The sequence below is a fragment of the Salvelinus sp. IW2-2015 genome, linkage group LG14, assembly GCF_002910315.2.
Source record: "Salvelinus sp. IW2-2015 linkage group LG14, ASM291031v2, whole genome shotgun sequence".
Taxonomy (NCBI): Eukaryota; Metazoa; Chordata; class Actinopteri; order Salmoniformes; family Salmonidae; genus Salvelinus; species Salvelinus sp. IW2-2015.
The window spans coordinates 13,973,354-14,117,532 of record NC_036854.1 but is presented as its reverse complement, the minus strand read 5'-3'; the positions used below and the strand labels follow the sequence as shown (position 1 = coordinate 14,117,532).

The following is a 144,179-nucleotide window of genomic DNA, read 5'->3' as shown; positions in this document are numbered from 1 at the left end:
TTGATTCGTTTAACACTTTTTTGGTTACTACATAGTTTTGATGTTTTCACTATTATTTTACAATGTAGAAAATAGTAAAAAATAAAGCAAAACCCTTGAATGAGTCGGTGTGTCCAAACTTTTGACCGGTACTTTAGATCTTTACAATGATGGTGAAAACTTGGAGAAATGTTGGTGTGCAGTGAGTAAAAGTCTTCCTATAAGTCTTAGAAGGTGCACGGAGAGACATGTCAAAATGCTGACTTTTGGCACTTTAGCAAGTCTTCTTTATTCATATAAAAACAGACTTATTGAATTCTCTGAGGTGTCTATATTAAAGGGCACTTCATTTAGTATACAGGCTTTAAATTCAATATTGGTGCACAATTTCTACTTAAATTAGGCACTCTTTTCATAGAACAACCTAGATGCTAATAATAGCAATGGCATCAGTCTTCTTCTTCTTTTTGACAATATAATCACAATACCAAGGCTGAGTGATGCTAGCGACTGTCTCTGTCCTCTGAGGCACCTCGTTCTGTATCCCCTTCTCTCTGCTCAGCCCTTATGCCTGTCAAATACACTTTAACTAAGGCTGAAGGGAAGGAATGCAGCAAAAATGTAGGGAGAGAAACATTGGGAATGAACGGGGTGATCGTGCACTGAAGCAGTTTGTAGAATTTGTCAAGCCATCTGTATAATGCCTATAGTAGGTGATAATTAGCCATTAGTCACCACGGCAACTTGTCTTTGCCCTCTCTAATTACTCTAGTGGTACTAGAACTAAGGATGAAACTGATCTGTTATTATTTGATGACGGGGGGGATGATGCCATTTACCATTTTGTTTTCTTCTACAGTCCCCAAGCAACACACAGAGAAATGATTCACAGCTGATTGGGGAAGATTGCTGGGTGGAATGATCTCTTTGGTTTGTGCAGTGCAGTGAGTGACAGAAGCGATTGGTGGAGCGGCAAGTCTGCTGTCTCTTCCCTGTTATATCCCCATCACACGACCTGACCTTATACATCACTGTTATTGGTCTGATTATGGAATCAAGGCTGGCCAGGGAAAATGAAAGATTCTTCCTTCCTTGTTGGTTTGTTTACTGAAGTACAGAATACAGATGAATCTCTTTCACATGGTGCATTAACCTTCTCTGTGCTCTGCATTGTGAAAGAACAATAACGGATTGTCCCTAAATTATTCCCTGGCTACTTTGTGGGTTTGTGGTCTGTAATTGCTTGGATCATGTTTGGATTTTGGAAAAGGGCCATACTCTTACCATACTCTTGCCATTTTCTGTGAAATTATAAACTATTGCCTCTCAGGGAGGAATCTGTCCTCTGCCATTGCAGTTTACTGTCAGAACTGTCAGGGGAGTTCAACAGCTTGTTAGTGGCAGACAGTCATGCCTTGCAGATTATTTCCTAGAAGAGCCCTCTCCTCCCTTCCCCAGTTGACGAGTGGGTAGAGAGCGGCATCTGAGAATCACTGTGTCACCTTGTCTTAGGAGACGTGACTGAAGTCCTGTCACAGAGACCACTGCAGGGCTACCTGCTTGCCTGGGACATCAATCACAGAGAATCACACACTTCCCGTGTTGAAATGACCAGGAAATGGTTAACCATGGAGTGCCAGGAAACATGGGCTACTTTATACCAGTCCGTGTTGTTGTTTAACAGTCACAATGAGTTCATAATGGGTGTGCCAATAGTATGGCAACGACGACAGCTGCCTGCCACGTCTAATTTACATGGTTAGTCCTGTCTGTGCAGCCTCAATCTAGATTTACAATCAGAAAAGCCGCAAACATGCGGAGGTAATATAGGAGAAAGGTTGATGAGATTTGTAAATGCCTGTGTTGTAAAAGTTCTATAAAAATGTATCATCATTTGTGCAACACAAGATGATAACATAAGGTAGAGATTATTATGTAACCTTGTACAGAACATGTAAACAAATGCATAGTCTACAAAACATGTATGTTATGACTATGTTAGAATAATGCAACTAGCAGATCAGTCAGCGATGTGAACTGAAACATGACACAGTGAGTAAGGAATGTGTCAGCTCCAATGAAATACGTATGTCTGCTCTGGTTCCACTGGAGGCCAGCTCTAATTGTTAGTCAAGTGTTAACAAATTCCAAACTGCAACAGAGTCGTCTTTCGCATGCAGAACTGGGCTGTGCTAACTTTAGGCCAGACTATTTCTGTCGGGCCCAGTCAAGCATTGTGGGTAAAGGCTTCTTTCTAACTGCCTGTCTGCTTATTCATGTACATACCACTCCTTCTCCCTTTCTCTCATTCTCTCTCTCTCCCTCTTATCCCACTCTCCCTCTATCCCCCCTTTCTCTCTCTCTCCCAGCTGCCCTGGATACCTCCAGCAGAATGATGCCTACAGCTTATGCCTTCATTTTTATTGCACAGTAGTCTAATGAGGTCAGAATTTGTAAAGCAGGGCATATGCCTAGATTCAAAAATATAAAATGAAAATGGAAAAGGAGAAAATATATGAAGATATTATATTGATTTATGGTCATCCAAATGAATATCTGCAAATTTTTGTATCCAAACTTGTGGCACTGATTACAACACTGATTACACTGTGTAAACAATGTTAGACATATGAACATAAGGGCTGAAGATGCAAATATATTTTAAAGCAATTTTACATGTTCACTATTACTTATAGGAAAGATACTGTATCTATGTTGGACGTTAACATTTCAAATCCTCCCATACCTTCCTTACCCAGTGTTTTTGACTAAGATTTCCTTGGCACCTCCAGATGATATGCTTTGACCTACATACTCCCCTCTGGATGATGTCAATAAGAATCAAGGCCCCAGACACTTAAGTGATTTATTGTAGATTCGTATTAAGACTTATCTACAACAAATCTGAAACTCATATAAAGTTGGCCAAGTCTGTTTTGCATTGCCTAGTTTTACCAATCATGTTCCTACCTCAAACCCATTCCTTAGTAATACGCTCTATCTCGAACCACTCCTTTGATCAGTTAAACGTCAATAAGTACAGTTGCCTGTAGTTATGGCCCAAAGATTTTTCTCACTTATCTTTGCATCTTATCAACTCCCTGGCAGTCTGAGGGCAAGGCTTTCAGGCAGATCCTCTGGAGGTCTGTTTCACTGTGGACAGGGGGAGGGAGTGCCCCAGGTCCAGATACTAAGCGCTCTCCATCCTCCTTCCCATACCCAGTGGTGGAAAAAGTACCCAATTCTCATACTTGAGTTAAAGTAAAGATACCTTAATAGAAAATGACTCAAGTAAATGTGAAAGTCACCCAGTAAAATACTGCTTGAGCAAAATAATTTGGTTTTAAATATGCTTAAGTATCAAAGGTAAATGTAGTTGATAAAATAGACTTAAGTATCAAAAGTAAAAGTATGAATCATTTAAAATTCCTTATATTAAGKAAACCAGACGGCACAATTGTCTTGTTTTTTTAAACTTACGAATAGCCAGGGTCACACTCAGACATCATTTACAAATAAACATTTTACCAACCATTTTCTGTCTTGCTAAGCATTAAAAATGTAACGAGTACTTTTGGGTGTCAGGGAAAATGTATGGAGTAAAAAGTACATCATTTTATTTTGAAATGTAGTGAAGTAAAAGTAAAAGTTGTCAAAATATAAATAGTAAAGTACAGATACCCCAAAAAACTGTGAAAAGAGCTGTGAATCTCCTGGGTGTTTCTCACCTCTCTTCTGTGCCTTTCTCTCAACAAATATTTCACCCTGCCTCTAATTGCCACGGGCTGTTGCGGCTGCAGACTGCCTCTGTTATTGCTCAGACACAGGCCTTTCTACTCTCTGCTCTCTCTCTCTCTCTCTCTCTTTCTGTCTTTGGCCGAGGTGATGGTTCACTTCTAGAATTTATAAGACAGATGGCCATTTATTTCTCTAGGTTGCAACAGGGATTTTATTTACACTGTCCTGACATTTTTGTCTATGGGGATCCACTGGACAAATCCACTGGCTTCTATCTGTAGTCTCCTCCAACACATGTGAGAATATTTAAATTCAATTTGCTGTTGACATTTCCTCTAAAATCCACTAGTAAGCTATTGGAATATTACACCTCATAAACCTCTTTGTATTGGCTTGCGTATCACAAGCTGGTTCTAACAAAACAAGCTGATTTGAACAAAGCATGGAATTTGACAGTGTCTTGCACCATACCATCCCACTGGGCATAGACGTCATTTAAACATCTAGTTTTGATTTACCTTTGATTGAGTTATCAACTAACGTGAATTCAACGTGAAATCAACAAAAAAAGTCACCATGTCATTGGATTAGGTTAAAAGTTGGATGAATAAAAGACAACATTTTCCACGTTGATTATACATCATCACATAGATTTTTTGTGTTGAAATGACGTGGAAACAATGTTGATCCAACCAGTTTTTGCAGATTAAGATATGATTCAGTTGGCATGGTTTGTAAGCCTTTGCTACAAATAGCCTGTTTGGAGAATGGGGGAGGGGAGGCTTTTTCCCCTGCATTTCAAAGGTTGTAACCCTACACAGCAACTTCCTGCTGACAGTGCTAAATGCCAGGCATTAAAATGGCAACACTTATTGTAACAAACAGCCCTTGTTGGCTCTGGTATTGCTTGGTTACTTACCAGAGAGCAATGAGGGTGCTTACCAGAGTCTTAAATAGGAAATAGATGGTTACAACTTGTACACAATTTCTCAGACATCATTGGAGCTTACCATTTCAAGTGTGTGGGGGCAGATGGTTAGTCAGAATGAGAGTCTGCAGTCTGTAGTTGTAATTGAAACTGCAGAGTGCTCTTTGCAGAGATTAGTAATGTAATTTGTGTCTTTCACAAGACATACGCAGAAAACCAGCATCATCACAGCGCTCTAGGCAAACATGCTCTTCACTGTCAGTGCTGTGCTGTTTAACCTGAACATTTCCAACCCGTGTCATCTTGTTACTAGATGCAACATACTACATGCAATTAGGTTAAGGTTAACCATATCTATACACTTTCAAAATAACAATTATTTTAGTGAAAGAGTAAAGGTTATTTTTGATAATAGCAGAGATCTCTGACTGAGTATATTGTATAGTGGAAGATTGGGAAAAGTAGTGGAGGGATGTTTGTTTTCCTTATTTACAAGGCACGTTTATTTTAACCATGTGTTTTACCATTTATGAGTTGTTTTTTTACTGCCATATGTTTTAGTACAACAGCATTCCTTCTAGCAGCCTCTCAACCTTCTCCACTTTTTTTTTTTACAGAACTTTGAGACTCTAGCTGGCTCCAGAAGAACAATACTCTACAAACTCTGTCCTCCCTCCCATCCCCGGTGTTTCCTTTGAAAAGCCCTGCGATGCTTCAGGCGCCTGTTTCTCCCCGTCTCTGTATCTTTGTTTAAGACAAGTCAACACGGCATCCAGCATAAGTCCATGTAACCTGGTTTTTACTGGAGGAGCCAAGCACAACTCAATAAATAGAATAAAAAGACAACAAAACAAAAACCATAACAAATATTTTGTGGATATACTATCCAGACATTACATGGGCTGAATCTGTTTGAGGTGGTATTTGCTGTTATAATGGTAAAAAGTTGATTAGCCAAGACAGGCCAAGTGTTCCTCCTGAGGCAGGTCTGTTGAAGCCTTTCTGCTCTGCTCAGGGCCAGGACAAGCCCTTAAGCCCACTGATCTGAATATCAAATTAAGCCTGCTCCTCTGCTTGCTGTTTCCAGTATGCTTGGCGCCAGGATTGCTCCCTCTCAAAGCACAGCTCTTACTCTGGCTCAATCCCCTATGGCTTTCCCTGACGGACAGCTAATTAAGCCTGGTCCAAATAATTTTCTCCATCATTATCGCTGTGCACTTCTCCCATAGCTGGGTGTTTGCAGAGAAAATAATCACTACTGCTTTGGCTTTATTGACACACGTAGCCACGGGTTATGGAGCTCTCCTCTTATGTGGTCCGCTATTCAGTCATCTAATAACTAACATTCATTCCTTGTTGAGTTGAGACTTTTTCCACCTGAAACAAAATGTGTGTGCACACCACTGAACTCAGAGTGTGGGACAGAAAAGGACAGAAATTGTGGGTTTAGTTCTGCACCAGTGATCACTTCAGTACAAACATTGTCCCTGGTCTGTACAACCTGCTCCAGACATCCTAGACAAGTACAGAGGTACCCATCACACTGTTCACATCAGTAGAGTGGAAGATATGGATTTCTGACTGACAAGGGAAAATTATTTCACATCTCCCTGCCCTTGAATAATATCACTTCCTTCATAAATCAAATCAAATGTGTCACATGCGCCGAATACAACAGGTGTAGACCTTACAGTGAAATGCTTACTTACAAGCCTTTAACCAACAATGCAGTTTTAAGAAAATACTCCCTACCCCCCCAAAAAAATAAAAATAAACTAAAAGATAAGATAAGAAAAATAAATAATTAAAGAGCAGCAGTAAATAACAATAGCAGGGCTATATACAGGATATACTGGTTCAGAGTCAATGTGTCAATGTGCGGGGGCACCGGTGTCGAGATAGTTGAGGTAATTATGTACATGCAGGTAGGGTTATTAAAGTGGCTATGCATAGATGATAACAGAGAGTAGGAGCAGCATGGTGGGGTGGGGGTGGGGCAAATAGTCAGGGTAGCCATTTGATTAGCTGTTCAGGAGTCTTATGGCTTGAGGGTAATAGCTGTTTAGAAGCCTCTGGAACCTAGACTTGGCGCTCCGGGTACCGCTTGCCGTGCAGTAGTAGAGAGAACAGTCTATGACTTGGGTGGCTGGAGTCTTTGACAATTTTTAGGGCCTTCCTTTGACACCGCCTGGTATAGAGGTCCTGAATGGCAGAAAGCTTGGCCCTGTTGATGTACTGGGCCGTACGCACTACCCTCTGTAGTGCCTTGCGGACAGAGGCCSAGCAGTTGCCATACCAGGCAGTGATGCAACCCGTCAGGATGCTCTCGATGGTACAGCTGTAAAACCTTTTGAGGATCTGAGGACCCATGCKAAATCCTTTCAGTCTCCTGAGGGGGAATAGGTTTTGTCGTGCCTTCTTCACGACTGTCTTGGTGTGCTTGGACCATATTAGTTTGTTGGTGATGTCGACGCCAAGGAACTTGAAGCTCTCAACCTGCTCCACGAGAGCCCCGTCGATGAGAATGGGGGCGTGCTCGGTCCTCCTTTTCCTATAGTCCACAATCATCTCCTTTGTCTTGATCACGTTGAGGGAGAGGTTGCTGTCCTTGCACCACACGGTCTGGTCTCTGACCTCCTCCCTATAGGCTGTCTCATCGTTGTCGGTGATCAGGCCTACCACTGTTGTGTCATCAGCTAACTTAATGATGGTGTTGGAGTTGTGCCTGGCCGTGCAGTCATGAGTGAACAGGGAGTACAGGAGGGGACTGACCACGCACCCCTGAGGGGCCCCCGTGTTGAGGATCAGCGTGGCGGATGTGTTGTTACCTACCCTTACCACCTGGGGGGGCGGCCCGTCAGGAAGTCCAGGATCCATTTGCAGAGGGAGGTGTTTAGTGCCAGGATCCTTACCTTAGTGATGAGCTTTGAGGGTACTATGGTGTTGAACGCTGAGCTGTAGTCAACGAATATCATTCTCACATAGGTGTTCCTTTTGTCCAGGTGGGAAAGGGCCGTGTGGAGTGCAATAGAGATTCCATCATCTGTAGATCTGTTGGTGCGGTATGCAAATTGGAGTGGGTCTAGGGTTTCTGGGATAATGGTGTTGAAGTGAGCCATGACCAGCCTTTCAAAGCATTTCATGGCTACAGACAGAGAGTGCTATGGGCCGGTAGTCATTTAGGCAGGTCACCTTAGTGTTCTTGGGCACAGGGACTATGGTGGTCTGCTTGAAACATGTTGGTATTACAGACTCAGACAGGGAGAGGTTGAAAATGTCAGTGAAGACTCTTGCTAGTTAGTCAGCGCATGCTCGGAGTACATGTCCTGATAATCAGTCTGGCCCAGCGGACTTGTGAATGTTGACCTGTTTAAAGGTTTTACTCACATCGGCTGCGGAGAGCGTGATCACAGTCATCCGGAACAGCTGATGCTCTCATGCATGTTTCAGTGTTACTTGCCTTGAAGCGAGCGTTAAAGTTATTTAGCTCGTCTGGTAGGCTCGTGTCACTGGGCAGCTCTTGGCTGTGCTTCCCTTTGTAGTCTGTACTAGTTTGCAAGCCTTGCCACATCCAACGAGCGTCGGAGCCGGTGTAGTACGATTCAATCTTAGTCCTGTATTGACGCTTTGCCTGTTTGATGGTTCATCTGAGGGCATAGCGGGATTTCTTCTAAGCTTCCGGGTTAGAGTCCCGCTCCTTGAAAGCGGCAGGTCTAGCCTTTAGCTCAGAGCGAATGCTGCCTGTAATCCATGGCTTCTGGTTGGGGTATGTACGTACAGTCACTGTGGGGACGACGTCCTCGATGCACTTATTGATAAAGCCAGTGACTGATGTCGTGTACTCCTCAATGCCATCAGAAGAATCCTGGAACATATTCCAGTCTGTGCTAGCAAAACAGTCCTGTAGTTTAGCATCTGCTTCATCTGACCACTTTTTTATAGACCGAGTCACTGGTGCTTCCTGCTTCATTTTTGCTTTTAAGCAGGAATCAGGAGGATAGAGTTATGGTCAGATTTGCAAAATGGAGGGCGAGGGAGAGCCTTGTACGTGTCTCTGTGTGTGGAGTAAAGGTGGTCTAGAATTTCTTTCCCCTCTGGTTGCACATTTAACATGTTGATAGAAATTCTGTAAAACTGATTTAAGTTTCCCTGCATGAAAGTCTCCGGCCACTAGGAGCGCCACCTCTGGATGACCGTTTTCCTGTTTGCTTATGACGGAATACAGCTCATTGAGTGCGGTTTTAGTTTATATTCCTACATATATTGAAAAAATATATAAATGCAACATGCAACAATTTCTAAGATTTTACTGAGTTACAGTTCATGTAAGGAAATAAGTCAATTGGAATAAATTCATTAGGCCCTAATCTATGGATTTCACATGACTGGGAATACAAATATGCATCTGTTGGTCACAGATACCTTTAAAAATAAGTTAGGGCTGTGGATCAGAAAACCAGTCAGTATCTGGTGTGACCACCATTTGCCTCATTCAGCATACAACTCCTTCGCATAGAGTTGATCAGGCTGTTGATTGTGGCCTGTGGAATGTTGCCCCACTCCTCTTCAATGGCTGTGCGAAGTTTCTGGATATTGGCGTGAACTGGGACACGCTGTCATACACAACGATCAAAAGCATCCCAAACATGATCAATGGGGGACATGTCTGGTGAGTATGCAGACCTTGGAAGAACTGGGACATTTTCTACTTCCAGGAATTGTGTACGTACCTTGCGACATGGGGCCGTGCAATATCATTCTGAAACATGAGGTGATGACGGCTAATTAATGGCATGACAATGGGCCTCAGGATTTTGTCACGGCATTCCTGTGCGTCAAATTGCCTTCGATAAAATGCAATTGTGTTCGTCGTCCGTAGCTTATGCCTGCACATACCATAACCCCACCTCCACCATTAGGCACTCTGTTCACAACATTGACATCAGCAAACCGTTAGCCCACATGATGCCATACACATGGTCTGCGGTTGTGAGGCCGGTTGGATCTTTTCTCTAAAACAACATTGGAGGCGGTTTATGGTAAATAAATGAACCTTCAATTATCTGGCAACAGATCTGGTGGACATTCCTGTAGTCAGAATGCCAATTGCACTCTCGCTCAAAACATTGTGTTGTGTGACAAAACTGCACATTTTGGAGTGGGCTTTTATTGTTGTCACCTGTGCTCCCTCTCCAGCCTCTAGGTCACCAGGCTGCTCCTTATGGCGCGCACCTGTCACCATCATTACGCACACCTGTGCATCGTCAAACTCACCTGGACTCCATCGCTTCCTTGATTACCTTCCCTATATATGTCACTCCCTTTGGTTCCTTCCCCAGGCGTCATTGTTTCTGTTTCCTGTCTGTGTGCTGTTAGTGTTTCTTGTTTTGTATTATGTTCCATTTATTTTATTAAAACACTCATTCCCTGAACTGCTTCCCGACTCTAAGCACACATCGTTACAATTGTCCCTAGCACAAGGTGTACCTGTGTAAAGATCATAATGTTTAATCAGCTTCTTGATATGCCACACCTGTCAGATGGATGGATTATCTTGGCAAAGGAGAAATACTCACTAACAGGGATGTAAACAAATCTGTGCACAAAATTTGAGAGAAATTAACTTTTTGTGCGTATTGAATTTTTGGTGTCTTATATTTCTGCTTATGAAACATGGGGCCAACACTTTACATGTTGCGTTTATATTTTTGTTCAGTGCAATTTATTTATTTTTTATCTATGGACTTCAGAAAACACGAAGAGAGCTTCAAAAGGGCCATATGTGAATTGTTTCAGGAAACTAGACATATGTCGCACATCCCTACTTCACAGGAGCCCCATTTGAACGTAAACATTTATTTTTTTATCAAAATACCTTTTTGGCCAGAAATTCCTTCTGGAACATGTAAACTTTCATGTGCCTTTGTAACAGTATAACTTTAAACCGACCCTCGCCCCGACACGGGTGCGAACCAGGGACCCTCTGCACACATCAACAACAGTCACCCACGAAGCGTCGTTACCCATCGCTCCACAAAAGCCGCGGCCTTGCAGAGCAAGGGGCAACACTACTTCTAGGTTTCAGAGCAAGTGACGTAACTGATTGAAATGCTACTAGCGCGTACCCGCTAACTAGCTAGCCATTTCACATCCGTTACACTCACCCCCCTTTCAACCTCCTCCTTTTCCGCAGCAACCAGTGATCCGGGTCAACAGCATCAATGTAACAGTATAACTTTAAACCGTCCCCTCGCCCCGACACGTGCGCGAACCAGGGACCTTCTGCACACATCAACGGTCGCCCACGAAGCATCGTTACCCATCACTCCACAAAGGCCGCGGCCCTTGCAGAGCAAGGGGCAACACTACTTCTAGGTTTCAGAGCAAGTGACGTAACTGATTGAAACGCTAGTAGCGCGTACCCGCTAACTAGCTAGCCATTTCACATCCGTTACACCTTAATAACAAACTTGTTTTCCAACCATAAATATGAAAACAATTGTTAAATTACGAGCCTTGTTGGTTTAGCCACGGAAAAATACAGGAACCTTCCCGCTAGCCATGATTGGCTGAGATAATGGATGGGCTGGACATGCCGGGAGATGAGTATGGATTGGTCTGCCATATAGCAGGGTTCTGTCCATTATGTGAGCTGTTCAGTATGTGTTGACAGTCCTTTCTATTGCGCCGTTTTTGAAACATATAACGTTAGCCATCGAGAACTTCAAAAGTTTTGCTACTTTTCTCAAAAACATTGATGCCCTGAATTTAGCAGGTGCTATCGACTGAATAGTTGGAAAAAGTGCACACTTTCTGCACACGCCACGGTCAGTGTGAACCGGAGTGACTTGACACAACGCTAGCCAAACAAGATGTAGCTACAAACAAAATAGAGTGTAACCATTTAAGTCTGCCTTGAAGCATTCATCCATGTATACGGGTAAGAGTCTAGCTACATTTTCAGGTATAAGTTTCACATTTTGTCAAAGTCATTTTTATTGTAAGTTAAAGCGTACTAAGGATCGGCGTTCCGTCAACGGGACACTTGTAAATCATGCAGTGCGTTATGTCAAGATCGCAGATTTTAGAGAAACAAAAAATGTCGGTACATATAAGTGTGTTATATCGGCTAAAAGCGTAAATTCTTGTTAATATAACTGTACTGTCCAATTTACAGTAGCTATTACAGCAAAAACAATGCCATGCTATTGTTTGAGGAGAGCTCCTAACAACAAAACACTTTTTTCTTCATGATAGGTTTGATAAATTCACCTCTGAAGGTGAAATGTGTTCTTACATTCTGAAATCTTGCTCTGATTTATCATCCAAAGGGTCCCAGAGATAACATTAAGTGTTGTTTTATTAGATAAAATCATTTTTCATATCCTAGAAAGATCCATATTGCATGCACGATCGATTTTGTATTTCCACTCGTTCAATTTGCAAAGAAAGGAATCTGTGAAAATCTCACCCTAAACACTGTTTCAACGAGTCTAATCATATTTGTATCTATTCCTCAGAGATCCTAGAAGGTAACAAGACTTCACTATTTCATTGGGGGTGTAGTATATCCTATAGGACACCATATTTGTCAGAGAGCTTCATGGCACGCCGATGACGAGGGCGGCCATCCCTTGAACGACTGTATCTTTGTCAAATAAACACCRATCGGGGTCAAACAAAGCTAGCTGCCTTGTACGACAGCATGCCTTTTCATTTTGGACAAAYATTATAAGGATATTCAGAGTTATGATGTTATGAAAACTGGTTGTTTTGCAAATGTTGAACTTAAAATATGGCTACTAATACTTGTAAAGCTAAATCAAAGTCCAAGTACCCAGATTTGACGATATTCTTGCAGAAAAATGGAATTAGAATGCGAATGTCTCCTTCACGATTTGCCCAAATGTAACTGGGGACTTCACACTAAAAATCTTGTTGTTCACACATTCTTCAAGTTATCCATCTGAAACTTTGCACATATACTGCTGTCATATTGTGGACACTATTGGAATTACAACCAGAGTGATGGCTATAACTATGACCTTTCTCTTGCATTTCAAAGATGGTGGTAGAAAAAGGCCGGTTGTTTTTTTCTTTGTATTTTCTTCTACCAAATCTATTGTGTTATATTCTCCTACATTCAATTCACATTTCCACAAACTTCAAAGTCTTTCCTTTCAAATGGCACCAATAATATGCATATCCTTGCATCAGGGCCTGAGCTACAGGCAGTTAGATTTGGGTATGTCATTTAGGCGAAAATTGAAAAAAAGAGGGCTATCCCTATTAGCTACGTTAACTTGCTGGCTCACTAGCTGACATTACGTTTATGATCTGTGTAGTAATATTTTTCAAATCAGAAAACCATTTGCATTGCTAGTTATAGCCTAATGTTAGCTAGCTAACATTACACCTATTTTGTTAGCTTTAGCTACCTGCGGATTCATTCTACAGCTATGACAATGTTTGTATTGGTAGTAGTATGAGTTGGTATTATGCCGGTTCATTGTTTAGCTAGCTACATGTCTAAACAAAAGACTCCACTTTGGACGGATTATTACATGACCCATCAAATTAGCCAGATGTGTCTGGGGGTGATTACGACCATCTATTGTATTTCATGAACATGTGTACATGTCTAGACAATAGTGACCCATCCACTTAGCTAGATGTGGCTGGGGGGTGGTTATAGCATTTCCTTCACATGAACCATCAATTTAGTGTGTCGAGTAAGCGGCACCTAATAATGATAAAATATTTATACAATATTTTTATCTGGACACTTTCTGTTTATTATCTATGTGTCACGCCCTGATCTGTTTCACTTGTTCCTGTGATTGTCTCCTCCCCCTCCAGGTGTCGCTTATTTTCCCCAGTGTATTTATCCCTGTATTTCCTGTCTCTCTGTGCCAGTTCGTCTTGTATGTTTAGTCAAGTCAACCAGCGTGTTTTTCCCGTACTTCTTTTGTTATTCTCCTTTTTCTAGTCCTCCCGGTTTTGATGCTTGCCTGTTTCTGGACTCTGTACCCGCCTGCCTGACCATTCTGCCTGTCTTGACCACGAGCCTGTCTGCCACTCTGTACCTCCTGGACTCTGATCTGGTTTTGACCTTTTTGCCTGTCCATTACCATTTTCTTGCCTACCCCTTTGGATTATTAAACATTGTAAGATTCAAACCATCTGCCTCCTGTGTCTGCATCTGGGTCTCGCCTTGTGCCTTGATACTATGCATAGCCACTTTACCCCTACCTACATGTACAAATTACCTCGACTAAATGGTACCCCCTGTATATAGCCTCGTTATTGTTATATATTTTTATTGTGTTACTTTTTATTTTATTTAGTAAATATTTTCTTAACTATTTCTTGAACTCCGTTGTTGGTTAAAGGATTGTAAGAAAGAGATTGGTGGGCTAAGGCTTAGAGGGTGTGAACGATGCTGAATGGGTGTAGACAAAAAAAAGAGCTCTCCAGTAGGTGTACCAAAAGCATTCAAGGGCCATTTTCTCAATAGTGGTTTATCAACTTTCAAAGCAGAATTACTTTCCCATTCTTCTTCAACTGCAGTGTATGATATACCATTTTCTAGCTCTGAGTCTCTACTTTTATCCAATGTAAAAAACACAATTTCAAATTTTGTGTAAATGACCGAATCGAGGCAGTCGGTCACATACAGTGCATTCGGAAAGTATTAAGACCGCTTGATTTTTTACACATTTTGTTACGTTACAGCCTTATTCTAAAAGGGATTAAATCGTTTTTTTCCATCAATCTTCACACCATACCCCATAATGACAAAGCAAAAACAGGTTATTTGAATTTTTTGCAAATGTATTCAAAATAGAAAATCTGAAATATCACATTTACATAAGTATTCAGACCCCAGTACTCAGTACTTTGTTGAAGCACCTTTGGCTGCGATTACAACCTTGAGTCTTCTTGGATATGACACTACAAGCTTGGCACACCTGTATTTGGGGAGTTTCTCCCAGTCTTCCCTGCAGATCCTCTCAAGCTCTGTCAGGTTGGATGGGGAGCGTCGCAGCACAGCTATTTTCAGATCTCTCCAGAGATGTTAGATTGGGTTTAAGCCCAGGCTCTGGCTGAGCCACTCAAGGACATTCAAAGACTTGTCCTGAAGCCACTTCTGCATTGTCTTGTGTACTTAGGGTCGCTGTCCTATTGGAAGGTATACTTTCACCCGAGTTTGAGGTCCTGAGTGCTTTGGAGCAGGTTTCCATCAATGATCTCTCTGTACTTTGCTCTGTTCATCTTTCCCTCGATCCTGACTAGTCTCCCAGTTCCTGCCTTCTGGAAGCTTCTTCCATCTCCACAGAGGAACTCTGGAGCTCTGTCAGAGTGACCATCGGGTTCTTGGTCACCTCCCTGACCAAAGCCGTTCTCACCTGAATGCTCAGATTGGCCGGGCGGCCAGCTCTAGGAAGAGTCTTGGTGGTTCCAAACTCCTTCCATTTAAGAATGATGGAGGCCACTATGTTCTTCGGGATCTTCAATAATGCAGACATTTTTTGGGAACCTTCCCCAGATCTCTGCCTTGACACAAAGTCCTGTCTCGGAGCTCTACGGACAATTCCTTTAACCTCTTGGCTTGGTTTTTGGTCTGACATGCACTGTCAACTGTGAGACCTTATATAGACAGGTGTGTGCCTTTCCAAATCATGTTCAATCAATTTAATTGACCACATGTGGACTCCAATCAAGTTGTAGACACATCTCAAGGATGATCAATGGAAACAGGATGCACCTGAGCTCAAATTCGAGTCTTACAGAAAACGGTCTGAATAGTTATGTAAATAAGGTATTTCTGTGTGCAAACATTTCTAAAACCCTGTTTTTAGCTTTTGTCATTATGGGGAATTGTGTGTAGATTGATGAGGATATTTATTTAATCAATTTTAGAATAAGGCTATACCATAACAAAATGTGGAGAAAGGGAAGGGGCCTGAATACTATCTGAATGTACTGTATATCCTTGATGGATTTTCAGGGAGGTAAGAAATTGCTGGCTCTAAGCATTACTCACTTGCTATGGCTTTACATCACCTGCCATCACATGGTTGGAGAGTTATTTATCCAATAGAACCCAGACAGTGTTCTTCATTGGAAGCTTCTCTTACATCAGATATGTACAGTGCGATGTCCCTCAAGGCAGTTGCCTTGGGCTGTTACTCTTCTCTATTTTTACAAATGATTTGCCACTGGTTTTACACAACACTAGGTTGACTTCGTATGCGGATGATTCCCCACTCTAAATGTCAGTACCCAAAGCAAGTGAGCTCACTGACATTCTAAACAAGGAGTTACAGTTGGTATCAGAATGGGTGATTAATAATAAACTGGTCTTAAATACATCTAAAACTAAACACATTGTATTTGGTTCAAAACATTCTCTAAGACCTAAACCTCAACTGGAGTTGTGTGTAAAGGGTGTGACCATTGAGGAAGTTGACAAAGTTAAACTCCTAGGTATAACATTGGAAGGTCAACTATCATGGTCAAGTCATATTGACAAAGTTGTTGTGAAGATGGGGAGGGGTATGTCTGTTAAATATATATTTTTTAAACAATGTTTTTTACACAAGAATCAACTGTACTAGTTGATCAGGCGCTGGTCTCATCTTGATTACCGTCAGGTAGTATGGTCAAGTGCAGCAAAGAATGACATAGCAAAGCTGCAGCTGGCTCAAAACAGAGCAGCACGCCTTGCCCTTAACTGCACATACAGAACTAACATCAACAACGTGCATGCCAGTCTTTCCTGGTTGAGGGTTGACAAGAAGCATTACTGTAATGAAAATTACAGATTGTCTGCATAATCAAATAACATTCAGCTCAGACACCCATACATACCCCACAAGACCTGCCACCAGAGGTCTCTTCACAGTCCCCATGTCCAAACGAATTCACGGCAACGCACAGTATTATACAGACCATGATCACATGGAACTCCCATCCATCTCCAATTACTCAAGCAAACAGCAAAACTACATTTAAAAAAAAGATAAAACATCTCATGGAATGGCGGTGACTGTGAGGGGACTCACACAAACACACGCACACACAGACACACACATAGTTTTTTGTTGTTGTATTGTTTGTATTGTATTGTTTTGTTACTTGTCATGTTCTGTGTTTTTTGTGGACCCCAGGAATAATAGCTGCTGCCTCTGCAAATGCTAGTGGGGATCCAAATAAACAAACAAATACTGACCACGCGTAGCGGGTGATGTTAGTTCATATGTGGTCCATTGAAACTGCAGGTGTCATACAGCCCAATACAGCCCGTTGACATTCAACTGAGGGGACTGTGGGAATTACAGTGATCTTTCCTAAGTTCTCTCTCTCTATATCCGCCTCTGATTAATCATCAGGCAAATTCCATGACTGTTCATGACAAGCCTCATCAGCCACACTGACATGGAAGCTCATATTTGCAATGCTGTAAATCCTTCCTAATGTAGATTATCATAGATTATGTGTGCATGAAATTACATATCCCACACACAAACAAACACATACTAAAAATAGGCTACATTTTTTAAACAGACCACTTGCTGTGGTTCATATCATTCACAGATCCTGTGGCCTTTACACTGATGACATGTAGACACTGCTACCCTGAATTTACATTTTTTTTATCCTGCATTTTGAGTGCTTCGTTGGACATATTTCAGGGATCTTTGTGGATTTGAGAACCCGTACAAATAAGAAGTGGTGACCACAGAGGATGTGAGTGTGTGCTGTGTAACAACTTTGCATATAGCTTATAATCCAGTCCCCACTGATTCATTCCTACCTTGCCCCCTCTTTTCACTGCTGCCTCTTGCCCTCAGGAAACGGGATATTTTACCACATATTCACTTTTGAGAATGAATACCATCTGGTTGTGGTTTTTAGGGGTCATAGGAAGGTTCGTCAAAGCTTAGTGTTCCAGTGCATTCCGTCTGCATTCTGTCTCACTCCACATTCTATTTACTAACAATACACTCTGCCTGCTCGTATTCACCTGTCACAGTCAATAGCACGCTGGATGCATTGTGCACCCCTGACATTTAATCGAGAGGTATCTTTTAGAAAACCCAAAGGTCGATTTTGTGTCAAGAATGAAAGGGAGGCCAATGCCAACAAAGACTAAAGCACTAATAAAAAAACATAACAAAAACAATATGGGAAAATGTGAATAGTTTAAATATGATGAATTCACCATCCACGAGTAAAATGCATTACATTAGCTCCCTGCTGTTTATACAAGTCTGGAGATACGTATGTGTTGCAATATAATTTTCTTTAATACATTTCCATTTCTGCTCGGGTGAGTTTCTTCAAAATTCCAATGTTGTTGGCTCCTCTGACCTTCAAGCCACGATTTATTGACTCTCTGTTCCAGGCACAAGTAGGTTCTATTGATACAGCCCCCTCCTGCCCTTGTTAACTCCAGCGCCTCATTTTTGGCATGTTATTTGGGACCAGGTGTCACTGGGAACCTTGAGTGTGTCCTCACTTCAGATTAAGTCAACATTACGAGGAGCTCTTCAATATGCAAAGAGGTTTAATGAAGCTCCATAAAGTAGATTTGACTTTTGCCCAGATTATACAGAATACATTACTGTTCTTTAGGTGAGTGAGTGAGTGAGTGAGTGAGTGAGTGAGTGAGTGAGTGAGTGAGCAAACAAATTGCCTTATAGCCTTTTTGTTTTATCACCCCTTCTGACATGATGAGCAGTCTGCTAACAGAACAACAAAGCAACAAACTGCTGTGCTATATCCAACCGGTTTTAACTCTTCACATCCTTTTGGTTGCTGAATAATACATAAAGGTGCAAAATCCACACAGTCTACCTATTGAAACTGCTGTATACGTCTACAGATAACTTGCCTGAAAATATTTAGAAATGTGTGTCCATACAAAGCCCTTCACAAAATCACATATTTAGATGGCTGTGATTTATGTACTGTTTACACAACACTGGCGTGAATTGCATTAGCTCTGTGACAGCTCTTGTCTTGTCAAAAGATGGACACAATATAAACAGTGTGTACAAAATATTTGGAACACCTGCTCTTTCCATGACAGACTGACCAGGTGGGGGCCTCCCGAGTGGCGCAGCAGTCTAAGTGACTGCATCGCAGTGCTAGAGGCATCACTACATATCTGGGTTCGATCCCGGGCTGTGTTGCAGCCGTCCGCGACCGGGAGACCCATGAGGCGGCGCACAATTGGCCCAGCATCGTTTGGGTTAGGGGAGGGGATGTCCTTGTCCCATCGTGCTCTAGCGACTCCTTGTGACGGCCGGACGCATGCACGCTGACTTCAGTCGCCAGCTGTGTCAAGCAGTGCGGCTTGGCGGGGTCTTGTTTCGGAGGACGCTTGGCTCTCGACCTTTGCCTCTCCCAAGTCCATAGTGGAGTTGCAGCGATGGGACAAGACTGTAACTACCAATTGGATATCATGAAAATGTGGAGAAAAAGGGGTAAAAAGTACACAAACAATTTACCGATCAGATGAATCCAGGTGAAATATTCACTATATTCACTTATTGATGGCACTTGTTAAATCCACTTCAATCAGTGTAGATGAAGGGGAGGAGACAGGGTAAAGAAGGATTTTTAAGCCTTGAGAAAGGTGAGACATGGATTGTGTATGTGTGCCATTCAGAGGGTGAATGAGCAAGAAAATTATTTAAGCGCCTTTGAACGGTTACGGTAGTAGGTGCCATGGCGCAGCGGTTTGAATGTGTCAAGAACTACAACGCTGCTGGGTTTTTCATGCTCAATAGTTTCCTGTGTGTATCAAGAATGATCCACCACCCAAAGTACATCCAGCCAACTTGACAGAACTGTGGGAAGCATTGGAGTCAACATGTGCCAGCATCCCTGTGGAACGCTTTCGACACCTTGTAGAGTCCATACCCTGACGGATTGAGGCTGTTCTGAGGGCAAAAGGGGAGATGCAACTCAATATTAGGTGCTCTTAATGTTTTGTACACTCGGTGTATATCCACAAGTGTCTGGAGCCACTGAGGGGAGCTGCTCATCATGACACAGGCAGGCAGCATTTACCAGTCCAAAGGTGACAAACACATTACATCACATACCCCTCACACATTGACTCCGTACTGGTACCTTGTGCATATAGCCAAGTTATCTTTCCTCATTGTGTATTTATTCCTTGTGGMTTTTTTTTCAATTTTTCTCTCTGTATTGTTGGGAAGGGCCTGTAAGTAAGCCTTTCACTGTTAGTCCACACATGTTGTTTACGAAGCATGTGACAAATACAATTTGATTTGATTTATTTGATGTGACATAGGCTGGCTGCGAAACATGGTCTGTGTTTGTTTATACCAGAATGTTCCTCCTTAATTAGCTCCAGTGTTGGGCAGTTGGGAAGGGTGGGTGGAGGGGGGGAGGGGTTGTTTCAGTGCGTGGGACCACATAGAGCTCTACAGGGAAAGAAAACAACCCCCTTTCTCTAATTGAAAGCAAGTTTGCAATGAAAACAAGATGGTGTTAATAGTGCAAGAGGATCCAACCGGTTCCACCTCAGACACTGGCATGCAATTGACACATGGACAGCGACAGGCCAGCAAAATAAAAAAATAATTGAGTAGGAAAACAGTCAGTATAGCAGCCATGGTAGTATAGTGTGTCTCTGCTCTCTCCCTTCCCCCTTCTTTCTCTACTGGCCCTGCCTGCACACGAATCAGACAGCTGGCAGAGGCTTTTTAAAGACACAGTGCCTCAACTCGCCTAGGACTTCATCTGGGAGCTGAGGTGATAGTCCACACTCCCTCCCCAGCAAATAAACACACATCCAAATATGGTGTCACGCAGCATGACCACAGGGCAGTGAAAAAATGAGAAAATGGCTCCTTTTGAGGACTATGTTTCAAGATGGAGAGAATGTCAGAGAATCATGCTGTGATGTCAGAAAGGCTGAGCTGTGAAATGAATAAAGAGTGCTCCCTGCGTGGTGCCAGGGGAAACACTAGCTCTGAGGGAAGCCTGATTAGGAGGTGTTTTTCTTCACTGACCTTGGTGCTTACAAGGTCTTGATCCCCGGGCCAACTCTGTGGCTCATTAAGCGCTAGGCCTCTCTCATGATCTGCTAAACCAGACAACTTTGTATTCCACTTATACGGTCATAAATCAAATCAGTAGTTCACATTAGTTGAAGTTACTACAAGGACAGCTGATGGGATCTGATTGGGTTCCAAAAGGTACATGGACTTCTCCTTATAATTGACAGAACTTTTAGTCTATTATTCAATACCATGGGTGAAATATTCCTCATACAAAACAGCAATGAACTGTGAGGAACCTCATTCATAACAACAACGGAAACAGTATTTCTGAAGTGTTAGAGAAAAGCCTCCCAGCTGAGAAACTGTGGTCTAACAGTGAGTTGAACTTTGACTTTCAATAAATACCGAGCTTAACATGACATTGACTCACATTGGAGTTAGCCACGATGCTTCAAAGGAAGTCCTTACATGACCATGTATATTCCGTCTTATGCAACAGCATGCCTGAGGTCCCAATGGAAGTTAGATACAGGACATGGACTCTCAAGGTTTTAACAGGGAGCCTTAGGAATCCTCTCTCTAACTTGTAGTAAGTCCATTTTATTCCAATATTAAAAGTTACTGCCCTGATCATGACAACGTCATAAAATGAAATACTACAGAACAATTCATTTAGTATACTGGACATATTGTTCATGGCTGCACTACAACCAATACAGTGCCTTCTAACCAATAAAGCAGACAATGATTTAGAAATATTCTGGAGTCTGTGGTATCACATGTGAATGTTATTTGTTATTTATTATATATATATTTTAAGACACTCAAATAAATCTGTGCTTTTCACAATAACAAGAGCCTCTCAGCTTTGACCGACAAAATACAAATGAAAAATGTTTACAAGTAAAAAGCCCAATTGTCTCCAAACAATACCTTTCACCTGCTATTTGATGAGTAAAAGAGAAGTGAGTCATCCTGCAAGTTTTGTTGCAGTAAACATTTAACATGATGTTCTGCTGCAGTTGCCTGGCAACGTTTGAGAGAGAAAGAGAGGAGAGGCGACAGGCAGGCAGCGAGGGCTAAGTATGGGAAAGCAGCCCACACTGCTCCAATCAAGCTGCTGAGATGAAGCTAATTATTACTCTGGTAAAATTAAGGACAAAAAACTCCTTAATCTCATTAACTCAAACTGGGCCTCAAGCTGAGTTACAATGCCACTCTGGAATCTTCCAAGGCGAATCAAACAACCCTTTAACAATAGCATTTTCTGTCTGCTTGGTATTAGATAGCAAGAAGTTTGAGAAATGTCAAATGTCTTATGTTAAACAGGGAACGCAATAAGCTATGCAGTCAGTTTGTCATTGTGTACATTATCTTTTCCTATACAACTCTCTGTTGTCCAATAGCTTCTTAAAGGGGGATTGGGTAAGCAAAACAAACTCACGGGGGTTGTTACATTTGATTTCTGTCACTTTCTGACTACACCCCTTTTGATTTGAATGAAACCTTCCATACAATGTTTGCCCATGGTAGAAGTGGTCAGAAATTGACTTTTTGGACTTGAATACCAAAACATTCAGGAGATAGAGGTGCTTAAAGTTGACCTATTTTGCATACCCCACACTACACCACCCATTCATGTCGTCATCACTGAAAAGATAAACGGTTGAGGTTAATATCATTGGAAAGCTTGCAAACAGTGTTGTCAAACTGTTTTATAATTTAGAACAAATAAACAAAAAATACTTTTAACTTGAATTATAAAAAAATGTGTTAACTCAGATTTTTGTCATGTTCAGGTAACAAAATAAAGGAAACACCAACAAAAAGTACCTTAATAGGGCTTCAATGCACCGTGGCATAGATTCTACAAATGTCTGGAACTCTATTGTGGAGGAATGCAACACCATTCTTCCACGAGAAATTCCATCTGATGGTGGTGGAAAACGCTGTCTCGGGTGGCATCAGAATCGCTCCTGAGACACACACACAAACCCCCTTTAAACCCCCTATGCTCCTTTGAGACCCTTCTTTCAAAGTCACTGAGATATCTTCTTCTAGACATTGTAGTCAAAATAATGGGCAACTGGGCATTTTTATACATGACCCTAAGCATGATGGGATCTTAATTGCTTAATTAACTCAGGAACCACACCTGTGTGGAAGCACCTGCATTCATTATACTTTGTATCCCTCATTTACTCAAGTGTTTCCTTTCTTTTGGCAGTTACCTCTATGTTTTAGCTTACACCCTATTTTACACCATCGGAGGTTTTTGTGTTGTTTTGAGACACTACATACTCTAAAATACAGGGTGTGTGTCATGTTTTGGCTGATACATGTACTACAATGTGAATACAAATGAAATTTCAACTTTCAAATGGTACCACAGACATGGTTGGAGGTCCACACCAGAGAATGTTGACTTGTGTGGGAATATCCATTGTTTTAAATTAAACATAGGAAACCTATTGAAGTCATATAAATACACATAATAGAATAGACATTCAAGTCAACATTTGACAGTGGGTGGACAGGCAGCCATCTTTCTGTAGTAGTTGGAAGTTAAAGTTTCAATTACATTTAAATGTCAATGCTGTACCTGCTAAATTATCTGTTTCACCTGTCTTTGTGCTTGTCTCCACCCCCCTCCAGGTGTCGCCCTTTTGCCCCATTATCCCCTGTGTATTTATACCTGTGTTCTCTGTTTGTCTGTTGCCAGTTCGCCTTGTCTCGTCAAGCGTACCAGCGGTTTTTCCCGTACTCCTGTTTTTGTTCTTGTCCCTGTCTTCTTGTTTTCCTGGTTTTGACCATTCTGCCTGCCCTGAGCCTGCCTACCGTTCTGTACCTTGTGACATTGCTCTGGACCTGTCATTTGCCTGCCCTCTGTTTTTGAAATAAACTTTTGTTACTTTGAACTGTCTGGGTCTTATCCTGAGGTCTGATAAACTGTGATTGTTTTCAATTAAAATTGTTTTWAAAAATTGTCACTTTATTAGCTAAATAATTTGTTCAAAACTGTTCAACTATTGTCTTTCTCTCTCCTTGAGTCAACTACTCACCACATTTTATGCACTGCAATGCTAGCTAGCTGTAGCTTATGCTTTCAATACTAGATTCATTCTATGATCCTTTGATTAGGTGGACAACATGTCAGTTTATGCTGCAAGAGCTCTGATAGGTTGGAGGACGTCCTTCCGAAGTTGTCATAATTACTGTGTAAGTCTATGGAAGGGGGTGAGAACCATGAGCTTCCTAGATTTTGTATTAAAATCCATGTACCCAAAGGAGGATGGAAACTAGCTGTCCTCCGGCTACACCATGGTGCTACCCTACAGAGTTCTGTTGAGACTACTGTAGACCTTCATTGCAAAACATTGTGTTTTAATTATTTATTTGGGGATGTGAATATTTAGTATCTAAAAAGAATAACTTATTTAATGTTTCACTATTTTTATTTTTATTAAATTCACTGAGGACAATGGGACTCCCCTTTCTCCTCCGAGGATCCTTCTCTGTAAATCCACACTTACTGATATTAATTGATCACATAAATCAAAGGAAAGCAAACTATAATCTAAGCGGCCCTTATCTCACGTGTGTATATCAATGGGTTTCTAAAGTGGTGGCTCATGACATGTTACTGCTGCATATTGACACACCATATGGCCACCAAAACACAGTCAACATCCATGTACTTTGTGTGGATTCCTAAGTTTGCTGGAGTGTTAATGGCTCTGTATTTACAGTAGCCTAAGAGGATAGTTAATCATTCTATTATTAGATGCCATAAAATGTGCATATGTGTAGGATACTGTGTGAAATGCCTGAGTGCTTGATGTCTGGGAAAGTTAAGTAATATCACCAACATTTCAGTTAGAGCCACACAGCTTAATTTAATACCTTGAAGTTGGCAATTACATTCACGATAGCTACCAGTACACTGTCAATTCCAGAGTGTCGGATAGAGTATTAATTTCCAATGGCTCTTGTTGCTTGGAGACCAGGGGAAAGTTGCTCTCACTCTCTCTTTTATCTGTGGATTACCTCAATGTTTACTTATCATGTTGCTCTCAGCCAAGTGATGGGGAAAATATTCTGTATGTACTTGGGATGAGAAAAACGCTCATGGCTTAGTGGGAGAAAAACAAAGTGGTCAGTCCTTATCTTGCTGTCTTTTGTTCGAGATGTGCGGTAGATTGTAGACAGTGAAATAAATGCAGCCAATTAGAAGTATGTTTTGTTCTAAGCATTGTGTCTTTGTGAGATATACACTGTGTACAAAACATTAGGAACACCTTAAGGGATCATAGCCTTCACCTGCATTCACCTGGTCAGTCTATGTCATGGAAAGAGCAGGTTTTCATAATATTTTATACACTCAGTATAAGTCATACAGACTTTGCTTTACTGTTTGTCCAATGCATAACGTCAGTCCATAAATCTATATACAGTGAGGTCAGAAATTATTGCCACCCTTGATAAAGATTAACAATAATGACTGTATAAAATACATAGTTCCAATACTGAGCTATATTGTATGCTCAAATAAATTGGGAAATTATATTTTATACTAATACAGTTGCTCAGAGAAAGAGATTTTGTTTAACAAGTAATAATTTAGACATGCTAACCTCTCACCATTACCAATAACAGGGGATGTTAGCATGTCTTGGGGTTATGATATTTGACCCTATGTAATTTTCTCACTCGTCATTATTCACATTTCATTCAGGACAATCTGTAATCATGGTAGCATCTGCATGAATGTTGAAGTGTTTAGAAACATATTATATTCTTATTTACAATAAAAATGTCTCCAAAATTACACAATACATTATTTAGCATTCATTTCTATTGGGCACAAAATAATCTGAAACTCAACCAAAACGAACTGCAAATGCATCCAACAAGTTTGTAGATTCACAAGCTTGATGAAGTCATTATGTGCTAGAAATATGGGACCAAATATTACACTTTTGACTACTTCATTTGTAAGACTCTTTAGTGGTGTCAACAAATTTTGACCCCTACCTTTTTGTTAAACAAAATCTCTTTCTATGAACAATTGTATTAGTATAAAATAATATATTTTCCCTTACAAAAATGTGAGCTTAACATATAGCTCAGGATTTGAATTATGTATTTTACACAGTCATTATTGCTCATCTTTATCAAGGCTGTCAATAATTTCGGACCCCACTGTGTATGTTAGTATAACATATTAACCACATTCCCTAAACGAAAGCTCAGCACTTCTTTGGAGGTGGGCGGTTTTCACAGTGTGTTCATAGGTTACACTACTGTAAACAGAAAACAGAGAAGGGAAAACAAACCAAGCTATTACTGCACTGTCATGACAACTGTGGGTTATACCAGGACACAACTTCAAATCTTCTATTCAACCTAATGTCACCTCACTCAATTCCTCCCTTTTCTTTCGGGGATCTCCTCCCATGCATGAGCTGGATTGATTGATTGATTTTATTTGTCAGTTAAAAAACACCCATATACACACGCAGTAAACACGTTTTCAAAAAGTGACAGGGTATCACAAAAAAAGTCATAAACTTATTTCCATTTTGGTTCATAAATTCCATGGTGCAAAAAACATTACCACGTTCGGTAGCACTTTATAATAACTCCACCTAATAAATCATTTAGAATGGATTATTAAATAGTTTACTCCTCATTTAGTAATTATTACTCCCACATTTGTAAATCACATTTACATTTGAGTAATTTAGCAGATGCTCTTATCCAGGGTGACTTACAGCAGCATCGTAGTAACCTAGTTTTTCACACATTTATAAACAACTAATAGTGTGATTTGTAACTTCAGACACACTCTATGCTGAGTAAAATAAAGCTTTTAGTCAAAAAATGCTAACATTTCTTGGCAGTGACTTTTCTACCAAAACCGAAATAAGGGTTTGCAGTCACTCCTTAGAGCAGTCTAATCTTGTTAACCCAGAACTAAAATCTTGAATCATTTGGTCAGCTGTGTAATTAAGTCCATACCATAAGTCCATACCATGCCCATTAGGGCATTAGGGGCGGCACCCCACTTGTGATTGGTAAAACATGTATATTATATAATTCATGGATTATGTTTTAAATGCTCAAAAAAGTGTGGAAATGTGTATACTTTCCTGTTTCAAAAATATGTTGTTTAAAACAAGCTGTTCAGTTATTTACTACTCTGCCCCTCGGTGACTGGCAGCAGCGGCAGATCCGTCTCCTTGGGTGCACAGGCCATGCAAACATTGCCTGGATTGTGTTGCCAGCTATTTGCTGTGAGGGGGAATGATCACAATGAAATGGCAGGAGGATTTCATAGCTTTCATTATAACAGCAGAAAGCAAATGGACCGTCCTGCTCAAATGTCCGTTCAGTCACAACTTCTGGGTCGGCTCTAGTCTCCTCTTCCCAATGAGTCGGCTTACTTCCACACCTGAGACTATAGTAGATCTGCTCTATCAGGTACTGATGTCACTAAAGCGAAAAGCTAATATTAATTATCTTGTCAATAAATAATCATAACCGTCATAGGATCCTGGGACCTGATAAACCGGACAACTACATCCAACAAGAGTCAAAGGACAGTCTTTCTAAACTCTTATCTGACTAACTCAGAAATATTACATTATTTCAGAATAAACGGTAACTGGCTAGCGCATCATGCTTTGTGACATTGTGTTAACTGGCTATCCCCAGTTAGATAATGTGTTTTCACTTATTGCATCTGTATGCTTGTTGCGTTCTCCCTGGTGCACTCGTTCGTTTGTGAGCTGGCTGCGTGTTCTAAATAGTATAATCTAATCTGTTCAAAACAGTGGCAACATGTGCAACAGTGGTCATTCAGTGTTTGACATGCAAAAAATAAACAGGTATATTTATGCTGTTGTTCAAATGCACAGATTGCTTTTGTATCTTCTCAAAGAAACTTCTGGTAGTTTAAGAACTTGGCATCACATTTCTGTCATACTGCTTTGTTGATAACTCCAACCATCTTGCACACTGGGTATTCAGCCAATCAGCGGCCGCCGCTCATCCATATGTGTTGGAAATTGGGGGTTCCGGTCTGCGACGTCTCCACCTTGCAAAAAGAAACTCTCACACTTATTTACTAATGAAGGCCATTATGTTTTGTACTATGTTAGGATGATTGAGTGATATTGATGTCTATTTATGTYACTTACTATGGGTTTTACTGACTTAAATTATTTATTTTAGATTTTTCTATAAGATGCCCCCTAAATCAACCAAGTAGAGGACAAGCAAATACAGTATATAAACAAAAGTATGTGGACAACCCAAATTAGTGGATTATGCTATTTCAGCTACACCCATTGATGAAAGGTGTATAAAATCAAGCACACAGTCATACAATCTCCATAGACAAACATTGGCAGTAGGATAGCCCGTACTGAAGAGCTCAGTGACGTTCAACATGGCACCGTCATAGGATCCCACCTTTCCAACAAGTCAGTCCATCACATTTATGCCCTACTGGAGCTGCCCCGGTAAACTGTAAGTGCTGTTATTGTGAAGTGGAAACGTCAAGAAGCAACAACGGCTCAGCCGCAAAGTGGTAGGCCACACAGCTCACAGAACGGGACCGCTGAGTGCTGACGCGCGTTGCGTGTAAAACTTGTCTGTCCTTGGTTAAGACACTCACTACAGAGTTCCAAACTGCATCTGGAAGCAACAACAGCAAAATAACTGTTAGTCGGGAGCTTCATGAAATGGGTTTCCATGGCCGAGCAGCCGCACACAAGCATAAGATCACCATGCGCCATGCCACGCGTCGGCTGGAATGATGTAAAGCTAGTCTGGGGCTGTTTTCATGGTTCGGGTTAGGCCCCTTAATTTCAGTGAAGGGAAATCTTAACGCTACAGCATACAATGACATTGTAGATTCTCTGCTTCCAACTTTGTGGCAAAAGTTTTGGGGAAGGTGGTTTCCTGTTTCAGTATGACAATGCCCTCACACAAAAAGCGAGTTCCACACATAAATGGTTTGTTGAGAACAATGTGGAAGAACTTGACTGGCCTGCACAGAGCTCTGACCTCACCCCCATCGAACACTTTTGGGATGAATTGGAACAAATGGTCTGTTCTATATCTACAATAAAATTAAACATGTACAACTGTGACATTAAAATGTTTAATGGTATTTTTCATCAGTTGTTTTATACTGTACCAGTCAAAAGTTTGGACACACCTACTCATTCAAGGGTTTTTCTTTATTTTTACTATTTTCTACATTGTAGAATAATAGCGAAGACATCAAAACTATGAAATAACACATATGGAATCATGTAGTAACCAAAAAAGTGTGAAACAAAATCAAAGAATTCTTATATTTGAAATTCTTCAAAGTAGCCACCCTTTGCCTTGACGACAGCTTTGCACACTCTTGGCATTCTCTCAACCAACTTCATGAGGTAGTCACCTGGAATGCATTTCAATTAACAGCTGTGCCTTGTTAAAAGTTAATTTGTGGAATTTCTTTCCTTCTCAATGCATTTTAGCCAATCAGTTGTGTTGTGACAAGGTAAGAATGGTATAAAATAACAGGTTCATATTATGTCAAGAACTGCTCAAATAAGCAAAGAAAAATTACAGTCCACCACAGTCACATAAACCATCAAGTGCTATGAGGAAACTGGCTCTCATGAGGACCGCCACAGGAAAGGAAGGCCCAGAGTTACCTCTGCTGCAGAGTATACATTTATTAGAGTTTCCAGCCTCAGAAATTGCAGCCCAAATAAATGCTTCACAGAGTTCAAGTAACAGACACATCTCAACATCAACTGTTTAGAAGACACTGTGTCAATCAGGCCTTCATGGTCGAATTGCTGCAAAGAAACCACTAGTAAAGGACACCAATAAGAAGGGACTTGCTTGGGCCAAGAAACACAACCAATGGATATTAGACTGGTGGAAATCTGTCCTTTGGTCTGATAACTCCAAATTTGAGATTTTTGGTTCCAACCACAGTGTCTTTGTGAGACGCAGAGTAGGTGAACAGGTGATCTCCGCGTGTGTGGTTCCCACCGTGAAGCATGGAGGAGGAGGTGTGATGGTGACACTGTCTGTGATTTATTTAGAATTCAAGGCACACTTATCTAGCATGGCTACCACAGCATTCTGCAGCAATACACCATTCCATCTTGTTTGCACTTAGTGGGACTATCATTTGTTTTTAAAGAGGACAATGACCCAACACACCTTCAGGCTGTGTAAGGGCTATTTGACCAATATGGAGAGTGATGGAGTGCTGCATCAGATGACCTGGCCTCCACAATCACCCGACATCAACCCAATTGAGATGGTTTGGGATGAGTTGGACCACAGAGTGAAGGAAAAGCAGCCAACAAGTGCTCAGCATATGTGGGAACTCCTTCAAGACTGTTGGAAAAGCATTCCAGGTGAATCTGGTTGAGAGAATGCCAAGAGTGTGCAGAGCTGTCATCAAGGGAAAGGGTGGCTACTTTGAAGAATATACAATTTTAACACTTTTTTGGTTACTACATGATTCCATGTGTCATTTCATAGTTTTGATGTCTTCACTATTATTCTACAATGTAGAAAATTATACAAATAAAGAAAAACCCTTGAATGAGTATGTGTGTCCAAACATTGACTGGTACTTTATGAAATATAATTTCCACCACAGTCATTATTACCACTGTGCATATTTTTGAGGCCAAGTTGTATTGAATTCCCGTGCTTTCCCTAATATGCTTGTTCTTAAGATAATTCCTAAAATAATGGAAAATATTACGATTTTGATGTTTTTGAGTATCATCAAGGCATATATGGACATTTAGACATCACAATGACGAATACATATAATTAATATTAAAAACAAACCATGAACAAATGTGAAGTGTTTTATGAAATACCTTAGGCACAATTAGCACATTTTATGACGTGGTGGTAATGACATTTCCCCTCGGGTAATTGGGGTAACTGATCAAAATCTTTATATTCTTCAATAGTACGGTCTCAACCACTATTAAATCTTGGTTCCAGACAGAGTGAAGAAAATATTCAGGTAGATACAAAGCTGTTTCAAGAGGTTTCATTTAACATCCAAAAGTGCCCGTATTTGCAAAATCAACCTTATTAAGTATTTATAAAGTATAAATAGCCCACACTTTAGATGAGGCCACGCAAAAAGACTTAACTAATGATTAGTAAATGGTTTATAAGGACCAATATTCAACATCTTATGAACGGAGTAATGATTCATAAATTATTAATAAACGATGTACATTATAAATCCTTTATTACGTGGAGTTATCATAAAGTGCTACCCAACATTACATACATACATAGATCAAAAATAAATCTAGTGCCTGAGCTAAGTGAGATTTCTGAAATAGCACTAGTAGTGTGAGGTAACAACTGCACAATATAGGTTGTGCCACAATCTCACAGACCGCAGTGCAATTTGTCAAGCCATGTGGAATTTTGGTGTTGACCCTGCAGTTCTGTTATGCCAGTGTGAATCGAGCACAGGACTGGTCTTGCCAGTCTGTTGGAATTCCACGATCGTTTGGCTACGCTGAGTTACACAGCCATCAGACAGCATCACAGTCATGTAGTAACAGGAAGACATGATCCAAACGCATTTTGTTTATTTGCCACAGATTTTTTTCTTTACTTTTATAGATGCTGCAAGTGTTAATCTTACATTAATGTGAGACCAAAATGTGAGAATAACCCCAAATATATTTACATATGGTAGTCAGTAGGTTACATATTCTGTCTTGAATGCTGTATCTGAAGTGCAATAAGCTATTTCAAAATGGGGAAAGAGGGAGAAGAGGACATTGAAAAGGAACTAATGCTTCAGCACAAAGGGAGAGTGATGGCAGCATGCTGATCATTAGAGAAGTAGCTGACTACGAGTAATTGATATAATAAGTGATCCAATCCAGGGAGGTAGGAATCATATAACGTTGTTAATCCACAATAAACTCCCAGTTTTCTATCTCCACAGGTTCTTTGTAGTTTTTCCTGTATGGATATAAAATCACATGCAAGTATAAGAGCTCTCTCCCTCAGAGCCTCCTTTGACAGCCCAACACAGCAAGGACGAGCACAGGAGGGGAACCGCCATAATGATGCCATCAACAAACAACATAAACCCATTAATAATAAAAAGCTCTGGAGCAATCCGGAGCAGAGGTGTTGCAAAACTCCTCCTCAAGCCTTCCCTCTGCTCGTCCATGATCAGAGGCCAGCTCGAACCCAAAGTGAATTGATTTATGGTAACATTGGGGGTGAATTGGCTCTAGAGTGTGTAAACATCCTGTCTTTGCATAATGAGACAAATGAAAGTCCCCAGCCAGCAGCCGCGTCTCACAGAGAGAGAGAGAGAGAGAGAGAGAGAGAGAGAGAGAGAGAGGAAGAGAGAGAGAGAGGAGAGAGAGAGAGAGAGAGAGAGAGAGAGAGAGAAGAGAGAGAGAGAGAGAGAGAGAGAGCAGAGAGAGAGAGAGAGAGAGAGAGAGAGAGAGAGAGAGAAAGAGAAAGAGAGAGAGAGAGAACGAGAGGAGAGAGAGAGAGAGAGAGGAGCCGAACATAGCGCAGCGTGGTGGTCACATGCACACATTCCTGGTGCGCCTGACCCCCCTGACCCTGCAGGCTGTTTTAGAGCACGGAGCTCATATCACAGGGGTGGGACTGGGACTGGGACCTCATGGGAAGGAGTGCAAAGCCTTGCTGCAAAACCCCAACAGAGAAACACCTTCTGGCCTAACAGCATGCACACCGAAATGTGGAATAGCATGAAAGGACATTAATACACAGTGAACCAGTCAGCTGAGGGATACAATTAACTTAGAGACAGGACAGATAGGAACAAGTTCTGTTTGATTGATGCATGTTGACTTGAAGTATGTAAGTTACTTTACAAATGAGGGGTGAGGGGAGCCGTATGAGGTGGAGCACCAACAAGGTTAAAAAAAAGTGATGGCATTGATTGTACAGTATGTTTATGAGAGTAAGAAGACCATGTGTTTACTTTACGCTCCTATATGTGAATACAATCATTTGATGAATGACGGACGCGGTGATATATATATATTCCAGTAGACAACAATCAATGCTTTTAAAGTATTGTGTGGTTGTGAGCTTTATAAAGCTCCAGGACTAAAGCCCTTTCAGCCACAGCACCAGATACAGATCCATCTAACATTCAAGCTCACTCTTTAATTAGAGCTGACAGAAAATGACTCAAAGCAGCTTCTTCTCTCTCATTATGACCATATACAAATGGGCATGTTAATCCACAACACAACTAAAGATGACTGAAAGCGTGTTGTGTTTACTTTCAAATGCTAACATTTTATATCTAGGCTAAATGACTGACTGTTTTTTCCCCCGCTTCAGCCATTTCTGGTGACACACAAGGGTGAGGTAGTAAACAAAAAACACGTTGCATTGAAAGCAGTCCAAGGTTTAAAGGAATATAGGCTTCTGTAGGTTGAAGTTCTTCAACAATAATGTATAGTCTCAGTCTTGAACAATAAATATAAGTCAAAAATCACAAGTAGAGTATACCAATACCAACAAGGTGCTGTAAATACAGTACAAGCAAATATGTCATCTGAACATGTACAATATTTTTCCACATAAAGTTTCATAAGAACTTGAGACAGCCAGCTAATAAAGAAATAAAGATAATATATAATTCATGGATGTACAATATATACCACACCCATGAGGCTCAATAAAAAATGCATAGTGTTATTTCTGTGGCCGACAGACAGTTTTCCTGATGTTGAGAGACAGAGACAGAAGAGAGAGAGAGAGAGAGAGAGAGAGAGAGAACAGAGAGAGAGAGAGAGAGAGGAGGAGAGAAGAGAGAGAGAGAGAGAGAGAAGAGAGAGAGAGGGAGAGAGAAGAGAGAGAGAGGAGAGAGAGAAGAGAGAGAGAGAGAGAGAGAGAGAGAGAGAGAGAGAAGAGAGGAGAGAGGAGAGAGAGAGACATGGTTTATCCATGTGCAGCTGTCTTGGCTCTGCCCCTTTGCTGTGGCAACTTTCACTTTCAACTTACTATTTAACCTCAGATTATGGCAGGTGCATCTGGCCGCTTATTTGTTTATGCCACTCCAGCCAGAGAATAAAACCTTTCTGCAGAGGGAGAAGTGGCCAGCCAGCCCACGTAGCACAAACACAGAGCAGGCTCTTTTACAGCCTGTAGCAAGTAGCAACTGTAATGTGAAATTTGAGCGAAGCCCTGCCACCCAATCGTTGAAACCGTTGCAGCATCACAGGCCAATTGAGAGAGATTATTTTATAAAAGTTGTTTCTTCACATGCTTGCAGTCTGGTGTCCACGCACTCATATTGCTACAGCAGAGTTGCTGATCACATACTGTAGCTTGGCTAATATTTGAACTTTTTTGCTTAGTGCAAGGGAGTGAAGCTAACGGGTTGTGAACAAGAGCAAATGAGCTGGCTATGCTGCTTGTAAGCATATCATGTAAAGAGGTTAGAGAGTTGTAACTGTTTAGTGACTGTTCAATATTGTTCACTATATAATAATGAGAACCCACTCGGCACAGACATCAGTTCAACATTTTTCATTTACATTTGGTTGAGTTGTCAACTAATGTCAATTCAACATGAAATAAAAAAAGAAAATGGCATTAAAAGTAGGGTGAAAAAAGGCCAACGTTTCCTTATATGAATTACTTTTTTCGAATCCAATCGGTTTTCCACGTTGATTCAATGTAACCACATTGAATTTTTGTGTTGAATTGATGTGGAAACAACGTTGATTCAAGCAGTTTTTGCCCAATGGGAAGTCTCCCTCGTGTACCATTATTTCAAGGGAAATAAAATAGAATGGAATTTTCTGCCAGCCTGTGATCATACGATTACAAATAAGCCTTTTAAAACGGCATCTCTTCATGATCTTTGACATTTATCATCATTTACATCCCTTGTTGAAGAGATTATCTAGTGAGAATATATTTATAACACACATTAACATGGTTTGAAAAAAAACTATCTTTTGTTCAACAAAATCATTCGAAAAGTGTTCAAATCTGTACTTAAAGACACATGCATGCACACACAGACACACGGAGAGACACAGTTCCCCCTCTAACACACACACATTAAACCCAACCAAATCAATGATTCGGTCTACTCCTGGTTGCCTTCGGACTGATCAAGTGCCTTGGAGGGCCGTATCCTCAGGCGGGTTTAATATAGCTGGATATGGGCAGTCAGAACAGACCACAACAGAAGAGCTTAATACCTGTAAGACTGAGGTTTAACACCTGGATGTGCAGGCCTAGCTAAAACCACACAGCGCTTGGCTGTATGGAAACCGTATCCAGAGGGCTCAGCTGGATACTAGTTTACTGTGCTTAATGATGGACTTGTGCTATTGGAGACTATTGCAGCCTTCTTTCTCTGGTTTATTAAGAGGCATAAAGCAGTACTTTCTGATTCATTGACATCATAATGGCCCCAGTGGGTTTACTGGTTGGTTGGTTGCACTGCACAGCAGGAAATAAAACACAGGGGCTTCTAAAGAGATGAGTATAATGTCACACTACAGTGGATTTAGGGGGGATGGTGTGGATTTTGAGTCTAATATTTTTTTGCAACGGATGAAGAGGAAGGGAAATAAAATATGCCCAATGAATTAAACAGTGAACAGCCCATTAAAACATTAATAAAGCAGGTCGCATTTCCTTTCAAACAAAGAGAGCCAGCCAGAGCACCCGAGTGATTTGCAGTGGCACAAATGTGCAGTAGGTTTCCAACATACTGTATGGTTTAGTGGGTGTAGGCTCATTAGTTCTATTCCCCAATGGGGTTGAGTGAGGCATGACGTTGGGATTAAACCACTGAGGAATGCTATTGTCCCTCCACATTCAACAGTTGGAAAGGGGAAGAAAACTGTACATTTGAAAAGGATAGACCAATTAGTAAAAGGGTAGAAGCATGGGTATACAAGACACAGGCTGGCTGGGGGAAAAGCCAGGCATTAAGAGTCTCTTTTACCATTATGTACAGAACTGCACTACAGGTATTATGTATTAGTCTACGGTGCCTGAGAGGCAATAGTTCACCATTGTGGGATCTACTTTATAATAATATCAGTCATATCACCTAAGGTGGTAAAATGCATGTGGTTTGTTTGCCAAACAGAATATGCAACATCCCTTGGAGGAATGTGGTGAGAGACTGGAAATACAACAAATGCCTTTTAAGTTGTAGCCAGAGACAATACAGTATCATAACTATTAGGGTACACTTTTAAAAGAAAAGTGGCAATGGAGACCTGGGTGCTTCTATAGAGGAAACAACATTGATTCAACCCTAAATGTGTAAACGGGTTTTCTATTTTCCCTCAGCCACTTTCCAGATCTGTGACTCAAATGGCATTTCACATAGACGCCGCCTGCCGAGGTCTCCGAATCCCCAGCTCTCACTTTTCACACGATGGTTAAAGAGTTTCCCTCCAGCTAGGAGCCATGCTTTCTAACTAAGCATGGCTAACTGCAACAGAATCCACCCATTCCACACTGTGTGCTCCACTTGCTAGCCCCTTTCATTTTCACACAGTCAGCTGAGTGCACTCACATACCGAGCTCCTCTTCCCTCACTCTCTGTCAACACTGGTTTCCAAACACACTCAATTGAAGTCAAGAGAACAGTTAGTCACTCTGTCATGACGAGGTGATAAAAATGTCCTATGGTAGATACAAAAGCATTGGAGATGGTGACTCAGAGTAGCAGTTTTATATTCTAGGTATGAATTACATTTATATTACTACATTATAACCAGGCTAAAATTATGCTGCACCCAAGCAAATTCCAAGATTAATTTAAATTCACACATATCATGCCATCATCATATGCATGAGCCACCATCACTTTAGTATTTACATACTATTCTGCAAATAAAACGCTGTGTACAATCATGCATTGCTAATTTTCCTCCAGTGTGACACTGGTAATTGGCAGGCAGATCCCTGCAAGGTCACTTTAAGAGCCTTGTGTAATATGGAGCTGGCTTTGTACTCTCAGGAAAAGCCATGGTAGATGTGTTTGTGTACAGCAGTGGGCATCATCAGTGTTGAGGTGATCAGGTTTGTTTACAGAGCATGGAGAAGTTTGGCTGTTCAAGACACTGGTGGCAACTGCTACAAGCAGAGTGCAAGTCCACAGAGGCGTTTGGATATGCGTAAAACATGGAATGTGCAAGGACTTAAGGGGCAGCGGACAGATTTCCATTGTTCAATATGGATTCATGTGTCACTTCACATGTCATTTGTAAATACTGAAAATACTAAGTCATGCAAATGAACTAGTAGACTGTTAAAGGGCTGTATGATGTGTATCCTCCGTATAGCCTACGTTTCCAGGACAGATTATATAGGGTATTTTCATCCATAGTGAGAGATAGATGCACAATTATCATACCCCCCAAAATGCATCGTGTGCGGGGAATATGGGACCAAATACTAAACGTTTGACTACTTTAATACAAATATAAATTAATTTGTCCCAAGAATGTTGGTCCCCTAAAATGGGGGGGACTATGTCATTTCTAAACGGTTCACCTGGTATTGTATCTTTTCAGATGCAAAGTGCTGGAGTACAGAGCCAAAACAACAACACATGTCACTGTCCCAATACTTTTGAAATTCACTGTATCTAATTTGTATTTAGGCTGATCAACTGTGGATACACCTATTCATATCCTAATTATATTGTTTCATGAGTTGATACATGTTAAGGTCTGGACCTCTGCCACAAGAGTAAATAGATTATACTCTGTCCATTAGGTAATTTTTTACCTCTATGCGCAAAAGTGAGGGACAGCTTCTATGCATGTTGATCTTTCCAAAGCTGTGAAATGTGAATCCACGTTTTGCCACTCTTGCCTTGAACAGAAATAGCTGCAATGAGGTAATGTGTGCCTCGGTGTTGCTGCTGTGAACGCGGGAGACGTTTGGTGCGAAGACTCTCCTCCACCTTTTGCGCGATCCTGAATCCAGACTTTTGTCTCGTCAGAGTCAAGACTCGGTTGCTCCGCCCCTGACTGCTTGTATATCAGCACTGGATGAGAGCGGTTGAAACAGTTTTGTATTTTTTTGAGCTGAGTTTGAAAATACACCATCTTGATTTTCAGAATGCACAGCATTCACTGAGTTGGGATTGCAAAACTGGACTGATACAGTCACTCGCCTTGTGCTGACAGCGGAGCCACATCCAAGGGATCCCGTCAAAGAGGTAAAGAACGAGTTTTGTGTTTGGAGTGAGTTGCGGAAATTGATTCACTGAAAAAAGGAAAGTAATTACAATGTCACGGAGACATTTGATACAACCTTGCAGCTCTGTTTATTGTGATTCAGTCTGCAGTTACATTGTATACATACATAGTGTCTAAAATTAATGTTTTGCATGGGATTTGTTTCTAAGTAGTTTTTAATATAATAATTTGGAGGCTTTAACTGCAAAGATATTTACTGGGTGATGATCGTTTTCATTGTGCGTAAATTATTGGATAGCCTGTTTTTCTTATCCAGTCGATGCATATTGAATGTTTTGTATTTTAATTTGTGACAGCTTGGGGAATGGTAGACCGCATGATGGCAATGAACCATGGACGATTCCCTGAAGCTGTGAATGGTCTCCACCATCACCACCCAGCGCGCAGAATGGGCATGGGGCAGTTTTCGAACCCACTACACCATCAGCAACAACAGCAGCAGCATGGCTACACTACTGGTATAATGGGAGATCATTTGCACTACGGAGGGGGCAATGTAACAGCTAACCACGGAATTCGGCATTCGGTGGGGAATGTAAACGCTGGACACCCAAACGGCAATATGCCTCCCGGAGCGCGCTACAGCTCTCAATTTGTGGCACCCGCCGCCGCCGTCCCCACTCAAGGACAGCTCGCGGCAAGTATGCAGTTGCAAAAGCTCAACACGCAGTACTACAGCCACCATACTCACCCCTCTCACCATCATTATATGCATGATTTGCATCCAGCGAATCATCAAGTTAACGGGACAGGACAACAGTTCAGAGACGGCAACGCGAAACACAGCACGTCCAGTTTGCCTCCACAAGCGCATCATGTGCCTGCAGCAATACTGCCCCCCAACGTCATTGACACGGATTTTATTGATGAGGAGGTCTTGATGTCTCTGGTCATTGAGATGGGGCTGGACCGAATAAAGGAACTACCTGAGCTGTGGTTAGGACAGAACGAGTTTGATTTCATGACAGACTTTGTATGTAAGCAACAGCCAAGCCGAGTGAGTTGTTAAATCTCACTAAGTGGACTTATACAGTCATCTACTCAAACAGACTTCTAAAGCATTCCTTGTTGTCCCCTAAACTCGAACATTGAGAGAGAAGATCTGCAATACACCAATGGAGAACCATTGAAACATGTACTATACCAGATTATATATTCCTCAAATATTTTGGGGTAATAGACATATACTGCAGACATAATGGAAATGAGTTTGTTTGATGTAGGAATGCACTACAATCTCAATTGAATCTTTGCCAGAAAGACACATTTTTACATCCATGCTATGCATCGTTACTTCAAGCTAGAATCCTTAGTTGCTACATCCATTTTTGGACTTAGAAATTAATTATATATATATATACCCATTGATTCTTGAAGAATATAACTTATAAATGCCTCATGAGCTTAGTTCAACTGTGATACCCCATCACCCAAAGGAAAAATATGAGCCCCTTTTTTGTAAACAATGTTAATATAAACAAACACTGTATAGCCTCAACATGATTAACTATAATTTTGATATAATGGGTGGTCAGTCCTTGCACCAATAGCTATGTCTATGAATTTGAGAGTGGTTACATTTCTATTGGCCCATTCCTCAGCTTTTTCTTTTACCAAAACAGAGTGGGGGTGCCCACTTTGTTATTGTTTCAATTAAGGATTCTAGCTTTAATTGGACAACAGAACATGTGAAATCAAGAAAACCTTTAGATGAGTAGAGTTGTCTGCTTATTTGAATAGGCCTAGTTCTGGAGGAAAATAGAGCCGTACAATAGTGTGCTTGGTATATTTATTTTCCTGCCTCATTCAAACATTTTGGATGACAGAAAATGTTGAATAATTATGAATTGCAAATGAACCATATTCAAAATGTTCGAAGTGGTTAAGAAACATGCTTGTAGACAAGTACTGTGTAATTGTTCCCTACAATACTATACTGTACAATGTTGTGGCCATATACTTACCAGATATCTGTGCTTTAAAATGATTTGTCTATCATGGAGGAAAACTGAAACTTGTGCTTGTTTTTTTATTTCCTCATCTGCTGCAAATGTCTTTTTAACATTGCTTGTATCACAGCCAGGATGCACTGTGAGTTAACATGGTTTTCTTTGATATTGTAAAGGTTAATGGTAGGAATGGAAATGTCTTTACAGAGATGTGAATCCTTCAATAACAGAGGGGTGATGTGTGGGTATTTTCCACATGCTTAAATGGGAACAATGTCTGTTTAGAAAGAGAGAAAAAATGAGTCTTTGGAAAAGGGATACTCCTCGCTTAAATATCCGACCCCTCCCCCCTACTCTTTCATGTGTGGACAATAAACAGTGTGGAATGTTGTCAAGGTAGAGAGTATCATTTCACAGGACGTCTTGTTCCTCATCAGTCCTCAGAATTGACACCACTGTGCTTATTTAGTGTATGCGATACAAGGCAATACTACTGTGTTGAAGCTTTCCAGGAAAGTTTGACAGTATTTTTGTACATTTCTTTTTTTTTTAGAAGAAGAAGAAAATTGTTAATTTATTCTATTTTAATTTGCAAACATGAATAAAGCAGCTGAAGTGCATTACTGAAGTGATCATGGTGTCATTGTGGGTGTTGGCATCCGTTCCATGTGTTTTCAATTTGTGGGGTTTGTTGTTGCACACTTTTGCCACTTGCACAGTTGCAGGCCAAAGAATGAGGGCAATTCCACTGTAACAGAATGATGCTGAGACTTTGATTTTTCACTTTTAAAATGTATGTCAAACAGAAACCAATGATAGCAAAGATAAATAAACTATACAACTATACGCACAAGGACTACTTTTAACAATTTCCACTGGCATCTTTACAAAAACACATTTTACTTGAACAGTGCAGATGCAAAGTTTGGTAACAGTATGACATAACAGTCACCAATGTACTGTTCTTCAAGTAAATGTGCATCATTCTGTTACAGTGGAATTGCCCATGACTATCCTTTTACATTCAGACAACAGTTTGGCTCACATGGATCCAAAGTTAGGGTTGTTGTGAGGAAATACTACTGGTGAGACTTATCACTGGTGATGCATAAAGCCTCAAAATACCCGACAACGTAACACTTCTAGTAGATATAGGATAGTAGTTAATACGATTTAATTTAGCCAAACTGTAATAAATATGACAAACGTAACACTTTGACATAAGAACTATGAAATTACATTTGGACTATTCCGCCCATAATACCTGTTTTTATGGATCCTTAATGGTGATATTTGCAGCCAGCTGTCTCTCTTTGAGAGGGAGAGTGAGGAACCAAACACTTAACTAAAAGGAAGTGCTCAATGAGATAATGGCGTGAACCCTGAGGTGTAACGCTGTAAGCGTCTAACCTTTACCATGCTAATGTTCAGCAGCTTCATGTGCTGAGCTCTTTCTCATCGTCTGATGAGACCTGAACCGTTTCTCAGCGACGGAAGTTATAATAGTGAAGATTCACTCCTAATTTATGTATCTGTTACAGGGAGTAAATTTGAAGCGAATTTTAAACACATCTTAAATCAAAACTTGAGACTAATGAAAAGTGTGGAAGATGAGTCCCATGTGAGATTTTCACTGAATATTAAGGTAGAGAGATTCATTTATCCCAGAGGCATACTACCCTGTATTGTCCTTGAGTTTCTTATTTTTATCTCCGATTCAGTCATCCCTTTTATATGGGAAAAGGGATTAGATTCTCAGAAAAAGAGACACTTTAAAAGAAGCTTGAATTGTTAGCAAGAAAATGTTCTGAAGACTTMAAGGGTTATCAGTAAATTGCAATGAATCCTGAAATTGGCGTTGGCCAAATTGACACACCAATACAGCAGCTTAGCAATAGAGACACTTGTCTTTGTGAAGTGTGCTGTGCAAACCCTTGAAAATATTAATTTCACTCAGACAAAATGATATGCTCTCTTGGCTCCCAAATAAATAGAATATACAGTGAATGACAGAGAAGGACATTAAAAATAGTATTTCCATAAACATTAAATATTTACTTTAATATACCTCGGCTTCAGCCCGATCATAGACACAGAACTGTCTTAGGGACAGTTGGCAGGGACGTATAACAGTGACGAGGAGTATCCTTGTGCCAAAAAACATAGATGCTGCTCTGCTGGTCAGTCTGTGTGCCATTAACGCCTTGTCAAGTGTGCAAACAAACCCTGATTTGTATGTTTACAGTGTCTAGAAGAAGGAATAAAATTACCTGTCCTTAAAAAAGCTAAATGCTTTCAGTGATTAATTTTGCTAACAGGTGTGCATGGATTTTTGTTGAAGACTTGATCCTAACCATTTAAAGGCCCAATCTGTAATTTCAAAACCTGACCCTAACACTGTTTGGAAATTGACAGACGAGGCTGTGACAATGTAACCACTCTCAAATTTACAGACAAACTTATGAATGCAAGGAGTGACACCCCAACAGTTTTTATTCAAATGTGTATATGTGTGGGCATAATCTTAGTGTTTATCTATGGTGTTGTGTGTTAAAGGATCCCCAACTAAGAAAAAGTATGAGATCAGTAATGCTGCATTAATTATCTCCCATTTAGAAAGTACATGTGAATGAATGTCTAGGTTGAGTCGCTGATGCTCTCTCCTGATAGCTACGTTAGTGCAGTAGGATACTTTACAACAGACAAACCATGGCTTTCACTATCAACCCCCAATTTACAGCGGCTGAAACGGAGACAGCACCCCATCCCCCACACCCACCTCAGTCACGTCCTGAATTACTAGATTTAGGATTATAATCCCAGTCCAGCAGTGGGATTCAACATATTCTCCTGCTCAATCCACACCAATCAGATATGTTTAGCCAGTCATTTAATTTTGACCATATAGAGGGTTTGGGGTCAGTAGCTACATACAATTAATTTTAAATAAACAGTTCAGTGTTGACCTATGAAATAGATGGGGCAGAGGAAAAGCTTCCACATGAAATCCATGAAGTTAAATAATTAACATTTATGACTTGGCAAGAAGTTGAAGTAGTACTGCAGCTGGTGGTAAATCAGGGAGCCAACGCAGTAACAAAATGCACTCTGGAGCAGTTAAATGCTCATCATAGCGAGTCATTCAATAAAGTTTTAATTAAAAAGAGGTCATTTAAATGGCCAAGTGCCATTTTGGCTGCCTCCTGTAAGTTTTGATAGCTAACATTCACATATTCCATGGAATTAAATGTGTACAGATTTTATGAGTCCTACAAACAGCTCTATAAAATACTTCAACATAACATGATGAGACATTACCGTTTTTACAGCTGTCACAACACAACATGAGCTTTAACTAGGGTCAGGGAGTTATCCTGGCCACATGACATGACCAGAAAAAAACTGGGTGCTACTTATAAGCTATCTAGGGCCCAGAGTATTTCGTAGCCAGGTGATATGGTCAGGAAAAACTCTGTGCCCTAAACAAGAGGTATAATAACCAGACAATCTAAACGTGTACTGTAGACCTACACCAAACCTTTATTTAAAAACAGCCCCTGGAGATTCCAGGAAGGACAGTCAAGGGTGGGCCTCGGCGCTGCCCTCCTGGAAAGCCTGATCAGAAAGGCTATTATTGTACCCTCCACCCCTCCACCCCTCGATGGGCCAACATCCTCTTGGTGTGAGCCGAGTTGAGTTGCAGGAAGTTATTTTAAGGGGCTTGCCTGTCACAGTTGTTGTCTCAGTCACCAGAGTCCTGTTGGACCCATTTCACTTCTCTCTCCCCGCTGGACCTGGTAAGTGGCTGTCCCATACTATTTTACATACTTTTCAGGTACAGAAATTACATGTTAAGTTTGAGTTTCTGTTCGTCTTAGTGCTAAGTGTTCCTGGACTGTTTAGAGATGATGGTTGGTAAAAAAAAAAAACTGCTTCATGAAATGTGGTGACAAAGTTTCTTGGCGTTACTGTCAAGCCATAGTGACAAATGTGTTGTGCTAGTGCGACATGTGTAAAGATAAATGTTCTGTACCATGGTGGTGTATTGAGTTGGTGGGGCAGTTTTCTGCCTAGTTGATTTGGCCTGAAGTCACACTAAATTATTCAAACACTGATGACAAGTGTTTTTTGATGTGCGTTCTTAATTCAACATTATCGGAGGAGGTGATTAGCTGTTCCAAATAATCTACTGAAACACACGGTGGTCGTTTAGAAAATATGTGTAACCTCATCAGGTGTTATAACAGCTAACAAAGAATGAATGCAGACATTCAGAACAAAATGTCAACTCTGTTTTTCTCACTTCTACGTAAAAGCACCGTCATTGACATCAGTAGATACGTGTCTAGAATACGAAATAGCTTGACCATATTTAGAGGCTCCTAAAATAGAGTGAAGCCTCATAACAGGTGCCATGTGCCTGCCCGCTGGAAGCAGGGAGGGGGAAGAGGGCTGCAGAGGGGGACTAGGGATAATTTTATCCTGATAAGCAGGGGGCAATCATGTTGCAATAGAGCTGGGGGATAAACAACCTCTGGATACTTTAAGTTCATTCCATATGAAATGAAATGGAGAAGTGGGAAGGGAGTCTGCTGGGTCTGATGTCTATTTGTGACAGGGCAGATTTAAATCCTCACAGTGGTATTGTGTCCTGACTCCTGACAGGCTACTGGGTTTTGTGCTATTTTTCACCACCCCTAGTGATTTGTACCACATGCATCAGACTGAAAGTTACTTTGCTTGGAAGTAATACACTAACTAGTATGAGGATGAACAGGAGCTTGAACATCAGATTAAACATTAGACATTTAAATATATGAGATTTCTTTCAAATATTTTTGACCTTTTAGTCTAACAAAAATATATTGCAGTTTGGAAATGTGGTTATAGATGTAGGTGGCAGGTGGTACACAGGTACCATTGATTAGTATACTTTTCAGTTTGTTTGTTTTACACAGTTTCTCTGTATCTGCCACATGGGTACTAGTATCTAACGTCTCTGTCCCCTCTCAGCCACATCTGTGAAAATGGAGACCAATGTCCAGTCTGCTGCAGAGGTCATTCCAGCCCAGACCAGGGTGACTCCACCACAGTCCCCAGTCACSACAGAGACCCAGGTCCCTCCACCGCAGGCCCACCACATGGACCCCATGGAGGAGTTTGGTCGTCAGCTGGAGGAGATCATCAACACCTATGGCTCCGCAGCCAGCCTGATAGAGAAACAGTGCATCGTCCTGGAAACGGAGGAGGTGGACGAGGAGGCCAGCAGAGAGCAAGGTGATGAAGTCACAGCCACCAAGGATGCCAGCACGGACAAGGACACAAAGAAGTTACTGAAAGCCTTAGGTGAGTGGTTTTAGTGTCACTGTTTTGTTTTGTTTCTCTCATGCATTATTTGTATTGTGCAGTTTTGCTTTTAAAGACAACATCCACAGTGATTTATATTGAAAACATACAGTCAAGTCTTCACTTAGCCTTGCATTCAGCAGGAGAATGGCTTTGTGTTCCGACACAGCTGTGCTGTAATCTGTTGTTTGACAGCAGTTGCTGTGAGGGCAAAGACAGAGCAGTGTGCTGATGAGATAGTCCAGAGGAAATATTCTAGTCACAACTTAACAACTTTCCCTTCCAATCTAAGACAAAGTGCATGTCAGTTTACACTTAATCCCATTCATCATCACATTTTCACACAGGGAAGAGTAGACTAAATAGCAGAGTCATGCTGTTACTGTATCTTAACATGACAGCAAGGTTGTGCCCCATGGTCAGATTATGTTTTGAGGACAGGTTACACAAGTCCTGGGCAGAAGCAACACAAACATGTATTTTCTAACCAATAGCAGACAGTTGGTTTCTTTGCCACAACATGAAACCGGGCCAGCAACAGAGGATTATAAACATCTTCCTTGCACATTTTCAGCAATTTGATTTGATTTGCTTTTCCAAAGCCATAGTTGTCAAGAAGCAATGGCTTTCATGCTGAGGAAATGGCTTCAGAAGATTATTTATTTTGAAGAAATGTATAGAATGATCCATGGTGGGCTTTTTCCATCCTTCTTTTTTTAATATCAGTCCTACTGGAAACAAACATTACATGATTTATCTCTATCCACACAGGAAAGGAGGGCACGCTACTAATGCAAAGTTTGAACAAGCTGCACACACCACAGGAGAAATTGGATGCTCTCCTCAAGAAGTATGCCGAACTGGTGAGTGTTCTCTTCTCCCCTCTATCAGCACACCAGAGAGTAGAGTCCTTCAGCACAGCAGTAACCAGCGGCAATAAAAACAGACCAGGGAAAGTTAAAAGGAAACAAATAAAAACACACAAATGAATCAACGGGGAAAACAGAGAGTGCCTGGTGAGATCTTGGAAGGGGTTCAGCCTCATACCGTGATGACCTAAATATTCTTTGCCTCCGGCAGCAAAAGCGAATCCGAACACAAGGTCATATGCCATGTGATACAGCTAGCTATAACATGGCTCTCTAATTCCTCGATAGAGATATCAAGAACACTATGCATTATGAATAATAATATCAAAGACATCGGCTCTCGCAGTCAGTTTCATGTTTGATAAATGGATAGTTCCTTAGGCCATCCTAATATACAGTTCATAGTATCACCAGGAAAAGGAAACAGAACGTATAAATAGATGTTGGGTGTCGAGATTAAACAAATATATACTCATCCATATCCACCCACCCACCCAGCCATACCAAATCCTCTTCGGGCATTTTTTCTGCTTTTAGTCACCTAGTCGGTTGTTAGCCAAAAGCAGCTTAAAGAGCCCAAGTCTGTACAGAGGGCAGAGGCTGTGATCCAATATAATGTATATAGCACATCTGTCTGCATGGTCCACAGCTGGAGGAGCGTCGGGGGGAACAGAAGCAGCTGAGGTTCCTGCAGAAGAAGCAGGGCCACGTGGGGAAGGAGAGAGACCAGCTCCAGTGCGAGCACAGCAGAGCCATCCTGGCCCGCAGCAAACTGGAGGGCCTCTGCAGGGAGCTCCAGAGGCACAACAAGACCCTCAAGGTTTGTGATCACTGCTCACTGCTCAGCTCAGCTTCAATTAACACTACACTAATTTAATCAACATAATGGGCTCAAGACCCTTTAGGTGGGTTCTCACAGCCCAGTCTAACTCCACTTTACACTAATCTACTCAACATTATGGGTTCAACACCTTCGGGGTGGGTGTTCATAAGACCAACTAGGTTTTGAACCCAGGTTATCCACATGACGTAAGACTATGTTAGAACATTGAGCTAAACCCTATAGGCATTAGCTCTGAAAGAAAGCATGAATCAGGTCTCAAGCAAGATTACGTACCACAATTCAATTTAATTTAATTCAAAGTGCTTTATTCGAAAGGGAAACAGGTTTACGTTGCCAAATCAAGTGAAATAGATAATAAACAAAAGTGAAATAAACAATAAAAAATTAACAGTAAACATTACACTCACAAAAGTTTCAAAGTAATAGAGACATTTCAAAAGTCATATTATGGCAAGGTAACGATGTGCAAATAGTTGTGCWAATAGTTAAAATACAAAAGGGAAAATAAATAAACATAAATATGGGTTGTGTCACATTGGAATGCGCAGGAATGCGTAATAAGGTTTTTTATTACACCCAAATTACGGCGTGCCGTGTAAAGGCACGGGGACGAAGACCAAACAAACACGTACACAAAACACAGGGTTGAAACCCAAACAAAAGAGCGAGGAGTACCTCAAATAAATAACACAAGCGCACAATGATTAACACACGGGACGAGACCCGTAATCTTCTGCGCAATCCACAATGGCACGAAAGCCAAAACACACAGTACAGGTACTCACACTCACCAACTGACATTGTAACAATAATCGACAGGACACTGGTAAACCAAGGACACACTTATATAATTACTAATCACTGGGAATAGGGGCCAGATGTGCGTAATGAAAGTTCCGGAGGGATCCGTGACAGGTTGCCCTTTTCTTGTGGCAACAGGTCACAAATCTTGCTGCTGTGATGGCACACTGTTAAATAAAAAWAAAAAATTGGTTTTCAAATTCTTTGTGGGTCTGTGTAATCTTAGGGAAATATGTGTCTCTAATATGGTCATATATTTGGCAGGAGGTTAGGAAGTGCAGCTCAGTTTTCACCTCATGTTGTGGACAGTGTGCACATAGCCTGTCTTCTCTTGAGAGCCATGTCTGRCTACAGCGGCCTCTCAATAGAAAGGCTATGCTCACTAAGTCTGTACAAAGTCAAAGCTTTCCTTAAGTCAAAGCTTTCAGTCACTGTGGTCATGTATTCTGCCACTGTGTACTCTGCTTAGAGCCAAATAGCATTCCAGTTTGCTCAGTTTTTTGGTCAATTCTTTCCAATGTGTCAAGTAATTATCTTTTTGTTTTCTCATGATTAGGTTATGTCTAATTATGTTATTGTTGCTATCCTGGGGCTCTGTGAGGTCTGTTTGTGAATAGAGCCCCAGGACCAGCTTGCTTAGGGGGCTCTTCTCTAGGTTAATCTCTCTGTAGGGGATGGCTTTGTTATGAAAGGTGTGAAAATCGCTTCCTTTTAGGTGGTTGTAGAATTTAACAGCTCTTTCCTGGATTTTGATGTTGAATTTTATCTTCCTTTTGATGGCATAGAAGGCCCTTCTTGTCTAGTCTCTCAAATCGTTCACAGCTTTGTGGAAGTTACCTGTGGTGCTGATGTTTATGCCGAGGTAGATATTGTTTATGTGCTCTAGGGCAACAGTGTCTAGATTGAATTTGTGGTCCTGGCAAGTGGACCTTTTTTGGAACACTATTATTTTTGTCTTGCTGAGATTTACTGTCAGGGCCCAGGTCTGACAGAATTTGTGCAGAAGATATAGGTGCTGCTGTAGGCCCTCCCTGGTTGGGGACAGAAGTACCAGATCAGCAAACAGTAGACATTTGACTTCAGATTCTAGCAGAGTGAGGCCGGGTGCTGCAAACTGTTCTAGTGCCCTCGCCAATTCGTTGATATAAGTTGAAGATGGTGGGGCTCATGCTGCATCCCTGTCTCACCCCACAGCATTGTGGAAATAAATGTGTGTTTCTTTTGTCAATTTTAACTGCACACACCCACTCTGCTACAGCTCCACCTCAGCCAACCCAAGATTGTTGAATGTCACAGTTAACACCTTCTCACAAATAACTGTCCTGATGATGCAGAGGTTGTTAAATCTGCTCTTCAAAACTCCCTAGTGTCAACCCTTGTCACATGTGCTCCCTCTCTGGCCTCTAGGTCACCAGGCTGCTCATTACGGCACACACCTGTCACCATCGTTACGCGCACCTGCGTGTCATCAGACTCACCTGGACTCCATCACTTCCCTGATTACCTTCCCTATATATGTAACTCCCTTTGGTTCCTTCCCCATGTTAAGCGGAGCAGCACAGAGGAACAAAAGAGCAGACTCAGACCAGAAAACAGGGATGAATGAATCAAGATATTTATTGTAACAGGGAGAGATGAAGTGCAGATCCAGGGAAGTTCGTATGAGTTGTGGGAAACCAGATGTGGAGGCTGAGGTTGGAGTGAGCTAGGCTGGGACAGGGTAAACAGGTCCGGAGGGGAATCCAAGGGAGTGATGGTGAGTTGAGTCCAGAACAGAGTAGCAGGGTGGTGAGATGTGGAACAGGAGACAGAATCAGGGTGGCAAAACTGCAGTGAGAAGATAAACAGCGTCAAGCAGGGAAGCAGGTACAGCAGGGTAACAGGATCTTGAATAATAATAATGGCTAGAAGCATAAACTGACTGAGCATAGATTACGATCTGGCAGAGTGGAAGTGGCAGAACTGAGTATTTGTAGAGGTCTCGATAATGGAACGAGTTGCAGCTGGTAGGGATCTGCTCTGACTCCAGCACACCTATCTCCAACCACACAAACAGAAAGGGAGGGGGGAGAGAGAGAGTGTACTGGGGGAATGGCTGCAGGTCAAGCAGACACCGGATGACCACTAGGGGGTGTGGCAGGAGCAGATGTGACACCCCAGGCGTCATTGTTTCTGTTTCTGTGTCATGTCTGCGTTGTTTGTGTTTTCTTGTTTTGTATGATGTTACGTTTATTTATTAAAACACTCACTCCCTGAACTTGCTTCCCGACTATCAGCGCACTCGTTACAGCCCTAGCTATATGGAAACACAGTTCCCAAAAAATAACACTAGAGCTCACATTAACATAATCACTGGCGACACACTGGTGCATTAATGGAAAAAGCCCATTACCCATCAAGTTTCTATTAATGTCTTGCTGGTGGTAGCTGTGAGTATTGAAACTCAAATAGACTTGATGAGGAAAATAAGACATCAAATGCAGGTGAAAATGTTACTGTCAATGCCTGTCAACTATACTCGTTGGATAAATCCATTTGAATTCAATCACTTTTTGACAGCATCCCTTTTGATTTAAACAAAACTTTTCGGACATGTTTGCCAATGGAAGAAGAGGTCAGAAAGTGACTTTTTGTACCAATGAAAAAACATTCAGGAGATAAAGTGTTCAAAGTTGACCCATTTTGCATACCCCACCATACCATGAGACATCCATGTCTCCATCATTGGAAAATATAAATGGTTGAGTTTGATATCACTTAAACACTTACAAACAGGGTTGTCAAACTATTTTATAATTTCTTTAAAAATAAAATTGTTCTAATCATATATGTTGTTGCTTTGACCATACTTTACGTCATCTGAGGTTTTTGTGTTGTGCCCGCCATCGGTTGAGACACAACATGCTCTTGGGTGTCATTTCAWTCATAGAAATATAATTAATAGAATGGATATATCCCTTCAGACCACTGTAATTTAGCTGGTACACCATTGAAATTGAATTGAAATTGTAACTTCTAATTACAACCACAAAGATAGCCACCAGTCCACCCAACGTCCAATTTCAACTTAAATCTATATTTCTATGATTTCAATAGGTTTCCTATGTAGGATTAACAGTATAATTTTAAACAACACATATTTGCATTCAAGGCTACATTATCTGATGTGTAGACATCCACCCATCTTTGTGGTACCATTTGAAAGTTGTAATTTCGAATTTATTCCAATTTTAGTAAATTTATCAGCCACCCTGTATTCAAAAGCATGTTGTGTCTCAACCGATGGCAGACACAACACAAAAACCTCAGATTATGTGAAATAAGGTCTAAGCTACAACATCTGTTAATATGAAAAATCTGAGTTTCCAATAAAAAAATAAAAAATTGACGTTAAAGGTAAAAATATGAAATGTATATTTWAAAAAAATAGTTTTTTCAATCAATCTATTTTCCAATGAGGAAGACATGGATGTCTCATCGTATGGTGGGATATGCAAAATAGGTGAACTTTGAGCAGCTTTATCTCTTGAATGGTTTGGCATGGGCAAATACGTATGGAAGGTTTCATTCAAATTATAAGGGGTGCTGTCAAAAAGTGATTGAATTCAAATGTCTTTACCCCACTGTAGAAATGTGCTTAAAAAATACATTCTACTGGTATTGTCATTTGAAAAGTTGGATGCTTAAAGGCGCCACTCCCAAAAAGCCTTGACTCCCTGAGTCAGAGGGATCTCAATGTGAGGGGGTCATAGCTCAATTAGGCCTTACATGGGTGAGTGTCCTGTTACATCTATAAATAATAGATTGACATACGGTATGTTTAGTCATCCCATTATATGTGGCTCGTGTGTAACATTTCAAAGAAAGAGCATGACCAATGGCACTACCTAATTTTAGCAAAGGTCACAGGTTTAGCACAATGAAAGCTTTCTATTGTGAGTTGACACATTGCCACAGCTGTTCTTCCTCTCAAAAGGTGAAACCTCTTCAGCTAAACTCTAGGTATTGATCAAGTTTATGCCTTAAACAACATAAATGAAACCGCTGTTCACTTATCCTTTGATTCACAGCCAATAATTATGTACACAGTTTGGCCATTTGATTTGTTAATGAATCATAAATCACCCTATAAGTCAATGGCATAATGCTCAATGATCTGTAAACAAATAGTCCCTTTTTACTGAATCAGTGTCCTATCTATTGTGCAACCCTTACACAATCTCTGGGACGTATTGAATCTCCTGTTCTGCTCCCCTTGGGAGGTAATTGGACTCCATGTCGCTCTCCCTCTCTCGTCTCTCACCGCCACAAGGCACTTCGTGTTCGTGTGTGTGTGTGTGTGTGTGTGTGTGTGTGTGTGTGTGGTGTGTGTGTGTGTGTGTGTGTGTGTGTGTGTGTGTGTGTGTGTGTGTGTGTGTGTGTGTGTGTGTGTGTGTGGTGTGTGTGTGTGTGTGTGTGTGTGTGTGTGTGTGTGTGTTGTGTGTGTGTGTGTGTGTGGTGTGTGTGTGTGTGTGTGTGTGTGTGTGATTCCCACTCAGAGAGGAGACCCCTCAGACACAGGGCACCGGTGACGCGGCTGTCTGACAAGAGGGATGGTTTCATTGGGCTTTTGTGGCATCTGCTCTTCGACTATAAATCAAAGGCGAGAGAAAGAGGCTCTAATGCCTTGACCCATCTCTTTCTGCTCCTTCTAGCATCTTCACATTTCAAGATATAGAGGAAATCAGGGTTAGAGCAGAGTTAGGATGATCATTTGACTGTTGGGTATAATCGATTAATATGCAGATTTGTGTAAATAGCCAACTCTTTATACATCTTAAATCAATCAAACAAACAATATACAAAAATCTGAACAAGAATCCTACATGCTAACAAAAGTAAATCAAAATGTGCTCATCTGAATTGGAATGTGACAGCTGTTGAAAGTGGAAGATCATGTCTTGTCATCTGGTAGCTCATTATGTAAGATAGAGTCTGAGGAGGCTTGGCATTAATGTGCTTTGCTCCTTTAGTTGTAAGAGCTCTGTATTTGTGCACTTATCGGTGGGTGTAATTGCGTTACAGTACATTTCCCATGTTGGAGCTTATGCCTGTGTCATTTGTAAACACAGTTAAATAAACAGCCATGTCTTAAGATAGAAACTCTGGCAATGCTTGGTTTGCTTCTCATAAGCTAAGTCTGGAAACTGGCATTTCACAATCCTGACCCCAGCAACTGAATGTTTTTTGTGACACATTTTTTATTTTGTTTATTTTTTATCGAGTGGGGTTTACAGGTACCAAAATACAATCAAATAAATACCTACATATAAAACCCCAACGCATTATATTGTTCTTTACAGAGTCAAGTAAATTTGTCCAGGCCTCAATTGTTCCTTGACTAGCACCATTCATTTTCGCTGGTGATAATTCTGATGTTATAACATCTAATAGTAACTGTATCCACTGGTTAAATGGGAGAGAGTGAGTGCTGTCTGCCAGCAGTAATCTTCTTTGATTGATTGAGAAGTTCAAGGGGCTATCATCGTTAAGTAACGTAATAGAAGCAAAGCATTGAATATTTCAATTCACTTCTAAATTAATTTTGTAACTTTGCCCCAGAAGCATTCAACTGCAGGGTACTCCCACATCATATGAAGGAATGTGCCTACCTGATTTAGGGGACACAGTGAAACAGATAGGGAGTTGGTGCCAATTTAATCGTAAAATGTTTCCTTGGTGTTAAATACAGTCTGTGAACAAACTTAAAATGTATAAATTGATGGTTCAGATTACGGGATGCCAAGTTCATATTTTTCCATATTCTGTTCCAGTTAAAAGGTGGTTGAGATTCAATGAGATTTGTGGACTATGGTTTTTTAATGGCTAGCTCAGAATAATAATAATACATAATAATAKATATTATAGAGATCAGTCCTTTCGGGAGCCCAGATCATCATTGGATGGTAGTTGGGTTTCCAAAGGACTCCATAGTTGTAAATATAGAAAAGAAGCAGTTGCCTGGTAATGTGTGTGTCTTTAAAATCTTAGAATCATCTCAAACCATTACCGTCCATGATATTGGTAAGGTTACAGATTCCACATTTGGACCATTGGGGGGATGCAAAAGGCCACCCTCCAGATCGCAAGGCATTATTGTAACATATTAGAGTATGGGCATGCCATTTTGATTCAAGTTACCTTTTTTTTTTCAATTTTGCGGATTGGGCGAAATGCTAGTACCTGGAAATACAATTTACAGTTTGGTACGGATAGTCCTCCTACGTATTTCCCTCTTTGTAAATGTGTTAATTGTATCCGAGACCATTTACCTTCCCATATACATTTTGAAACAGCACTGTGAATTTTATCCCAATAGCCAGAAGGAGAAGCCATGGGAAGCATTGAACTACAGAAATTCAGCCTTGATATTCTGTCAGTTAAAGAAACTGGGACATTATTCCATCTACTGAGGTTGGATTGAATTGATTTGAGCGTTCTGTTAAAGTTCTGGCAATGGTTTTATCTAAGGAAGGAAATGTATATTTTCCCAAATATTTAAAATGGGAAACAATTGCTATTCCAATTGTTTCCCAAGTAGAGATGGAGTCCATTGGAGTCTTGAGAGGCAGTAGGGATGATTTTGGTAGAGACATTTTATAGCTTGAGATTAAGCTGAATTTATCCATGAGTTTCAATTTGTTTTGGAACAATTGAGATACATTGGCTGGATAAAGTAAAATATTGTCAGCGTATAATGAGATGAAGTGATCAGATTTTAAGGAAATTTGTGTCATTTCCGTTGATAGACAAATTGCCTGTGCCAGGGGTTCCATGGATAATAAGAATAGCAGAGGCAAAATTGGATCGCCTTGTCTGCTGCTTCTAGTGATTCTGAACGAAGCAGAACAGATATTGTCTGTTATAACTATGGATGAGGGATTGGCATATAGTATTTCAAACATATTAATGAAACTGGAGCCAATTCCCATATGTTCCAAGACAGACCAGAGATATGACCATACTAGAGTATTAAAACTTTTTCTGCATCGAGAGATAATACAGCCCAAGGAGCTGTTGTTTCTGATGAAGCATCTAAGATATAATAGACGACAGAGGTTATCTGAGGATAAACACTTTTTAACAAACTCGCTTTGAGCCAATTTGGATAAGTAAGTCTCGAGATGGGACAACAATATTTTAGAAACCAGTTTAATATATGTGTTTATCAAAGAAAGGGAGCAATAGTGAGAACACTGGGTGGCATCCTGACCTTTTTTTAATAAAGCTAAATTAGTCCTGTATACACCTCTCCCAAATGAACCTTTGTTAATGACTGTATTAATAATTTCGAGCAATAGTGGACCTAATTGATTACAACATTTTAAATAGACCTCAGGAGGAATACTGTCCCATCCAGGTGATTAGCCTGTATTAATGATATCCAATGCCCCTTTGAGTTCATTGAGAGAGATTTGTGCTCCCAGTGAGGTGGTTTCCTCTGATGAGAGAAGAGGAGTTCTTAATTATTTTATAAATGACTTAGTCTTCCTTGGTGTGGATTTKAAATCGGGTGTACAGTTCTTTATAGAAGCGGGAAATCTGTGATGGATTAATCTGAGTTCTGATCATAATTCCCCTGTTTTAGATGCAATAGTTGCTATATCAGCTAATTGATCATGACTGCATAGCTTGTTGGCCAGTAAACGACTGGGATGATTACCATGGAAGTAATGGTTGAGTCTTACTTGATGGATGGCAAATTCTGCTGTCTATCGTATCAATAAATTAAGTCTTGACTTTGGAAAGCGTAATAGCTACCTGGTCTGAAAAGAGTGTTTGTTGAAAACGTTATAGATCGTTATGAATTTTGTTCAATTTGAAATTGATCACAGAATTGTACTCTTTTGTTTTAAAATGATGTGCTCACCAGACATAAATGAGATTCTAATCAGAGAGTATATGCTGGAGAGCCTTGGTTGCGTATGGATTGTATTTGGTCTTATTACAATTGTCCCACATGTCCAAAATGGCATTCATGTCTGTCTCAATAACCAGATGAAATTAAGTTAATTCTAACAATATGCTGTTCAGAGAATCAAAAATCATAGGATCATATGAATTTGGAGCTTACACATTAATAAAGGCAATTTTCTATCCATTATGGACACCTTTAAGTAAAGTGATATTGCATTCTTGGTCTCCGCCTTTAACCAAGATGGTAATTTTTAGTTTCTTATGTATCATAATGATTACACCTTTAGTTATGTTTGGTGCTTATGAAAAAGCAGTCAGTTTGCACATATGGTTCTCTATTCTATGTACGTCCTTTTGGATCAAGTGTGTTTTATTGCTGTATCAACCAGATTTCTTGCTAGGATATCAAGAAAACTGGAATGTTTAATAGGACAGTTTAGGCCTTTCAAATTCCAATAGAGAATAGCTAGCGTTGCCATTGTTAAAACAAAAATAATGTTTTATTAATAATGTAATTGTTTTCTTTAATGTTAATAAGCCCATGGATGTGAAAAAAAAAGCGGGTTTTGGTGGCACACAACATTTTTCTAGAGGCAAGCCGAAGTTTGCAACCGAAGTCTACGCCCCTTCGTCGGTGATTGGTCAACAGTAGGGATTCCTCAATAAAGTCTTTGTTGTCATTCAATGAGAGATTACTTGTTTTCATGCACATTTTTTCATTGAAAAATACTGCACCAAACGCGAAGATTAATGACATATTTCTTGAGTTATGTTAGATTAATTCAAACTATTTTCAGGAAGCATATACTGGCTATGGCGTCTCAAAATGGACAAACAGTACTATTGCCGCTTTTTTCTTATTTTTCAAGCGAGGGTTTTTTAAGGGAGTATGCAAGCACACTTGTTCGGCTTGGCTAGCCGAGTTTGGCTAGGCACCAGCCAAACTGAAGCATGCTGATGTCTTTACAGTATTGCAGCATACCTATGAAATCTCTTAAGCAACATATTTTTTTGGTCTTAAAACTTCTTCAGGCTAGGGTCTATTTTTCTCCACTTCCTGTCTGACTGACATGCCCAAAGTAAACTGCCTGTTACTCAGGCCCAGAAGCCAGGATGTGCATATAATTGGTACCATTGGATAGAAAACCCTCTAAAGTTTGTAGAAATGTTAAAATAATGTATGAGACTATAACATGATATGGTAGGAGAAAATCCAAAGAGAGCCCATGCTCTTTCAATGGAAAGCTATGAGTCCTATGCAATTCCAGCTCCCAGATTGCAATTCCTATGGCTTCCACTAGATGTCAACAGTCTTTGTTCAAGGTTTCAGGCTTGTTTCTTCCCAAACGAGGAAGAATTTAGAGTTTTGGTACTGGGAGTCAGAGTTGGAAATCAGTCTGGTGGCGAGCGATGAAGAGGACGGGCACTTGCTAATTTTGCTTTTATATTGAACATACTTCTTTCCGTATGAAATATTATAGTTTAATTACATTTTAGGGTACCTGAGGATTAAATAAAAACATAGTTTGACTTGTTTGATTCCTTTCTCTGCATGTTGAATGAGTGGATTACTCAAATCGATGGTGCCAACTAAACTGACTTTTTGGGATATAAAGAAGGATTAATATTGAATAGAAGTGAATATTTAATCGCTATTTGTGATTTTACGAAGCCTGTGCTGGTTGAAAAATATTTTGATGTGGGACGCCGTCCTCAAACAATGGCATGGCATGCTTTCGCTGTAAAGCTTATTGTAAATCGGACAATGCGGTTAGATTATCAATAATTTAAGCTTTTAACTGATATAAGACACTTGTATGTACCTAGATGTTTAATATCCATAATTTTTATGATTATTTATTTGAATTGCGCGCCCTCCAATTTCACCGGAAGCTGTCGACAGGTGTCCCGCTGACGGGACGCATAGCCCTAGAAGTTTTAAGGTATTGAGAAATAAATAAATAACCATTTACCCCTTCAGACCTTTACATTTAAGTTTGCAGACTTGATTAATTAGGGTGGCTAATGAAGAAAAAAAGGAGAGATAAGGAAAAAGAGTAGGCAAAACAGAAATACAAGCCTAAACAGTCAAACAGGATGTCTGTGGGAGCAATAGCTCCTGATCCATTATCATTAGCAATATGGTCTAAGTTACCCTAAACATGACGTACCCTCAATTTGTATTAAAGGAATTCTTTGGGTGGTTTTTCTGTAAGCATGTATGTGCTCTATACTATGCGCAGTATGGGACCAAAAATTGGCCATGGCATTTCTAACACACCAGCCCATTCTTTTCCCTGAGGCACCCAAACTGGCCCATTATTTTCCTTGAGGCTGCCATTATTAGCCAGATAATTATCATTTTAAGCAAAAACAACAACAAGTTAGACAGGCCCACTGGGATAGAAATGGACCAGTCCATCTGGCATTTGCCCGAAATGCCAGATGTCTCTCTCTCTCCCTACTTCTGAATGTCTCTCTCTCTCCCGCTCTCTCCCCCCCTCTCCTGCCTTCTCTCTCCCTTCCTTGTCCCTCTCTACATCCCTTAATCTCTCAGGAGGAGACCCTAGCTCGTTGTCGTGAGGACGAGGAGAAGCGCAGGGAGATCACCACTCACTTCCAGAGCACACTGACAGACATCCAGGCTCAGATCGAGCAGCACAGTAACCGCAACAACAAGCTGTGTTTGGAGAATGCCAACCTGGCAGACAAACTCAAACACATCATCAGCCAGTACGAGCAGAGAGAGGAGGTACACATCAGGAATACATAACCTTAACCTCACTGTTATATGTCTGTATGTCTGTACACCCTCATTGGGGTGGCAGGTAGCCTAGTGGTTAGAGTGTTGGGCCAGTAACCGAAAGGTTGCTGGATCGAATCCCTGAGCACACAAGGCAGTTAACCCACTGTTCCTAGGCCGTCAATGTAAATAAGAATTTGTTCTTAACTGTCTTGCCTAGTTAAATAAAGGTTAAATAAAATCCCTGGCCTACTAAGACCATGCATGCAGGCTCTAGTCATGGAGACATTTGATAACCAAAGCTGTTATTGATCATAATTCATCTGTCCCCAAAAGGAACAAAAGTCTATACAGGAAATAGACACTTGTACGTCATGTCATGCTGTGACAAAAGAATTGAGTCAGATCTTTCAATAAAGACACTCAGAGACACTTAGAGGTATTATTGCTCCCTACGCACATCAACAGTCAGAGATATAGCCAGCAAAGGGTGCTCATTGAATAACACTATAGCATGTCATATGTAATCACACAACAATACACCAGGAAAATGACAAGCCTAAAGTGACGCAGGAAAAACAGGATCTGTCATGCAGTTGGTTGCCACTGAGGCTGTTGCACCACTTCTGCTGCCCACACACAGCTGCAGCTGGTGTGGTAAAACATAACAAGATTTCAATTTCTTATTTGTTTGTTTTTTTACTTGTGGAGTTTCTAATAATTTGTCTTGAGTGCCATCTGCTGGTTGTAGTCAGTATAAACACTTCAAATCAAATTGTATTGGTTACATACACATGGTTAGCAGATGTTAATACGAGTGTAGCGAAATYCTTGTGCTTCTAGTTCCGACGGTGCAGTGATATCTAACAAGTAATCGAACAATTCCCCAACAACTACCTAATACACACAAATCTAAAGGGGTGAATGAGAATATGTACATATAGTATATAGATGAGCGATGGCCGAGTGGCAAAGTGCAATACTGCAAAAGTGCATAGGCATAGTGCAATAGATGGAATAAAATACATGTGATATGAGTAATGTAAGATATGTAAACATTATTAAAGTGGCATTATTTAAAGTGGAATTGTTTAAAGTGACTAGTGATCCATTTATTAAAGTGTCCAGTGACTGGGTCTCAATGCAGGCAGCAGCCTCTCTGAGTTAGCGATTGCTGTTTTTCAATCTCTCAGTCCCAGCTTTGATGCACCTGTACTGACCTAGCCTTCTGGATGATAGCGGTGTGAACAGGCAATGGCTCGGGTGGTTGTTGTCCTTGTTGATCTTTTTGACCTTCCTGTGACATCAGGTGCTGTAGGTGTCATGGAGGACAGGTAGTTTGCCAAATTTCTTCAGCCTCTTGAGGTTGAAGAGGCGCCCTGGCGTCTTCTTCACCACACTGTCTGTGTGGGTGGACCATTTCAGTTTGTCTGTGATGTGTATGCTCAGGAACTTTCCACCTTCTCCACTGCTGTCCCTTCGATGTGGATAGGGGGGTGCTCCCTCTGCTGTTTCCTGAAGTCCACGATCATCTCCTTTGTTTTGTTGACGTTGAGTGAGAGGTTGTTTTCCTGACACCACACTTAAGTGTCAGAAAGACATGATTATTTGATATCCAAATAACATCTAAAGTGTCTTATGTGATTAGATACACACATTGCAATGATGAACAAGCAATTATGACATAAAATGGATACAAGTTGACCTTTGATAGTTGGCTAAATGCTGATGGACATAAATTAACTCTGCTCTTTTCGGCAGAAAACTTGTGGATTATGCCACACTGTTTATGCATATGGCTATTTCCCATAGTAAAGAAAATAGATTAGTCTTACGCGCGAAATAAACAATATGTATAGAAACAATTATTTTCCCCAATTGAACTAATCTTGGGTCAGTATTCTCATCAGAATGTGTGCCCTGATGATAATAATAATAAAAATCCCGATAAAGACAATACTTTAAATTTAGACTTTAAACCCCCCCCCCCCCCGATAAATGTGAAATAGTAATTCAGTAAGTCCCAGGTTTTAATTGGTTCTCCACCCACTATTTTGTCTGTTCTCACAGGCTTCATAAAAAGTGTCTGAACTTTCCAATGAAATGCTGTAGGCAAACAACAATGGTCTTAATTACTTATCAAGGCACATGTTTATGACCATTTCTCATAGACAGACATAGGGTAGCGGTGGTGGTTTTAGCTAGATAAAAAGTGTTAAATGTATCCTAATTGATGGAGTCATAACCTGTACAGAATGTCAGAGGCCCTTCTCAAACCAAAGTGTCTAATCTCACCTTGTCTATCACTCAGAGCTTGGAGAAGATCTTCAAGCACCACGACATGCAGCAGAAACTGTCTGATGCCAAACTGGAGCAAGCCAACGCACAGCTGCAGGAGGCTGATGAGAAGCACAAGAGAGAGAAGGAATACGTGAGTTACTATACTTTAACCAACTTTTACTGACCTTACCCACAAAGTACTGTAAAGCAATGTCAATATAGTTGAGAATCATTTGCCTTACATTTTAATTCTGGTTTACTTTCAAGTATACAACCAATAAGTCTTACTGTGCATATGATGCTCACACAAATCAATATTGTAACCATTCACTGTCTCTGTTGTTAGCTGCTTAGGGAGGCAATTGACAAAACAAAGAAATGCTACACATTGAAGGAGCAAGAGTTGCAGTTGAAGAAAAAGGTACATTTGTGCTTTGCGTGTGTTTTGTTTTTAACCAGTTACTGGTACACGCAGCTGAGTGGAAACTACAGGCTAAACTTCTGAGAGAGCAGGAGACAGTCATGCAGGCTCAGGTGAATATATCCAATATGGTGTCAAGCACTCTTATTCAAACCATTTCTTTCAGGTCCAAGTACTACCAAAGGCAAGCACAGTCCCATTAAGGTCCTCTGGATTGCTCAATGTGTTTTAAAGGCCCAGTGCAGACATTTTTATCTCAATATCAAATAATTTCTCGGTTACAATTAAGCACCTTACTGTAAAACTTTTCCATTAAAATTGTAAAATCTCAAGCAAGAATTTTGCTGAGACTGTTTGGGAGCGATCTGAGTGGGACGTGGGAGGCATATGTAATCTGAAAACTAGCTGTTTTTGGCGGAGRGTTTTGGAACTCTCTTTGTTATTGGTCTATATTAACTTAAACCACCTGGTGATGTCACCAGGCAAGCCAAAACTCCACCTATGCAAAACCTGCTGATTAGAAGGTCCTGTGTAGATTGTATTTTCAACCAGCAACTATTAGGAAATAACGCTGATAACATATTTTCACACTTTTACAGTGTTAGTTTCATCAGCTGTTGTAGAATATGATACAAAACACAGGGAAACAGATTTTCGACTGCACTGGGCCTTTAAAAGACAACTAATCTATTTCTGTGTATTTGCCCATTGGGATCTAAAGCCCTTCAATATCACCCCAAACATTGGCAAAGTGACCCCCTCATTTGAGAGTAATCCCAAATTGTATTTCTCCTCTCTTATAACTATATGGCTTAATGTACATAGCACTTAATATGAAAGGAAGGATCACCTGTTAGCTGAGCTACTGTACACATTTTTTTGTTGTACACGGTTAAGCCAGCAAAGAGAGCAGTCATAATTCCCATGATAGCAGCAGGCAAGACAAGAGCAACTTCCTCTCCCTGAACCAGCAGGATGACCCACTGCATCATGGGAATACAAACAAAAAAACTCTTGCTTTGCAAGTAATGTGACATGGAGTCGATAAAAGTGATGATTGCATCAATGCAATGTAGCACTGTTTTTCTGTTGGAACATTGCATGCATACTCCAGTACCATTGATTATTCCATTTGAAAATTATGATCAAATTACAATTGCTATGTTTATTGGATGTGGTACAATCATTGTATGGGTGCAAGCAAATTGTACAATGAAATTAGTTGGGCTGACACACACTATGTTAAATGATAAATCATACAAAAATAATTTATGAATCCAGCGGAAAAGCATTTATCGCTGACAGTTCATATGGTTATAATTAATTGCAGAGAAACCTTGCCATTATGTAAAGCCTTGGGTTTTCTGAATAGAAACCTTAGCCTGGCTCCCAACTAAATCAAATGACAAAGTAATATGAAAACATAAATTAAGTCAATATTGCATTTCAGTACCCATACGATTCATTACATATTTGTACCAAGCCATGTCACATTTCCAATCTAATTGACGGGGAATGTCAAACTTAATTTCTCTGTCCAGTAACAGACATAGATTTAGATCACACAAAGAAATGGCCGAATCAGCCTTCAGACAGAAACTGATCTGTATTAAGTGAGCTTTTCAGAAATACAAAACATATTCAATCAAAAGCCTTTCCTCTTTTATAAAGTGTGTCAAGTCATTTGTTTTGCTTTTTGTGCCAAATCAGTAGCTTCCAAATAAAGACAGTTGATCTCAACAGGGTGGCTAGCAGAGACATGTTTGAATATTGGAGACTGACTGTGTCTGCAATACTGCTTTCCCCTGAGGGCCTCCAGAGATTAGCCTGTTAACTCTAGCTGGACAGACATACCAACAATATGTGGCCTTATTGGAAGTGCTTATTTGTCAGGGAAAATATACACAGAGGGAAAAAATTGTCAGCCCCCTCATGAATGACCAAATGTTTGCTGAACCCCCTTGGCTCTTTCTCATCTCCCTCTAAAGTTTAGAACATTTGTTTCTGGTGTGAAATAATGTTAAAATCATAGATCTGATTGTTCCCGGGGTGAATAGATGCATATTATTGCTACATGTGAAGTCAACATGCAATCTCCTGAAATCAATTTCTCTGTTTCTCTGCAGCTTGTTCTGTACTCCCAGAAGTTTGAAGAGTTCCAGACTACGTTGTCTAAGAGCAACGATGTGTATGCCAGCTTCAAAAATGAAATGGAGAAGGTATCTGGCATCCTTAAAATAAAATAATTGTTCCTTAAAATATACCGTGTATTTTTAGGGCCAAGTGCCCGGAGGTGATATAAGGTCAGCATAATCCTGAAATGAGAAAACAACTATTTTCTGGAGGAATAGAAGCTTCTATCAAACATGTTCAAACTGATGAAGGTTACATTTCTTTTCAGATACGTTTTAACCCAACAAACATTTTGCTTCATAGATGACAAAGAAGATGAAGAAACTAGACAAAGAGTCAAATGTTTGGAAGACCAGATTTGAGAGCACTAACAAGGCTCTCTCTGAGATGATTGAAGAGGTAACTACTTATCTGAAACACATCAAAAAGAGTCAGCCTTTATTCAAATGAGCTACAACAAGTTTATTTAATTTCATTTGTAAAAATGTATTTAACCTTTATTTAACTAGGCAAGTCAGTTAAAAACAAATTCTTATTTACAATGACGGCCACCAGTTTAACTGCATGAACAACAGTGTCCCTGACTCTCTGTTCCACTCTCTTTTCCCACAGAGGACTCTGAAGGAGAATGAGTATGAGATGTTCGTTGTGAAGATTGACAAGCTGGAGAGGCTCTGCCGAGCACTCCAGGACGAGAGGAAGATCCTGTACTCCAAGATCAAAGGCATCCGTCAAACCCCTAACGTCCCCGAGGGGACACCCAAGGACGAGACACAGGAGCAGGCCCCTGAACCAGTCCACAGCCTCATGGATATTGTTGAGGAGCCAGAGATGACAGAGGAGATGTCCCGTCTGAGAGCTGAGCAGAACAGGCTGGCGGAGTTCGCCGCCTCTCTACTGGCCCCGTCAACAGGAGACAATGATGACGATGACTCTGACTCTGACAGCGAGGAAGAGCCAGAGTCTACAGAACCGGCTGAGGCCCAGAACATCTCTGAACCAACACAGGCCCCAGCACAAGTACAGATAGAGGCACCAGCAAAGGCAGATGAACCAGCACATGCAAAGGCACCAGCACAGGCTCCCTCACAGATAATAGCACCAGCACATTCTCCATCACAGGTAGAAGAACCAGGACAGGCTCCCTCACAGGTAGAAGCACCAGCACAGGCACCCTCACAGGTAGAAGTACCAGCACAGGCTCCTTCACAGGTAGAAGCACCAGCACAGGCTCCCTCACAGGTAGAAGCACCAGCACAGGCACCCTCACAGGTAGAAGAACCAGCACAGGCTCCCTCACAGGTAGAAGCACCAGCACAGGCTCCCTCACAGGTAGAAGCACTACCACAGGCTCCCTTACAGGTAGAAGCACCAGAAAAGGCTCCAGCTCAAGTAGAGGCACTAGCACAGGCTCCCTCACAGGTAGAAGCACTAGCACAGGCTCTCTCACAGGTAGAAGCACCAGCACAGGTTCCCTCACAGGTAGAAGCACCAGCACAGGCTCCCTCACAGGTAGAAGAACCAGTACCTGCTCCCTCACAGGTAGAAGCACCAGTACAGGCTCCCTCGCAGGTAGAAGCACCAGCACAGGTTCCAGCTCAAGTAGAAGCACCAGTCCAGCCAGAGCCCCCAAAACAGCCAGAGCCCACTGCCAAGAAGCAGACACCAAAGAAGAAGAATGCAAGGAAGACCAGCTGAACCGATAAATGTGTCATTGTGTGATCGTTAGTACTGTAGTGTGATCGTTAGTACTGTGCCTGGTGTTATGGTTGAGATATCTAATCCAGCTTGGTTTGTCTATATARTGGTGTATCTAAAGTCATGGCGTGCAGTAGAAGTATGTTTAAGTTGTATAGCAGATGACGACAGACAGAGATTTACTGTTTTTTACCATTTAGAAATACACTGGCATAACCAAAGAATGGGCAGCAAGGTTATTCAGGACATTGCAGCCTAAAAACCTTTCAATGCCAAATGTGGTTTGCAAAACAGCATCATAAAAGCCACTGTCTTTTTTTCCATCTGAACCCTATAATGTAACTTCAATAAATATCTGATTGAAAATGATGTAAACATGTCGGTGCTCTTTGGAATGTTTTTATAGGCCCACTTCTCTGGTTTACACAATAAAAACTCATATCTAATATGACCAAATATTGGAAGATGCAATGTAGCTAGATAAATGCCCTACAATGCTTACATGTCCCTTTTATTTGGTCTCTCTCTCTRTCTCTGTATGAATTGTTAACTGGACATCACAAACGTCTCAGAAGACACGCGGCCACTCTTTCACAATAATTTAGGGATGGATCCTTACAGTAGTTTCCATGGCAACCCAACCAAAAAAGCCAAGCGGACAGTGCACATTTAAAAAATATATATAATCTGTATCACACAGTCTCTATCCCCAGAGTGGGTTGTTTTGGCCAGGCCGTGGTCTGTCTGTGTTCTGGGAAAATAACGAAGTTACACAAACTCTCCTCCACCAAGGACACAACATTAGAATGACAGGCACCAAGTCGCCATGGCAACTCCATCTGCTTATCCGTTGAGGAGGACATTAATGTGTGCATGATAATAATAGTGCAGAGGACGCTGGGTTTTTAATAAATACAGATCAGTGTTGAGTGCCCCAGGGAAAACAAATTAGACCTGCCACTGATCACTATGAATATCATGTTTATGTTCTGGATTCTATTACTGGTTCAGCAGATTGCACACCGCACAAAAATTGTATACAATATTTTCCGTTAGGACAAAAGCACCTAGTTGTCACTCAATAAAGAAACTGACAAAAGTAGGACAAACTCGAGTCCTATCCAATGCCCCACTTTATGATCATATCTACACCAACCTATGGAAGTCATCCTGACGCCTGAAATAGCCTCTGCAAACATACACGTGACGTAAGTAAATACAGTTTCACCAAGAGGATGACAAAGCTTCAAGGCTTTTACTTCATGGTTGTGACCACCAGATGAGGCCTTTGAAACCATTCACAATTTCACCAAAACCTCCACACTGACTTCCCTCTCATTTGTAATCCCATGCACATTACTGTGGATTTATACAGTATGTCATGCAATCAGCCTATTGAGGGCCCTAAACTAAATGTTGTTGCGAGCAAAACATTTTAGCAGTCCCCCTCTTGACAGCGGAGAGAAAACATGTACGTTTTAGAGTTAATTTAATTCTACACATTTTGCCATGTGGCGTAGAGAAGATGTTTGTTTTAAAGAAAGTTTACTGCAATTCTATGAATTTTGCCATGGGGCAGAGAGAAAAATGTTTTGAATATGATATCTGAGTGAGATTTACGAAGAAAATAGTAGTAGATGGATCGTTTGTCCAGACCTGCAATAGGCTAACTAGTAATCATACCTCACATAAAAATATTCAAATCTGCCTCAATTTTTCATTTGAATCTCAAGAACAAATAGCTGATAGGCAGCGGAGAGGCCAGGTGCATCATTGCACATGAAAGAACAGTGACGATATGAGACACACAGCTCAAAAATCTCCCTTATTGATCGTGTTTATGGACAATACAATTATCCTACATAGACTAGCCTACAACACCACAATGCAATGAATAATTGCAACGAATAATAAGTACAAAATTCTGCAGTGAAAATGTCATTTGAATAACGGCGCAAAAGCCCTGTGATTTCAATGTTTCATTCGAATCGTATCAGTTGTGGGTCTACTCTCGACAGTTTATAAGGTCTAGAAAGGCACAGTAGCACTCTAGTCTAGCTGTATTTTTACTTCTGATACTGAATGCGCTGTCTGTTGCAGATCATCACTCTCCCAAGTCATCCTATAATAATGTGACCACATACTCCCCGCAGGCCCAGTTATTCAGGAAAGCTTAACACATGCTCTGCCTCCTCTCCAATCTGAGCAGCTATTCCTTTGACACCTAGAACCTAACGCTTCAATACAGTCAAAATATTTATCATTTAACTTTTTTAAAGGAATTACCATAATATGTGGCATAAACACAACCAGTTACACTGTTTTAATCTGATTAGGCTACTTCAGAAGTCTCCTGTAGGCATGCGCGCATTCCTCCAAAATATAATTCCAGCATCCTCAAAATTGTTTGACAATAACCAGATTTCTGCATCGCAGTGCTTGAAGCGTCACTACAGACCCAGGCTGTGTCACAACCGGCCGTAACCGGGAGTCCCATAGGGCGGCGCACAATTGAGCCAGCGTCGTCCGGGTTAGGGGAGGGTTTGGCCGGGGGGCTTTACTTGGCTCATCGCGCTCTAGCGACTCCTTGTGGCGGACCGGGCGCCTGCAGGTTGACTTCGGTTGTCAGTTGAATGGTGTTGTGTTGGCTGGCTTCAGGGTTAAGCGGGCGGGTGTTAAGGAGCGCGGATTTTGGGGTAATGTTTAGAGGAATGCATGACCCGACCTTCGCATCTCCCGAGCCCGTTCGGGAATTGCAGCGATGAGACAAGATCGTAATTGGATATGGCAAAATTGGGGGAAAAACGGGGGAAAATAAAATAATGTCACCCCATCATAGGAAAGCATGCAGTTTATTAGGCTACAGATGAAATAAGTTATGATGAGCTTCACAGGGTGGTGAAAGTGCAGGGTGATGAACCTCATCACTGTGTACTTTCACCACCCTGTGAAAGTCATCATCTTATTTCATCATAACTTATTTCATGCTCCTTTCAATCAAGGGATCAAGGGATTTATTTTAATTACGCACTAAATTTATTTAAATTTATTTAAATCAAGGGATTTATTCTGGTGACATGATGATCGATGCTTGGCTGCTATTTGACAAATAAAAATAATCTTGCACTTTTGTCCATAATAATCTCATCATGTAGTAGGCTACAATATACCTGCACTGTATCTGCAAGCTGTTGGCTAGAGCGCGCGTGCCAATACCAGAGTGGGCATATTCGCTATAGCTATGCAACATTTTCTGTGACAAAACCATCAGTATGCTTAGAGTTGAAAATGCGATGGAAACGCATTTAACTTGTATTTTTTATTCACTACATGCGAATTTAACCTCAAAAGGTATTTTTTATGTGCACTACATATTTACCACACAAACTCTTGAATTTGATGGAAACACAACTCTGATGAGAAAATGGTCCAGGGTTTACCTCAGCTGGTAATTCCATGCAAAAACTGGTAATTGCAAAAAAATAAAAAGCCAATAAAATAAAATTGCAGCAAGCCAGATTGTCCAGGAGACGCTGTTCTGACCCATTCTCTCACACCTTGTGTGCAAATGCGCCTGCTGCTGAGGAGAGAGAGCAACCAAAGAGCCTTGCCCTAGGCTACTGTTGATTGTGAAGATTGAGTCCTTTTTCATTGAAGTAAAACAAAAGTTAGATGAAAAAGAGTATGCCTATAGTGAAATGTAATATACACTACCGTTCAAAAGTTTGGGGTCTTGGGGTTTGGGGTCTGTTTTTGAAAGAAAAGCACATTTTTTACCCATTAAAATTTTATCAGAAATACAGTGTAGACATTGTTAATGTTGTAAATTACTATTGTAGCTGGAAATGGCAGATTTTTTATAGAATATCTACATAGACGTACAGAGGCCCATTATCAGCAACCATCACCCCTGTATTCCAATGGCACGTTGTGTTAGCTAATCCAAGTTTATAATTTTAAAATGCTAATTGACCATTAGAAAACCCTTTTGCAATTATGTTAGCACAGCTGAAAACTATTGTTCTGATTAAAGAAGCAATAAAACTGGCCTTCTTTAGACTAGTTGAGTGTCTGGAACATCAGCATTTGTGGGTTCGATTACAGGCTCAAATTGGCCAGAAACAAATAACTTTCTTCTGCTCGTCAGTCGATTCTTGTTCTGAGAAATGAAGGCTATTCCATGCGAGAAAATGCCAAGAAACTGAAGATCTCGTACAACGTTGTGTACTACTCCCTTCACAGAACAGCGTAAACTGGCTCTAACAAGAATAGAAAGAGGACTGGGAGGCCTCGGTGCACAACTGAGCAAGAGGACAAGTACATTCGAGTGTCTAGTTTGAGAAACAGACACCTCACAGGTCCTCACCTGGCAGCTTCATTAAATAGTACCCACAAAACACCAGTCTCAACGTCAACAGTGAAGAGGCAACTCCGGGATGCTGGCCTTCTAGGCAGAGTTGCAAAGAAAAAGCCATATCTCAGACTGGCCAATAAAAATAAAAGATTAAGATGGGCAAAAGAACACAGACATTGGACAGAGGAACTGTGCCTAAAAGGCCAGCATCCCAGAGTCGGAACAGTCCTCTTGCTCAGTTGTGCATCGGGGCCTCCCACTCCTCTTTCTATTCTGGTTAGAGACAGTTTGCGCTGTTCTGTGAAGGGAGTAGTACACAGCGTTTAAAAACATTGCAATACATTCTTTACAGAATTCACTCAGGCCCATACTCCACTACCACATATCTACAACATAAAATCCATGTGTACATGTGTGTATAGTGCGTATGTTTGTGTTATTTCACAGTCCTCGCTGTTCCATAAGGTGTATTTTTACCTGCTTTTTAAATCTGATTCTACTGCTTGCATCAGTTACCTGATGTGGCATAAAGTTCCATGTAGTCATGGCTCTATGTAGTACTGTGCACGTCCCATAGTCTGTTCTGGAGTTGGTGACTGTGAAGAGACCTCTGGTGGCATGTCTTGTGGGGTATACATGGGTGCCTGAGTACCTTCAGCTTGTCAACACCTCTTACAAAAGCAAGTAATGAGGAAGTCAATCTCTCTTCCACTTTGATCCATGAGAGACAGATGSAAAACCAGTTCTTTAAACATGCAAAACCTGTTTTGTTTAACTCTTGAGACATTTTCATTGCCTAAATTAACTTTAATCTGTCTTTTTAATTGTGTGCTCTGTATTTAGTTTAAGATAGGTTATAGGTAGGTCTGTTGTCAAATAAAGATAATTAGCCTTTATCCTATTTCTGTAATTTGTTGGGTATGGTAGGCACCTGCCTTTGTTGGAAATTGCTGCAATATAGCCTGTTCAAAAGGTTTAAACCAGTTTGGAAGTGTTTTGTCTCATTCTGTTGAGCCATTTTCTCTCGCCAAATTAAATTAGCTCCTGAGTGGTGCAGCATTCAAAGGCACTGCATCTCAGTGCTAGAGGAGTCACTACAGATGCTGGTTCGATTCCAGGCTGTATCACAACTGACCGTGATTGGGATGTCCATAGGGCGGCGCACAATTGGCCCAGTGTCGTCCGGGTAAGGGTTTGGCCGGGGTAGGTCATCATTGTAAATATGAATTTGTTTTTAACTGACTTGCCTAGTTAAATGAAGGCAGTGTACACTGGTGCTCCAAACAACTCCAACAGTTGAACTTGAGATGAGCAAGAATGTTTCAGGCCTATTAGAATTACTCATATAATCTTACACTATAACGCTTATCTTTATACAAAATATTCTGATTGAAAATGAATGAATTAGCCTCCTTCTGTACGTCTATATCTCTATAGCCACCACTCAAAGAAATGCATGTTGGTGTCCTAGCATCCTGCCGGGCATATCTCTATCTTTCTGGGGCTAGGCCTAACCTTCTCTTCCATTATATAGGCTATATATTTTTTTTATTAATACCATACAGTGGACACCTAAGCCTATAGGCCTATGCATGCAATGCCCTGATGCATTTAGTGCTCACATCTCCGACAGCTGAATCGTGAGGTGGACAATTATTATTTTAGGAAAGCAGCACCAAAAAAATACAAATTAATTGGCTATAAAGTTTTGGCCAATATTCCTCATTTAGACCGATGTGAATGGATATGGACGGTCAGTACATTTCTGAAATGTCTGGTCAATTAAAATCTTCCTGGTCACGTTTTCCGGAACCCTAAAAATGTTTAAAGCATCCCACTGCTGMCCTGCTTTTAAGCTAAGCAGGGTTAGTCCTGGTCAGTCCCTGGATAGGAGACCAGATGCTTCTGGAAGTGGTGTTGGAGGAGGGCCAGTAGGAGGCACCCTTTCCTCTGGTCTAAAGAAATATCCCAATGCCCCAGGGCAGTGATTGGGGACATTGCCCTGTGTAGGGTGCTGTCTTTCAGATGGGATGTTATATGGGTGTCCTGACTCTRTGTGGTCACTAAAGATCCCATGGCACTTATCGTAAGAGCAGGGGTGTTAACCCTGGTGTCCTGGCTAAATTCCCAATCTGGCCTTCATACCATCATGGCCACCTAATCATCCCCAGTTTACAATTGGCTTATTTATCCCCCTTCCTTTCCCCTGTAACTATTCCCTAGGTTGTTGCTGGAAATGAGAATGTGTTCTCAGTCAACTTAACTGGTGAAATAAATAAAAAAACTATGAGATTCATAGTGTAATTTATATTGACTAATTTCTGCCTACTCTTTGCTGTTTGGCAATTATGATGAACAAGAGCATGCAACATTTATTTCTCTCCTTTATTATATATTTGTCATCCTTTTGTAAAAAAGCAAATTTGGCATACAGATACATTCACTTGTCACAGTATATGTGTTTCATCTTTTTAAGTGCCAGACAGTTCCGACCGTTGTAGGTCTTATGAATATAACTTTTTCTGAAATCATATAGATGCTGTCTTGGACATTTTTAGTCGAGTCATATTCTTTCTATACATAAAAAATAAAACAATAACTAAAGCCCAGAAAAAAGTATTTAAGGGCCAAAAATAAAGTTGCCTAGATAAAAAACAGAAACAAGAGAAACAGCACTAGCATGCATGCACATTTGTCAATAAGCTTCCAAGACTTTGAAGGAGGAGAACGGCTTGACAAAGTGGTAGTCGAGGTTCCCACAGTGGGGGCACTGCTGCACGTTGCTGTACTCTGAGAAGTACTGCATCCCCACCCTGACATCTATGACTGGCTTGCCACAGTGCTTGCAGTTCAGACGGGCCTAAGGGTACAAATAGAGGAAATGGCTATGGATCTGCAGTAGTCGACTTTGCCATGCATAATGTCAATGAGACGATTTGATAGGAAGAGATCTAGCCCCAACACAAAACCTGATGTTTTTAACTGACTTTGGCCCATGAAGCTACCTTATGGCAGCCTGCCATATTTAAATGACACCCCTGGACCATCTGGATGCTAACTCAAATGTGACTTTCAAACTTATCATGAGAAAAAATAAATATATATTGATAAATACTAATAGCCTACTTACCTGACAACATGGTGTGGCTGCCAGTATATCGTAGGTGTACATCGTCCCCAACTGGTGCCAGCTCCCATCCCACCTGGACTTGCACTTGATACAGACAATTTTGTGGACTCCCTCCAGACAGTCGACACATATTGCATACAGATGCATCAGCCTCCCTTTACAAGAGACAATAGGGTTGTTTAATAGATTCCACAAATAATCCCTAAAGCGTGAAAAATAATCATGCATTACAAAGCCTGAAGATCAAAGCAACAGCATTCATCCACTGATTTAATTCTTATCCATGTGGTGAATAGCTACTAAGAACCTGTTTGTGGAAAACAGTATAGATTGACTTGATTGATATGCATGTCATGCTTGATCACATTCATGTGCCATAATAATTTTGTTTAGTTCTCAATGAAAGTAATGAATTCTTTTGTGCCAGGTTTATTATGGTGTGTTCTTATCTCAAATATATGCAAGGGATAACACCCTTGCCGACCAAAATAACAATTATGAAAATTCACAACCAAACGAGTTATTCTGAAATACAGTAAAACATGCATATCTGGAAACAGCTGTGGTCCAAATCATTTGCTTGCAGCAACATACTGTAACTCCTGGGGCCTGATCAGCTGTCAACAGTAAGCCTGAACATTTCACTGTCCACATTTCTTCTACCACAACAGGAACCAGCATATCGGTGTCAGGTAGACTAGAGGTTAAAAGAGGCGAGCTAGCAACCGGAGGGTTGTCAYTTTGAATCCCAGGTCAAAAGGGGGAAAATCTGTTGGGAAGTGAGCTGGGAACCAGAGGGTTGCTGTCGGTACCAAATTCTAGATGACATTGCCTGCCGTTGTGCCCTTGAGCAAGGCAACAACAACAGCTCTTGGGGGCCCAGTGTGGCAGCACCTCTACAAAACCTGTATGTATGTGTGTTTTTCTGCAGGGTTGGGCTCAAAGTCAAACTTCAGATGGAACGTGTGCAATTTACCGATAAAGTGATCTTTTTCTTAAACTCGGGTTCAAGACAATAATTTTCAAATTTTTAATTACAGGTCAACGGAGATTGTTTGTGGGAAAATATGTCCATAGAATATTAAAAAAGAATTATGTAATTTCCAGTTTGCAATATTTAAGTTTGTACCCAATCACAACATACAGATGATGCATGCGTAATGGTTGCTGCAGTCTGCTGGTTTTGATAGCCTAAGTGTTTCAAATTCTGTTTCTCAGAGACGGACATTGTTCCAAAGACCTACCTTGCAGATGGCACGGCACATCGTACTCAATCTCATCGTGTCTGGAGGGGCTCAGGAACAGGGTCCCGTCCACCAGGGGGAACTGCTCAAAGACAGGCAGGGTGCGGTGGCACAGGGCACAGTTGACCATGTTCCTGTGGCTGGCGCTCAGAGCCGACAGGATGAACCTCCTCAGGTCCTCTCCCTGGCCCGCCTGGGCGTCATCCTCCATACGGACATGGTAGGTGTTCAGCTTGTGTCTGGGTATGTGGGTCAGCAGCTCTGTGAGGTCCAGCCTCCGCAAGAACTGCACTGGGTTGTCCCCTGGGGTGAGTCTGGGCAGGGGCAGGATGGTGTGATCGAGGTGGCCACCGCGACCCAGCATGCCGCTTGCCAGCATGTGCTTCCGGTGACTCTCCATGTGCACCGCATTCTTCAGGAACTCCCCCAGGTGCCGGGAGCTGCGGGGCCCTGTGAATGCAGGCGGGGAGAAGAAGGAGAAGCCTGATGGAGGGGACTGACCCGGGGAGTCACAGGGTGAGCGGGGCCCCAGGCTGCTACCACAGAATAGGCCTCCGTGACCCCTCTCCTGAGAGTTCTGCCGATCCACTGACTGTCGGCGAGGCAGCTCCTGACTGGATGCTCTGTGAGCCAGCTTACTGCCCCCAGGCAGCTTGCCCTTTTTAGGATCATCAGGGGGATCCAGCCCACCTCCACATGCACCCCCTCCAGCTGCAGCTGAGCTGCTCAACTTCCCTAGACTCTTCTCCAGAGGCACCTTCTTCTTCACGTCTGTCATGCGCTTCACCTGGTACCAGTCCGTGTCTTTCTTAAGGTGGCCCTGGCCACAGCGGCAGGAGCAGAAGCGGAAGGCCAGGTCGTATCCCTTCTTAGTCCACATGTTCTGCCGGCACTGCTTCTCGTTCCAGCTGCGGGCCCTTCCAATGCAGTTGAATTGGACCAGGATGCTGCTCTCCCACTCGTAGAAGCACTGCAAGTGCATCCAGTTGCCATAAGGGCAGCTATCACTGTTACACACCACACGTTGATAGTCATCCTTGTCAAGGTCAATGTCTCTGGCCAGACTGCACACAAGAGGGGTAGCACAGGGGGCCTCTGCAGCACACAAAACAAAACAGAGTTACTACATCACTCATAAACATATTATAACATCTCCATACAAAATATGACTTGAAAATAAAAACAAACATGCTTTGAGGCACAACATTCACTTTGGACATATTACAGAGCAACAAAACAATATTAAACAGAATAGATTTTTGTTCATGCTATCAGGACTAGCTCCTTGGACTGCAATGTTGACAATATTCTATGCTGTTACTGAAAGATTCAGGACTCAAACATCAATGCACAGCCTGTCTGGAATTTAACTTTAAAACGGTAATGGACTGTGTGAACATTCAATAATAAGAAGAAGACTATGGGATCTGTGTTATCTTGCAACATAAGAGCCATCATTATTGAGTATGGATCACTGAGAAGTGGTGCCTGAATACATGTCAGACAGGGAAACCCTCAGTGTCTGTGTGTCTGTCTGTCTGTGTGTGTGTGTGTGTGTGTGTGTGTCTGTCTGTCTGTGTGTGTGCATGCGGGTATGGTAGATCAGTTTCCTCCTTTCATTTCCTGTACTTCATTGTCATCTCTCAGCCCTCATGGTTTCTAGACAGTGTATCAGAAACAATCCCATGCATGCACTGTAATGTGCCTAACTATACCTGCATCAAAACTCAGTTCAGTCAAGAAGAAAATGAAATATGAAGAACAGGACTAGTCTATGCCTCTGCAACATGATTATGAGTCACCAACTTCAGGCTGCCAGGGTGATTCAAACATAAACCTGAGGCTCTGTACAATGAATTCCATCATTGTTCAGCTATGTGCCTACCTCATCACATTTTATTAATTGGTAATATTTTGTTTATAAAAAGCCGACCGGAATATGTTTTACATGACAAAATCCATGTATTTTCATGTTTCATTCAGATAGTAAGTTAGGCCTGGTATAACTTTGATGCCAACTATAATGTATATGCAGCCTATATGCACAGCCTACTTATATCGTTTTTGTGTTACTTTATCTGAGTCAGGACACAGACGCTACAATACCGACAATGTAWCAAATTAAGTTGAACTTGAGCAGGCAAGCGGTGAGGTGCCAGCACTACCCATGAACAAGGCCACAACTGAAACTGTACATGTGTGCGTCGTGATATGACAGTGCATAGAGCTCCATGTCGACGCATCATTAAATGATCAATGCATAATGCTCGTTGGCAATTACACTATAACGCGTGAGTTATGAAGCCTACAGTCGATAACAACAAAATGTGAAGCACCGTAAAGCGTACGTTGTCTCATAGGCAATAATACAATAAAATCCATTGCAATAACTTCGGTCACGCATGTTTTGACACAATTTCACTCTTACCACTTCTATGCTCGTTGAACGGTGCAGCTGTAGCCCCTAATAATGTTGTTGTTACCGCTGGTGCTCCTCCTGTTGCGGCAGCACTGGCTCCATTTTCTTGTTCATCTCCACTACTATTAGTCCTTTTATTTCTCTTCCCCTTGTTGCTTTTCTGGTTGGGCATTTTACTGATCCAGATATMAATACTTTCAACCCATCAACGGCTGGCTGACATTTCTGCGGATTCCATTTGAATCCTACTTGAGAGATGCAATGATTCTCTTCTTGATTGCAGGTGGTAGTTTACAGCTATATTATCTCCATCCAGGTTTATGCAGTTGTGACAGCAAAGGTAACCTACGAAGAAGGCGTGTCCGTTTATTGTTTTGATTCCTGCTCTGAATGTAGATCCGTCAGGCGCTGTTCTGTTTTCCTCCTGCCGCCATGACGAAACACGGCTCCGCCCCCCGAACCTTGCTGTAAATTATTATTCGAATTAACAAGGGAGTCCCACGTAAAGGGTCCTGGTAGGAAGTGAAATCTCAAGTAATTCCTCAGGTTCAAGTCAATGCTTTCTTTGGGTTATCTGTGGCAACAATTGACGTCATACTCTTCTATGGCATTGTCAGCTATCTAATAATTACGTCTAAAAGTGCAGTCATCAGTGTAGACTTAATAGGCTGGTAGTAGTATAGCCTACTGTCCTTTTCACAATATAGACATTCACATTTTCTTCAATAATACAATATAGTTAGAATGCGATGTTAAATAGCACAGCATAAGGTTACAAAAATATATATACACACACACACATGACCATTCAGTATGCAATACATCTGTTGTATGGAGCCAATAGATCTTTTTTTAATAATCAGGCTGCAAAGTGAAGGTTTGTTCTTTATTAACTGAGTATTTCATCCTCAGAACGCTTTCTTTGGAATATATTATTGTCAATATAAGTCAATAATTTGGAAATTGGACTTTGGAAAGGAACTGCACTTTGATGATCATACATGCATTGTGCTCAATTTGTCACCTGTTAACTTTTTCTTGTTAAACCATTTTTTTTGAAGAGTTACTATTGCTTCCCATGTCAAGTTTCAAATGTATTTCCTACCAGGACACAATACTAAGCATTGTGTATCTTCTTTGAACATTAACACTATGCATGATAAGCCTATATTCACAGTTCATGGTGAACCACACATAATTTGATGAAAGAATCGTATTCATGATATGGGGCACATTAAGTAAGTCACAACATACATGTTGCAGATATAGAAATGTGCTCTACAACTCCCTAGCCTGTAAAATAGAGAACATCTTATACATCATTTCTATCCATCTACAACATTGAGTACTTTATCAATATGTCTCTTATTAAAGAATATTCTATGCTTGCATAATATACAACACTGTATCTGGAATGAGGCAAACTTATATTCTAAATAACGAGTCTAATTTCAAAGGTCAGTTTAACACATTTGGTCCTGAGGAACATTACAAAACCAAATTTTTATTTGGCACAAATCACCCTGTAATTAAATACTAAGAATCACACAGGAAATCCATTGGCTTAATCCCCCTTGGTTATAGCAAAGGCAAAGGTTTGTGAGTGGTCGATAGAGAAAAGACAGTCTTGCAAACATAAAAGCTTGAATATTACATACTCAAATGCTTAACATTAGCATGAATAAAATAAAAAAATCTATATGTGCAAAAGCCTCTCTTGAAGCACTGCCATCTTAGTTGTTCTAAGGGGGTCCACAAGAGGTACCAAAATGACCATGTAAACAATAAATGAAGTTGCCATTTGGTGATTCCTGTAAGGTAATTTGTTTCCTAAAACATCTAAGTGTATTTCATCCCCTAGAATATACTCCTTATGAACAATATTCTCCTAATGTGGTATACAAAATGTTACATTCTCAGCCTGTACATTTGTAGTCCTAGAAATGTATCAAAATGTTGATTTGTGATCCCTGGTTGGTAGATGTAATAGTAACGCCTCAAAGAAACTTGACTTTTCATCTGAATAACGATAGCCATCAGCTTCATTCTTGTAGGAGTGTGATGTCAACATTGTCATGGACACCTTGCAGGAGCAGCTCCCCTTCAAATGCGATGATCTTCTTCCTCTTGGCAGCCCTCAGAGTCCCAACCAAAGCCTCAAAGATATTTGCGCACCTATCGTCATTGAACAGGACACCAAATTTTACACAAGTTTGTCCATCTGCATCTGTAAAACAAGGCAAGGTAGTATTAAAAAAMAATCCTGTATTCCTTCAATATTTGTTATTATTTTTTACATAAACAATACCGGTCAAATGTTTGGACACACCTACTCATTCAAGGGTTTCTTTATATTCTACATTGTAGAATAATGTTGGCAAAAACATCAAAACTATGAAATAACATATGGGATCATGTAGTAACCCTTCCCCCCAAAAAACTGTTAAAATCGAAATATTTTATATTTGAGATTCTTCAAAGTAGCCACCCTTTGCACACTCTCAACCAGCTTCATGAGGTAGTCACCTGGAATAAATTTCAATTAAAAAGGTGTGCCTTGTTAAAAGTTAATTTGTGGAATGTATATCCTTCTTAATGCGTTTCAACCAATCAGTTGTGTTGTGACAAGGTGGGGTTGGTATACAGAAGATAGCCCTATTTGGTTAAATACCAAGTCCATATTATGGCAAGAGCAGCTCAAATAAGCAAAGAGAAACGACAGTCCTATCATTATTTGAAGACATGAAGGTCAGTCAATCTGGAAAGAGTTACCTCTGCTGCAGAGGATGAGTTAATTAGAATTAACTGCACCTCAGAAATTGCAGCCCAAATAAATGCTTCAGAGTTCAAGTAACAGACATATCAACATCAACTGTTCAGAGGAGACAGCGTGAAATCAGGCCTTCATGGTCAAATTGCTGCAAAGAAACCACAAAAGGACACCAATAAGAAGAAACTTGCTTGGGCCAAGAAACACGAGCAATGGACATTAGAACAGTGGAAATCTGTCTTTTGGTCTGATGAGTCCAAATTTGAGATTTTGGTGTCTTTGTGAGACGCATAGTAGGTGAACGGATGACCTCCGCATGTGTGGTTCCCACCGTGAAACATGGAGGAAGTGTGATAGTGTGGGGGCGCTTTGCTGGTGACTGTCTGATTTATTTAAAATTCATCTCACCAATGGAGATGGTTTGGGATGAGTTGGACCGCAGCGTGAAAGAAAAGCAGCCAACAAGTGCTCAGCATTTGTGGGAACTCCTTCAAGGCTGTTGGAAAAGCATTCCAGGTGAATCTGGTTGAGAGAATGCCAAGTGTGCAGAGCTGTCATCAAGGCAAAGGGTGGCTACTTTGAAGAATCTGAAATATATTTTGATTTAACACTTTTTTGGTTACTACATGATTCCAGGTTATTTCATAGTTTTGATGTCGTCACTATTATTCTACAATGTAGATAAGTCAAAATAAAGAAAAACCCTTGAATGAGTAGGTGTCCAAACTTTTGACTGGTACCATATGTTTAGTGTTTCCTCTAGCACTGCACAGTATTGGCAGGGGATGACACTGAAACTAGCCATTCCCAAATAGGCTGCGGCAGCTGAGGAGCAAATAAGGGGGATGCATGGCTCTGTAAACAAGGAATTAAAGCCAGGGGATTTTCAACAGCAGGAGAGAGCATGAGGTAGTGGAGCTAATATGGGGTGGTTATTTGGAAAAGTCTGAGATGAGTTCACAAACTGGATGCTCCACTGCCAGAGGATAAAGTTGGTGTCCAAATGAAGACAAAACAGGCTTACTTTCAGTGCACCAATTAATTATGGATCTCATTAATTACATGATGGTGCTGGGGATCCACATGGTATGCAGACTTTGGTTCCACCCCAGTGCTAATGAACTCAACTATCCACCAAGCCCTTGAACCAGGGGAGCATTCAACAGGACAACATTTTGGATAGAAATGTTATATAGAACAAACATGCCTCTACGCAACGTTTTAATTGATGGCTTTATAATTTCTCTTTACTTAAAGTCGTCATCTCATCTCAGGCAGCCAGACAATTATGTTCTTCCCATACTGTAGGCTACTGTCTTTAGTCACTCCATTAAGCTAGGCAAGCCTGCCTAAGTATGCTGCTCTCTGAAGAAATCATTTGACTAGTTCTTCAAAGTAGATCAGGCATACTTTCAAGAACTCTCTCTCTCTCGTCTTTGGGTTGTCTCTCTCTCATATGGTGGCGTATGGGGTCTGTGTGCATCTAAACAAACAGGCATAAAAGCAGTGGTGTAAAGTATTTAAGTAAAAATACTACTCAAGTCATTTTTGGGGTATCTATACTTTACGATTTATATTTGACAACTTTTACTTTACCACGTTCCTAAAGAAAATAATGTACTTTTTACTCCTGACACCCAAAAGTGCCCTTTACATTTTGACAGGAAAATTGTCCAACTCACACACTTATCAAAAGAACATCCCTGGTCATCCCTACTGCCTCTGATCTGGTGGACTCACTAAACATACATGCTTCATTTGTGAATTTTGTCTGAGGTTTGGCTATACAAATGTGAAATTATTTATACTTTTTCCTTTTGATACTTAAGTATATTTAAACCAAATACTTTGACACTAGTATTTTACTGAGTCATTTTCTATTAAGGTATCTTTACTTTTACTCAAGTATGACAATTGGGTAGTTTATCAACAACTGCATCTGTGTCTGAGCCGGTAAAGAACAGGTGCAATGGATTATGGTCATTGCAGTTAATTACCACTTTCGGCACTAAACTATACTGAACAAAAATATAAAACGCGACATGTAAGGTGTTGGTCCCATGTTTCATGAACTGAAATAAAATATCAGAAATTCTCCATATGCACAAGCTTATTTCTCTCAAATGTTGTGCACACAATTTGTTTACTACTCTGTTAATGAGCATTTCTCCTTTGCCAAGGTAATCCAGCCACCTGACAGGTGTGGTATATCAAGAAGCTGTGTTAAACAGCATAATCATTACACAGGTGCATCTTGTGCTGGGGACAAGAAAAGGCCACTAAAATGTTCCGTTGTATCACACAATGCCACAGATGTCTGAAGTGGAGGGAGCAGGCAATTGGCATGCTTACTGCCGGAATATCCACCAGACCTGTTTCCAGATAATTTCAATGTTAATTTCTGTACCATAAGCCAATGTCATTTTAGAGAATTTGGCACTACATCCAAACGACCTCACAGCCACAGACCACCTGTACCCACGCCAGCCCTGGACCTCCACATCCAGATTCTTCAACTGCGAGATTGTCTGAGACAAGCCACCCAGACAGCTGATGAAACTGAGGAGTATTTGTGTCTGTAATAATGCCCATTTGTGGGAAGAAAAAAAAACGAATTCTGATTGGCTGGGCCTGGCTCCCCAGTGTCTGGGCCTATCCCCTCCCATACCCAACCCTGGCTCCACCCCTGCCCAGTCATCTGAAATCCATAGATTAGGGCCTCAAATTTATTTCCATTGACTGATTTCCATATATGAACTGTAACTCAGAAATCTTTTAAATTGTTGCATTTATATTTTTGTTCAGTATAGGTTGAAATGTTGCTTAAATGAAAACTACAACTCCCTTTGGACCAGCATCCCATACACTGTACTTCTTGACTTAATTTCTCATGATTTGATTTCTCTCTAGAGAAACTAAATGGAATTCAAGTAATTGAACCAACGTTGGAAATTTGTTGTTCAATAACCGAAACCCCCCTGAAAATGTGGTTAATGGCTCAGCACTAGTTAGAATTTAGCTGGGGGGAAAGAAGAAAAAAAGTCCACACACCCTATTTGGAGAGAATTGTAGAAGTTTCAGATTACAGCACAACCTCTATTACAGGAATTCCGCCACCTATCCCTGCTGATTTGATTATTATAAATAGATTGTCTTGCAAAGTACATTGATTAAGCACTTCATCCGGTTGGTTTCATCCTTGGGATTGACATTAAGGTCTGAAAGGACGCCTGAAGATTATGATCACTTGCCTGAATTAAGTATCTATTTTCATCTTCACATACGGAACTAGAAGGACCAGACTACTAAAAAAAAAAAAATCTAAATAATAGTCACCTGCTTAATGGAGCAACCTCAACTTGTGACAACTCGGCCCCGGTCAATAGGGCAACCCCTATTGCATTGGTTATAAGCAAAGTGCACTGTAATACAAGACTATACTTACTTTTACTGCCAAGCCGTTGGATCTCTCCAACAAGCAGAGATACTTCATGTTGGACGTTCATTGCCACTAGAAGTGTAACAAAATGTAAGTGTCACATGCCAATATTATATGGGCATTCCCAGAAACAACAGCAAGGGAGAGGGGGTGTCATAATGTAGACATTTGTGTCATAACATCCATTGTAATGTATTATAGGATAAAAGGGCACCTGATTAAGACAGGATACACCATCACAGTATTATAAAGATGTGCCGTTTCGCAAAAATGTAGCCTACGCAGCAGCAGAAACAAGTCAGTTTCACATTGTAACAAGCTGCAACAAAATTGCCTTCCATATAAAAAGTGGGGCGGCAGGTAGCCTAGTGGTTAGAGCATTGGGCCAAGTAAATGAAAGGTTGCTAGATCTAATCCCCAAGCTGAAAAGGTAAAAATCTATCGTTCTGCCCCTGAACAAGGCAGTTAACCCACTGTTCCTAGGCCGTCATTGTAAATAAGAATTTGTTCTTAACTGACTTGCCTAGTTAAATAAAGGTTAAAAAAAGGACTATCAATGCGGAAGTAGGCTAGCTGGGATCAGTAGGGTTTAACCCATTTACCACAGCCGCAAAGTCAAAATGGGCTGTATCGTAACAATTCATGAAGACAAAAAACGCCCTTTGTCTAAATGTAAGGTTAAGCAAAAATTAGCAGTGTGGTTTGGGTTAAAGTCACATTTTAAGAAGAGAAATTGTAGAAATAGGCGAGGTTTATGACTTTGTTGCTGTGGTAACTAGTGACGACCGATCACTACCTAAGGGAATTTAGAATCAATCACGTTGAAATAGACGGTGTAATCCGTTTCGAGACCCATTACTTGACCTCTGTCTAACTTGACTATTTCGATCATTTAAAAAAAATTATAAAAATCTATTGATTATAGACTACATAAACACGGCTATTGCAGACAATGGAAGGAAATGCGGGAGGCTGCCGGCTAAAGTGATGATAGAGTTTAAATGTAGGCTAATAACCAACAGACTATGCGCATGTTCTATTTCACATTGAATTGTTATTATGTTGCGGTATTTACCTGAGTAAGAGCGATATCCCGATATAACACGATGCCTGAGTAGAATTCAACAGGAAGAGAAAAGGTACGAAGCAAATTAAAACTGTACCATAAAAGGCAGTATTGCTGACGTCATGACCCCTCCTTCTTTGGCTACAGGGAGGGGGAGCTTAAACTCATTTTAGCTTTGGTGATGATCACAGAGTTTATACAGAGCTCAGTTTGGAAGGTATAGGCTTACTTGAAAAATCGTGTTGTAATACGTACATAAAGCAAATGTTCCGGAACCAATTTATGCATAGAGGAATTTGTTTTTCTGGAACATGCTTACTCCTGACATTGTCTGGAAAAAAAGCTTGGTTGATACATTACAAATATTGTATAGCAAACAAATTTAAGGAAGTGCACTTTAAGATTGTACATAAGATATATCCATGTAATTCTGTGTTGTCCAAATTTGTGGCTATTGATGACATCTGCGAAAAAGTGAACGTTTGACTCACTTGTTCTATGAATGTGAATCTATGATATATTTTTGGGAAATATCTTGCAGAATACTTGTTTACCTTTTTGAACACCACCCATGTTGTTGACAAATGATATATGTGACTATTGCAATGATAACAAGACCATCTAAATGATTGTGATTTATTTTTATTCTTGTTGCTTTAAACAAGACAAATTCCAGAATGCTATACCAAAATTGCAAATATTTTTGATTGAATCATCTTTAAGACATTATCCCTAGTGAATAACAACAAATCTTCCTTAATCAGAGATTTTTCTGCGTGAATACAAATTGCACTAGAATTGTATTTTGTAAAAAACAAACTCAGCAATAAAAGAAAAACGTCCCTTTCAGGACTCTGTCTTTCAAAGATAATTTGTAAAAATCCAAATAACTTCACAGATCTTCAATGTAAAGAGTTTAAAACACTGTTTCCCATGCGTGTTCAATGAACCAAACAATTAATGAACGTGCACCTGTGGAACGGTCGTTATGACACTGACAGCTTACAGACGGTAGGCAATTAAGGTCACAGTTATGAAAACTTAGGACACTAAAAGAGGCCTTTCTACAGACTCTGAAAAACACCAAAAGAAAGATGCCCAGGGTCCCTGCTCATCTGCGTGAACATGCCTTAGGAATGCTGCAAGGAGGCATGAGGACTGCAGATGTGGCCAGGGCAATAAATTGCAATGTCCGTACTGTGAGATGCCTAAGACAGCGCTACAGGGAGACAGGACGGAAAGCTAATCGTCCTCACAGTGGCAGACCACATGTAACAACACCTGCACAGGATCGGTACATCCGAACATTACATTTACATCACACCTGCGGGACAGGTACAGGATGGCAACAACTGCCCGAGTTACACCAGGAACGCACAATCTCCCCATCGGTGCTCAGACTGTCCGCAATAGGCTGAGGGCTTGTAGGCCTGTTGTAAGGCAGGTCCTCACCAGACATCACCGGCAACAACGTCACCTATGGGCACAAACCCACCGTCACTGGACCAGACAGGACTGGCAAAAAGTGCTCTTCACAGACGTGTCGCAGTTGTCTCACCAGGGGTGATGGTCAGATTCGTGTTTATCATCGAAGGAATGAGCGTTACACCGAGGCCTGTACTCTGGAACGGGATCGATTTGGAGGGGGAGGGTCCGTTATGGTCTGGGGCGATGTGTCACAGCATCATCGGACTGAGCTTGTTGTCATTGCAGGCAATCTCAATGCTGTGCGTTACAGGGAAGACATCCTCCTCCCTCATGTGGTACCCTTCCTGCAGGCTCATCCTGACATGACCCTCCAGCATGACAATGCCACCAGCCATACCGCTCGTTCTGTGCGGGATTTCCTGAAAGACAGGAATGTCAGTGTTCTGCCATGGCCATCGAAGAACCCGGATCTCAATCCCATTGAGCACGTCTGGAACCTGTTGGATCGGAGGGTGAGGGCTAGGGCCATTCCCCCCAGAAATGTCCGGGAACATGCAGGTGCCTTGGTGGAAGGGTGGGGTAACATCTCACAGCAAGAACTGGCAAATCTGGTTTAGTCCATGAGGAGGAGATGCACTGCAGTACTTAATGCAGCTGGTGGCCACACCAGATACTGACTGTTACTTTTGACCCCCCCTTTGTTCAGGGACACATTCAATTTCTGTTAGTTGTCTGTGGAACTTTTTCAGTTTATGTCTCAGTTGTTGAATCTTATGTTCATACAAATATTTACACATGTTAAGTTTGCCTAAAATAAACGCAATTGACAGTGAGAGGACTTTCTTTTTCTGCGTGTACACTACCAGTCAAAAGTTGGGGTCACTTAAATGTTAGTTTTTTTTAAAGAAAATGCCAAATACTTGTCCATGAAAATAACATGAAATCGATCCGAAATACAGTGTAGACATTGTTAATGTTGTAAATGACTATTGTAGCTGAAAGCAGCTTTTTTAATGGAATATCTACATATGCCCATTATCAGCAACCGTCACTCCAGTGTTCCAATGGAATGTTGTGTTAGCTAATCCAAGTTTATAATTTTAAAAGGCTAATTGATCATTAGAAAACCCTTTTGCAATTATATTAGCACAGCTGAAAACTTGGGCTAATTAAAAAAATTAAAAACTGTCCTTCTTTAGACTAGTTGAGTATCAGCATTTGTGGGTTCAATTACAGGCTCAAAATGGCCAGAAACAAAGAACTCCATTCTGAAACATCAATCTATTCTTGTTCTGAGAAATGAAGGCTATTCCATGCAAGAAAATGCCAAACTTACTTAAGATCTCGTACAACGTTGTGTACTACTCCCTTCACAGAACAGCACAAACTGTCTCTAACCAGAATAGAAAGAGGACTGGGAAGCCCTGGTGCACAACTGAGTAAGAGGACAAGTACATTAGTGTCTAGTTTGAGAAACAGACGCCTCACAAGTCCACAACTGGCAGCTTCATTAAATAGTACCCACAAATCACCAGTTCTGTAAGAGAGTAGTACACAGCGTTGTACGAGATCTTCCATTTCTTGGCATTTTCTCACATGGAATAGCCTTTCTTTTCTCAGAACAACAATAGACTAATGAGTTTCAGATGAAGGTTCTTTATCTTTGGACATTTTGAGCCTGTAATTGAACGCACAAATACTGATTCAAACAGCTCTCAGTTGTGCTAACAATTGCAAAAGGGTTTTCTAATGATCAATTAGCCTTTTAAAATTATAAACTTGGATTAGCTAACACAACGTGCCATTGGAACACAGGAGTGATGGTTGCTGACAAAGGGCCTCTGTACACCCCTGTAGGTATTCAATTTTTTTTAAAGATAAGCCTTTCCAGCTACAATAGTAATTTACACCATTTAACAATGTCTACACTATAAAAATGCTTTCCTTTCAAAAACAAGGACATTTCTAAGTGACCCCAAACTTTTGAACGGTGGTGTATGTATTTAGTATTTCTTGTTTGTATCTGTGTTTTGTTAGACATGTTTGATGTAGGGATGTAAGTTGATGATTTGGTATTATGAAAAAAAAGAGGTTGAGCTTTGCTGTTGGACATGATTAGCATATCTACATTTTGCCATTTCCACTGCACTAATATGCACTGTGGCTCTATCTTCTATGTTGATGCATGTGCTTGGTTTAGCTATTGACTACTGCAAACAAAGCCATTCATTAAAAAAAACATAGAAAAAATAGCTTTTAAAAAGGCTACTGGCATCTGGGTGTGTTTGAACCCATCTTTTTTTTATTGGCAAACTAATTTTTTGGGGTCACGTTACTACCTCGAGGATAACTTCAGAACAGGGTACTGGTTATGAGTCTTCCTTCCAATCATGCCAAAGGGTTTTTAAAATACTCGATACTCAGCCAGACAACCCTGAGGGCCAGAGGGCTCTGCCCAAACTGTCTCTTAAGAACAGGTGGTCATGCAGATTGACCAAAATGTTATAAGATGGTCAGGTAGGTTAGGCTTATGAAATATTCTCTGACCAGTGTTCCCTGTTTCTCTTTTGGTCACTGTAYTCTACCTGACAATCACAAACCTAGCCGGCAGAATTAGCAGCAGGACTCAAAATTCCCCCTTCCTGGTCTTGGTTAGTCTCTTGAACCAGAATCTGGCCCTGCAGGAGATGTGGATAAGGTGAATCTCCTTTAAGCCCAGGAAGCATCCATTCAACTTGCCATTGGCCAGCTTAAAACGTAAATGTTAAAATACGTTCGTTACTCACCAAATCTGGAGTTTTTAATAGCAACTATCGCCATTTACTGCCATCAGGGCCGGTATGTACTTCCAAAAAAGGTCTAAATAAAACGTTTTTCTTTTTTTTTTTTTTTTAAATGCCTCATTGGCATCTCCAATGTATTGACTTCCAGCAATGACGGCAGTAAATGACAATAGTATATCCCTTCCAGTCTCGCAGTCCCTGCTGCTGAAAAGCATCCCCAGTTGCATGATGCTGCCACCACCATGCTTCACAGTAGGGATGGTGTTAGACGGGTGATGAGCTGTGCCCAGTTCTCCAGACATAGTGCTTTGCATTCAGGCCAAAGAGATACATTTGTCTTATTAGACCACTGAATCTTTTGCCTTATGCTTGAAGTCTTTCATGTGTGCCTTTTTGCAAACTCCAGGCATGTGGTCATGTGCCTTTTTCTCAGGAGTGGCTTACATCTGGCCATCCTCCCATAAAGGCCAGATTGGTAAAGTGCTGTAGAAACCATTGTCCTTCCGGCAGGTTCTCCCATCTTAGCCAAGGAACTCTATCGTTCTGTCAGAGTGGTCATTGGGTTCTTGGTCTCCTCCCCGACCAAGGGTCTTCTTGCCCAGTTAGGTCAGCTCGAGGCAGAGTCTGGGTAGTTCCATATTTCTTCAATTTCTCAAAAGATGGAGACCACTGTGCTATTGGAAACATTTAACACTATAAATTGTTTTATACCCTTCCCCAGATATACCTTTATACAATTATATATCTCGGAGATCTACGGACAATTCCTTGGACTTTGTTTCTGCTCTGACATGCACTGTTGGACCTAGGTGGTTCTTCAAGGTTTTATTGGGAGACTATATCCAAAAAGGAGTATTGCCACCACTTGGTGGGATGAAAACATAGTTAAACAAAAAAAAAGGAAAAGAAATTAAAAGAAGCAAGGTTATTCGTTTATAATACTCATACTAACCGCACTAATCATACTATGTGTGATGTAAATTGAGTATGTAGTATGCTTAGTGGTCAGAGTATGGATATAGTTAGTGATATGGACACCATTTCAGTGCTTTTGGGGCCCATAATGCAATTCTTCAGAAATAGGCGTGGCTTCACAACATTTTCAGATTTGAAGAAAATGTCGGAAAATATGCAGCAGAAGTCTGACGAGCGGATTCAAATTCATTGCTTTAACTAATTATGACAAATGTTAAGAAAATGTTGAGCAATGTAATAAAGTAAAGACTTTTCAAATAAGTTACACATTGTGTTGGCAGACAATTTGTTAGCTACGCTATCCTTACGAACCGCATAGCATTACAGCAGTATGTACCAGGTATGTTAGCTACCTACTAATGTTAGTTGGCTACTAATACATCGAACTTACCAGTATATTTACTTCATGCAATCTACCCAACATTTATTGACTCGATTATTCACGTCATTCATAGCTTAGCTAAGTGGTATAGTGGTTCAGGTGTGTTCGTAAATTCACTGGCTATCTAGTCCGATTTCAGAGCACTCTCCTCTGACGGTGCCAGAGCTCAGAATAACTGATGAATTTACGAATGCTCACTCGTTGAATGTGGCAATTGTCAGTAAACCTTGGCAAAAAACCTAATGAAATTTTTGCCAGCAGCACAGTTAGTCACCAACGCTCTGGATAACATGAAAACAGCCTAACCAGCTCTGCTAGGGGGAGTAAAATAGTCACGAGTGAGGTTCTCATTTGTTTCTGGAAGTAGCTAGCAAGTTAGCTTGGGTGCTTGAATTTACCTTTATTTTAGTTGGCAAGTCAGTTAAGAACAAATTCTTATTTACAGTGCCGTTGAGTCAGAAAGCCTGACTCACTCGGATCAAAGCACTTCGAATTTATGAACGGACAATCTGACAACACCATGAATTTACGAACGCCCAGAGCGCACTCTGTAAATTCAATATGGAGTGCCAAACACAAGTCTAGCTAGTAATTTGTTATGCTAACAAGAGATTGCATAGCAACAGCATCAACTTCCAGTACACAGGCAAACGCTAGTACACGCAACTGAAAAGACACCATTCATCTACAGTATACTAAAATGAACTGATAGTATACAGTATGGGTATTCGAACAGAGCGCTAGTATTCTCACAAAACAAAAATGTAGTCCTTCACTTGGTCAAATGTACTCAGCTCCCACACAGGCTCTGGGGCCTGAGAGGGGGAGCATCTTCAGACAGTATTCCCTGCAATGTTTCAGCTGCAAAATCCGATTATATAATGGCAGTCTGCAAACAAATATTAAAAGGTGCATGCCACCACCTACTGTGCTGGACTGTGTCAATCACAGCTTATAACATCTCCACATTTCTAAGTCCTTCTACCTAACTCAGTACATCTGAGAAAATAAAAAGAGCCCTACTAACAGACCCTCCCCCAAATCCCTTCCAACCCCCCCTACACTTAAATCTTTCCCTCTCTTCAACATACTATACAACAATATAACATGCGCCACCGTTTCAACTACCATACACATGCTTGCCAACCAGTTGTAATGACAAGTTCAATGTACAAGGTCCTAGGTACAATCAAGCAAACACCACCTCTTTATTCTGACCTTTGAATCTTGGTCCACCAACCTTTTCTTTTGAGGACATATAAATGCCAGCCCTTGGACTCAGAGTCCCATCTCTTCTGCCACACATCTATCAAAACGGCTCTGATGTTACATTTGGCCTCACCTCTACCCAGTGGAAAATGATCAAGTCATTTTAAAGCCTGTTTAAAAGTTGTAGAACCGATGGCCATTCCCTTCCACACCCAAAAGGGCTTGGACCCAACATAATCTCACTACTACAGTACACCCAGTCCCTCAATTCACCATAATAACATTAATGCCTCCAATAGTAAGTCACTCGTATTAGATTTGCCGGATGATAAACTATTCAATACAGACAGGGAATCTGAGCATACTATAATTCTGACAGGTTGAATGTCCCCCACCCACTGGAGCGCAACTGCTATCGCCAACAGTTCAATTGAGTATACTGACTGTGAAGTCCTGGAGATCCAAGAACCTTTTAATCGCTTTCTCAAGGATTTCCAGTTTCTTAGATTTTTGGTTAGTTTGTCCTGTACAATGAATTACTTACACAATAAACGAAGCAAACTCAACCTTCTTTACGATTAGTGTTCCAAGACCTCTCAACTGACTGACATTGTGGGACAGGTGGGTTTCTTTCTAAATCATGTCCTAACAATTGAATTGGCCACAGGTGGACTCTAATCAAGTTGTATCGACCTTGACTAACCTGTTCCCCCACACATTGACTCTGCACCGGTACCCCCTGTATTTAGCCTCGCGTCTGTTATTTTATTGTTGCTCTTTAATTATTTGTTATTTTTCTATATTTTAATTTCAGTTTATCTTAATACTTATTTTTCTTAAAACAGCATTGTTGGTTAAGGGCTTGTAAGTAAGCAATTCACTGTAAGGTCTACTACACCTGTTATATTCGGCACATGTTACAAATAACATTTGATTTGATCAACGTCTCAATGATGATCAAAGGAAATTGGATGTACCTGAGCTCAATTTGGAGTGTGTATTTAATTTCCAATACATTTGCAAACATTTCTAAAAATATGTTTTCACTTTGTCATTATGGGGTATTGTGTGTAGATGGATGAGAGAAAACAAATCAGTTTAATCCATTTTGAATTCAGGCTGTAACACAATAAAATGTGTTATAAATCAAGGGGTATGAATACTTTCTGTGAAGTCCCTGTATCAATGTCTCCTGTAAGGCCAGGTTCTGGTTGTCTCCTCTCATAAGCGAGGGAAACCACAGCAGTTTATAAAGGCAAAACCTTCCGCAATGAACCTCCCATGCCTGGTCAATCACAGCCATGGCATTCTACTGGCGATAGTGCATTAGATATTACAAATAAACAAATATTATACATTAACTATGGCATTTTTTTGTGATCCGGGCGCCGCTCACTCGCAACGTCTGTACGATGACATCACGGGGCATAGGACTGGTGGCTCTGACTGATGGGGAAAAGAGCCAGAAGACTCTAAAACTTTACGTCTAACATCATTTTGAATTATTCAGACTTGATTGAAAAATACGGAATAGAACCGGAAGAACTCAGTTACATTTACCTTTGAATACCGACACCCAGTCTCGGAAGTCGACTATTGCTGACTTGAGGCTGGTTTTCTACCTGGCTAGCCAGCTACGTTAGCTAGCTGCTAACATCTTGTAACGTTAGTAGCGAGGCCAGATAGTCTAACTTTATCCACTGATAAATAGCAAAGTAATTATCCGAAATAGTCAATTGTTCTAACCAGTCGGCACGTAATATTGCGACTGGGCTAGTTTCTGGGGACATCCAAGACCCCTTCTTGCCATAACCAGCATTTAGCTAAGCTATTTAGCAAAGCTAACCAGCAACTTCGCACTTTTTGGGTCCAGTTCAGGCAAGTAAGGATAACGAAACAGCTAGTTCGCTAAACGGGTACTTTTTATGCCATAATGGAAAGTTTAACATTAACTGATGGAGAGCAGAAGTATTACTCTGATTTGTTCGTTTATTGCGATACGGACAACACAAAGAAAGTGGCTTCCAATGGCAGAGTTCTTGACCTTTTCCGGGCGGCCCAGCTACCCAGCGAGGTTGTCCTGCAGGTGGGCTACCTAAATTAACTAGCCAGCTAAACGTATCAATCTGTCTAATGTGATAGAGGTGTGTTTGTCACGTATGTGGCGTTCATGTTGACAGTGGTTAACGTGACGAGACACACCTTATACTTGCCAGTTAGCAAAGTGAAAAAGGTATTTCCTGCATCAAGCTAACTAGCAAAGCATGCTACCAAGAATATAGTTAAGTTGCTAGCATTACATTTTATACATAGCCACATGTTCTCTCAACACCACAGCTATTTATTTTCAATGTTTTTCTAGCTGTCTTTCTGCTTGATATTCTTGCAACTTGAATCATAAACTAGCTTAATTATCCCAACTTGTTTTTGTAGCTAACCAGTTTAAGTCGACAGCCCACTTCCTCTCGTGTATTTAATACTTTGTTGCTTGCTGGACTGGATACAAAATGTACAGTATAGACACTCTTATTTGTATCGCCTTGATACTATTCGAAGGTCATAGTGCTCATTTGACTGCTTAACATTAATCCAATCCAATATGTGAAGCCAGTAGAATGTGCATTGTAGCAACGACTGTGTTACTTGAACATAGTCATGTTCAGCTATGTCTTTGTATATTCGTGCTGTTATCAATTTGTGGGCTGCCGCCAACATTTCTGTTACGGTTGAAGATTTGCTGGGCTGTCTTTCTTTCAAAGTGTCATTTATTGACCTGCTCAGTCTAATTCCTATACCACTTGTCCTGGTGTAGGCTATAGAATTCATGTGAAGGAAGGGGTGTGACTCAGACTTTTGTTTCAACAGTTACTGTGCTCTTTTGTGGGACATGATGTATGCTTTTATTTCCTCCCTAATGCAAAAACACAGGACTAAAGGTTTCTGTTTTGGTTGTTCATTATACTGAATAATAGGCCTGGTCCATGATCCATAAATCTGAGATGTGAAATGTTGCCTGGGTCTGTCTGTGGCCTATTTCCCATTGAAATGATGCAGACTCACTAGGCCTTGGCTGGTAGTTATATTTCTTACCAACGTTGGTCCAACCTTACAGCACCGCAATGGCAAAGTCTCAGGGAATAGGTCTTCAACTTGCCGTATACATCTAATTCAGATACATCCTTGTAGAAATGTCAGACCATTTTCTTTTATGACGACACAAGTCACATTGCTCAGTGAGCACACGAAGCAACATCTGTCTTCCTGTGTTAGTTAGGAAGCAATGTCCTTGGAACTTTCTCTGTGAGAGACTGCAACATTCCCTCCCATGATCAACTATGTGGCACATAACAGTAATGCGTGAACACAATAGTGAGTTTATATCACTCTACAGACCTACAGTATGTTGATAATAAGATGAACTGCCCCTCCCTACCTTCAGGCTATGCTCAAACCCTACACCCCAACCCGAGCACTCCGTTCTGCCACCTCTGGTCTCTTGGCCCTTACGAGACGGCAGCTCCTGCTCAACCCAGTCCAAGCGCTTTTCTGTCCTTGTATCCCAAGGATGGAACCAGCTTCCCCCTGAAGCTAGGACAGCAGAGTCCCTGCCCATCTTCTGAAAGCGCCTGAAACCCTACCTCTTCAAAGAGTATCTTAAATAATCCCCCTCCTCAAAAAGACTGAAATGTAAATTTGTTGTCTCAGATCACAGAGCTCTGTGGAGCCACTCGCCTGGGCCATTTTGGAAGGAGCCAGTTTTACATTGCACTGAAACTCATCGCTGTAGCCCAGTCTGGACTGCCTCTCCGAGTAGAGAGCCTCAATTCTGGTTAGTAAACATGTCTGGAATACTCCATCTATTAGGAATTAACCACTAATGTATGAGAGAGGGTATTAGCACCTGGGGGCACACCGGACAATGTTTACATCATTTTATGTTTGCCTTTGGTGCGGTTTCATTTAAATTCAGTCGGCTATATTGAAGGGAGAGTAGCATAGTCATGTGTTTTTCACAATGGCACTCATTTGACTTCAAAACTGGATACAGTGCATTCGGAAAGTATTTAGACCCCTTGACTTTTCCCACATTTTGTTACGTTACAGCCGTATTCTAAAATAAATTCAATTGTGGTTTTCCCTCATCAATCTACACACAACCATAATGACAAAGCAAAAACCGTTTTTTTAAGAATAATATTWAAAAAAATGATTACATTTACTTATGTATTCATTTAGACGCTTTAGTCAGTACATTGTTGAAGCACCTTTGGCAGCGATTACAGCCACGGGTCTTCTTGGGTATGATGTTACAAGCTTGGCACACTTGTATTTGGGGAGTTTCTCCCATTCTTCTTTGCAGATCCTCTCAAGCTCTGTCAGGTTGGATGGGGAGTGTCGCTGCACATCTATTTAAAGGTCTCTCCAGAGATGTTCGATCGGGTTCAAGTCCAGGCTCTGGCTGGGCCAATCAAGGACATTAAGAGACTTGTCCCGAAGCCACTCCTGCGTTGTCTTGGCTGTGTGCTTAGAGTCGTTGTCCTGTTGGACGGTGAACCTTCTACCCAGTCTGAGGTCCTGAGCGCTCTGTAACAAGTTTTCATCAAGGACCTCTCTGTACTTTGCTCCGTTCATCTTTGCCTCGACCCTGACTAGTCTCCCAGTCCCTGCCGCTGAAAAACATCCCCACAGCATGATGCTGCCGCTACCATGCTTCACCGTAGGGATGGTGCCAGGTTTCCTCCAGACGTGAAGCTTGGAATTCAGGCCTAAGAGTTCAATCTTGGTTTCATCAGACCAGAGAATCTTGTTTCTCATGGTCTGAGAGTCCTTTAGGTGCCTTTTGGAAAACTCCTAGCGGGCTGTCATGCCTTTTACTGAGTGGCTTCCGTCTGGCCAGTCTACCATAAAGGACTGCTTGCTAGAGTCCTGCAGAGATGGTTGTCCTTCTGGAAGGTTCCCCCATCTCCACAGAGGAACTCTAGAGCGCTGTCAGAGTGACCATTGGGTTCTTGGTCACCTCCCTGACCAAGGCCCACTCTAGGAAGAGTTAATGGTTCCAAACTTTTTCCATTTAAGAATGATAGAGGCCACAGTGTTTTTGGGGATTTTCAATGCTGCAGAAATGTGTTGGTACCCTTCCCCAGATCTGTGCCTCGACACAATCCTGTCTTGGAGCTCTACGGATAATTCCTTTAAAACCTCTTGGCTTGCTCTTACATGCACTGTCAACTGTGGGACCTTTTTTATATAGACAGGTGTGTGCCTTTCCAAATCATGTCCAATCAATTGAATTTACTGCGGGTGGACTCCAATCAAGATGTATAAACTTCTCAAGGATTATCATTGGAAACAGGATGCACCTGAGCTCAATTTTGAGTCACAGAGCAAAGGGTCTGAATACTTATGTCAAGGTATTTCTGTTTTTGATACATTTCCCAAAATGTCTAAAAACCTGGAAAAGGGGAAGGGGTCTGAATACTTTCCAAATGCCCTGTGTGCTCCCTAGAGATGAGCTGTTTTTAAATGCATATACTGTCAACATAGAGGATACGTCACCCAAGTTTCATATCTGAGTCCATTAATAAGTAGCAGGATGCAGAGATATGGATGGATCAGAGATGGAGTGTGATTTTGCAGGAAATAAAGACCACTATAAAGTACCAGTCAAATGTTTGGACACACCTACTCATTCAAGGGTGTTTTTTATTTTTACTATTTTCTACATTGTAGAATAATAGTGATAACACAAACTATTAAATATCACATATGGAATCATGTAGTAACCAAAAAAGTGTTAAAACAAATCAAATATATATATATATATATTTGAGATTCTTCAAAGTAGCCACACTTTGCCTTGATGACAGCTTTGCACACACTTGGCATTCTCTCAACCAGCTTCATGAGGTAGTCACCTGGAATGCTTTTCCAATGGTCTTGAAGGAGTTCCCACATGCTGAGCACTTGTTGGCTGCTTTTCCTTCACTCTGCGGTCCAACTCATCCCAAACCATCTCAATTGGGTTGAGGTCGGGTGATTGTGGAGGCCAGGTCATCTGATGCAGCCCTCCATCACTCTCCATCTTGGTCAAATAGCCTATACACAGCCTAGAGGTGTTTTTGAGGTCATTGTCCTGTTGAAAAGCAAAATGATAGTCRTACTAAGCGCAAACCAGATGGGAAGGCGTATCGCTGCAGAATGCTGTGGTAGCCATGCTGGTTAAGTGTGCCTTGAATTCTAAATAAATCACAGGCAGTGTCACCAGCAAAGCACCATCACACCACCTCGCATGCTTCACGGTGGGAACCACACATGTGGAGATCATCCGTTCACCTACTCTGCGTCTCACAAAGACACGGCAGATTTCCACCGGTCTAATGTGCATTGCTCGTGTTTCTTGGCCTAAGCAAGTTTCTTCTTCTTATTGGTGTCCTTTTAGTAGTGGTTTCTTTGCAGCATTTCAACCATGAAGGCCTGGTTGACGCAGTCTTCTCTGAACTGTTGATGTGTCTGTTACTCTGGGAAGCATTTGAGGGGAAGCTGAGGCTGGTAACTCTAATGAACTTATCCTCTGCAGCAGAGGTAACTCTGGGTCTTCTTTTCCTGTGGCGGTCCTCATGAGAGCCAGTTTCATCATTGCACTTGATGGTTTTTGCGACTCCACGTGAAGAAACCTTTCAAAGTTCTTTACCTTTTTCATATTGACTTACCCTTACCTTCATGTCTAAAAGTAATGATGGACTGTCGTTTCTCTTTGCTTATTTGAGCTGTTTTTGCCAAAATATGAACTTGGTGCTATTTGGTAAAAGACCATCTTCTGTATACCAACCCTACCTTGTCACAACAACTGAAATTCCACAAATTAACTTTTAACAAGGCACACCTGTTAATTGAAATGCATTCCAGGTGACTACCTCCATGAAGCTGGTTGAGAGAATGCCAAGAGTGTGCAAAGCTGTCATCAAGGCAAAGGGTGGCTACTTTGAAGAATCTCAAATTGTAAATATATTTAGATTTATTTATCACTTTTCTTTGGCTACTACATGATTCCATATGTGTTATTTCATAGTTTTGATGTCTTCACTATTATTCTACAATGTAGAAAATAGTACAAATGAAGAAAAACCCTTGAATGAGTAGGTGTGTCTAGACGTTTGACTGGTACTGTATATACAAAAGCATGTGGACACCTCTTCAAATCAGTGGATTCGGCTGCTTCAGACACACTCGTTGCTGACAGGTGTATAAAATTGAGCACACAGCCATACAATTTCCGTAGACAATCATTGGTTGTAGAATGGCCATACTGAAGTGCTCAGTGACTTTCAACGTGGCACCGTCATAGGATGCTACCTTTTCAACAAGTCTTTTAATTTTAATTTTTTTTTTTTACATTTCTGCCCTGCTAAACCTGCCCCGGTCAACTAAGTGTTATTGTGAAGTGGAAACGTCTAGGAGCAACAACGGCTCAGCCGCGAAGTGGCAGGCCACACAAGCTCTCAGAACGGGACCGCCAAGTGCTGAAGCGCGCAGTGCGTAAAAAATTGTCTGTCCTTGGTTGCAACACTCATTATCGAGTTCCAAACTGCTTCTGAAAGCAACGTCCGCACAATAATTGTTCGTCGGGAGCTTCATGAAATGGGCTTCCTTGGCAGAGCAGCCGCACACCAGCCTAAGATCGCAATGTGCTATGCCAAACGCCAGCTGGAGTGATGTAAAGCTTGCCACCTTTGGACTCTGGAGCAGTGGAAACTGGAGTGTTGAATCACGCTTTACCATCTTGCAGTACGACGGACGGATCTGGGTTTGGCGGATTCCGGGAGAAAGCTACCTGCCCCAATGCATAATGCCAATTGGGAAGTTTAATGGAGGAGGAATAATGGTCTGGGGCTGTATTCATGGTTCGGGCTAGGCCCCTTAATTCCAGTGAAGGGGAAATCTTAAAACTACAGCATACAATGACATTCTAGACAATTCTGTGCTTCCAACTTTGTGGCAACAGTTTGGGGAAGGCCCTTTCCTGTTTCAGCGTGACTGTGCCCCTGTGCAGAAGTTGAGGTCCATACATAAATGGGTTGTCGAGATCAGTGTGGAAGAACTTGACTGCCTGCACAAAGCTCTGACCTCAACCCCATCGAAAACCTTTGGAATGAATTGGACCGCTGACTGCGAATCCAGGCCTAATCGCTCAACATCGCTAATAATCTTGTGGATGATGGAAGCAAGTCCCTGCAGCAATGTTTCAACATCTAGTGGAAAGCCTTCCCAGAAGAGTGGAGGCTCTTATAGTAGCAAATGGGGGACCAACTCCATATTAATGACCATGAGATGTTTGATGAGCAGGTGTCCACATACTTTTAGTAATGTAGTGTACAAGCGAAGAATAGAGAACAAATTCAACAGGAAATTGCACAGGAAATTGCACAGTCTAAACAGGAAGCTGGGCCAGAGATATTGGAGGGAAAGACTCAAAGTACCTCTTGAAAACCTGAACATTAGGCTTTGTAAAGCACCGTTTGATACATCACTTGAGTAAATTGGGTAACACTTAACTAGATGTGGTTAATAATGCAGCTGCAAACAAATGTTGTGGTTATCATTTTCAACACTTTTGTAGGCCGTATTGTAATAGGCCATACTAGACGACAACAACTGACTAGTCAAATCCTGCTAGTTGAAACAACTAACTAGCTAGCTAGAAGGGATTTGAGGCAGTGCTGTAATCTAACAGTTTCTCATCTACAGTCAAGGACTTGCCTTTGCCTCGCTTTGTTGTGGCCAAGAATGAACAGGAGGCCAGACACACAGCCATGTACCCAGACTCTGAGAACCAGGGGTCTTACCAGGGTGTAATCCCACGACCCCCAGGCCGAGGGCAGGTCAAGAAGTTGTCTGCCCATGAGGTCATCCAGCCCTGCGTGCCCACAGTAGAACCACAGGTCATTGCCCCTCTGAGCGTTTCTCTTATTAAGAGATCTCTAGTGGAGAAATATATTTGATAAACTATTTGAATTTGAATCTAGTTTCTTGACAGATTGATCTGTCAGAATTACAATTCAAACTTTGATAGACATTTAGGTTTTAATCTGATGTTATTTGCCACTCTTTGAAGCTGCAGCCTGACACCACGTCCCCTGTGGTGTCTCCTCACCAGTCCCCTCCCACCTCGCCCCACTGGAGAAAGCACAAACGGCAGGCCAGCGGGGGGAACGTAGAGAGACAACCTGTGGTTGTGGCAGGTGCTGTCTGGACACCTTTCAGAGAAGCACAAGCAGGTACACACTCCACACAACAACCTGTATCCTCTGTGAATGTTAGTCTGACAAGGTTTACAGTTTCATTTGTAGATGTGTATTAACATCTGTACACAGTTGTCATGCATCGTTTTGGCTTTCGCCAGTCATACAACTATTACATAGCTTGCTAGGTAAGTGAGGTTCAGCCAATAAACAGAACATGATTATTGATAATAGGAATATTGATGTCATAAGTGTCTCTAGTCCACTCACTCAATGCTTGAGTATGCTCACTGCATCAGCTAGAAGGAGCTCTGTGTAATCTAATTGCCTTGTTCTGAGGCTGTGTAACTACTCTCTCTACAGGACCTGTGGTGTCAGGTGATGGGATGTGGTCTGCCAACTCTCCTCCCCCTGTTCAGGAAAGCTGGGTCAGTTTGAAAGATGCTCATCCCCCTTCCTCCAGCACACTCCCAGCAATACATTGCTCACCGGTCCAGGTAGTGCAGCAAATGCTTCCATGGACCTGTCATATTTCTTGTAATGGCTTAAAGGCATAGAGATGGAGATGGCCTATTTCACTAGATGCACTATTTCATTGGCTAATGTTTCCCCCTCATAAAACTACATACGGTGCATTCGGAAAGTATTCAGACCCTTTGACATTTTCTACATTTTGTTACGTTACAGCCTTATTCTAAAATGTATTAAATTGTGTTTTTCCCCCTAAATCTACACACATTACCCCATAATGACAAAACGAAAACAGGTTTTTAGACTATCACATTTACATAAGTATTCAGACCCTTTACTCGGTATTTTGTTGAAGCACCTTTGGCAGCTATTACAGCCGCATCTTCTTAGGTATGACGCTAAAAGCTTGCCACACCTGTATTTGGGGAGTTTCCCCATTCTTTGCAGATCCTCTCGAGCTCTGTCAGGTTGGATGGGGAGCATCGCTGCACAGCTATTTTCAAGTCTCTCCAGAGATGTTCGATCAGGTTCAAGTCCAGGCTCTGGCTGGGCCACTCAAAGACATTCAGAGACTTGTCCCGAAGCCATTCCTGCGTTGACTTGGCTGTGTGCTTAGGGTTGTTGTCCTGTTGGAAGGTGAACCTTCTCCCCAGTCTGAGGTCCTGAGCGCTCTGTAGCAAGTTTTCATCAAGGACCTCTTTGTACTTTGCTCCGTTCATCTCTCCCTCCACCCTGACTAGTCTCACAGAGACTGCTGCTGAAAAACATCCCCACAGCATGATGCTGCCACCACCATGCTTCACCGTAGGGATGGTGACAGGTTTCCTCCTGACGAGACCCTAGGCATTCAAGCCAAAGAGTTCAATCTTGGTTTCATCAGACCAGAGACTCTTGTTTCTCATGATCTGAGAGTCCTTTGGGTGCCTTTTGGAAAACTCCAAGAGGGCTGTCGTGCGTTTTACTGAGTGGCTTCCGTCTGCACACTACGATAAAGGCCTGATTGGTGGAGTGATGCAGAGATGGTTGTCCTTCTGGGAGGTTCTCCCATCTCCACAGAGGAGACTCTGGAGCTCTTTCAGAGTGACCATCGGGTTCTTGGTCGCCTCCCCAACCAAGGCCCTTCTCCACCGATTGCTCAGTATGGCTGAGCGGCCTGCTCCAGGAAGAGTCATGGTGGTTCTMAACTTCTTCCATTTAAGAATGATGAAGGCCACTCTGTTCTTGGACCTTCAGTGCTGCAGAAATGTTTTGGTAACCTTCCCCAGATCTGTGGCTCAACACAATCTTGTCTCGGAGCTCGACAATTCCTTCAACCTAATGGCTTGGTTTTTACTCTGACATGCACTGTCAACTGTGGGACCTTATATAGACAGGTGTGTGCCTTTCCAAATCATGTCCAATCAATAGAATTTACCACAGGTACAAACATCTCAAGGATGATCAATGCAAACAGGATGCACCTGAGCTCAATTTCGTGTCTCATATCAAAAGGTCTGAATACTTTTTATTTTTAATACATTTAAAAAAAAATGTGTATACCTGTTTTCGCTTTGTCATTATGGGTTTTGTGTGTAGATTGATAAAATATTTAATCCTTTTTAGAATAAAGCTGTAACGTAACAAAATGTTGAAAGTCAAGGGGTCTGAATACTTTCTGAATGCACTGTAGATACTGCTACTGCGATAAGTCAGGAACTGTTCTTTTCTCTCTAAATGTTTCACATGACTGGCTTTAGGAAAACTCTTCTATACGAACGGTTGCATCTGCGACAACAACCAATGAAACCCAAAGACAGTCCAGTGGTGGTTATGACGACCCCTGGAAAATCACAGACGAGCAGAGACAGTATTACATAAATCAGTTCAAGACCATCCAACCAGACCTCAACGGTTTCATTCCTGGTGAGTAGTGAGCTTTGTGTGAAACCACCTTTTACACATTCACCTTCAATCTGCAGTTGCTTCATCCATTTTTGGACTAATAAATTAATGTTATTCAAGAATCAAAGGGTATATACATTTAGAAATGCCTAATGAGCTTAGTTTAACTGTAATACTCCATCAGAACCCAAAATATGTTTGTTTTACACCAATGGTTGTAAACATTGTAAATGTTAACAAACATTTTATAGCCTCTCAACATGTTAAAAACGATCTTTAATATATTGGCTGGTCAGTCCTTGTATCCATAGCTCTGCCCATTCAATTTTAGTGGTTACATTTCTCCAGGCCTATCCCTTAGCTTTTTACCAAAACAGAGGCAGGGAACCACTTTGTTTCAATTAAGGATTGGCCCTTTAAAGGTTACAGGGACGGGCTGTTATGCTACAGTGATTGATCCAGCACAAACAGTTTTTCCCTTCGTCTATATTTCAGGTTCTGCCGCAAAAGAATTTTTCACAAAATCAAAGCTACCTATTCTTGAACTGTCCCACATTTGGTAAGTGATTAGAAAGAGGGCTATTGGCTTTAGTTGAGATGCTCCCCATATGTAATGATGGAATTATATTATGAACCACCTGCTTTATTCTTAATCCAGGAAGTAATACCAAAGAATGGAATACATAACTCTTCAGTTAATGAATTTGGATACATCTTGTCCAGTGATTGAATTCACAAGGGATTCGAGCAGTTTAAAATTCACGAGTGTGTTTAGTCTTTTTCGCTGACTCACATTTTTTTGCATTACAGGGAGCTGTCAGATTTCGATAAAGACGGGGCGTTGACACTGGATGAGTTCTGTGCTGCATTTCATCTGGTTGTTGCTAGGAAAAACAGCTATGATCTTCCCGAAAAGCTGCCAGAGAGTCTTATGCCAAAGCTTATTGACTTGGATGACTCAGCAGGTAAAAGCTGGTGCTCTCCTGCTATATAATCAGAATCTGTCCAAACCCGGCCTTGGAACCGTCTGCTGCAGACAGTTGATTTATGAAACACAGAGAGAAATGGAACCATCATCCTGATGATATAAATGTTCCATGTTCCAGAGGTTCCAGACCAGGCCCCTGACGTGGGCTACTCGGGATCCCCCGTGGAGGTGACACCCAACAAGTCCCCCTCCATGCCCTCACTCAACCAGACCTGGCCTGATCTCAACCAGGGCAATGAGGTTGGACACCGAACCACCACATGTTGTCACTGTAAAATAGGACATCGTTGAACTTTTGCCATTCCAGCATTTTGCAAATTACTTCTCAATTAAGTGATCGATAAGGATCTTTCCATTGCTCGGTTTTAGTAGCTGTCCTCTTGCAGTAATTTCCTAATTCAGTATCTTTCTTATCCATTTTTGAGAAACACAGATTAGTACTTACAGAAAGCTACAATTGTTGATATTCTGTCCGTTTGCTCCATTTCTATTATTAGTTATCATGGTTCCAGTCAATATCCATCCCTTCGTCACTATAATGAATGGATAAGGGATAGTAAATGCAGTTCCTCACCCCTCCTGTGTGAGAGCCGTGGGGTTTGTAACTGGGTGGGGAATCATCCTGTGTGCTGATGTGTTTCTGCTCTGTCTCTTTAGCAGTGGGAGACTTTTAGTGAACGCTCCTCCAGCTCACAAACTCTGACCCAATTTGATTCTAACATTGCACCAGCTGATCCTGTAAGTCCATCACTTAGTATGCCTGTTTCAGTATAAATGATGAAATTAACCCAAGGGCTAATTGAGATCTCGCTCTGAGTGCATGTACTTAGTGCTACTGAATCCACCGCAATAGCAGTGCCCATGTGATTTTTGCTTGCTTAGCTTTTTTTTGTCCCATACTATGATTAAGAATATGACATTGTGGGCCCTACAAGGTCCTGGTAAATTTTAAGTGTTAGCAAAATTGAATGTCTTTCTTATTTTTTTTTACTCTTTTCTACATTGTAGAATAATAGTGAAGACATTGAAACTATGAAATAACACATGGAATCATGTAGTAACCAAAAAAGTGGTAAACAAATCAAAGTAACCACCCTTTGCCTTGATGACAGCTTTGCACACGCTTGGCATTCTCTCAAACAGCATTAGGAGGTAGTCACCTGGAATGCATTTCAATTAACAGGTTTGCCTTGTTAAAAGTAATTTGTGGAATTTCTTTCCTTCTTAATGCGTTTAAGCCAATCAATTGTGTTGTGACAAAGTAGGGGTGGTAAACAGAAGATAGCCCTATTTGGTAAAGACCAAGTCCATATTATGGCAAGAACAGCTCAAATAAGCAAAGAGAAATGACAGTCCATTACTTTAAGACATGAAGGTCAGTCAATCCATAACATTTCAAGAACTTTAAACGTTTTTAAGTGCAGTCGCAAAAACCATCAAGCGCTATGATGAAACTGGCTCTCATTAGGACTGCCACAGGAAAGGAAGACCCAGAGTTACCTCTGCTGCAGAGGATACGTTCGTTAGAGTTAACTGCACCTTAGATTGCAGCCCAAATAAATTCTTCAGAGTTCAAGTAAGACACATCTCAACATCAACTGTTCAGATGATGAATCAGGCCTTCATGGTCGAATTGCTGCAATGAAACAGGACACCAATAAGAAGAGACTTACTTGCGGCAAGAAACACAAGCAATGCACATTAGACTGGTGGAAATCTGCCATGTTTTTTTGAGACTCAGAGTAGGTGAACAGATGATCTCTGCGTGTGTGGTTCCAACCATGAAGCATGGAGGAGGATGTGTGATGGTGTGGGGGTGCTTTGCTGGTGACATTGTCCATGATTTATTTAGAATTCAAGGCACACTTAACCAGCATGGCTACCACAGCATTCTGCAGTGATACGCCGTCCCATCTGGTTTGCGCTTAGTGGGACTATCATTTGTTTTTCAAAAGGACAATGACCCAACAAACCTCCAGGTTGTGTAAGGGCTATTTGACTAAGATGGAGAGTGATGGAGTGCTGCATCAGATGACCTGGCCTCCACAATCACCCGACCTCAACCCAACTGAGATGGTTTGGGATGAGTTGGACCGCAGCGTGACGGAAAAGCAGCCAACAAGTGCTCAGCATTTGTGGGAACTTCAAGACTGTTGGAAAAGCATTCCAAGTGAAGCTGGTTGAGAGAATGCCAAGAGTGTGCAAAGCTGTCATCAAGGCAAAGGGTGGCTACTTTGAAGAATCTCAAATGTTCAATATATTTTGACTTGTTTAACACTTTTTGAAATGAAAGAAAAACCCTTGAATGAGTAGGGGTACACACTTTTGACTGGTACTGTAGATCTTCAGTTTTCTCAAGCTGCATAATTGCCATGAATGGAAGCTTTTTCTAGCCTTTTGCAAACTGTTCTGACACTAGGAAGGATTTCAATCCTAATGGCAGTATATGGACTTATGGTCAAACTAAGACACCTTTGTTTTTACAGGATACAGCCATTGTCCACCCTGTCCCCATCCGCATGACCCCAAGCAAGATCCATATGCAAGAGATGGAGCTGAAGAGAACCGGAAGTGGTAAGATACATTCCCCATATGATGAGAGCACGTAAACATATCAGAAGACCGAGCTCTGTCTTCTAAAGCAGTGGAGACTGGAGAGACTAGCAACTCTCAAGAATTTTACTGAGAAGTAGTGAAGGGATGCGCTGTACCTCTTTCTAAATACTGTTAAGGGAATTGACCGTCTTTCTCATTCTTGAAGACCACACACACCCTACGAGTCCCCTGATGGCTAACCCACCTGACCTCTCTGAAGAAACCAAGCTTGCCACCTCTATGAAGTTTGTAACTGTTAACTCTGGTAAGTGTCTCAAGGGATGTGCCATTATCATAAAGAACTTAGGACAGTTGCAATTTTTAGGTAGGCCATATTTCCTACAATAGATCTGTGACCATAATTATATTGCATTTCCTTGAGGCATGGTTAAAGATACAATACTCATATTTCTCTCCTAAAGGGGATGGTTATAGCAGTTCAGATTCCTATACTTCAGATCAAGACCCAATTACAAGTGTTGTAACAAGACAAAGGTAAGTTGGTCTCAATATCTAGAGATATTCGATGTCAAACACGTGCTTTGTTTATTGAATAGTTTTTGAATGGTAAGCTCACTATCTGTGTTGTAGGTCTCATTCTGGGACGTCTCCTGAAGGACTGAAGGTGGTGGCTGCCCCCCCACCGCCACCCCCCAGACCACACGCCTCCCACTCCCGCTCCTCCTCTCTAGACATGAACAGAAGCTTTGCGGCTGTCCCCACCGGGCCACAGTTGGCTGGAGTTGTGGCCTACCCTCCAGCCGTGCCTCCTAGACCACTACCCACACAGGTAGAACTATCAGCACAGACCTGAAGACTTATCAAAATGTAGCTGCCTCTGTGTAGTCTTTAATAGGAAATGTACATATTTAAATGCTGAAATCTCCTTTGTTCTATTCACTCTACACAGACTATTATTACTACTACTACTACTACTACTAAGGGAGTAGTAATAAGGGTTACATGGAGAAATCCGAACCTCTCTGAAATTAAAATGGATAGCCTTCCCTTGGAGAAAAAGTGATATACACACCCAAAATAATGATTAAAACAAAGTGGATAGCAGAGAACACGTCTACTGTTTACCCTCACTTCTTGGACAGACCATAGCCTTAGATATGCAGTTTTAGAAACTGTTCTTTCTTCTGGAAGCATTACATGGCAACGCAGGATTTATTTATTTTTTGGCACAGGGCTGCAGGTCAAAAGGTTGTGAGTTCAGAGACTACTGTGGACAGATCTCTTTTTTTATAGTAAAATCTATCATATTTGCAGGTCAGAGAGAAATTGCCTTTTAGAAACATTTCATGCAATTCTACGTAATTTTACATATTAGCAGAATCTTTTTTAATACTACATAAATTATTGAAATTACAGGCTAAGAATGGACAGATGTGTGTTCATCTTGTCACAATTCTCAATGCCAAATCAGTGTGTTTTGTTTGCAACAAAACTGTTCATGTTTGCAAATAATCATTAGGAATCTGAGCATGGTACTTTCAAAAGTTAAGCCTACCTTTCCACCCGAAACAGAGTAGCCCTACCGATGCAGAAAAATGTAAGCTTTAACTACTGTCTACTCTTCTTCTGTGGCTTAACCCAACGAGAGAAGGTCACACGTGTTTCCCTAAAAGCTGTTTGGGTTTAAATATCTTCTACTGTACAGAAAGTGAATAGCTTAATCAATTGATAGTGACAGATTTGATTACTTCCCAAGCAAAGTAAATTTGTGTCTCTGCTGTAGAAACTAAATGATATCCCGGGTATTTTACCGCTTGTTTCTATCATAAAACTTCACGGACCAAAGCACTGTTATAGTTGACTTTATATAATGGGATCTGTCATTCCCCCCCCCCCCCCCTCTAAATCTTAAGATAACAATGTGTAGGCCTGTGCTTTTTGCCATTTTCTTTAATAAAAGGTAGGCCTATGGCAAATCTATGGATATAGCAGCCTAACTTTGCCTAATAGCCTAATTTTGTCTGTCAAACAGGTAGGCCTACCTCTTTCTTAAATTGGAAGAAATAGGCTCCAATACAAAGTCCTCTTGTTGTTACTAAAGTCGAATTAAAACGTTATATTAATGATGCCTACTGTCCATTGGTTGTGCTGCTGCTTCAAGTTTCAGCACCACATTGTTACTCGAATCAATAACTGAATAATACATCATGGGCAAGAAAAAAAAAAACTGAACGGAACATAGGTTATAGGCTAGTCCGCGCACAAGATATTGCATTTTTGGACTAGGCCTAATCAGAAATAATTTTTGGAAGAAGCCTTTGACTCACCTCCTGAACTGCTGCCACTGTAGGCCTGCACAGCATTGGTGAGACAGCACACAAAAAAGGTTTTGATCAGCAAGAGCAGAGCAGCCCGGGGCACAGGGTTGGAATATCCATTGCAGTGTGTAATGCAGCCTAGTTGTATTTATACCGTCCCAGCAGCTATCTTTGTAATATAACTTTGATCTGTGCTTCTCCGACCATGCACTTCGTAGCCTATAAGCTATGGATAATTTGATTGAGACTACACTAAATAGCCTGTAGGCGCACTTGATATTGCATGCCAGGCGGAGAATCAGCGATGAGGGGCGGCATCAGACGCATATATATATATATATATATATATATATATATATATATATATATATATATATATATACACACACACCATACCAGTCGAAAGTTTGGACAGATCTACTCATTCAAGGGGTTTTCTTTATTTTTACTATTTTCTACATTGTAGAATAGTGTTGAAGACCTCAAAACTATGAAATAACAAATATGGAATCATTTAGTAATGAGAAAAGTGTTAAACAAAATATATTTTATTCTTCAAAGTAGCCACAGTTTGCCTTGACAGCTTTGTACACTCTTGGCATTCTCTCAACCAGCTTCACGAGGAATGCTTTTCCAACAGTCTTGAAGGAGTTCCCACATATGCTGAGTACTTGTTGGCTGCTTTTCCTTCACACTGCGGTCCAACTCATCCCAAACCATCTCAATTGGGTTGAGGTCGGGTGATTGTGGAGGCCTGGTTAACTGATGCAGCACTCCATCACTCTCCTCCTTGGCCAAATAACACTTACACAGCCTGGAGGTGTGTTTTGGGTCATTGTCTTGTTGAAAAACAAATGATAGCCCCACTAAGCGCAAACCAGATGGGATGGTGAATTGCTGCAGAATGCTGTGGTAGCCATGCTGGTTAAGTATGCCTTGAATTCTAAATAAATCCTGGACATTGTCACCAGCAAATCACCATCACACCACCACCTCCATCCTTCACGGTGGGAACCACACATGCGGTGATCATCCGTTAATGAACCTACTCTGTGTCTCACAAAGATATGGTGGTTGGAACCAAAAATCTCAAATTTGGACATATTTCTACCGGTCTAATGTCCATTGCTCGTGTTTCTTGGCCCAAGCAAGTTTCTTCTTATTATTGGTGTCCTTTTAGTAGTGGTTTCTTTGCAGCAATTCAACCATGAATGCCTGATTCACACAGTCTCCTCTGAACAGTTGATGGTAACTCTGGGTCTTCCTTTCCTGTGTCAGTCCTCATGAGAGACAGTTTCATCATAGTGCTTGATGTTTTTTGCGACTGCGCTTGAAATGTTCAAAGTTCTTGATTTTCCGTATTGACTGACCTTCATGTCAAAGTAATGATGGATTGTCGTTTCTCTTTGCTTATTTGAGCTATTCTTGCCATAATATGGACTTGGTTTTTTACCAAATAGGGCTGTCTTCTGTATACCACCTTGTCACAACACAACTGATTGTCTCAAACACACTAAGAAGGAAAGAAATTCCACAAATTAACTTAAAAAAATACTAAACACTCCCCTTGACTGAAATTGAAAAACCATGACCCTCCCCCATTTTTCTCCAGGCACCTATTCAGTAAATTTCAATCCACCTCTAAGTCATTGACTAAGTAATCTCCAATTCAAGGTTGTGTTCCATTTTTTCAATATGCAGTGTTAAGTCTGAACCCTGTGTCTGTCCCCAGACCTCGGGTCCCCATAGTGGGCATCGCTCAGATGAGGGCCTGGCAGCTCATTCCAGTACCTCGCCCCAGCAGATCCCGGAGCAGCCCAACTTTGCTGACTTCAGTCAGTTCCAGGCATTTGCTGCCTCAGATCAGCCCAGCGATGACGGGGAGAAGCACCCAGAGAGTCTGCCGGTAAGTCAAACACAATAAAATGCAGAACCACCTTGCAGTTGTTGAACCTAACCCGGTTATGTCATCTGTACTCCTGTTATAATAAGACAGACTGTTCGTTCTCCGTTCACAGGTAGAGAAGTCTTCAGAAGGTGCTGGGCCTTTGAGAACTGTGAAGAGTGACAACCAGGAAGAGCGAGCTGCAGCTACTGTGAACTCTGTAAGTAATTGACTTATTTAGACCATGATGCACCTCAATCAATCACCCCAACTACCTCGTACCTCAGTACACTGACTCGGTACCTGTACAGTGGCTTGTGAAAATATTCACCCCCCTTGGCATTTTTCCTATTTTGTTGCCTTACAACCTGGAATTAAAATAGATTTTTGGGGGGAGGGTATGTATCATTTGATTTACACAACATGCCTACCACTTTGAAGATTTAAAATATTTTTTGTGGAACAAATAAGACAAAAACAGAACTTGAGCGTGCATAACTATTCAKCCCCCCCCAAAAGTCAATACTTTGTAGAGCCACCTTTTGCAGCAATTACAGCTGCAAGTCTCTTGGGGTATGTCTCTGTAAGCTTGGCACATCTAGCCACTGGGATNAGTCAATACTTTGTAGAGCCACCTTTTGCAGCAATTACAGCTGCAAGTCTCTTGGGGTATGTCTCTGTAAGCTTGGCACATCTAGCCACTGGGATGTTTGCCCATTCTTCAAGGAAAAACTGCTCCAGCTCCGTCAAGTTGGATGGGTTCCGCTGGTGTACAGCAATCTTTAAGTCATACCACAGATTCTCAATTGAATTGTGGTCTGGGCTTTGACGAGATCATTCTAAGACATTTAAATGTTTCCCTTTAAACCACTCGAGTGTTGCTTTAGCAGTATGCTTAGGGTCATTGTCCTGCTGGAAGGTGAACCTCCGTCCCAGTCTCAAATCTCTAAGATTAAAACAGGTTTCCCTCAAGAATTTCCCTGTATTTAGCGCCATCCTTCAATTCTGACCAGTTTCCCAGTCTCTGCTGATGAAAAACATCCCCACAGCATGATGCTGCCACAACCATGCTTCACTGTGGGGATGGTGTTCTCGGGGTGATGAGAGGTGTTGGGTTTGCTCCAGACAGCGGTTTCCTTGATGGTCAAAAAGCTCAATTTCATGTCATCTGACCAGAGTACCTTTTTTCCATATGTTTGGGGAGTCTCGCACATGAATTTTGGCGAACACCAAACATGTTTGCTTCGTTAAGTTAAGCAATGTCTTTTTTCTGGCCACTCTTACGTAAAGCACAGCTCTGTGGAGTGTTTGACTTAAAGTGGTCCTATGGACAGATACTCCATTCTCTGCTATGGAGCTTTGCAGCTTCTTCAGGGTTATCTTTGGTCTCTTTCTTGCCTCTCTGATTAATGCCCTCCTTGCCTGGTCCGTGAGCTTTGGTGGGCGGCCCTCTCTTGGCAGTTTTGTTGTGGTGCCATATTCTTTCCATTTTTTTTAATGGATTTAATGGTGCTCCGTGGGATGTTCAACGTTTTGGATATTTTTTATAACCCAACCCTGATCTGTTGGGTTATAAGAGCTCCATGGTCTTCATAGTGCCACTTGCTTGGTGGTGCCCCTTGCTTGGTGGTGTTGCAGACTCTGGGGCCTTTCTGAACGGCTAAATATTTATATATACTGAGATCATGTGACACTTAGATTGCACACAGGTGGACTTTATTTAACTATTTATTTGACTTCTGAAGGTAATTGGTTGCACCAGATCTTATTTAGGGGCTTCATAGCAAAGGGGGTGAATACATACAGTTGAAGTCGGAAGTTTACATACACCTTAGCGAAATACATTTAAACTCAGTTTTTCACAATTCCTGACATTTAATCCTAGTAAAAAGTCCCTGTCTTAGGCCAGTTAGGATCACCACTTTTTATTTTAATAATGTGAAATGTCAGAATAATAGTAGAATGATTTATTTCAGCTTTTATTTCTTTCATCACATTCCCAGTGGGTCATTAGTTTGCATACAGTCAATTAGTATTTGGTAGCATTGCTTTTAAATTGTTTAACTTGGGTCAAATGTTTCGTGTAGCCTTCCACAATAAGTTGGGTGAATTTTGGCCCATTCCTCCTGACAGAGCTGGTGTAACTGAGTCAGGTTTGTAGGCCTCCTTGCTCACACACGCTTTTTCAGTTCTGCCCACAAATCTTCTATGGGATTGAGGTCAAGGCTTTGTGATGGCCACTTCAATACCTTGACTTTGTTGTCCTTAAGCCATTTGCCACAACTTTGGAAGTATGCTTGGGGTCATTGTCTATTTGGAAGACCCATTTGTGACCAAGCTTTAACTTCCTGACTGATGTCTTGAGATGTTGCTTCAATATATCCAGATCATTTTCATTCCTCATGAAGCCATCTATTTTGTGAAGTGCACCAGTCCCTCCTGCAGCAAAGCACCCCCACAACATGATGCTGCCACCCCCGTGCTTCACGGTTGGGATGGTGTTCTTCGGCTTGCAAGCCTCCCCCTATAGGACTCGTTTTACTGTGGATATACTTTTGTACCTGTTTCCTCCAGCATCTTCACAAAGTCCTTTGCTGCTGTTCTGGGATTGATTTGCACTTTTCGCACCAAATGACATTCATCTCTAGGAGACAGAACAATAGTACAATAGTCTCCTTCCTGAGCCGTATGACGGCTGCGTGGTCCCATGGTGTTAATAATTGCGTACTATTGTTTGTACAGATGAACGTGGTACCTTCAGGCATTTGGAAATTGCTCTCAAAGATGAACCAGACTTGCGGAGGTCTACAATTTTTTTTTCTGAGGTCTTGGCTGATTTTCTTTTGATTTTCCCATGATGTCAGGCAAAGAGTCACTGATTTTGAAGGTAGGCCTTGAAATACACCTCCAATTGACTCAAATGATGTCAATTAGCCTATCAGAAGCTTCTAAAGCCATGACATCATTTTCTGGAATTTCCCAAGCTGTTAAAGGCACAGTCAACTTAGTGTATGTAAACTTCTGACCCACTGCAATTGTGATACAGTGAAATAATCTGTCTGTAAACAATTGTTGGAAGAATGTATTGTGTCACGCACAAAGTAGATGTCCAAACCGACTTGACAAACTGTTGTTTAACAATACATTTGTGTAGTGGTTGAAAAACACGATTTATACAGTGTTTTGTTTTTTTTCCCTGTCAGGCCAAAGGGTCCATCATGGCCCCCCCACCTAAGCCTGTCCGCCGGAGACTGAAGTCTGAGGATGAACTCCAGGAAGAGGCCCTCCCCCTGAAGTCTAACGTCATAGCCACTGTTCTAGCTGCACAGCCATCCATTCCCAGGTAGGAACAGGGGCTCCATATGAATCTGAATAGTGACTGGTCTTTCATTGATGATTTATATATCTTAGATCACTTAATTGGCATTGAAATTAAGAAATGTAAGTTTTGAATAAAAAAAAATTGCAGGTCAGTTGGGAAGGATAAAAAAGCAATTCAAGCCTCTATCAGAAGAAACAAGGAGACCAACACAGTCTTGGCCAGGCTCAACAGTGAATTACAGCAACAGCTAAAGGTAGGGGAGTGTTTAAACACAGTACATACATACTAACCAATCTGTTAGTGAACTGAACCTGAGGCTTGATTTTGAACATTTTGGCATAAAAAAAATCAAAGTCTTTAAAAAGGTTGAACTTCAATCCTAATTTTAGGTTTATCTTGCTGTTTTTCATTCATAGGACTTGCTAGAAGAGAGGATATCTTTGGAGGTTCAACTGGAACAGCTTAGACCATTTTCCCATTTGTAACCTGTTTGTGTGAGGAGGACAAGTCCATGAGAGCAGATAGGAGAGATGCACATGTTGTTCTCCCGATGTCCACTCCCTCTGTGTTCTGCTGTCTCTACTMTGGGAAACGGACTCTGTCACCGACTGACTGACTGCAACAACACACCCTGAGTCGCCCTCATCAGACAGAGTACAGTCTTACCAGAGCTGCTGGGATGGGAATGTTACAAATATTGGCACTTTTATTTATCAAAGAAATAAAGATTATTGTAGACATCAATCCCTTATAACAGGACAGGCCCTCGAGGCCAGCCAGGCAGGCATAGAACTGGAACTTGAGTCATGGGGTACTGAAGGCCAAGTTCCCTCCCCATTCTTCCCCATGATGACAAGTGCCCAGTTCACTGAATGAGAGGAGCACACTGTGGTCTGTCTGTACTGTGTGTGGGCCTGGCCGCCTGGGCCCTGTCAAGGACAGATAATCATACCAGCGAGGGCATTGGGTGAGGAGAGGGGAGGAGTCTGGGAGATGATGCTCTATCCTGGAGCACCTTGGACTGATCATGTGACAGGAATTTATTAATGTTCCAGTTTATTACTGTGGATGTATGTGGGCAGGCAACGGTTACAAACTGCACAATGCAACAAGTGTTTGTGTTCTTTTAGTTTTTTTCACTAGTCTTCTGCGATTTGATCCTTAACACAGTGAGCATTACCTTGTGAAGTGATTGACCTCCAGATGACGGAACACCTTTAAGTTTTCGCTCCTGGCTCTGTAGTTGCTCATGCTGACGCTGCCTGTGAGAGAGGTCCTTGTGTGATATGATAACCAACTATGGAAGTGAGACCTGACTGAAAAGACTGCACCCCCGTTTTTCTTTTTGTTTGACACCATTTTTATTTTTACCTGCATGTTGTTCATGTTCTTATCTAGTATGAAGACTGCGCTTAAAAATAAACCACTTGATTTCTACCTGTATATCTTACCTAGTATGACATTGTGGTGGTACCTAAACATTGTATAACTGTCTTTGTTTTTTTTCTTAACCTGTCCTCAAATGCCTTACTCCTGGCYTTCAGGTTTCCACTTTAATCTATTCTCCATGTATTGAACCTAGGTGAGCCTTCTTTTCCCTGCTGTTCAGGTTGATGTACTGTAAAAGGGTTATGTTGTATATTGTATATGATACACACCTTTTGATCTCATATGTACATTTGCATTAATTGCTGACTAACAGCAAATATTCTATTTAATTGCTTATTATGGCTGTGGGATGATGTTTAACTGCATGGATGTATCTCTGCAGAATGAACTAGCAGCTGTGTGATTTTTACACAAAATAAAATAACAATATTTTAACCACCTTTTTCCGGTTCAAATGTTATTGTTGATGCGACTCACTCAAGCAGTCCCAAGGAATACCTTGTATTGCTACATTCTGAACGCTTGATAGTAAAAAATGATGCATTCCAGTCTGATAAGATCCTTTATCAGCTGATGTAACATTTTTCATAGAACTTAGGCAAGTAAATAATCAGAGATACAGTGGTGGTGTTTTTGTCAGGTCTCATTTATTTATATTGCACGTTGCTGTGCAGAAGAGCACAAAACTACAAAAGGAACAGTAGCAATTAACATGAGGTGAGGGGCAGTGAGCAGGTTTTACTCAAGGGCAACAGCAGTACTATATTCTTTCTCAAGACAACAGGACTTGGTGTGTTTATTTATTTGGTTCTTACAGCAGGACGAGCTCTAGTTACACAGGAATATACAATTACTTGTAATAATATGATCAATGACGACAGGTTTCACTTCTATTTCTAGTTGACCGTGTGAAGTCATCCTGAACATTCTGCTTCGTGTAGTGGTGCACGGTGGGGTGTCCTCCGATTTCTACTTCACCACTCTAGAAAGGAAAAGGTCAATTAAAAATCTAAACCCACTTCAGGACATTTGTCTCCTATCACTTTAAAATGTACTTGCTATAAAGCCTGGTGTGATTAGTKAGATTATTATTGGTCCAATGACAAAGAAGCACTCACACAGTGGTCTGTTTGTAGAGGTCTAGGGCCTGTTGTGCCACCACCTCAGAGAACTTGGGGTCATTCCAGGGGATGTCTCCAGGCACACTGAAGGTCATGGCAGGGTTGTCAAACAACTGGATAGACACATTGGTGTCCCCTGGCTTCTCAGGGTCCTCTGTGTCCTTGGACATGACCTTGGAGGAATTCAAGACGTAAGTCTATTCATAAGACCATGTTACAAAGAAGTAGGATACAACGCATTGCAGACTATGGAGTCTCACCGTTTCGATCTTGAAGATTCCATCCTTGTTGGTGTTGTTGGCCAGGGCAGACACCCAGCCAAACTGCTTGCTGAAAAGGTCCAGCAGGCTGGAAGTGTTGGACATCTGCTCCTCAAATTTCCTCAGCTGCTTGCTGTACTCCTGAGTGAACTTCTCTGCCATGGCCAGGGCCTGCTCCAGGTCCTTCTTCAGAGGACCAGCCAGAGGCTTCTTACCTGAGCAGTCTGGAGGAGAAAACCACATTTCATGTAATACACAACTCTATAGTCAAAATAGTCACTGGTGTCCCTTTAGCCCTATACCAGCAACTTTTGGTGTGATGTAATAGCAACTTGTTATACCTATTCGGAAGGCCAAAGTTAGCTTAAGGAGCAGTTCTCTCTCTGTGGGTCTTACCCCAAGAAGTTCTGGGAAACTGTTGAAGACCTGAAGAATAAACCCTACTCACAGCTGCCCATGTCCCTTAATGTTGATGTGGTTGTTACTGACAAGGAGCACATGGCTGAACTCTTTAATCACCACTTCATTAAGTCAGAATTCCTATTTGACTCAGCCATCCCTCATTGCCTGTACAACATTTCCTCATCTCCCACCACTTCTAATGCGACTAGACCCGATGCTCCTCTTTTTACCCTGCCCCGCTACAAAGTTTCTCCTTGCAAGCTGTCGCTGAGTCTAAGGTGCTAAAGGAGCTCCTTATACTTGACCCCAAAAAAACATCTGAGTCAGATGGTTTAGATCCTTTCTTCTTTAAGGTTCCAGCCCCTATCATCGCCAAGCCTATATCTGACCCTTTTAACCTGTCTCTCCTCTTAGGGGTGGGTCACGATGCTTGGAGGGCAGCCACGGTGCGTCCTTTATTTAAAGGCGGAGATCGAGCTGATCCTAACTGTTATAGGCCAATTTCTATTTTTCCCTGTTTATCAAAAGTCTTTTTGGTATTTTATTAGGATCCCCATTAGCTGTTGTCATAGCAGCAGCTACTCTTCCTGGGGTCCACACAAAATATGAAACATGACATAATACAGAACATGAATAGACAGAACAGCGCAAGGACAGAGCTACACAGATAGGCACACGTACCCTACATATCAATACATGCACACAAACTATCTAGATCAAATAGGGGAAGGCGTTGTGCCGTGAGGTGTTGCTTTATCTGTTTTTTAAAACCAGGTTTGCTGTTTATTTGAGCAATATGAGATGGCATGGAGTTCCATGCGATAATGGCTCTATATAATACTGTACGCTTTCTTGAATTTGTTCTGGATTTGTGGACTGTGAAATGACCCCTGGTGGCGTGTCTGGTGGGGTAAGTGTGTGTGTCAGAGCTGTGTGTAAATTGACTATGCAAACAATTTGGGATTTTCAAAACATTAATGTTTCTTATAAAAAGAAGTGATGCAGTCAGTCTCTCAACTCTTAGCCAAGAGAGACTGGCATGCATAGTATTTATATCAGCCCTCTGATTACAATGAAGAGCAAGACATGCCGCTCTGTTCTGAGCCTGCTGCAGCTTAACTACAGTTGAAGTCGGAAGTTTACATACACCTTAGCGAAATACATTTAAACTCCTGACATTTAATCCTAGTAAAAATTCCCTGTTTTAGGTCAGTTAGGACCACCACTTTATTTTAAGAATGTGAAATGTCAGAATAATAGTAGAGAGAATGAATTATTTCAGCTTTTATTTCTTTCATCACATTCCCAGTGCGTCATTAGTTTACATACACTCAATTAGTATTTGGTAGCATTGCCTTTAAATTGTTTAACTTGGGTCAAATGTTTCGGGTAGCCTTCCACAAGCTTCCCACAATAAGTTGGGTGAATTTTGGCCCATTCCTCCTGACAGAGCTGGTGTAACTGAGTCAGGTTTGTAGGCCTCCTTGCTCGCACACGCTTTTTCAGATCTGCCCACAAATTTTCTATAGGATTGGAGTATTGAGTATTGCTTTGTGATGGCCATTCAATACCTTGACTTTGTTGTCCTTAAGCCATTTTGCCACAACTTTGGAAGTATGCTTGGGGTCATGTCCATTGGAAGACCCATTTGCGACCAAGCTTTAACTTCCTGACTGATGCTTGAGATGTTGCTTCAATGTATTCACATAATTTTCATTCCTATTTGTGAATGCACCAGTCCCTCCTGCAGCAAAGCACCCCCACAACATGATGCTGCCACCCCCGTGCTTCACGGTTGGGATGGTGTTCTTCGGCTTGCAAGCCTTCCCCCTTTTACCTTCAAACATAACGATGGTCATTATGGCCAAACAGTTCTATTTTTGTTTCATCAGACCAGAGGACATTTCTCCAAAAAGTACGATCTTCGTCCCCATGTGCAGTTGCAAACCATAGTCTGGCTTTTTTAATGGCGGTTTTGGAGCAGTGGCTTCTTCCTTGCTGAGCGGCCTTTCAGGTTATGTCAATATAGGACTATAGGACTTACTGTGGATATAGATACTTTTGTACCTGTTTCCTCCAGCATCTTCACAAGGTCCTTCACAAGGTCCTTTGCTGTTGTTCTGGAATTGAGTTGCACTTTTCGCACCAAAGTACGTTCATCTCTTTCCGTCTCCTTCCAGAGCAGTATGATGGCTGCGTGGTACCATGGTGTTTATACTTGCGTACTATTTTTTGTACAGATGAACGTGGTACCTTCAGGCGTTTGGAAATTACTCCCAAGGATGAACCAGACTTGTGGAGGTCTACAAATTATTTTCTGAGGTCTTGGCTGATTTCTTTTGATTTTCACATGATGTCAAGCAAAGAGGCACTGAGTTTGAAGGTAGGCCTTGAAATTCATCCACAGGTACACCTCCAATTGACTCAAATTATGTCAATTAGCCTATCAGAAGCTTCTAAAGCCATGACATAATTTTCTGGAATTTTCCAAGCTGTTTAAAGGCACAGTGGACCCACTGGAATTGCGATACAGTAAGTTATAAGTGAAATAATCTGTCTGTAAACAATTGTTGGAAAAATTACTTGTGTCATGCACAAGGTAGATGTCCTAACCGACTTGCCAAAACTATAGTTTGTTAACAAGAAATTTGTGGAGTGCTTGAAAAACTAGTTTTAATGACTCCAACCTAAGTGTATGTAAACTTCCAAATTCCACTGTACATATGAGATGAGTAATGCAAAACATGTAAACATTATTAAAGTGACTGGTGTTCCATTATTAAAGTGGCCAGTGATTTCAAGTCTATGTATATAGGCAGCAGACTAATGCGCTAGTGATGGCTATTTAACAGTCTGATGGCCTTGAGATAGAAGCTGTTTTCAGTCTCTCAGTCCCATCTTTGATGAACCTGTACTGACCTCGCCTTCTGGATGATAGCGGTGTGAACAGGCAATGGCTCGGGTGGTTGTTGTCCTTGATGATCTTTTTGGCCTTCCTGTGACATCAGGTGCTGTAGGTGTCCTGGAGGGCAGGTAGTTTGCCCCTGGTGATGCGTTGYGCAGACTGTACCACCCTCTGGAGAGCCCTGCGGTTGCGGGCGGTGCAGTTACTGTTCCAGGCGGTGATACAGCCCGACAGGATGCTCTCAATTGTGCATCTGTAAAAGTTTGTGAGGGTTTTAGGTGCCAAGCCAAATTTCTTCAGCCCACTGAGGTTGAAGAGGCACTGTTGCGCCTTCTTCACCACACTGTCTGTGTGGGTAGACCATTTCAGTTTGTCAGTGATGTGTACGCCGAGGAACTTGAAGCTTTCCACCTTCTCCACTGCGGTCCCGTCAATGTGGATAGAGGGATGCTCCCTCTGCTGTTTCCTGAGTCCACAATTCATCTCCTTGGTTTTGTTGACCTTGAGTGAGAATTTATTTTCCTGGCACCACACTCCCAGAGCCCTCACCTCCTCCCTGTAGGCTGTCACGTCATTGTTGGTAAGTAAGCCTACTACTGTTGTGTCGTCTGCAAACTTGATAATTGAGTTGGAGGTGTGCTTGGCCACACAGTCATGGGTGAACAGTAAGTACAGGAGGGGGCTGAGTATGCACTCGTGGGGCCCCAGTGTTGAGGATCAGCGAAGTGGAGGTGTTGTTTCCTACCTTCACCACCTGGGGGTGGCCCATCAGGAAGTCCAGGACCTAGTTGCACAGGGCGGGGTTCAGACCCAGGGCCATGAGCTTAATGATGTGCTTGGAGGGTACTATGGTGTTGAATGCTGAGCTATAGTCAATGAACAACATTCTTACATCGGTATTCCTCTTGTCCAGATGGGATAGGGCAGTGTGCAGTGCGATGGAGATTGCATCGTCTCTGGATCTGTTGGGGTGGTAAGCAAATTGAAGTGGGTCTAGGGTGACATGATATCAGTGGCGTGCCGTGGGCCTGGGGCCTGGGCCTTCAGTGAGGTCCTACACAGTCCCACCCGAATTAATCCACCTCTTATTACCATCATTATGATGCCATGGCTCTAGACACTATACATTTGGACAGAAACGCAGTATAACCAGGCGTTGCGTCACCTTGAAATTGACAAAAATTGACATTTTTGGGTAAACAGTGTTTATGACACAATCAATGACACAATCAATGAGTCTTTTCAATATTTCCCTATTTTCTTCACCTTTTCATTGTGCAGCTCCGTTGCCCTGCGCGCTTGTTCGTTGAGCTGTAGATCCACTCGGGTGTCCCCAAAAGTTTTCAAAAGCACCATTGCTTGTAAGTGCCCAGCCGTACTTTGGTGTCTCGTTGCTGCCTTGGTTAGACAACTCAAGTMTGCAAAGCCAGTGTGGCTCCAAACACCAAATCGATCACTTGCAAATAATAGGCATTCCCAGCAGTACAGTTTGCAGTGCTTCTCGGAGCCTGTGAGCCATTGATAGCGCTCGTAGTTGGAACTTTGAAAGTGGCGAACGAACCCCTTTCCCACCTGTGACAGGCTTTGTAGCGTCGGCGTCCTCTCCTTACAATGTCTAACTTTTCTTGAAAAGTTCGTCTTGAGAATGGCGTTATAATTATATCCTAGACCAAATCGATATCTTCTCCTCCTTCCGCCATTGTGGGTTGAAAAAACAGATTAGTAGTACGCAAATTAATTTGTTTATCAAATTCAGTTTCCTAGTTCTGAGGTTCTGCATAGACCTGCCCATAGGACCTGCCTCTCAATATTGGTAATCCAATCAAAAGACGTGCACGCACTACGCCTGCTAGCTGGCTCCTGTGTAACACTGGAGCCAGCCAGCAGGTGTACAATAGCCAACTCTAAAGCTGATTGGTTGACACTAAATTTTCATTTCCATTCACTTTAAGCTACAAGCGCCCGCACTGTTGATTCTGAAGGCCTGAGGGCAGATTTTAGACCCCTGGCAACACATGATGGCTGAATATAATTGGATAAAAGATCTAACATAAAGACCAGCCCTCCAAATCTCAACCTGGGGCTGGAAGCAGTGCAACCAAGAGGAAAGCTATGAAATGAAGAGTATAACTCTTACTCTGGGGAATAATTTAATACATATTTGTGGGAAAATATATTTWAAAAAAAAAGTTATATTCTGATGATGTTTAGGCCAGCAGAGAAGGCCTTGCTGGCCCTGACGGCCCACCACTGCATGATATGATCCTTGACTAGTCTCTCAAAGCACTTCATGATGACAGAAGTGAGTGCTACGGGGTGATAGTCATGTAGTTCAGTTACCTTTTCTTTCTTGGGCACAGGAACAATGGTGGGCATCTTGAAGCATGTGGGGACGGCAGACTGGCATAGGGAGAGATTGAATATGTCCGTAAACACACCAGCCAGCTGGTCTGCACATACTCTGATGACGTGGCTAGGGATACCGTCTGGGCCGGCAGCCTTGCAAGGGTTAACACTCTTAAATGTCTTACCACGGAGAAGGAGAGCCCACAGTCTTTGGTAGCAGACAGTGTCAGTGGCACTGTAATATCCTCAACGCGTGCGAAGAAGGTGGTTAGCTTGGCCAGAAGCAAGACGTCGGTGTCCTCAACATGGCTAGTTTTCCTTTTGTAGTCCGTGATTGTCTGTAGACCCTGCCACATACCTCTCGTGTCTGAGCTGTTGAATTGCGACTCCACTTTGTCTCTATACTTACGTTTTGCCTGTTTGATTGCCTTGCGGAGGGAATAGCTACATTGTTTGTGTTCTGCCATATTCCTAGTCACCTGCCATGGTTAAATGCGGTGATTCGCACTTCAGTTTTGCGCGAATGCTGCCATCTATTCCCGGTTTCTACTTAGGGTAGGTTTTAATAGTCACAGTGGGTACAACATCTCCTATACACTTCCTGATAAACTCAGTCACCGTATCAGTATATTCATCAATATTATTCTCGGAAGCTACCCGGAACATATCCCAGTCCGCGTGATCAAAACAATCTTGAAGCGTGGATTCCGATTGACCTGCATTGAATAGTCCTTAGCACGGCTACTTCCTGTTTGAGTTTCTGCCTATAGGAAGGGGGGAGCAAACTGGAGTCGTGGGCAGAATTGCCGAAAGGAGAGCGGGGGAGGGTCTTGTAGTCATCCCGGAAGTTGGAGTAGCAGTGGTCGAGTGTTTTAGCAGCGCGAGTACTACAGTCAATGTGTTGATAGAACTTCGGCAGCCTTTTTCTCAAATTTGCTTTGTTAAAATCCCAAGCCACAATAAATGCATCCTCAGGATATGTTTTTTCCAGTTTGCATAAAGTCCAGTAAAGTTCTTTGAGGGCCTTCGTGGTATCGGCTTGAGGGGGGATATACAGGGCTGTGACTATAACCGAAAATAATTKTCTTAGGAGATAATATGGTCTGCATTTGATTGTGAGGCATTCTAGGTCGGGGGAACAAAAGGACTTGAGTTCCTGTATGTTATCACAATCATACCATGAGTCGTTAATCATGAAACGTACAACCCCGCCCTTCTTCTTACCCGGAGAGATATTTATTCCTGTCTGTGCGATGAACTGAGAACCAAACTGGCTGGACCGACTCAGACAGTATATCCCGAGAGAGCCATGTTTCCTTGAAACAGAGTATGTTACAATCCCTGATGTCTGTCTGGAAAGAAACCCTCGCCCTGAGCTCATCAACATTATCATTGAGAGATTGAACATTAGTGAGTAATATACTCCGAAGCGGTGGGTGGTGTGCAAGCCTACTAAGTCGGACTAGAAGACCACTCCGAGTACCTTTCCTCCGCCGATGGTGTTTTGGGTCAGCCTCTGGAATCAGTTCAATTGCCCTCGGGGGTGCGAACAAATTATCCGCTTCGGGAAAGTCGTATTCCTGGTCGTAATGCTGGATGTGCTGGAAAGTTACCGCCACTCTGATATCCAATAGTTCTTCCCGGGTGTATGTAATAACACAAAACATTTTCTGGGCTAATAATGTACGAAATAATACTTAAAAAACGAAATACTGTGAAGTTTCCTAAGAGCTAGAAGCATGGCAGCTCTCTCTGTCGGCGCCATTTCAAATGAATAGGCTAGCTGCTATGCCAAATAGCTCCTCAGACCCGTCCTTGTTCGGCAGGATCACTGGACAGAGACTAGCAGTCCCAACAACTGCGTTGCGGGATCCAAACTAAAAAAGTTAGCTAGCTACTAATACACTTTCAAAACAACAAACTTTTAAAAACAACAAATCCGAGCTCTCCCTTGTTCCGCGTTTAAAAGTGTTGGAAAAAGTTGTCAATAATCAACTGACTGGCTTTCTTGATGTCTATAGTATTTTCTCTGATATGCAATCTGGTTTCCGCCCAGGATATGGATGTCACTGCAACCTTAAAGATCCTAAATTATGTCACCATTGCCCTTGATTCTAAGCAATGTTGTGTTGGTATTATTTTGACTTGTCCAAAGCTTTTGATATGGTAGACCATTCCATACTTGTGGGCCGGCTAAGGAGTATTGGTGTCTCTGAGGGGTCTTTGGCCTGGTTTGCTAACTACCTCTCTCAAAGAGTGCAGTGTATAAAGTCAGAACATCTGCTGTCTCAGCCACGGCCTGTCACCAAGGACTCGATCCTAGGCCCCACACTCTTCTCAATTTACATCAACAACATAGCTCGGCGGTAAGCTCTCTCATCCATTTTTATGCAGATGATACAGATGATATATGCAGTCTTATACTCAGCTGGGCCCTCACCGGATTTTTTGTTAAACGCTCAACAACAAAGATTTCTGAGTGTACAACACGCTTTCTCTGCCCTTAACCTTGTTCTGGACACCTACAAAACAAAGGTAATGTGGTTCGGTAAGAAGAATGCCCCTCTCTCCACCGGTACGATTACAACCTCTGAGGCTTTAGAGCTTGAGTTAGTCACCTCATACAAGTACTTGGGAGTATGGCTAGACGATACACTGTCCTTCTCTCAGAAAATATCAAAGCTGCAGGCTAAGGTTAAATCTAGACTTGGTTTCCTCTATCGTAATCATTCCTCTTTCACTCCAGCTGCCAAACTAACCCTGATTAAGATTACCATCCTGCCCATGCTAGATTACGAACATTTATAGATTGGCAGGTAAGGGTGCTCTCGAGCGGCTAGATGTCCTTTACCATTCGGCCATCAGATTTGCCACCAATGCTCCTTATAGGACACATCACTGCACTTTATACTCCTCCGTAAACTGGTGATCTCTGTATACCCATAGCAAGACCCACTGGTTGATGCTTATTTATGGGCCTCATTCCCCCCTATCTGAGATACTTACTGCAGCCCTCGTCCTCCACATACAACACCTGTTCTGCCAGTCACATTCTGTTGAACGTTCCCAAAGCACACACATCCCTGGGTCGCTCCTCTTTTCAGTTCGCAACTGGAACGAGCTGCAAAAAACACTCAAACTGGACAATTTTCTCCCTTTATCTCGTCATTCAAAGACTCAATCATGGACACTCTTACTGACAGTTGTGGCTGCTTCACATGTGTATTGTTGTCTCTACCTTCTTGCCTTTGTGCTGTTGTCTGTGCCCAATGACTGTCCTGTTCGGGTCAGGTTACCATGGACCACAGTCCTACAGAGATATCTCTCACACCCACTACAGGGGGGAGATAGGGAGATGAGGGGTTTTATGACACCTCACGCCCATTGTAAATCTTAAGACAGCAGACAAAATCCTTTGTCCTCTCAGTGTGGAGGTTTGGAATGTGTGAGTGAGCCCTATGGAGAATCTAACTCAGAACGGTCAGCAGAAATGGTGGTAATAACGATAGATGGAATATGAAAATGAATGTCGTTTTTGTTATGTTATTAAAAGTTAAATGACGACATTATCACGAAAACATTGTAACTTGAAGAGTTTCCATAATATGCACATGATGTATACATATTGTATGCTGTGTGGAAAATGTCCAGATCAAAAAGAATGTTTTGGAAAGGTGAACTGTGAAATGAGTTGTCTAAGGTCTGAGTAGTCGCAACCCCAAAACGCAACATGAGGTTGAGGAAGACAAAATAACCTCTTAACAATTTTTGCTACGGATGAGTAGCTGTGTCTAAGAGGATGAATTCAAGCAGGACCACCCGGTTATTCTATCCAAGGAATCGTGTGTCTACACTGCTTTCATTCCCACACTGGAACCATCTATACAGTCGTTGCCAAAAGTTTTGAGAATGACACAAATATTAATTTTCACAAAGTTTGCTGCTTCAGTGTCTTTTTTGTGATATTTTTGTCAGATGTTACTATGGAATACTGAAGTATATTTACAAGCATTTCATAAGTATCAAAGGCTTTTATTGACAATTACATGAAGTTGATGCAAAGAGTCAATATTTTCAGTGTCGACCCTTCTTTTTCAAGACCTGCAATCCGCCCTGGCATGCTGTCAATTAACTTCTGGGCCACATCCTGACTGATGGCAGCCCATTCTTGCATAATCAATGCTTGGAGTTTGTCAGAATTTGTGGGTTTTTGTTTGTCCACCCGCCGCTTGAGGATTGACCACAAGTTCTCAATGGGATTAAGGTCTGGGGAGTTTCCTGGCCATCGACCCAAAATATTGATGTTTTAGTTATTACTTTTGCCTTATGGAAAGGTGCTCAATTATGCTGGAAAAGGCATTGTTCGTCACCAAACTGTTCCTGGATGGTTGGGAGAAATTGCTCTCGAAGGATGTGTTGGTACCATTCTTTATTCATGGCTGTGTTCTTGGGCAAAATTGTGAGTGAGCCCACTCCCTTGGCTGAGAAGCAACCCCACACATGAATGGTCTCAGGATGCTTTATTGTTGGCATGACACAGGACTGATGGTAGCGCTCACCTTGTCTTCTCCGGACAAGTTTTTTTCCGGATGCCCCAAACAATCGGAAAGGGGATTCATCAGAGAAAATGACTTTACCCCAGTCCTCAGCAGTCCAATCCCTGTCCCTTTTGCAGAATATCAGTCTGTGCCTGATGTTTTTCCTGGAGAGAAGTGGCTTCTTTGCTGCCCTCCTTGACACCAGGCCATCCTCCAAAAGTCTTCGCCTCACTGTGCGTGCAGATGCACTCACACCTGCCTGTTGCCATTCCTGAGTAAGCTCTGTACTGGTGGTGCCCAGATCCCGCAGCTGAATCAACTTTAGGAGACGGTCCTGGCGCTTGCTGGACTTTTTCTTGGGCGCCCTGAAGCCTTCTTCACAACAATTGAACCGCTCTCCTTGAATTACTTGATGCCTGTGAAGCCCTTTTTGTGCAAAGCAATGATGACGGCACGTGTTTCCTTGCAGGTAACCATGGTTGACAGAGGAAGAACAATGATTCCAAGCACCACCCTCCTTTTGAAGCTTCCAGTCTGTTATTCGAACTAAATCAGCATGACAGAGTAATCTCCAGCCTTGTCCTCGTCAACACTCACACCTGTGTTAACGAGAGAATCACTGACATGATGTCAGCTGGTCCTTTTGTGGCAGGGCTGAAATGCAGTGGAAATGTTTTTTGGGGATTCAGTTTATTTGCATGGCAAATAGGGATTTTGCAATTAATTGCAATTAATCTGATCACTCTTCATAACATTCTGGAGTATATGCAAATTGCCATCATACAAACTGAGGCAGCAGACTTTGTGAAAATTTATATTTGTGTCATTCTCAAAACTTTTGGCCACGACTGTACACGGCTGATTAGTCGTCCGGAGAAGATTCCTTTTCAGAACGAGGGCAAGGAAACAGACCACTAAGAGAAAGGACACTGACATCGTATGGACAATCAGAGACTTACACCCGGTAACGAAAGAAGTGCCGCCACCAGAGAAGAGACCTTCGACAAGTAATTACATCATTATATTCTGACCCATAAGAGCAGCAGTTCGGGGCAAGGTGTTAGGGCTAAACTAAGCATAGTTTACAAATGTATCCAAGTGTGCTTTTCTCTCGTGCACTCTCTCTTTCTCTCTCTTTCTAAATCCCCATTTTGTGTAACAGGTGAAACGGGAACATTTTTCATTGTACTAAGTTTTCATCAATAGCCTAGACTGTGTGTTTGTGTATGTGTATCTTATGTTATCATTTAGCATGTAAGTAAATAAATTATCAACTCAATTGGTGTGGTACGGAATTATTTAGTGAGACTCAGGTTTGTGCAGATTCAGGAATTATGCGACGTTCAGGATGAGACTGTAGAGGAAATTAATTAATTAGCGACTGCTGTAAAATCTATATCTATATTCTGATATTCTTTGAGTTAATTAGGGAAAGGAAACTCAATAAAAAAGAAACTTTTCCCATGGTGCCCCAGGTTTCTGAGTTAATGATTACCTGACTAATTGAAACACGTAATTATAAACAGTTAATAATTAGATGAACAGCTGTCGTCACATAAATCAATACAACGTCACAACACATGTTTTGTGCTGCTACCATGCTGTGTTGTCATGTGTTTCTGCCATGCCATGTTGTTGTCTTAGGTCTCTCTTTATGTAGTGTTGTGGTGTCTCTACTGTCGTGATGTGTTTTTTGTCCTATATATATWTTTTTTTAAATCCCATCCCCGTCCTCGCAGGAGGCCTTTTGCCTTTTGTTAGGTCGTCATTGTAAATAAGAATTGGTTCTTAACTGACTTGCCTAGCTAAATAAAGGTTAAATTAAAAAATTCAAAAAATACCTGACTCAGCCATGGCATGACTTTGTGGTAAGAAAGAGAAAAAAAATCTGATGGGCTTTACCAATATCCTGGATCGCTACGCATTTTTCACACTCTCCTCGCAGTTTAATGCAGCCAGCAGAATTGCGACGTATCTCTCTGCAGGTCATACCGGAAGGCTTTGTCACAATAACATCCTCCTTCACACTCCCCTCTGTGGAAAAAAGAAGCCCAAGATCATTTATGTAAACGTTAACACCATGTTATTGTATAATAACAGTTGTTTAATTAGGACTGAGGTATACCCTCTGAGGGGTTGATGTCAAAGTTAGCGTCTGCGTCCATGACAGGCCCCATGGAGCCGAAGATATTCCGGGCCATGTCCATCATAGGAGCGAACATGTTGTGGAACCCATGGAAGTCTGGGTCCTGCAAAGCGGACCTGACCATACGGGAGCGCACCTCGCCCGTCTCTGCCATCTCTGCTCTCTCATTGGCCCTCTCACTATGACCCCAGATGCTGGGCATGTGGAAGGGGCTGGAGAACATGGGAGGGTTGAGGGAGCGCATGTGGTCAAACACCCTCAAGCTGTCCATGAAGATACTGTCCACCCCATCGGCCACGTCTGAGTAGCGCTCCTCCAGGTTCTGGAACCTCTGGCTCTGCTCCTGGTCCTCCCTCTCCAGAACATCCATGTTCTCCCCGTTGATCCAGATGGAGAATGGAGAGGTCCTGTTCAGAACCTCCTCCAGCTGAGAGAGAAACAGGAGAAAGCAGCTAGTACAACAGTGACCTATTTTATTTGGAAGGATTGTATAATAGCTTAAACATTGATCAGCTGTCCTGCATGTCTCTGTGTAAGTCTAGCTTACACAACATATTTGAACTACAATTCCAAACCAATGTGGAGATTGATTGATGATAGTTCTGGAGATTGATTGATGATAGTGTAGTTGAGGCGGTACCTGTCTGCCGATCAGTCCTGCGCCACTGCTGCAGGTTCTGGAGTAGTATTTGATGCAGGTGTTCTTCAGACAGGGCTTGCACTCCTCCCACAGAGACTGCATGGTGCCGTTACACACCTCCTGCTCCTCACTCAGTTTAGACTCCATCTCCTGAGCTGCCTTCAGAGCATCCTGGGAAACAAACACAGCAACTGAGTCAGTGGTCTAAAAATAACTAGGTGACTATAGCTGATGAATTGAACACAAAATGTAGTGTGATCTTTAACTTATTTTTGTCCAAAACAGTGATGAAAGCTCATGGTACAGTGCGTTGCTCAAATGCACTGTACCTCTTTTTGCTGTTTAGTTTTCTCCAGGGCACTCAAGAACTTATTGTGATCATCTCCAGACCTCTCCATCACTGTCTTCATCTCCTTCACCCCACTGATGGCATTCTCTATCTGCTTGTCCAGGTATTTCACCCCCAGGAGAGAAATCTCTGCAGAGAACAATAGCTCAAAATAAATCTCCACAGCGACTTAAAAATATCCTGCATTATACAGTATACCGCTATTCTGAACAATTTGAAGATATTTAGTTATATGATGGCTTACGGCTTAGATCCTCCTTGGATGGAGGCAGCAGACACTCAGTAGATACCAGAAGCAAAGCAAGGCCCACTAGTGACCCAAAGACTCTCATCTTTACTGTTTCTTAGATACCAAGCGACTGATGCAGTACACACCTGAAAAACAGTCATGATACAATATAACTGGCAAAACCGAGATTTAAAACATTTATGGGGGGAAACGTCTATGGTAGCTACTTGGGGCTTAGGGTATTTCGGATGTAATCATAACGCCTCTTATGAAAAGCACTGCAAAATGACCTCATAGTCCAGTGGTTCCCAAACTTTTTATAGTCCCATACCCTTTCAACCATTCAACCTTCAGCTGCCTACACTCTCTAGCACCAGGGTCAGCGCACTCTCAAATGTAGTTTTTTTGCCAACATTGTAAGCCTGCCACACACACACACTATACGATACATTTATTAAACATAAGAATGAGTGTCAATTATGGTCAGTAAAGAAAACTTTAAGCTCGTCTCTCAATTAAAAAAAAAAAAAACGTGTCAATACTTTGCCCCTTGATAACCAGCCCACTTCTGTATGTTGTAAAAGCGTTACATGGTCGCTGCCCATATCATTGCATAGTGCAGAAATTACGCAAGAGTTCAGGGGCATTGCTTTAACAAAGTTAACCATTTTCACTGTAGTGTCCAAAACGTCTTTCAAGTTGTCAGGCATTCCCTTGGCAGGAAGAGCCTCTCGGTGGATGCTGCAGTGTACCCACGTGGCGTTGGGAGCAACTGCTTGCACCCGCGTTACCTATCCACTATGTCTCCCTGTCATGGCTTTTACGCCATCAGTACAGATACCAACACATCTTGACCACCAAAGTCCATTTGATATCACAAAGCTGTCCAGTACATTAAAAATATCCTCTCCTGTTGTCCTGGTTTCCAGTGGTTTGCAGAAGAGGATGTATTCCTTAATTGACCCCCCATAAACGTAACGGACATATAACAGGAGCTGTGCCAGGCCTGCCATGTCTGTTGACTCATCCAGCTGTAATGCATAGAATTCACTGGCTTGTATGCGAAGCAGTATTTCTTTCAAAACATCTCCTGCCATGTCACTGATGCGTCGTGACAGTGTTGTTTGACAAAGGCATTGTCTGTATTGTTTTTTTTGGGCCTTTCCCCCCAGCATTGTCCCAGCAATATCCGCGGCAGCAGGGAGAATTAAGTTCTCCACAATAGTGTAGCGACCCGCACAGACAGCTGTGTGTTATGTGTTAGGCTAGGAGGTGGTTGTGTTGTACTGACCAGTACCCGGTGTTCGCGGGGTCCGACATGTCAATCAACCTGCTATCTGCCAATCACGGGAATGCCTGGAATGTTCTGATGCCGGGCATCCTGGTGGTTGGCGGAGTGGCGTGGAGGGGGGTTGGGCAGGGGGGTGGAGCATTGGAAGTTAAGACCAGGTTCAGCCTTTGTTCTCTCTCTCTTACGTCTGGGCTTCACAAGAGAAGGTCACGATTGGCTTGTGGGTTATCTGTCATCTATTTGGCGTGTGCTACGGCCCAAACAGTAGCCTGTGTAAAGTTGGTTTAATAAACCGTCAATTCGCAAACTCAAGCCTCTGTCTGGACAATTGTTCATTTATGATCTAGTCAGGTCATTACAATAGTATGGGGCTTGCCTGTCCTAGCCACTCTGTAGCTCACCATATAACTCTTCTAGCTCCTTTTTAATGGTATCTGTTGCTTTTATACATGTCTTACTACTCGAAAGTCGTCATAATTCTTGCTCAAAAAACTCCCATGGCTTATTTTTCAAATTGCATGTTTTGTTTCTAAATGTCTGCGCAAGAGTGAAGGTTTCATCGAGTTGTGAGATAGTACTTTTGCACATATAACACACTGTGGCTGAGCAATGGCACTACTCCCAATATAATTGAACCCCAAATCAATGTATTTCTCATCATATTTGCGCCTCTTCCGATGGTCCAATGTCCCTGTCTGTTGTTCGGTGCTTTACCGGGGTAAGGGGGCAGTAGCTCTTCGGCTGCATCGGATTCACAACTGTCAGTGTCCATGCTAGCTGGGCTAACAACAAATGTAGAATTACTGATGCTAGCATTGGATGTGCTCGTGGAAGCAGAACAACTTGTGTCGTCGACAGGTGCTGGCCTTACTTTTCTTTAACCATTTATCCTTTTTCGAGCAAACGGAATGAGCAGCAGCAGCTACGTTTGGATACATACGGACCGTTAGTGGAATTCCCCCGAGAGCGTAACGGTTAATGTGATTGGATGTTAAATATTTGAATAGGCTACCTGTATTTGACATTGTGTTGTTATTTCGCTTAACACTAGATGGTTTAATTTTATTTTTGGAAGTGAAACGAGGCTACTCAGGCGAGGAAAAAAACACCCAAATGTATAGCCCCGTTGGAAAATATAAATGGACTGTTTCAAAATGTGTAAAATAGATGTGAATCACATTTTTATTTGGCGTACCACCGACGGAATTGCGCGTTTGAGAATACCTGTAATACCCCAGTTTGGGAATACCTCTATTGTCCACGTCTGACCTTGGTGTTGTTGTGATGTTGATATTACCCACTAGAGGGTAATGTTTCCCATATAACAAAGACAATACTGTGACACAGCATCATTTGAAACCTTTTCCTTTAATGCTGACATTTGCTGATTTGTTCCAAACGATAAAGTGTGTTTATACTGCATTACATCATAGACATTTCTCCTATTGTATACTTTTTAAATTTGATATAAGTATTGACATTAGGCTCAAGATAAACCCTGTGACATAGATACAATGCGGAGATTAGGGTCTGGATTCATTCCTTAGCGCCGAAGAGCAGCGTTGTAGCGCGGTTGAAATGTAAAGGTCATTTTCGATTGAGTCGATTATATGCAGCGTTTACTGTGAATGCAGTCTCCTCAAACACAGAAACATTGCCTATAAAATTAAATCTCGCTACAACGCTGATCTTCGGCGCTAGAGATGGAATCCAGCCCTAGTGCGTTTATCTGATAGATCTCCCCGTTGGAATGGAACCGAAACAAACACAAATTCTTCTCCACTAATCTCTGTGATTAATCCAGTCAGCCCTATAATCACTTGTGTATTCAACACGCTCACTGTGCAACTTCCTAGAAAACACTGAATTGTTGGAAGAAAAAAAAAGCCCAATGTTTAGATTTGGAAAACATTACACATTCTTCCAATTGTGGTACCATATATTCAATTGAAACCATTGAAGGAAATATCTTGCCATTAGGGGAAATGGCAAGATACAGTCATAATGTTGACATTTTCAGACACAGGACTAGCCTTACATATTTTACAGGTCTGGGTGGATATAAGGGAAAATAATAATGGGAGAAAAATAAGTTAATTACAAGTTCAAACAATGTCCTACTCATAAATAAGGTCCAATAGCACTTGTATGACTTGCAGGAAAAAGTACAACACCATTAATAGAACCCAGAAGTAGAACCCACAATTCTGCTCAATCAAGCAGATGGACTGAGCTCTGTATTAAAAGGGATTTGCACATTCTAGTATACTCCTACAAGGGGAAAAAAATGGGGCTTGAGAACTGCAGCGTCCAGACTTAATTGCTCTCTGCTCTGTCCATCTCACTCAAACATGCCCTGTGCAGCTACAATATCAACACAATAACAGCACTCTAACTCAGAGAGACTTTGTGCCTTTGAGGATGTTGAATTTAATTATCCAATTGTGTAGTCTTTATAGCAAATGCATTGGATAAAGCTTGCAGCCTTAAAATGTTGCGATATACGCAGTACATATCTGGGTCATTCACAGGCAGAGGCAGCAGCAGTTTTGAACAGAGGTCACCCATGAGTAAGAATGAGGAYTAACAGTAACATCACTGTGCAGAATTTCTGCAGAATCAAATAGAAACAATATTTATCATAATAAACAACATGGCAAAAAATAGTACCATCAGCCCCAGGTACAATTCTAAAGACAAATCAAGCATTTCAAGGATACTCCTACTGCAGTTTTGTCTAGCGCAGCAGAAGGCAGCTGTGCACAGGGCTGATACCCTGAAGACACACAATATGCATTTTCCTCCCAGCCAGCCGGGCTGCCAGGCAGAAGAGGACCACTCACCTCCCTGTTGATCTTGCCTCTTCAGAGCGAATGAAGTGCAGTGAGGCCGTCTTCCGCTAGGTATTTATACAGGACCTAGCGGTGATGTTGACACTGTGATTCACGCCCTGTTGCTTTGGACTTTTCCAGAAGTTGTGTAATTCCCAGTCACAGCTCAGAAATGTGGAGCAGCCAGGAGTGGGCACTGTTGCACCGTGTGTCACTACGCTCCCTCTGGCTACTCTCTGGCTCCTGTGAGACAATGTAAATAGAGGGAGGATTGTGTAATCTTTGTGGGTCAGTGAACATGGTCTGGGCACATGGAGGAGGGGGCTTTCAAGATGATTGATCCTTATATTATCACACATCCCCATGATTCAGTGCATCTGCGCATCATTACACACACACACATGGATCATCCAAAAGGAGTCAAATTCAAATTATAATGGTATCAGCCTAACAAATGCAAACATTTACTGTAACACCTTGTAGCTCTAATTCAAAACATATCCATAAACTCCACACTTGGCTCAAACACAACTGTACCAGGCTCCAGCGTCACACAAATTCATGACCAAGCACAGGTACGGGAATGTTGATGATGTGTTGCTGCTGAATCCAACAGGTTATAAAAGGGTTCTTTAATGAGCCCTGCAAATGTTAACCTCTTACTTTATGCTCTCATCATCCTGTTGCCAAGCTGAGCTCTACAGCCAGGCCAGTGGCCAGATGTCTCCAGTTAGGAATATACTTTATTTTTTCCTGTGACGCAAGATCATTACATAAGCTCATTCAGAAATAAAATGATATATAAGGATGAAATGGAAAAACTAGATTCCTGGCTACACTCCACCTAAAACACACAGAGAATAACAAGTTCTGGGCCCTAATGTTGAATGTCTGCTAGGGTGATATTTACTGTATGCACACACTCATACATTGGCACTGTGTCAGCACTCTTCAGGGGCTGATTTGTGGTTTCAAATAAGAGGAAAGGTGAAAGTTCATTTGTGCAGGACATTACAGCTGGAGCGTCCTAGCAACAACACCTCAATTGGTCCAGTTTTATATTAATTCTCTCCTATTTGTGTTATTCTCATGCAAAGACAAATTTTGATTTTGAATATGGGTACGCACTTGACACACCAGTTTGAAGGATATAAATGAGATCATATATAAACAAACTTGAATAATGCCCTTGGCATCGGTCCTCATGGCTTGATGTTCGGTTTTGTGAAGAATAGAAAAGGACTCAGCCAAGTTTAGTGTCTACTCTCAAGTCCACAGACATGATTTGTCATCCACATCCAGACGAGCTCAGGGTTGATTTGTGATGGTGTCTGGCCCTTGTGAGAGATGCTGTTGTGTTTAGGCGGGCAGACACTTCTCCTCTCTCCCCTCTATGGGCAGACCTCCAGCAGGCCCAGACCAGGGCAGAGCAAGACGTGCCTGGGCCTGCAGCCTCTCCTACCTCCTCCCTTTCTATCCCCTTCTCCCCTTCCCATTCTTCCCTTCTCTCCCCCCTCTTCTCATCTTTCATCCGTCATCCTTCTCCTCCTCTCCTCCCTTCCTTCCAAGTGCATGTGACCAGTCAAGGTCATMCACAGACTGAGACACAGTCACAGGCAGACTTGTGACTATCACTTCCCACAGAACACAGGGATCTCTTGAGACATGCAGTAGACACTCTCTCTCCCACAGTGATAAACTGCTGCTGGGAATGACAACACCTGCTCCCTCTGAGAAATGTTCTATTGCATTACTCTCAAAATAACATTGATTGCAAATCATGCTATTGATTTGTATCACTTTAATTGTTCATGCCTTGTTATACAGTGTCTGACCACAGCAGTGGGTTTAGAATGCCTTTAAGCTCGGTGGATGTAAGATTATTATGATGGCTGGTGTCTATGTGATGCAAGTGCCTTTGACAAGGATGCTTTCCATCAGTATCAGTGTATATGTACAGTAAGGCAAAAAAATATTTTAGGACAATGAAAAATGACAGTAATCTATATTTTCTGCTGATTCTCAGCGTCATAATGTATCCTCCTGCAGTATTAATCAAGAGGGTTCCTAGTAATTTAACATAGTGTCCACTGGGTGGCAGTAGATCTGACGTAAGAAATGCTGAGATGTGTATGTTCTCAGTAGCTGCTGCTATAAACGAAGGACTGAACATGTTGGGTGTGTCAAAACGTAGATCAATTATCTTTGCAGTGTGATAAATAGATGCAGTCCAGATACAAAACGTTTGAAATGCAAAAAAATGTGTGAAAAATGTCATCTTCAGTGCTTTCAGTAAAGCAATGTTCTCAATGTTTTCATTGTTTCATCATAGTTCTGTTTTATCTTCCAAGTCATTTAAACCATTCTGGGTTGTAGCCTAGTCCCCTATGACTGCATGGGCCAATTGTTTTCACTGTCTCTGAAGTTTGGCATCGAGATCAAAATCTCTTCGAAGTCATTATAGTCTATCCCAAGTCACAACTCCACAAATTGAATTCTGTTGGGGCTTCCTAATCTGCTAATGGAAGACTCAACATCCTAACTTGATATTCACTCTCAATCTTTAGAACCACATGCCCTCAGTTTAGCTCAATATTGTGTTACCAGCTACCGCTTTTTTTATGTAGCCTACAATACTACTGCATAACATTACATAACTGGAAGTCAATGTCCTATTTACATAGTTTACATGACATAACTTCAGTAATTGCTCTTAAACCTCAGTGGTGAGTGCATTTTGACCTTTAGAAACATCATTAAAAGATCTCTCTACAAACAGCTGAATTACAGCTGCTATTAGAAACATGCAGGCATCAACATCTGTATGGATGTAAACACTGAAAGTGTTAAAAATAGTGGCCTCTTAACTCGAGCCAAGACGGCATCTCTCTGCATCACTGAAAAACCAAAGCAGTCATGAACTTCCCATTAATCAGTGGCCAGGCTATTTATTTGATAACAGATTATATCAACATAAAACTGCTATGGATTGAAACAAAATGGCCCCTGTTAATAAAGTCATGAAACTGGATTGGAATTTAGGTTATTACAAGATGGCCCGCCAGTAACATTGTTGTAAAGCTCAATCAAAGCTTGTATAGTATGGCTTAAACAATATGTGATGACATGTCTGTACACAATCCAATGAGGTGCAAAAGTTAATGTGATGTATCAATCGCAGAGCGACATGACCGCTTGGTGTGAGCAAAGGGTAAGATACATTTGATTGTTTTGCATGTTTAAATAAAGAACTTGACAATAAAAACATATGCACTTGTGTAGGAACATCTTTTGCTTTTAGATATATTCAAAAAATGTAGTTCTCTTTTTGTTGCCTCGGGGCAACGATGTGCAGTTAGGTTACTTTTCAGGCCAACATCATGCTCAATGAAAAACATACAATTTGATGTAAAATGGTGGCCTTGGTCAATGTTTTCCAACATTTCCACTGACATTCACAGGCAAAGGACACAGAGACATTCTATGGGCGAAAGGAACCTAATTCGTTAGAGCGTTGGACTAGTAACCAAAAGATTGCAAGATCGAATCCCTGAGCAGACAAGGTTAAAATATGTCGTTCTTCCCCTGAACAAGGCAGTTAACCCACTGTTCTTAGGCTGTCATTGAAAATAAGAATTTGTTCTTAACTGACTTGCCTAGATAAATAAAGGTWAAAACTTTTTTGAGTAGTTAGGATCATACCCTCTGATAGTGAGGAAAGTGAGCTTGAGGACAGTGACAGCGAGGAAGAATGGACCCTAGAATCAAGTTTGAGAGGCAGTGAAATACTAGTTTATTCTCAATTTGTATTCTCTTATAAAAATAGTGCTTGTTTCTACTATGTTTCACTTAATAAATGTTCAGAAAATATCACATTTTCCTTGGTGTTTTCTTACCCTTATGGCGCAGCGTTGCCCTGTGGCAACAAGAACAATTCTGGGTGTGGGGGGTAAAGTTAATGTTTTTATTATTGCTAAATTATCAGAAAGCCTAAATCTTCCCCAAAAATAGAATGGAATATTTAAAGCAAATGAAAAACCAAAATGTGTGCAGTAGAGGCTCACATTACAACTAACAGACGCTGTCTGCATAGGAACTTACATCATATGGTTAGATCAATAATATTATGTCCGCTCTGCAAGACAAAAGGCCATTTCACAGCGGGTAGAGACAACTCCTTACCTTGTGATTATGGATTGAAGCAAAAACAGATGTTTGTCTCTGTCGCTCTCTGTCGCTCTCTCTTTCTGAGATCTCTTTCAAATACATTTTCTAAAGATGGAGCTTTATCAAGTCAAGCTGGAAGTGGAACCCATTTCTTAAGTAACAAACTGCTGTCAGAACCTTTTCCAAACAAAGGATTCTAGTTTATCCATCCATTGATTTACTGGCTATTAGGATCCCATCCAAGATCACAACATTTTGTGCATTCGCTGCATATTAGAAAATATCAGTGGAGCATAATAAGACTTAGACAATCACTAAGATAGGATGATAATAGACCAAAGTGGACCGAAGCAATTAAGAGGTTCCTGTTGGAACCATAGAGCAGCTGGATCATTTACTCTGTATGGGCCTTGAGATACAAGGAGAGAAGGACCCAGGCAAAAGGTTCACTCAGAGGTCAGAGAAAATCAAATCTAACCCAATTTTATRTGTCATATGCGCCGAATACAACAAGGTGTAGACCTTACAGTGAAATGGTTACTTACAAGCCCTTAACCACAATGTAGTTTTAAGAAGAATAAGTGTTACGAATGTATTTACTAAAATAAACTGAAGTAAAAAATAAAATTGAAAAAAATTGAAAAAGTAAAATATATATATTTTTATAATAATTGAAGAGCAATAATATAATAACAGTAGCGAGGCTATATACAGGGGGTACCGGTATAGAGTGAATGTGGAGGCTATATACAGGGGGTACCGGTATAGAGTGAATGTGCGGGGCACAGGTTAGTCGAGGTAATTGAGGTAATATGTACATGTAGGTAGAGGTAAAGTGACTATGCATAGATAATAAACAGAGATTAGCAGCAGTGTAAAAATTGGGGTGGGGGGTAGCCGGGTAGCCATTTGATTAGATGTTCAGGAGTCTTATGGCTTGGGGGTAGAAGCTGTTAACAAGCCTTTTGGACGTAGACTTGGTGCTCCGGTACCGCTTGCTGTGCGGTAGCAGAGAGAACAGTCTATGACTAGGGTGGCTGGAGTCTTTGGTAATTTTTAGGGCCTTCCTCTGACACCACCTGGTATAGAGGTCCTGGATGGCAGGAAGCTTGGCCCCAGTGATGTACTGTACTGGAACGTACYCAATACCTTCTGTAGTGCCTTGCTGTCGGAGGCCGAGCAGTTGCCATACCAGGCGGTGATGCAACCAGTCAGGATGCATCTCGATGGTGCAGCTGTAGAACTTTTTGAGGATCTGAGGGCCCATGCAAAATCTTTTCAGTCTCCTGAGGTGAAATAGGCATTGTTGTGCCCTCTTCAAGACTTTCTTGGTGTGTTTGAACAATGATCGTTTGTTGGTGATGTGGACACCAAGGAACTTGAAGCTCTCAACCTGGTCCACTACAGCCCCGTTGATGAGAATGGGGGCYTGCTCGGCCCTTCTTTTCCTGTAGTCCACGATCATCTCCTTTGTCTTGATCACGTTGGGGGAGAGGTTGTTATCCTGGCACCACACTGCCAGGTCTCTGACCTCCTCCCTATAGGCTGTCTCATTGTTGTCAGTGATCAGGCCTACCACTGTTGTGTCGTCGGCAAACTTAATAATGGTGTTGGAGTCATGCTTGGCCATGCAGTCATGGGTGAACAGGGAGTACAGGAGGGGACTGAGCACGCACCCCTGAGGGGCCCCTGTGTTGAAGATCAGCGTGGCAGATGTCTTGTTACCTACCCTTACCACCTGGGGGTGGCCTGTCAGGAAGTCCAGGATCCAGCTGCCCTGTCTGTCACACCAGCCTGTCTGTCACACCAGCCTTCGCTCCCCCTCCTGTCCAGCCCAGGCATTCGGCGTCGCCGGCATTCTAGCTGCTGCCGAACCTACTGGTGGCAAACACCCTTCACTCATCAACCCCGGACTTGTCTCGTCATCATTACACACACCTGGTTCCAATCCCCACTCTATGACTATATATATACACCCTATGCAATTTGTCTTTGTCGATTATTGCAAATGTTACTTGTTTTCCTGAGAGGAATTTCTCCTACTATTTCCTGAGTAATTAATATTTTGCACTTTGGGTTTGCCCTGTGCCTTTTTGTTCCTGAAAATAGATTTTGAGCACATGGGTTTCGTCCCACTTTGATCTATGGTGCTTAAATAAACTCAGTAGATCTAAACCTGTGACTGCCTCCTGCCTACTCCTCTCTACACCAGTGACCCTGTCCAGATCCACCATGTACTTCCTCAGTCATCCATATCTTGGTGACTGTTGATGTGACTAGTGCCCATATAGTTCACAGAGAAGCATCTGCCCTTTCTTCAGTGTGCTAATATTTTAGCATCTTGATATTATTGTTGGGAGTAATTGATATCATAGTTGGCATTGCATGATCAACACAGCCATATGGAGGGTAATTAGACGGCCTGGTCTCACATTATATTTCACAAAAATTGCACCAACATAAATTATAGCGCAACAAGAAACCTGGTCTCAGAAAAAGACGTATATTACTATACTTCCTCCAAGACGGGGCATAGTTAGCTAATATGCGTAGTAGTTGCTAATTAGCAAAAATTCTAAAATGCAACTTTAGCATAAATTAGCAACTACTTACTACTTTGCAACTACTTAGCATGTTAGCTAACCCTTCCCTGTCTAGAACCCCAAAGGCTGCGTGTTCAAATCTCATCACAGACAACTTTAGCATTTTATTTAATTAGCATCCCTAACTCTTAACCCTAATGTAGCATATCATACTAAAGCACATATTTTTTCGGGGGTCGGGGGGTGGGTAGATCAGGTTTAAAATTGCAGATAGATTGTAGCTTCCATCACTCTAATTGTCTGCATCAATTCCAATCCCCATATGTTTTTTTGTAAAGATATATATATATATATATACAGTACCAGTCAACATTTTTGACAAACCTACTCATTCAAGTGTGTTTCTTTATTTTTACAATTTTCCACATTGTAGAATAATAGTGAAAACATCACACTATGAAATAACACATGGAATCATGTAGTAACCAAAAAAGTGTTAAACCACCCTTTGCCTCGATGACAGCTTTGCACATTATTGTCATCCTTTCAAGCAGCTTCACCTGGAATGCTTTTCCAACAGTCTTGAAGGAGTTCCCACAAATGCTGAGCACTTGTTGGTTGCTTTTCCTTCACTCTGCGGTCCAACTCATCCCAAACCATCTCAAATGGGTTGAGGTCGGGTGATTGTGGAGGCCAGGTCATCTGATGCAGCACTCCATCACTCTCCTTCTTGGTCAAATAGCCCTTACAAAGCCTGGAGGTGTGTTGAGTCATTGTCCTGTTGAAAAACAAATGATAGTTCCAATAAGCACAAACCAGATGGGATGGCGTATCACTGCAGAATGCTGTGGTAGCCATGCTGGTTAAGTGTGAATTTAATTCTAACTAAATAACTGACAGTTTCACCAGGAAAACAGTCCCCACACCATCACACCTCCTCCATGCTTCACGGTGGGAACCAAACATGCAGAGATTGTCCGTTCACCTACTCTGCGTCTCACAAAGACACGGCGGCTGGAATCAAAAATCTCACATTTGGACTCATCAGACCAAAGGACAGATTTCCACCGGTCTAATATCCATTGCTCGTGTTTCTTGGCTCAAACAAGTCTCTTCTTCTTATTGGTGTACTTTAGTAATGGATTATTTGCAGCAATTTGACCATGAAGGCCTGATTCACGCAGTCTCCTCTGAACAGTTGATGTTGAGATGTGCTGCTACTTGAACTCTATGAAGCATTTATTTGGGCTGCTATTTCTGAGGCTGGTAACTCTAATGAACTTATCCTCTGCAGCAGAGGTAACTCTGGGTCTTCCTTTCCTGTGGCGGTCCTCATGAGAGCAAGTTTCATCATAGTGCTTGATGGTTTTTGCAACTGCACATGAAGAAACTTTAAAAGTTTTTGAAATGTTCCGTATTGACTGACCTTCATGTCTTAAAGTAATGATGGACTGTAATTTTTTTTGCTTATTTGAGCTGTTTTTGCCATAATATGGACTTGGTCTTTTACCAAATAGGGCTATCTTCTTTATACCACCCCATACAACACAACTGATTGGCTCAAAAGGATTAAGAAGGAAAGAAATTCCACAAATTAACTTTTAACAAGGCACACCTGTTAATTGAAATGCATTCCAGGTGACTACCTCATGAAGCTGGTTGAGATAATGCCAAGAGTGTGCAAAGCTGTCATCAAGGCAAAGGGTGGCTATAAAATATATCTTGATTTGTTTAACACTTTTTTGGTTACTAAATAATTCCATATGTGTTATTTGTTTTGATGTATTCACTATTATTCTACCATACAGAAAATAGTAAAAATGAAGAAAAATCCATGAATGAGTGGGTGTGTTCAAACTTTTGACTAGTAGTGTGCATACATACATACATACATATACATAAAATACATATACAGTGTATTCAGAAAGTATTCAGAACCCTTGACTTTCTCCACATTTTGTTACTTTACAGCCTTATTCTACTTCTTCGGGATCAGTCCCTTCCACGGGACGGTTGAGCTAACGTAGGCTAGTACAATTAGCATGAGGTTGTAAGTAAAAAGAAACAATTTCCCAAGACATAGACATATCTGATATTGGCAGAAAGCTTAAATTCTTGTTAATCTAACTGCACTGTCCAATTTACAGTAGCTATTACAGTGAAATAATACCATCCTATTGTTTGAGGAGAGTGCCCAATTTTTAACATGAAAAGTTATTAATAAACAAATTAGGCACATTTGGGCAGTCTTGATACAACATTTTGAACAGAAATGCAATGGTTCATTGGAGCAGTCTAAAACTTTGCACATACACTGCTGCCATCTAGTGGCCAAAACCTAAATTGCACCTGGGCTGGAATAATACATTGTGGCCTTTCTCTTGCATTTCAAAGATGATGGTACAAAAAAATACAAAAGAACGGTTGGTTTTTTCTTTCTATTATCTTTTACCAGATCTATTGTGTTATATTCTCCTACATTCCTTTCACATTTCCATAAACTTCAAAGTGTTGGTGCCATCCTTTCAAATGGCACCAAGAATATGAATATCCTTGCTTCAGAGCCTGAGCTACAGGCAGTTAGATTTGGGTATGTCATTTTTGGTGAAAATTGAAAAAAAGGGGCGGATCCTTAAAACTTCTTATGGCTGCATCCCGCTACCGGGATCGATATGACAGCAGCCAGTGAACGTGCAGGGCGCTATTTTCAAAACATCAAAAATCTCATAATTAGAATTCCTCAAACATACATGTATCTCATACCATTTTAAAGCTATTCTTGTTGTTAATCCCACCACAGTGTCCGATTTCAAATATGCTTTACAGAAAAAGCACCACAAACGATTATGTTAGGTCACCACATATAGCCACAGAAAAACACAGCCATTTTTTTTCCAGTGAAAGAGGAGTTTCAAAAAGCACAAATAGAGATCAAATGAATCACTAACCTTTGATGATCTTCATCAGATGACACTAATAGGACTTAATGTTACACAATACATGTATGTTTTGTTTGATAAAGTTCTTATTTTTCAAAATATATGTTTACATTGGCGCGTTACATTCACTAGTTCCAAAAACATCCAGTGATTTTGCATAGCCACATCATTCAACAGAAATACTCATCATAAATGTAGATGATAATACAAGTTATACACATGGAATTATAGATATACCTCTCCTTAATGCAACCGCTGTGTCTGATTTCAAAAAAACTTTACGGAATAAGCCAGCCATGCAATAATCTGAGACGGCGCTCAGAAGAATTAGTCAATTAGCCGCCATGTTGACGTCAACATAAACAAGAAATTACATGATAAATATTCCCTTACCTTTGATGATCTACATCAGAAAGCACTCCAGGAATCCCAGGTCCACAATAAATGTTTGTTTTGTTCGATAATGTCCGTTATTTATGTCCAAATACCTTCTTTTGTTAGCGCGTTTGGTATAGATATCCAAATGCTCATTCTGGTCAGCGTTACATCGAACAAAAACTTCAAAAAGTTATATTACAGGTTGAAGAAACATTTCAAACTAAGTACAGAATCAATCATTAGGATGTTTTTAACATATAGCTTCAATAAAGTTCCAACCGGAGTATTCCTTCTTGTCTTCATGAGAAATGGAACGCAAGTGGGTACCATGAGGAATAAGCGTGATCAGAAAATGGCTGACTGCCAGACACCTGAAAGATTCTGCTATCATTCACTCCCACAACACCATAGAAGTCTCATTATAATTTCTATTGATGGTTGACATCTAGTGGAACCCCTAGGCAGTGCAACATCAATAATATCTCAAGGGGATTTCATTGGGGACTCTGGTGAATACATACAAAGCTCAGATTTCTCACTTCCTGTTTTGATTTCTCCTCAGGATTTTGCTTGCCATATGAGTTCTGTTATACTCACAGACATCATTCAAACAGTTTTAGAAACTTTAGAGTGTTTTCTATCCAATACTAATAATACTATGCATATATTAGCAACTGAGACTGAGGAGCAGGCCATTTACTTTGGGCAACTTATTCATCCAAGCTACTCAATACTGCCCCCCAGCCATAAGAAGTTTTAAGATCCTTAAGTTTAATWGTTTTTTTTTCCTCATCAAT

General features: G+C 41.4%; 6 protein-coding genes across 13 annotated transcripts; 3 read left to right on the top strand and 3 right to left on the bottom strand.

Moving 5' to 3' along the window:
• Positions 1-37,816: 37,816 nt before the first annotated feature.
• Positions 37,817-39,401, top strand: LOC111973122 (cbp/p300-interacting transactivator 2). Its single transcript, XM_024000364.3, has 2 exons — positions 37,817-37,969; positions 38,306-39,401. The coding sequence occupies exon 2, from the start codon at positions 38,314-38,316 to the stop codon at positions 39,016-39,018; it is 705 nt and encodes a 234-aa protein (XP_023856132.1). The 5' UTR covers positions 37,817-37,969; positions 38,306-38,313; the 3' UTR covers positions 39,019-39,401.
• A 4,217-nt stretch (positions 39,402-43,618) lies between these two features.
• On the top strand, positions 43,619-65,418 carry LOC111973175 (beta-taxilin-like). Of its 2 annotated transcripts, none has more exons than XM_070446543.1 (10): positions 43,619-43,755; positions 44,972-45,304; positions 46,076-46,167; positions 46,823-46,993; positions 58,332-58,526; positions 60,829-60,948; positions 61,257-61,331; positions 63,345-63,437; positions 63,655-63,750; positions 63,964-65,418. In XM_070446543.1, the coding sequence occupies exons 1-10, from the start codon at positions 43,620-43,622 to the stop codon at positions 65,047-65,049; spliced, it is 2,397 nt and encodes a 798-aa protein (XP_070302644.1). In that variant the 5' UTR covers position 43,619; the 3' UTR covers positions 65,050-65,418. The 2 variants fall into 2 exon arrangements, with proteins under 2 accessions (XP_070302644.1, XP_023856208.2); XM_024000440.2 differs by lacking the exon at positions 61,257-61,331 and adding an exon at positions 61,144-61,218.
• Positions 65,419-71,769: 6,351 nt separating this feature from the next.
• On the bottom strand, positions 71,770-76,588 carry heca (hdc homolog, cell cycle regulator). Its single transcript, XM_024000812.2, has 4 exons — positions 76,206-76,588; positions 73,778-74,872; positions 72,534-72,688; positions 71,770-72,263 (listed from the first exon to the last, which is right to left on the bottom strand). Exons 1-4 carry the CDS (start codon positions 76,366-76,368, stop codon positions 72,099-72,101), a joined length of 1,578 nt encoding a protein of 525 aa, XP_023856580.1. The 5' UTR covers positions 76,369-76,588; the 3' UTR covers positions 71,770-72,098.
• A 1,066-nt stretch (positions 76,589-77,654) lies between these two features.
• On the bottom strand, positions 77,655-90,882 carry abracl (ABRA C-terminal like). Of its 2 annotated transcripts, none has more exons than XM_024000473.2 (3): positions 90,793-90,882; positions 82,412-82,477; positions 77,655-78,423 (listed from the first exon to the last, which is right to left on the bottom strand). In XM_024000473.2, exons 2-3 carry the CDS (start codon positions 82,470-82,472, stop codon positions 78,239-78,241), a joined length of 246 nt encoding a protein of 81 aa, XP_023856241.1. In that variant the 5' UTR covers positions 82,473-82,477; positions 90,793-90,882; the 3' UTR covers positions 77,655-78,238. The 2 variants fall into 2 exon arrangements, with proteins under 2 accessions (XP_023856241.1, XP_023856240.1); XM_024000472.2 differs by lacking the exon at positions 90,793-90,882 and adding an exon at positions 83,481-83,571.
• Positions 90,883-92,082: 1,200 nt separating this feature from the next.
• LOC111972640 (ralBP1-associated Eps domain-containing protein 1) lies at positions 92,083-113,982 on the top strand. Of its 5 annotated transcripts, none has more exons than XM_070446541.1 (19): positions 92,083-92,334; positions 93,954-94,077; positions 98,994-99,187; positions 99,367-99,523; positions 99,851-99,915; positions 101,695-101,860; positions 102,335-102,398; positions 102,650-102,804; positions 102,946-103,067; positions 103,485-103,565; positions 105,314-105,401; positions 105,589-105,687; positions 105,845-105,917; positions 106,014-106,212; positions 109,434-109,607; positions 109,720-109,806; positions 112,790-112,929; positions 113,056-113,161; positions 113,325-113,982. In XM_070446541.1, exons 1-19 carry the CDS (start codon positions 92,182-92,184, stop codon positions 113,391-113,393), a joined length of 2,316 nt encoding a protein of 771 aa, XP_070302642.1. In that variant the 5' UTR covers positions 92,083-92,181; the 3' UTR covers positions 113,394-113,982. The 5 variants fall into 5 exon arrangements, with proteins under 5 accessions (XP_070302642.1, XP_023855424.1, XP_023855425.1 ...); XM_023999656.2 differs by having other exon boundaries at positions 99,851-99,984; XM_023999657.2 differs by having other exon boundaries at positions 99,361-99,523.
• Positions 113,983-114,925: 943 nt separating this feature from the next.
• LOC111972643 (clusterin) lies at positions 114,926-133,454 on the bottom strand. 2 transcript variants are annotated; one of them, XM_023999661.2, is made up of 9 exons: positions 133,368-133,454; positions 129,249-129,379; positions 128,985-129,133; positions 128,656-128,826; positions 127,995-128,442; positions 127,772-127,903; positions 115,679-115,902; positions 115,416-115,591; positions 114,926-115,279 (listed from the first exon to the last, which is right to left on the bottom strand). In XM_023999661.2, exons 2-9 carry the CDS (start codon positions 129,334-129,336, stop codon positions 115,267-115,269), a joined length of 1,401 nt encoding a protein of 466 aa, XP_023855429.1. In that variant the 5' UTR covers positions 129,337-129,379; positions 133,368-133,454; the 3' UTR covers positions 114,926-115,266. The 2 variants fall into 2 exon arrangements, with proteins under 2 accessions (XP_023855429.1, XP_070302643.1); XM_070446542.1 differs by lacking the exon at positions 133,368-133,454 and adding an exon at positions 131,749-131,769.
• Positions 133,455-144,179: the final 10,725 nt, after the last annotated feature.

Bases quoted from the DNA above. Each gene is read 5' to 3' on its own strand.
- LOC111973122 (XM_024000364.3), top strand. From the start codon at position 38,314: ATGGTAGACCGCATGATGGCAATGAACCATGGACGATTCCCTGAAGCT.
- heca (XM_024000812.2), bottom strand. From the start codon at position 76,368: ATGCCCAACCAGAAAAGCAACAAGGGGAAGAGAAATAAAAGGACTAAT. The intron at 74,873-76,205 runs GTAAGAGTGAAA...TGTGTGCTGCAG, and splicing joins GTTCAACGAGCATAGAAGTG to AGGCCCCCTGTGCTACCCCT. The intron at 72,264-72,533 runs GTAAGTAGGCTA...TTGTACCCTTAG, and splicing joins CAGCCACACCATGTTGTCAG to GCCCGTCTGAACTGCAAGCA.
- abracl (XM_024000473.2), bottom strand. From the start codon at position 82,472: ATGAACGTCCAACATGAAGTATCTCTGCTTGTTGGAGAGATCCAACGG. The intron at 78,424-82,411 runs GTAAGTATAGTC...CTTGTTTTACAG, and splicing joins CCAACGGCTTGGCAGTAAAA to ATGCAGATGGACAAACTTGT.
- LOC111972640 (XM_023999655.2), top strand. From the start codon at position 92,182: ATGGAAAGTTTAACATTAACTGATGGAGAGCAGAAGTATTACTCTGAT. The intron at 99,985-101,694 runs GTAGTGCAGCAA...GACTGGCTTTAG, and splicing joins TACATTGCTCACCGGTCCAG to GAAAACTCTTCTATACGAAC. The intron at 105,402-105,588 runs GTAAGATACATT...TCATTCTTGAAG, and splicing joins GCTGAAGAGAACCGGAAGTG to ACCACACACACCCTACGAGT.
- LOC111972643 (XM_023999661.2), bottom strand. From the start codon at position 129,336: ATGAGAGTCTTTGGGTCACTAGTGGGCCTTGCTTTGCTTCTGGTATCT. The intron at 128,827-128,984 runs GTACAGTGCATT...TTTGTTTCCCAG, and splicing joins AAACTAAACAGCAAAAAGAG to GATGCTCTGAAGGCAGCTCA. The intron at 115,592-115,678 runs GTGAGACTCCAT...AATTCCTCCAAG, and splicing joins GAATCTTCAAGATCGAAACG to GTCATGTCCAAGGACACAGA.